Here is a 124,815-nt window from a genome sequence, read left to right as displayed (position 1 = left end):
AGATGATGACTTGAGTTGTACAAATTGATTTTCATGAAGCCTGAGCGTGACGCAGCTCTGATATTATAAATGATTTGTACAGGAAATCAGACAAGTTCATACCGTAATATTCCACAGAATGTCCTTGTGTTATAGACGGTAAAAGGTGTGTACACTTAACTGTAGGGAGTGACTGGAAAAATGCAAACAGTAAGTGAAAGCCATTAGGTAAATTAGGCTAATCTATTTTATGTGTGTGTGTGTGTGTGTGTATGGGGGGGGGGGTGTGTGTGGGTGTGTGTGTGTGTAGGTGTGTGTGTGTGGGGGGGGGGGTGTGGGGGTGTGTGTGTGTGTCTGTGTGGGTGGGTGGGTGGGGGGGGTGCGTGTGTGTGTGTGTGTGGGCTTTGAGCAAAATTCATTTAGTTGACTTGTACTACATTTAACATTTCAAAAAATTAACAACACATTATAAAAATCTGTGTAAATTGCATTTACTTTTTACTCTTAAAGAAGGTGATACTTTAACTTGAGTAACTTTTTGTCTTTGAATCTGTACTTTTACCTAAATAGCAAAATGAGTACTTCATCCACTCCTGCAAATGATCTATATACATTTTACTGGCAATGCCATTTAAAAAAAGGCACTATTTAACTTTTCTATTGTCGGGTCTACCACCGGCTTTCTCCATGTATAGGGCTGAAACCAGAAGTTTATATGCACTATATAAAAAGAGAGATACATTTTTTTTCTCACTGTCTGACATGAAATTGGACTAAACTTTTCCTGTTTTGGGTCAATTAGGATTACCAAAATTATTTCTATTTGTTAAATGCCAGAATAATGAGAGAAGGATTTTTTAAGGCAATTTTTCATTACTTTATTCAAAGTCAGAAGTTTACATACATTTTATTAGTATTTGGTACCATTGCCTTTAAACTGTTTGACTTGAGTCAAACATTTTGCATATCCTTTTACAAGCTTCTCACAATAGCTGGGAGGAACTTTGGCCCATTCCTCCTGACAGAACTGGTGTAACTGAGCTAAGTTTGTGGCTATCTTGCTCGCGCATGCTTTTTCAGGTCTGTCCATACAATTTCAATAGGATTTAGATCAGGGCTTTGTGATGTCCACTCTAAAACATTGACTCTGTTATCCTTAAGCTACTTTGTAACCAGTTTGGCAGTATGCTCCGGGTCATTGTCCATTTGGAAGACCCATTGGAAGTCAAAGCCAAACTTTAACTTCCTGATGTTTTGAGATGTTTCTTCAGTATTTCTACATAATGTTCTTTCCTCATGGTCCCATCTATTCTGTGAAGTGCACCAGTCCCTCCTGCAGAAAAACAACCCCACAACATGAAGCTGCCACCACTGTATTTCACAGTTAGGATGGTGTTCTCAGGCTCTCAAGCTTACCCCTTTTTCCTCCAAATGTAACAATACTCATTTTGGCCAAACAGTTCAATTTTAGTTTCATCAGACCACAGGACATGTTTCTAGAAATGAAGGTCTTTGTCCCTGTGTGCATCTGGCTTTTTAATATTTCTTTTGGAGTAATGGCTTCTTCCTGGCAAAGTGTCCTTTTAGCCCATGTCGGTACGGTGCCTGTTTTGTTGCGGATAATGACACATTCTTACCAGCTTCAGCAGCATCTTCACAAGGTCTTTTGCTTTTGTTCTTGGGTTGCTGGACATTCTTATGGTGTTTATAATTGTTTATAATTGTTGGAACAGATGAACATGGCACCTTCAGCCATCTGAAAATTGCACCCAAGGTGAACTTGCACAAGTGTAGTTCATACTAGTGCAAGTCCACCATTCTCTTCCTCATATCTTGGCTGATTTCTTTTGACTTCCCCATGTTACATATTGAAGCCATGTGTTTCAGGTGTGTCTTCAAATCCATCCACAGGTGTGTCTATAATTAACTCAAATGTTGTCAATAAACCTTCCAAAGACATGACATCAGTATCTGGGTTTTCCCAAATCGTTTAAAGGCATAGTAATCTCATCTAACTAACTTCTAACTACTTCTAACTTCTGTTTTTGAAAAAAGTAATGAAAAATTGTCAAAAAATCCTTCTCTCATTAATCTGGCATTTAATAATTTTAGTAATCTTAATTGACCTAAAACAGGATAACATGTCAAACAGTGAGGAAAAAATGTATGCGTCTTTTTATATAGTGTATGAAAACTTCTGGTTTCAACTGTACATATTATTGCTTTGTCTTGATTGTTCCAGAGTATAGCATTAATATAGACTTTCTACGTAAAGTGTTGTTTTGATACTATCGATCACGGGATACTCTTATAGAGACTGGAGGATTGGGTGGGCATCTCTGATACTGCACAAAACTAGTTTAAGTCCTACCTAGAAGACAGAGAGTATTTTGTTGAAATTGGAAAATGTGTCTCATATAAAATGTCCCTGACCTGTGGAGTGCCCCAGGGGTCAATCCTGGGACCCCTGTTGTTCAATCTCTATATGCTGCCGTTAGGCCAGTTAATACACAGAAATAATATGTCCTACCTCAACTATGCAGATGACACTCAGATCTATGTCTCACTGCAGCAGGAGAATATGGACCAGTGGATTCACTCTGCCACTGCATCCAACAGATCAGTGTGTGGATGCAAAACAACTTTCTCCAGCTAAACTCAGACAAGACTGAAGTCATCATCTTTGGCCCACAGAAACAGAGAAAGTGTCAGCAGTCACCTCCAGTCTCTCTCTCTAAAACCTTCAAATCAGGCTAGAAATCTCGGGGTAATAATGGACTCAGACTTGAACTTTAACAGCCACATCAAATCAATAACATCTTCAGCTTTTTACCATCTAAAAAACATTACAAAAATCAAAGGTTTACTGTCAAAACAAGACTTAGAGATACTTATCCATGCATTTGTCTCCAGTAGGTTAGACTACTGTAACGGCGCTCACTGGCTTCTCCAAACGAGCCTTAAGACAGAACAGTACATCCAGAACACTGCTGCTCTGCTTGTGAACAAGTCTCTCCATGGACCAGCACCAAAGAATATCTCTGACATGTTAGAGCCACATGAACCATCTCACACTCTGAGGACTTCAGGGACCGGCCTCCTGCTGGTCCCAGAGTCAGGACTAAACATGGACTAAACCAGAACTAAACATGGAGAATCAGCGTTCCAGTTTTAAGCAGCTAAAACCTGGAATAGTCTTCCTGAAGATGTGAGACAGGCCTCTACTTTGACAACGTTTAAATCCAGGCTCAGTTCTGTTTATCTGTGATTATGACTGAAAGGGTTTTATTCTGCACTCTTCCCTTTTAATGTTAATTTTATGATGATTATTTGTGATTATTTATGTTTTGATTTGTGTGGTTTTAATCTCTTTCTTTTTCTGTAAAACACTTTGAATTACTTTGTGTACAAATTGTGCTCTATAAATAAACTTGCCTTGCCTCTCTCTTCGGGTACAGGTGATGCTACAGGGTCTAATTACCATACTCATTACTCATATCTGTGGAGAGGCAACTTGCCAGAAAGATACATTAAACTTTAACACCATACTGTGGAACATTCTAGGCAAAGCAATAATCACTCTATGGAGCAGTGCGCAGACCCTCCACCAGAAAAGTTACATAGTGCGACTTTGAAACCACTGAATTCTTGGGAGAGAGATTTATAACCTTGTGATGTATCCATATTTTTGTGGTTAGTGGTTTGTTGAGTGGGTGTAAAATCACAAATATTTAGACAGATGAGTGCTACTTTGTAAATTCTGAACTAGACCATGAAAAACAGTGGCCTTGGATGACCTGCTACTCTCCTCATGGGACCAGGGGTGGAGAGATTAAAAGTAGGCTCAGGGTGCAATATCATCTTATTACCACTTGGCGTCACCCTTGAGCTTGTGTAATAAGTATTCCCTTTTCCCAATAAAAGAAAAACGTTCCTCCTCTAGCTTCATTAATCTCAGTAAAAGCACCTTGACACTCACTGCATTATGAAGTAATTGTTTTTTGCACATGTGTTAAATCACTGTAAGATATGCAATGTAACTTGGCACCTAATTCAGTGGGCTTCATCAATCTATATGTTTTTCTACCAATTTCTGCTGGGTCTGTTGTTTGCATCCTATAAAACACTGACATTCTCAGTAATTACATTGTCAGATATGAAGCTTACATTGATACCCTCATGCTAATTACAAACATTAAAATGCCATTCAAACTTCCTAATTTTAGCCAGTGTCAGAGTGGTTATAATCTCTCCACTGAGGTCTACCCCTGGTTAAACAAATCTGTTGGTAGGCCTATATGCCCTCCCTATACAGAAATAACCTACATAAAGGTTTTGTCAAGCTAAGGAAAAACATGCGTAATTAAGTATTTGAATGAGAATGCATGAGTCTAAGCTGCCAAAACTGTGACTCAAGTGGTATAAGCCAACAGCAAAAGAATTGGTGTGGGCTACTATGTTCATTTCTAATTGGTCTAATTTCTATACAGTTTTGCTAAGCTGCTCAATTTCTCAAGACTCTGTAACTTAAGGGCATAGCAAAAAGAAATCAATACATTTAAATTAAAACCGCAGCTGTTTCTACTTGACCTTATTTATTGAAACTTAGAAATTAATGATTAAACACTAGTTTGTGGTTAGAAACATCACGTCTTGAGATAGTGGTGCAGTTTCTAAGCAACAAGATGCCAAGATGTGAAGCCACTTGGTGTTGTGAAACGGAGAGGGTTCAATGATCATCAAATTAACACATAACAAAAGTAGTGGATACAAAATGACAATATTTTTTTTCCATTGTTTTAGCTACACAGATGACCAAGACATAACCACAAGAATTGAAAATGTACAAAAATGTAATGCAACTTGCACTACTTGGTATATATATTGGATAATGTGTCTTTCCCAGTAACACAATGGTAGTATGAATTTGAACCAGATGCACTCCTGCTTTTGTGAACTCTAAAGCAACCTGTGTATTACAATATTTTAACTCATTTTAGATGTTTATAGATGTGAATTCGTACTAAAACTGCAGACTCAATAATGTAGTGTCTTCCCACCAGATACTACAAGTCTTTTTCTGTACAGCATGGGAAAAACCCCACAGCTCCTCTTTATCTGATCTTGTTTGACTTAGGCCCGTTGTCCATACTTCACTTTCAGATGTGGATTCTCTGTCTGTCTCATCCTTCACTGTCTCTGCCTTTGGACTGCTAATTCTACGGTTATTAAAGCCAGCGTCATAGGCATTTAAAGGTGCACTGCGTCACTTTTCTGCTGGAGTGGTATTGTTTTGCCTAGAATTTTCCACTTTATGGCACATAATTTATTCACCTTCATGGACACAAGGAGTTGGCTCCACCGGGCTAAGTTACAGGTCAGATCTGTGGAGAGGTAACCCTGCACGCAGAAAGAACTCATGTGTTTCAAGGTGTTTGAGCAATTAAAACAAACTTAACTCCAGGCAAAGGACTAACATCTCCAAAAAGACAAGAAGGCAGCAGAAAAAACACCTTTAATCCAAAATTTAAAGTATTTGTGAGTGGTTGGAAATGAAACATCAAATGCATAATCCACAAAGAAAATCTATTGTTTTCATAAATATTAGTCCTACTTATGCCATAACCACCAGACAGACATCATGTATTCTGCTGTAAGTTGCCGGGGCGACCATTTTCCACCTATAATCACGCCTGGCCAAAGATCTGGACATATAAATGACTATATTTACTAAAAGTCAACAACTAAAGCCCCTGCTATAATGGATGTTTAGACAGTGTAAACCTCTCATTAAACTACAACAATGGTTATTTCTAGGATTACAGTTGTTATCGCGAGATTTGGACAGCACAGGTGCGCGTATTTGGATGCTGGCACTGTGGATCCCTTCAAAGACTGTCAGAGTATAATGGTTTATTTAGAAACATTAACCATTTTACGCGCTGGTTTTTTGAAGAAACTGTGAAAGTTAATTTGATATTTTATTAAACACGTGAAAACACTGGCCTATACCTTAATTAAAACTGCAAAACGCTTTTCCAAATTGGATATTTTCCCGTTACTATCCCGTTATCCCCCATTGTTGCACCATATGCATCTGTTAAGCGCAGCCGCCTGTTAAAATACGTGCGTAATGCGTCATGCGCCACACACCACAGCTAAATAACGCGGCTTTATTACTGGAATAGAGCGGATATTTGGATTTTACGCAGAGCACGTGAAAGCGGCGAGACGGGGAGGAGAGAGCGCACAGCCAGGGCGAGCGAACGAGCGAGTGAGTGAGGGAGATTTCGTTCATCTGCGCGTTTTTTCTGTTCTGTGAGCTCTGCCTCCCTCTGTCGTGTCACTGGATATAGAGAAAGAGGAAGGAATATGGTTTCAACGGACGCTCCTCCCGCTGCACCTCCAAAAACCCTCCACTAACAAACGCGAAAGACCCACAGTGAGTCTTTAACAGCACCGTTATCCACCAGCCTGCAAGATCACTACACAGAGACACCTCAATGGGTAAGACTCATTGCTTTGTTAGATTATTTCATTGAAGCCTCTAGCGAGTAGTATATGCATTTAGATATGGATAGAAAAACGCCAGATGCGCTTCCCCATCCTCGCTCCACACCTTCTTGAATAGCTGCTCTCCCTCCCCTGGTGTTGCAGCATACACCAAGCAAACACATTTTATTCTTGACTAGATAGCAGCCAACGTGGGCGTGTATGCATGCAGGCTATACAGGCTGCATAGTGCAAGTGAGCAAAGCGAGGGGTCATTGATGAGTTACAGATGGTGACACGTTTGCATTGTGGCTCTGTATCTATAATATGGTTGGGTTGGGGGACTTCTACAACAAGGCATGGCTGACCGTAGCGTTCTTGTGTGTTATTGCATTGGACAGCATTGCCCAAGCTGTCCTCTGGAGCCTATGTCTCCCATACAGCTATTGTCAAACTTTGCACTGGAAATAGAAATAAAAAATGATTTATGATGGTAAAGAATAGCCAACAATAATGTTATAATGGGGAATGATATACTAGGACAAAGAGGGGACTGCCCTGAGAGATGTAATGTCATTCTAGGACTAAACGCAGGTCTACAACTAAAATGACCAGGACTGAAATGACTATAGCCCTACACCAGAACTAAAGCATACCTTAAACCAGGACCAGTGTGGCTCTAAAGTAAGACTAAAGCGGTAACCATTCATTTATATAGCTATACTTGTGTTAAGGCACGGCCTTAATAAGAAGTACATAGCTAGTATAATATTCTATACGTAGTTTGAGCTTCTTATTGGGACTTTTGCCTATTCAAAAGATGTAATATCTTGTATCGCATTGTTAATTGCTATGGCAGTGGTGCTAGATTTTCATCATTCTGCAACCCCTGACTTAAGCCAGTTTTATAAACAAGGTCTACAGGACCAAGCTATGACTAAACCAGGATTAGAAAGTGATCTTCATTTCTAAATATAAAATGTTAACCAATAGTATAACGAAACTACAGACGCTTCCTCTTGCTATTTCCACAGTTGTGTTAGGTACTTGCATCACAATGTCAGAACCTCTGTATATGTTGTAGCAGTTACAATGTTTAAAGAGTTGTACTCAAGAGTAAAATGCATTTGTGTAGCTTTGTAAACCCAATGTAATGCTCATAAGCCGCACTAGAAAAATGGCTTGTTGTTTATAAGCAGTTTATTGGTTGTCACATGCATTCAAACATTCCTTCAGATCAGCTTAAGCCTGGGAACAGTGGCTGGACAATCAATTAGCTCTGGTGTTAATGTTTAGCTCAAAAGCTATCTCAGTTTAACACAACACAACTTGCATTTAACCTCTTCCTCATTGAAAATAAGGAAGCACATGCTATGGTTTCCCATACAGCTCATGACGTTGTTCCTGTGAAAAGATGCTATAAAGATATAGCAGCTTGTGTAAAATGGAGGATAACAACATCACACCAGCAACTGTATAAACATCTAGGCAACATCTAATAATGTGTCCCAAACAGTTTCTCCCAAACACTTCTGCTAATATAAGTTAAATGTGAATGTAACCACAGTATGTAACTTTTAGCTAAAGAACAGACTAAAGTAAAAGCATATTTTTTTGTTTTTGTTTATTAAACCATTAATAAACATGCGTCCTTACTCTGAGTGGGCTTGCATCTCCACAAACCTGACTCTTATTTTGCCTGGATGAGGGACTCCTCCTGCTTGTTTCCATGGAAATGTTGCTCATTTGGCTATTGACCTTATTCAGTCCTGCCGACTTTTGCTGTAAATGCGACTAAACTGCACTTTCTTTGTGGTGGCACTCCTAGTTTAGCAGGACTCCTTTTCATTTCAATGCAGAATTTGAGAAAGGTTTTGCAGCTAAATATGATATAAAGTAGATAGATTTGTGTTCAGTGTTCATGTGCACGAACCAGGCATCAATGCGCTTACTCCCTGGGAGGCTTTAAAACGCCTCTAGTCCCTACAGAACTTATTTACTCAAGATAACCCCATGCGAAATAAAACAATCTGAATGACGATGGCGGTGCCCACGGTAACCTCTGCAATAAGGTGAATAATCTTCCACAGTATGACAAAAAACATCTCTATCTCCATGGAGAATGTTCTGAAGTATGGTTTTGACTTTTTATTTCCACAGAATCATGCAGGTGACACGCCACCTCCAGAAAGTTACATATTGTGCCTTTGACATAAACATAACATAAATTTAGCATTCATTCAATAGCATTCAGACACTATGATAAATGTTTTTACCAGTAGTGAGCCAGTTGCTTATTCTGTTGTACCATGGCTCTTTTGTATATATATTATATAGTTTTTGCTAATGCATCTTTATGGGAATATTGCCAATTACGTAAAGTTGATATTTGATCTGTACAACTTCAATGCAAAAGATTAAGAATATTATAATTTCTCTGTTATAGGCATCATTTAGTGCTAGATTTCTGTCCTGGTCGGGTTAAGTAATAGTCTCGCAGTTGAATACACTTCCAAATCAGCGACTTTGCAGTGTATTTTTAGTCATTCACATATTTCTGAGAGCATAGTAATTTGTGTTCCTAAGAGATCCTAATAGGTCTTTTAAAGCGTGTATTTCATTGCCAAATAACTTGCCATTATGAAATTAAGTCTAATTGAAATGAATGAGATTTAAACCATGGCATCCTCATAACTGCACCATTACTGACATATATACATGCAAACTGATCATTACAACGTAGCGACTATAATGCCTATTGCTTATTTACCTGCCGTGTTTTGACCTTTTGCTGTCACTGGTCGTCTTATTAGAAGAAAACACAAAGTTTCTTAATTTTCTAGACATCGTTTTATTTATTTATTTATTTATTTATTTGATAGGGACAATGCACATTAATGAACATCTGTTGTAAACAAATGTAAATATGCCGGATTATAGCTACAGAGCTAATTTACATCCGCAGTCCCCAGGCAGGTAAAAAGTACAACAAATACATCACATTAGTACAATATACAAGAGTTAAAAAGTGAGAAGTAGAGTAAAAAAAAAAAAAAAAGGTAAGAAAAGTAAGAAGGGAGGTCCATGTATTGATTAGTGATCACATGACTGATTTGATTTCAGCCAGAGTTTGAGTTGAGTTTTAAAAGTGAATAATGTGGAGCACTCTCTTATTTGAAACTGTATCTTCGTTGTTTACTGTATAATTCATGGAGTGTCCTAATAAATGAGTTGATTCTTTCACAAAATGGTTGCATATACTGTATAGCGGTAAGTGAATGAATAAAGATTTGAGGTATTTTCCTTGTTGTGTGGGAGTTGTGTGAATGTCTGTGATGAGAGGAGCAGGGACAGGACAGGAGGGGGTGGGTTTGACTCTCAGTGGGCTGCGATCCAACTGCACTGGTTCACAGAAGTACACAGCTGTGCTTAAAATCTTCAGCGAGTCTGCCAAGCATTTATGCAAGCTTTAAATATGTGGTTTAGATACTGTTAGAATTTACTAGAAAATGTACGTGCAGCTTTAGGCGCGTTTTGTAGCTTTAAATTACCAAACAAGCAAGTCTGTTTAGTGGGGCTGCAAGACTAATCGCTATTGGAGTCGCAAAAGCTGCAATAGTTAAAGTGTCATTATTATTTCCTCCACAAACAACAAAACATCCGGTCTGCATAAAAACTGCTAACCCTGTAGTTTAGATGTGCGCAAACATGTTCTGATATTCTTGTGAGTTCTGTGCAATTAAATATTTTTTTTTTCCCAAATCGTTTAGTCCTTTAGCTTTGTTTGGTCTTCTGGAATTATAAAGAATAGACGTTCGCCTAACCAAGCCTATATTTAAAGTGCATTTGACAGATTAATGTGTTTTTCTAATTATTACTTGGTTTGGTGGGAAAGTATCTGGTAAATATTTGTCATAGTTTTGTATTAGTTAAATGGCAGTTTGTGGAAGAAAACAAAAACTTGGAAAATACAGGAAGTAGCAGTAAGTTCTAAAACAGAATCCCTTTACCTTCATCTGTCATCAACTGGCTCTGTGCACAAAACCGCCCGGCAACCTCACTGTTAGCGTCAATACTTCCTGTCCAATTTTATCTCTGTGAGGTTTTTTCAAAGTCACGCTAAAATAAGTAAATATTTAAAGATGAGGCAGTGGACAGGAAGCTACGTGTGGATGTCACTAGTACACACTACACTAAAAACTACAGAAATAAAATGATACTTTACCGGAGGACTCTTGTGTGTCTCAGTGCTAATGCTAATGCAGATTTTGAGGTATAATCAATATTAAAACACCGCCACAAACTGTAAAAAAGTATTTTATATATTTAAAAAAAATGCATAGTCTTTATTTTAATTCATTTCAATTTGTAAAGATTGTTTATAGTATGTTTTCTGATTTTAATAAAAGTGGCTGTTAGCGTGCTGCTGTGCATGGAGTATTGAAGTGGACTAAAAGAGTGTAACGTCATCCATAACGTTGAGCTCCAGTCAAATGAAGCTCATCGAGGCTGGAGCAGTTATAGGGGCCAATTTGGAGACAAGTTCCATTTGTGGAATTCCAACCGTATCACCGGTATCATAGCAACCAAAGAACCAATCCGGAGCGAGGCTGTTGAAGGTAATGCCTCTTCCTGTCCGCACCGCTCATTTACCACAGTGCGTACACTTAGCAACGCTGTCAATCAAACCTGTTGCTAATGCTAGTGGGACTTGGGGAAAGAAGGCGCCTGATTTGTCTGTTTTTAATGTCCATATCTTGAAATATCTTGAAATAGTGAAATAAAAACACCAGGATCACGTAGAGCGGCTCAATGCAAACATTTTAAGACCAAAATGACGAGTCTGACAGCAGCAGTTACAGGGAGAGGAGCAACCATTTTCTAATGTAAAGTGAACTGGAGCCAGAGTCGATGGAGCCCAAAGTGCGTCCATGATCACTTCCTATTTGGAACACGGCGGCTAGCAGGTTAGCTATGTCCATTTATATATACAGTCTATGGCACTGAGCTTATTCCATCCAAAATACAGAGACAATTTACGAACAAGGAAGGCATTTTTAAAAATAATTAATTTAACAAAATAAAAGTGTCTAAATTACACAATAGTTAAGATTAGATGAATAAAATAAACAACACGTTTTTGGCCCTTGTTAACATTATGGTTGCTCTACGTATGTCATATGTGCTGCCCGTGTCCAAACAGGAAGCAAAATTATAAACTTCCCAAAAAATGACAAAACTACAAAAGACAAAGCAACATTTTTAGTAAAATCTAATCTAATAATGTTCACTGTGTTTTAGGGAAATGAGTAGTCTAACCTGTCATGTGCACTTTGAACATGAATCACCCAACTTGTCTTTGGGGTGTTGTTTTCCCCTCATAAAGTGGATTATAAAAGAGCTTTGTGTTAAAAATCAGACCACAGCATGCTATCTTCATCTTATCATCAAACATTCTAAAAATCAATACTGTGTGAGAAATAAGAGCCATGTGAGTCACTGTACGACACTTAAGCCCGCTTCACTTCTCCGTTTTAAAAAGCTGCTTTAAAGCTATACTAGTGGCCAAATGTGTGTAAATACAATGTGCCAAAGGGTTTGTGAGAACTATACCTACTTGACATGATTGGAATACCAAAAGAAATATTTTATCAGTAGATCAAAAAGCATAGCGTGCTCTTATAAAAATGGCTAGAAGTGAGGAAGGAGAGATGGGGAAATGTCTTTGCATTTGACCCATAGACTGTATATATAAATGGATATATTATAACTGCCACGTTCCAAATAGGAAGTGATCATGGACGCGCTTCCGGCTCCATCGACTCTGGCTCCAATTCACTTTCCAAACATTGAACTCGGCACCAAATCCACCCCTGTAACTGCTGTAGCCTCGATGAGCTTCATTTGACTGGAACTGAACGCTACTGGTGACGTCACATTCACTTATCCACTTCTTTATACAGTCTGTAGCTTCATTCAATGCCACTGTGGTAACCTGTCGGGAGCAGTGATGGGCGACAATAGTGCAGTATTATTTTTGAAATTGCAATTGTGATTAGATTTGTAGGATTATGTTCAGAGAGCGCATTGTAAACAACTTTAGAAGCATTAACGTTTGAGAGGAAACTGCAATCTGAACTGATAAATAAACCAATCCAAGCATCCCTCAGCATGTTTATAGAGGTCTAAACTACAATTTGCGATATTGTCTGGGGGCCCTTCTCTAGATCTTGAGCCATGATTTAATAGATTTAATTTGGAAATTCACTGCTTTTGAATATTAAAGCTGAACAATTATTTAACAATGTAATCAATATGCTGTTGTGCATCATTAGTTGCTGTTGTATTGGGGATTTGTAACATCATGGTCAAAGTCTTTCAACTCAGTGCTAATGGTGAGCCAGGTGCACTGATGCAACCAGTGGAAATGCATTTTGAATTTTTGCCCAGAATTTGAAACCTTATGTTTTATTCCTCTGGAGTCTTCTTACAAAATTTGTTCTGTCAATGGGATGTTCTGTGAATCTCAGCGAGGAGGGTTGTATGTTCAGTTCTATGGTTCGGCAGAGTGCAGTGTGCCATTGTCATTGCGTTAAAATTAAAACAGCCCAAATAATGAATAAAGAAAATGTAACTGTATCTGAGGTTGAGTTCACATTTGCACACTCTTCAGACTAAACTAAACCGGGAACTAAACTCCCAGACCATAACTAAACCGAAACGAGAACAAGTCAGGGCTAAATTAGGCTTTGAACATGGAAATTATGCAATCATTCTTACTGTGAGCGGAATTGTCTCCACTGATCTGACCTGTAACTGCATGCTTGTCTCCATAGCGATATATCACTTTAATGCCATACTTAACCGTATAGTGTCGGATGTCATCGCCGCCGATAGACTCGCGATTGCGGACTTTTCGTTACCGTAACTCAGCGACCAATTGTGCTTCATGTAAATTCAAACGGCGTCTCAAAGCAGAGGCATGGGGCTCTTTAAATATGTTACTGTCATTACGGTAATGTGCTTACGTTGTCCCTCGAAGATGACCAAAAATTAGGATGGATCTGTAAAATAGAGGAAGTTATGTGAAAAAAGGCAAAAGTACATGCTGATACTTCCTTTAACATGATTTTTTATGGCTATAAAAAGAAAAAAAAAAGTCTAGGTGAGCTATACTGGTCTATAAAGTGCTGTCGTAACGGTGCGGATAGGACCAAAGGATGCAGACCAGAGCAGTTTTAACAGTGTTTATTTACAGCGGTGAAAATGCAGTCTTTAAACAGGTCACAAGAGCAGGTACAGGAACCGGGGAACGGGAGACGGGTCAGGCGGGTGCGGTGCAGGTAGAGGCGGGCAGGACAGGACCAGGACGGGGATAGAAGCAGGTGCGGTACCAGGGCAGGCGGATCAGACGAAGACCAGAGCGGGGAGCGGGTGACAAACCAGAGACCAGGACCGGACAGGAGACGAGACGAGCAGGAGACGAGACGAGCAGGAGACGAGACGAGCAGGAGACGAGACGAGCAGGAGACAAGACGAGCTGGAAGCGATACCGGGACTGGAACGTGGCGGCAGGAGCTGGGCGAGTAGAGGCAGGAATCTGGAGGGTGCATAAATCCAAATGAGCATTTGCCGGAAAGTACCATATAACAAAGCTTAGCAAGAAACATTCACGTTTTACACGCGGACGGTCTGGCACCGAGTGTAGACTGCCAAGCCTTCTTGTACTCAGCAGCAGGTGGTGGTGATTAGGCTGATGCACCCCAGGTGTGCACGGGAGGAGTCAGGCACTCCACCCAGCTCCAGACACACAGGTAGGGGAGGGGGAGAGAGCACGGGAGGACAGGGAAACTGACATCATGACAGTACCCCCCCCCTAAGGTCCACCTCCTGGTGGACCCCCAGGCTTGTCAGGATGAGCGCGGTGGAAGTCTCTCACCATGTCGGGGTCCAGAATGCGTGCTCTGGGCACCCAGGATCGCTCCTCCGGACCGTAACCCTCCCAATCGACGAGGTACTGGAGGCCCCTACCACGGCGACGAACGTCAATCAGGCGGCGGACGGTGAACGCCGGGTGGCCGTCAATGACTCGGGCGGGCGGTGGGGGATCGGCCGGAGGGCACAGGTCGCTGGTCCGGACTGGTTTAACCTGGGAGACGTGAAAGGTCGGATGAATCCGGAGAGACGGGGGTAACTGGAGGCGCACCGCCGATGGATTTATGATCCTCATGATCTTAAACGGTCCCAGGAATCGGGGGGACAGCTTACGGGAGTCCGTCTTCAGCGGGACCGTCTTGGCGGAGAGCCAAACCATCTGGCCAGGTTGGTATACGGGCGCCGGGACACGGTGGCGATCGGCCGTCGCCTTAGTGCGCGCTCCAGCCCGAAGAAGGGCCGCCCTGGCCTTCTTCCAGATCCGGCGACAGCGCTGGAGATGGCGCTGAACAGACGGGACGGCGAGGTCCCTCTCCTCCGTGGGAAAGAGAGGGGGTTGATATCCCAGCGATGCCTCGAAGGGGGACATACCAGTGGCGGAACTCACGAGGGAGTTGTGAGCATACTCTATCCAGGGCAGGTGAGTACTCCAGGTCGCGGGGTTGGCGGAGGCTGTGCACCGTAGGGCCGACTCCAGGTCTTGGTTGGCCCGCTCCGTCTGCCCATTAGATTGTGGATGGAACCCGGACGTGAGGCTAACCGTGGCCCCCAAACCGTCGCAGAAAGACCGCCATACCTGAGAGGTGAATTGGGTCCCTCTGTCGGACACGATGTCCACCGGGATGCCGTGGAGTCGGAAGACATGACTGGTCAGCTGGTCGGCAGTTTCTTTGGCTGTGGGGAGCTTAGGCAGGGCAACGAAATGGGCGGCCTTGGAGAAGCGGTCCACAATGGTGAGAACCACCGTGTTCCCCTGGGAAGGGGGAAGGCCCGTCACGAAGTCCAAGGCGATGTGGGACCAAGGGCGACGAGGAACTGGGAGAGGATGCAAGAGACCAGAAGGGGGTGAGTGGGAGGCCTTGGCCCGAGCACATACCTGGCAGGCGGCGACATAAGCCCGGGTGTCTGTGTCCATCGTGGGCCACCAGAAGCGTCTCCTGAGGAGGGAGAGAGAGCGACCGGCACCAGGATGGCAGGCGAAACGGGAGGCATGGACCCACTGGAGCACCTGAGACCGGACAGAATCGGGAACAAACAGTTTACCTGGAGGGCCGTTACCTGGGTCGGGGTCGTTGGTCTGGGCCTCTCGGACGGTGTCCTCGATATCCCAATGGACCGCGGCCACCACACACGAGGAGGGAATAATTGTTTCTGCGGTGACCGGGCTATCCTCCAGGGCGAACTGGCGGGAGAGGGCATCGGGTTTGACGTTCCGAGATCCGGGGCGGTAGGTGAGGAGAAAGTTGAAGCGGCTGAAGAAGAGGGACCAACGAGCTTGACGGGGATTGAGGCGCCTGGCGGACTGGATGTACTCCAAATTTTTATGGTCGGTCCAGACGATGAATGGTTGCTCCGCCCCTTCGAGCCAGTGGCGCCACTCTTCCAAGGCCAGCTTTACGGCAAGGAGCTCCCGATCCCCCACGTCATAATTGACCTCGGCCGAGGACAATCGCCGGGAAAAGAAGGCGCAGGGACAGAGGCGGTTGTGGGGGTCGAACCTCTGCGAAAGCACGGCCCCCACTCCCGAGTCGGAGGCGTCGACCTCCACGATGAATTGCCGTGAAGGGTCGGGCTGGTGCAGGATGGGAGCGGAGGTAAATAGTCTCTTAAGCTTCTCGAAGGCTGTCTGCGCCTCAGGAGACCAGGCAAACGGCAAAGCAGGAGAGGTGAGTTTAGTTAAGGGCGAGATAACCCTACTAAAATCCCGGATGAAACGTCTATAAAAATTGGCAAAGCCGATAAATCTCTGGAGCTGTCTCCGGCTGGTAGGAACGGGCCACTCAGTGACAGCCTGGATCTTTTCAGGGTCAGCTCTTACTTGGCCCCGCCCCACAATGAAGCCCAAAAAGCTGACCTCCTCTGCGTGAAACTCGCATTTCTCAGCTTTCACGAACAGTTTATTCTCGAGGAGGCGCTGGAGAACCTGGCGAACGTGCTGATGATGCTCCTGGGGGGACCGCGAGAAAATCAAGATGTCATCCAAGTAAACAAAGACGAATCGGTTAAGGAAATCACGGAGCACATCGTTGATGAGGGCTTGGAATACGGCAGGGGCGTTGGTGAGACCGAAGGGCATAACCAAGTATTCGAAATGTCCCAGGGGTGTCTTGAAGGCCGTCTTCCATTCGTCTCCCTCCCTGATGCGCACCAGGTGGTACGCATTCCGCAAATCCAACTTTGAGAAGATGGTCGCACCGTGGAGGGGCGTAAATGCCGAGTCCAGTAAGGGAAGCGGGTATTTATTCTTTACAGTTATATTGTTCAGACCCCGGTAATCAATGCAAGGCCGCAGGGATTTGTCCTTCTTAGCCACAAAGAAGAACCCCGCTCCCACGGGTGAAGTGGACGGGCGGATGATTCCGGCAGCCAGGGACCCACGGATATAGTCCTCCATTGACTCGCGTTCAGGTTTAGACAGGTTATATAGCCTGCTAGATGGTAGTGGGGCACCCGGCAGGAGGTCAATGGCGCAGTCATATGGACGGTGGGGCGGTAAAGAGAGGGCCTTGCTCTTGCTAAAAACCTCCCCCAGGTCGTGATATTCAGCAGGCACCGAGGACAGATTGGGGGTGTCTGGGGACGGATCAGCGACAGGAACGGACCTCCCGGCCGGAGGGAGGGCGGACCGAAGGCACTTGGCGTGGCAATCGGGACTCCAGCCCGAAACTCCGCCCCTGGCCCAATCGAAAACAGGGTTGTGGGCGCGTAGCCAGGGGTAACCAAGGACCAGAGGAGAAGCGGAGGAGGACAGGACATGAAACTGACGGTTCTCTTGGTGGTTGCCGGACAGAATCACGGTGACAGGTTCTGTGATGTGAGTGATGTGCCCCAGAAAACGTCCATTGAGCCCCTGGGCATTTAAGGGGCGTTCGAGGGGCTCCAGGTAGACCCCGAGCTGCTCCGCGACTTGGGCATCAATAAAGTCCCTCTCAGCCCCGGAGTCGATAAGGGCGGAAACGCATAAGGTCTCTGTGCGAACGCACAGGGTGGCGCTGAGCCGCAGTCTATTAGAAGAGTCCAGGATGTGTTGCTCGCCCACCAGTACTCCCAGTGCTACTGGTGGGCCCCCCCTTTTGGCCGAACTGGGCAAGTGACCACATAATGTCCGCGCTCACCGCAGTAGAGGCAAGCCCCGGCCAGACGACGCCTCCGTTGACGCTCCTCGGCCGACACAAGGGTCCTGTCGAGTTGCATGGGCTCATCCGGCGGGGGCGGGGCAGCGCGTGGCTCCGGCGGGACCGGTGACCGGCGTCTCTCTCGGCGACGAGCCCGTAGGCGGTTGTCTATACGGTGAGTGAGGGAGATGAGGGTCCGCAGGTCGGGGGGTTCGTCCCGGGAAACCAATTCATCTTTCAAAGTCTCGTTCAGGCCCCGCACAAACACAGCCCGCAGCGCGCTGTCCGTCCAGTCCAGCTCCGCCGCATGTGTCCAGAATTCAATGGAATAATCCGCTACCGTCCTGGAGCCCTGGCTGAGAGTCAATAACCGGGAGGCAGCATTGTCCTGGTAGTGCGGGTGGTCAAACACCAGCTTAAACGTGGACACAAATTCATTAAAATCCAGGCTATCCACAGACGTCTTCATTAGGCGCGCCTCTGCCCACTGGAGAGCTCTGCCCCGGAGTAATCCACATATATATCGGATCTTGGTGGCCCCCGAGCTGAAACGAGAAGGGCATTGCTGGAACATGAACTCGCACTGGAACAGGAATCCGCGACAGAGGTGAGGTTGTCCAGCATACGGCTCCGGATCCGTGCCTCTCGGCTCCGGGAGGCGTGGCGGCGCTCCGGCTGCAGCAGGCGGGGTGACGAGGAGCGCGGCCACCTGGTGGTTAAGCTGTGCCACCTGCTGGGACAATGTCTGATTTAGCTCCAATAGAGTCCGAATGGATTGTTCATGCTGACCCAGCACCGCCTCGGGGTGAGAGTGCGTGAGGCGGCGCGTCTGGTCCGGATCTGAGCCTGCTTGGTCCATAGTGGCCAGACCGTTCTGTCGTAACGGTGCGGATAGGACCAAAGGATGCAGACCAGAGCAGTTTTAACAGTGTTTATTTACAGCGGTGAAAATGCAGTCTTTAAACAGGTCACAAGAGCAGGTACAGGAACCGGGGAACGGGAGACGGGTCAGGCGGGTGCGGTGCAGGTAGAGGCGGGCAGGACAGGACCAGGACGGGGATAGAAGCAGGTGCGGTACCAGGGCAGGCGGATCAGACGAAGACCAGAGCGGGGAGCGGGTGACAAACCAGAGACCAGGACCGGACAGGAGACGAGACGAGCAGGAGACGAGACGAGCAGGAGACGAGACGAGCAGGAGACGAGACGAGCAGGAGACAAGACGAGCTGGAAGCGATACCGGGACTGGAACGTGGCGGCAGGAGCTGGGCGAGTAGAGGCAGGAATCTGGAGGGTGCATAAATCCAAATGAGCATTTGCCGGAAAGTACCATATAACAAAGCTTAGCAAGAAACATTCACGTTTTACACGCGGACGGTCTGGCACCGAGTGTAGACTGCCAAGCCTTCTTGTACTCAGCAGCAGGTGGTGGTGATTAGGCTGATGCACCCCAGGTGTGCACGGGAGGAGTCAGGCACTCCACCCAGCTCCAGACACACAGGTAGGGGAGGGGGAGAGAGCACGGGAGGACAGGGAAACTGACATCATGACAAGTGCTCAGTCCTTAAAAATAACCATGCCTCTGCTTTGAGACGCCGTTTGAATTTACATGATAGCACAATTGGTTGCCGAGTTACGGTAATGGAAAGTCTGCAACCACGAGTCTATCGGTAGCAATAGCATCCAACGCTATAGGGTTAATGCCGTAGTGTGGAACATTCCAGGCATCTTCATGGTGCCATTCTGGTTTTTTTCAGATCCTCTAAATCTGCACCTTTCTCTTCTGGCATCTAGTCATTTCATCTTGGTATGTTTGTCTGTATCTCTCAGGTGATACTTAGGTAGCTCTTTGGTTTGTTTCTTGTTTAGGACTACAGTGGAAATTATGTGGTCCATTTTAAGCTCTAGAGTAGACCTCTTATACTTTATATATAGACTCTGAATATACTTATTATATAGATCTGGTAAAAGCCAAATTGTTTCTTTTGTGGTACTTGGTATGAAAAGTTTGAGAGTCACTGGCCTGTTGTGTATATCCTGGGTTTTATTTTTCTCAGATGGACTTGTGCTGGATGTGTTTAGTCTTTGTCTTTGGTTTACACTGCAGTGTGCTGTGCAGCTGTTCACATGAGCTCCATTCCAGTTCCTGTTCAACGCTTCGGACACTTTTGCTCTTCATGTTCTGGAGGTGTGAAATACAAAACCACTGTCATTTTGTCAATACTGGTTTTAGGAGACATTAGTGTGCAGACCCGACACACATTTAATAGTATGTGGCAAAAGTCAAAAGAATCTCCTACAACCTGAATATATTTAGCATGATCTTGAGCTGTATCTTTCACAAATATAAAACACATAGACTAGTACACACCCATGGACCACTATGAACCTACTGGACACTGAGGGATTACACAGATGTAAGGACACATGGGAATATAAAAGAAAGTACTACTTGAAAATCACATTCTATTGTCTCAAGAAAGAGTGTTTTTTTAGCATCGTGGAATCAGTATTGAATATTGAGTCTATTCCTTAATGAAATCAAGTCTGAAATTTTAATATCGTGACAACTAATACAAATAGACTTTAAATGTGTTTTATATAACTTTAAAAAAATGATTACAATTATAATTACAATCTGCAATACCATCCGTAGCGTAGTTTTGTTTTAAATTAATATACAAGTATTACCCTGTCTGACTTTTATTTTGAGCCTCATTTGTATAAGTAGTTCTTGAGGTTCAAATATAATATATTTTCCACTCTTTTTTCCCCATAGACTTTAGGAAATATTCAAATATTTAGATTTCAGAGGCATCATGGAGGCTAACCCTCTATGTGTAACTAAACTTATCTGTAATGCGGTTGTTTTAAGTCTAAAAACACATTTAAAACACAAGGTTCTACTTTGCATTTTATAGAAACAGACTTTAAATAAAATGATAGGTCTTACCACATGGCTGATTATCCTCGAGCAAGCGTTCGACCTTTTAATATTAATGACTATTGTAAAGTGTGTGGGAAAAATTAATGGGAAATTTTGTTCCGTAATCGTGGGGTGAGCGATCACTATAAAGTGTTTTATTGTCTGATAATCAGGAAGTGCCTTGGCTTTCTATTTGTTGTTAGCTTTACAGTGGCAAAACTCCACTGTGGTTATATTATTATTATTATTTATTGACCCGTTCAGTTACGCTCAGGCCTATTCAGTTTGAAGTGACATTTTCGCAGCAGTTACAGTTCCTGTTTGCAGCACATTTGGCTTTATCTCAGCGTTTCACATTATAACGTTCAACACCTCTAGCGCTGGTGTCGAGTACCAAGCCACAAGCTGCGTCGTGATCTTATGTGTACTGTAAAAGATGTCACAAATATTAACTTTTAGTGCGAATAAAACACTTGTTCAATATTTTCATTTATTTACACTGCCATATTTATTTCTACCATTAGAGCCGCATAATATAATGTCATTTGTAACGTGTCGGTCCTGTTTTTTTAGTGTTAAGTTGGACTTGTTAAGTGTCTAGTGAGTGTTCTTTAAAGGTGCACTATGTAACTTTTCTGCTGGAGGATCTACCAAAAGCTTGCTCCATGAAGGTGTTATCATTTTGCCTGGAATGTTTCAGAGTAGGACATTATGCCTATCTATAATTTATTCAGTTGCTCAAAAATAACTTGAAAACTTGTATTGTTACTGTGAGCGGCGTCGCCTCTCCACAGATCTGAAATGGCCTGATGGCATGATCTGCTTGTCCCCATTGAGGCAGTTAAGTTTAATGTCTAATACTGTAGAACCTTTCCGGCAACATCACTATGGAGACAAGCAGATGGGGTTGGGAATTCCTTCACTGGAAAAGTTGCATAGTGTACCTTTAATTTCACTGCACGTAAGTATATTAAAATAAGCAAGCGATAATTATTAAATATTGCAAGTTATTCTGTAATGGTGACATAGATATATATAATATTTTGATGTATATTTAAATCAGACACTGTTTTAGCTCCAGAATCTCACAGCTGTTCTCAGAAATGGTTAATTAATGTTACTGTTGCTATAGTGATTAACAATTTAAAAACATAAAAATATTAATAGCTTTTGAGTGAGAAAGAGTCCTCAAAACGCCTATAGCAGGAAGCTGAAACCCATGCGTAGGTCCTCTCTCCCCCACCATGTCTCAAAGTGAGACTGACGCGATTTGCACGAAAAATGCCACAACAAATCAACTCAGCGCACTCCCCCTCCTCCTCCACACTGTAACTGTACTGCACTACATCAGGCCATAGACACCAGTACATCTTCTCCAAGATCTGAGCGAGCAGTAGTGCCACGTCTCTCACTCCCACTCTGCAAAAAAGCTATGTTTATCTAGAGTAGTGCTTCTCAAACTGTGGTATGCAGACTCCTCTTCAGTTTCAGTATTAACTTTTGTCCAACTATATATAGACGATAAACGATTATATTCAAACCAAATCATGAAGCTGAATTATCCACCAAAAAGTATTTTAAATGTACAATATTGTTAAAAATATGAGCTGCAGTAAATACATAACAGAATGCAACACTTTAGTGAGTTTGTATCAATAATGAGTCATACAAGTTATGTGTTCAACCTTCTACAACTCAGATCTATGCAACTTTTTGACTTTTTCTCATTCAAAATATAGTATACAGTTGTCCCTCACTATATCGCGGTTCACCTTTTTGCGGTCTCACTGTTTCTCAGCTTTTTTGGTGCAATTTTACATGCTTTTTACAGTGTATGAACGCACATTGTGTTCTGCGTCCTGATTGGTTAAGGGACTGTAGATCATCGTCCATCAGTCTCCTCCGTGCCGTGTCTCCTGTACAGTACAGAATGTGTTCAGACAAATTTACATAAATGTTTGATCGACACTACAGCAGAGCGGCGCCAGAACGAAGAGGCAAGGTCAGAGGAAATGTAAAATACTCTTGAGTCACTATTAATTAATTAAACAAGAGAGAAATGTGAGAAAATGTTAATACCTGTGTGAGAAAAGTGTATAAAGTGTGTGGTGAGGGGTTTTACAGCTGCAAAACATAGAGAATAATTGTAAAAAAATAAAGCTGATACTTCACGGATTTCGCCTATTGCGGGTTATTTTTAGAACGTAACCCCCGCGATAAACGAGGAACCACTGTACTTTGTTTTTAATTGTTAATAGCCATAACAACAAGCATAAATTTTGTATATAATTGTAAAACCCATGAGTAGAGATGTTGTTCAAAATGAGATTGCAATAAAAATAAATAAATTAAAAAAAAACCATATTAGCTTTTATAGTGTTTAAACATCTCTATATTAATAAGTTCTATATAAATGAGCACCCACATTGAAAACTTTAGCACCCGCTTAGCTCCTCAGACCAAAAATGTCTGGCACCGCCCCTAGTGCTGTGGTTTCAATTTCCTTAGGTGTCACATCCATTCATCTGAAGATGTGATTTTAAATTACTTGTTACGCTTTGATGAGACAAAAACATACATTTTATGCTCCTATATTCTCCTTGTGGCAATATTTCCAACTAAAGTAAGTAAGTTATCCTTCAGTTCACTTCAATTCAAGTGGAATTGTTTTAAACCACTGGAACTAATTTTGTTTTAAATATAGCAAGAAAAGGATGTTTAACAAAAAAAAGTGTTTCCGCAGTGTAGTAATCGCCATCTTAAATCTTAAAATCCACACAGTCTGATCTGAATTGTGCTTGGAATAAAACCATTATAACTTTTGGAAATATTTGGACAGTCACACATGTTCAGAATAAACCATCAATCCTTATCAAATCAAGACAATATTTTAGACCCAACTCAGCCATTTTTTATAATTTTTTATTTTTTATTTTTTTTTGCTGCAGTGCACTCTTCAGCAAGAATCCTCTTTATTTGAACTGGCTGAAATTATTCCCACAAACTATATAATCAAATCATATCTGAACATGTGAATTACAGATTATGAATAAACTCCAGGCAGTTAAACATATTGTCACGTATAAATACTTTTGAGTCATCTCTCGCCAGTATCACATCCTCTCCATCTGAAGTGGAGCGTTGGCACTGCTTGCTCAGCTGGTTTATATTTTAACGCCTTCCAGTCATGTCTCCACTGAACCCCTAATGCCAGATTAACTGTGTGTGCATCTTAACTAAGCGTGAGATGGAGCCGCATAAAATGAGAGTGTGTGATGACCTTGGAGAGATAGTATATATGACATTCACACAGTACCGAGATACAAGTAAGAGGTTGTATATGGAGCATTGTTTTCAAACTCGAGTTGATTTGACACTCGGTACAGATTCTGATATCACAACGACAATTACAAACACTCTTTCTTAGATGATAGAATATGATTTTCAACATTGAATGGTAGTACTTTCTTTTATATTCCCATGTGTCCTTATATCTGTGTACTCCCTCAGTGTCCAGTAGGTTCATAGTGCCTTATACTTGTTCTGATACAGTCATATAAATGGACATCACTAACCTGCTAGTCCACTTCTTTATACAGCTCATACAGCTCAAGATCATTCTAAAGATATTCAGGAAAGGTTCATTTCTGTCCTGTGAATGTGACTTTTTTAGTATCGATACCTGCTCAAATGAGTATCTTGTTTCGATACCAGTTTTAGTATCTGTTAATAGCTGTTTTTCGATACTTCTGACAACCCTAATAAGGAGCCAAGATATTTATTTGTAGTAGCTGGAAATATAGTTCTTCTGATTGGGTAGCATTACATTTGTAGAGTCTGTGTAATCCCTCAGTCGTCCAGGTCTGATCCATGGTAAAAGCCAAAAGTAAAATCTGTCAACTGGACGTAAAGTTGTAGGAGTGAAGACGTTTCGCAGCTTCTTCAGTTGTGGTGAACAGAAGAACTCTAGAACTGAAGAAGCGGCTTGGCATTGCATAAATTGATCAAAATAGTTTGTTGTAAGAATACAAAATGCATTTACATAAATTGGTGATATCTTTTAGTCCTACTGGTTTATTAAAGTAAGTGTGTGTGGGCTTTAGTGTAGTGCATTTGATTAATCTTTACATTACCTTATATTTGGTTTGGTTTAGAAACTGGAAGAATATATTCTGTTTTTTGGACTCAAACAACTCATTACTTTATTATTGTCAGAATTTCATTCTTCAAATTATGTTTCCTTTGCCAGACTTTTGCTATACTCAACTGTAGTTATTGCAGTTATTAATGCACTTGTGTCCATTGAGATGTTGCTTTGCTTAGATTGTTTCACATTATGGCATTAAACTTGGCTATCTCCATGGAGACAAGTAGATGATGATTCAATTCCAGGCCAAGTTAAATGTCATAATACATGTATGTCAATGTATTTATCAATAAAAACATGCAGGTTTAAAGCTTATTATTCAGCATTCCAGACATATCATCTCCATGGAGACAATCAAGTGACAGACCAGGTTAGATTGGGCACCTTTAAAAAACTGCTAGAGTAAACATCAAACTGCACCTTGAACTTCACAATCACAGGAAAACTGCACTTACAAAACTGTCTTCAATATACTTAAAAAATCAACAGACTTATTCCCTTCTGTTACTTAGAAATCGGGACCTTGACTCACAACAAACTGTTGTATTCTTTTACAAGTCAAGAACAAAAAGAACCTTCAGAAATCTTTTGTATTTGTTTGTCTCACAAACATTCATAACACAATATCCCTTTTTATATCAAATTAATGAGCATAAACTAGAGGCTTTGGTGCAGGACAGGCCTATGTCAACCTTGTAATTGCCCAATACATCATTTGAACACAATTGTTTTTTCACTGCAAAATCAATATCACAATTCATTAAACATTTTACTTTCATTACCCTTTATAAATTATGCAGGATACAATTTATGCTTTTGGGAAGTGGCCATTGGTTTCTGAGTCATTGCTATTTCCCTGAACATTTCAAAGCAGGATTAAACCTCAGTTCCCCTGTGCTCTGATACACTGTGAGGAAAGTGACACATTGGTAGCATTTTTACAGGCATTACCGTCTGTGGAAACGCGTCATGTGATGTTTGTGCAATGTTGATAGAGGAATAGACAGGGAGAAGAAGAAAGGTGCCCTGTTATTTTCTCTAAATATTAGCTGGCGGTTTGAAGTTTCAGGCCTCAAAGGTTTAAAGTGGAGCGTGAGTGATGTTATGTAAGGAATCATCTTCTTTGCAATCCTTATTTGTGAAGTAGACCGTCGTGTCTGTTTTGATACGCTACAAATAGGGTGGTTTTTCGCTAAGTGGTTCCTCCGCTTTGACAACCATCGATTCATTGAAAGTTGTAGAATAAACTATCGTCCAAGACAACTGTTTTGGTACAGAAGGAATATATTTGTGGTTGGCAGGCAAATAAATATCTTATCTGAGAATGTACCAGAAAAATTGCTGCTTCAGGGAGCGGTTCCAAGATATGGGTTAAGCTGATACCCGTTTGGTCCTAGAAAATGATGTATTAAGATGATTTACCGGCAGATTTTGACCAAGAAAATCATTGTTTGAACTTTTACACAAAGCTGATCTGTAGTTAGTTGAAGAACAAATAATAATACTACAGTAAGATCCATTTTGTTAATAGACTGTGCACAATTACGCCCGGCAACCTCACTGTTAGCGTCACTACTTCCTGTCCAATTTTATCTCTGTGGGTTTTTTGCAGAGTCAAGCTAAAATGAATAAATATTTAAAGATGAGGCAGTGGACAGAGAGCTGAGGGGGGATGTCACTGACAACATGTTAAAAACGACAAAAATAAAACGAATACTTCACCAGAGGACTGCGCTAATGCTAATTTTGAAGCATAAATATTAATACAACACCACAAACTGAAGTATTCTACATTTAAAAACAATCTGGTAGTCCTTATTTTAATTAATTTGAGTTTTAATAGGTTGGTTATTTTATATTTCACACCTTTAATAAAAGTTAGCATAAGCTTTGAGACACAGCAAGCTAGCTAGCGTCCTGCTGTGCATCGAGCCAAGTCTGTTTTAAAGAAATAAATGTTAATTTTGAGTCTCTGCACTGGTATCAGCTGATATCTGCAGATACTCACAGCTCAAGTATTGATATTGGCAAATCTAATCACACTCGCAATATCTGTCAGAATCAAATTTTTCTGAGTTTGTGCAAATTTGCTTTAATTAGGCCTGTCATGATAACAAAATTTTTAAGTACGATATATTGCGGGAAAATATAGATAATAAAGGATAATATTAAAAACCATTATGCCACTGACTCCATCACTTTAAAGCAGGATTTTCCCCACAAAACTCTTCTATATGTGCAGTATTATTCAACATGGGGTGCAATAGATATATGAAACACTTAATACCATTAAGTAAATTAAGATAAATTATTTATTCTACGGCTCTCTACTGCTCAAAGCTTCAGAAAAGTACAAAACATTCGCAACTAATACAAAGAAACAGTACTCATGATAAATGTTGACCCCAAAAAACTATTGTTCCATCTAATATATATTGAAGTATAAATCGTGTAAGATGTAGTAATTATTGTGACAGGTCTAGCTGTAACTTTAAATGACCTTTCTCCTTAGCGTATTTTTCAGTGGATTTTACTTTAGTTTATCAGGTCATATTCCAGCCCTGTCTTAAATTTGAACATGTTTAAAATGTGTACCTTAAATTGAAACCTAATTTGGAAACACACATCAAAATTGCTATATATGTACCAACAAAATATCACTTTGACTTTTTTATTCCCGACATAAGACTGTTTCTGTCTTTGCTCTAACGTACCTTTTCCCTCTTGTTTTATTCACAGTGGAGGCCGTGGTGGAGTTTGACTATGAGGCGCAGCAGGATGACGAGCTGAGCCTGAGTGTGGGCGACATCATCGTGAACATCCGCAGGGACGATGGGGGCTGGTGGGAGGGCGAGCTCCACGGGCGCAGGGGGCTGTTTCCGGACAACTTTGTACGGGTCAGTAATCACTTATGTGCACCTTTATACACTCACACACATACGCTATGCTCTGGAAAACATGCAACAAGTCCAGGAGTTGTAGAGATAGAGACTGAAGATTTCTGTGCATGATAGTGGTAGAGGTGACCTTGTTTGCAGAAAAACATAAATGTTTGTTCCATATTTTTGAGCAATAAATACACTAGTAAAGAAATAAACGCAAGGTAGATAAATGCAGAGAGAAAAGTCATACTGCACACCTTTAAAGATGCTGTACCTGATTCTTACTTAAAATGTGAAAAACAGAACTGGTTTATTTTAAAGAGTTATTCCTCACTTACCTTATGCATTCCAACAACACATTTCTCACAATGAGTTTATAAGCACTTTTCACAACTCTCAGAGACCAGAGCAGAGTTGTGCCCTCACAGTAATACCAATAACAACTATCATGATTCACTTCCTGTTTATTGGACAATAAAACACTTTATAATGTGATGCAGACAACACGCAGTGGACTTATTTTGACCTCAAGCTGCTTATACAATACTGTATATCTGTAGTTAAGAAAGACACATTTAGCTTAAATGTATGGGGTAAAATTAGGTAGAGAACCTTTCAGCTATAAAATCAGGATGTAAACCAGGTCTGAGTGATAGTGTCACATGTGAATGATGTCGTGTTTCAGAGTGAAATAAGGTTACAGGAGAGGACATGTTGGTTGACTTGAGGTTTTCTTCACAAACCAAAGGAAACTGGCTCGACCACCAGAGCAGAACACATGCACGATATGGTTTAAGGTCCAATATACCATAATAGAAAAATCCCTACTGGCTGTGTTTATTTTATGTGCTGCTATCTGTGCAACAAATGTATTTTTTTGTTTATTTCATTGTGTGTGTGTGTGTGTGTGTGTGTGTGGGGGGGGTGTATATATATATATACTACTGTGGAACATCTTCATAGGGGATTTACACGCCACCACAAAAGTTCCATAGAGAGCACGTTTATATTATACCTTATTTTAATTTTAGCTTGTAAAGAGGACAAAATGCAATACCTAAGGAGCATACTGTCTGAATAGCAGTTTTAGCACACTGTGTGACTCTGTTGCTTCTATTCCACATGTTTGTTTGAATCTGTAATTAGCTGTCATCAGCATTAGTTTAATCTGAAGCACATAAACATCATGAGCACGTTAGTCTCTGTGGATGACATCATCAAAAGTTACCAGGAAATCACTCTTGATCAGCCACGTGCGACAGAGGGACTTCCTCTACACAAACAAATAATTTGTAAATGTCACGACCTTCTATTGTCAATTTCCTCCTATATCTATTTAAAGACATAATATGATCATTCTGATACTAATGAAAATAACTACCACTAAGTTTAACGAGTGGGGTGACATATGTAGAGGCGTTCATGTTCTTGCATCTTTGCATGAAGGTTGTGGGTTCAATTCCTGTTCAGCTCTACCTAACTTAAATTAGCACTGATCTGGTAATGTGTTGGTTAGCCTGGTTGATGTAACCCACCAGGTAAAGCGATTTGAGAAATCTAAATAACATGTCAATTAAATGTTTATGTACCCAAAGTTGCTGGGATATTTTTTCCTATAGAATATATGAACCAAATCTTAAATCTTAATCTTAAATCGTGTTGTCATGATACTAAAATTTCTCTGTTTTCATACTACTTAAATCAAACTTGATTTTGATACTAAGAAATAAACTCCATTCTCAATATGTATTCTGATTATAGTAAAGAAACACTATAGAATGTGAAACACTATTAAATACTTTTCTATTCCCATGTGTGTTATATCTGTGTAATCCCTCAGTGTCCAGTAGGTTCATAGTGGTCCATGGGTGTGTACTAGTCTATGTGTCTTATATTTGTTCTGACACAGCTCAAGATCATGAAAGCTATTCAGGAAAGGTTCATTTCTGTCCTATGAATGTGGCTTTTTTAGTATTGATATCGATATGCTCAAATAAGTATCTAGTTTTGATAATAGTTTTAGTGTCGATTAGTATCTGAGTTTCGATACTTTTGACAACACTAATCTTAAAACAATAATTAATGACAATGCGGTGGCCTTAAAGTAGTTTAACCGCAGTTTGCAAATGTGTAAAACCGTTATGAGGAAGTTTCTGTTTTGGTTTTCTTCTATGATTGGTGGAGTTCGAAGCTTATGAGTCAAAAGATGCAATATCCTCCTTAAACCAGCTGAGCCAGGTTCATGTGATGTGAACTTTGCTCTGTAAATGCTAAGTGAGAAGAATGGGGATTATGCAGTGAGTTTTGCTTTGGCAGTTTCCAAAATGTCACAATAGGTCAGTTCAGGGTGAGACCTTTATTAACAGGATATGGTAAATCGTGTTATGCACATGTGACGATACACATTAAAGCGGAAAGAGAGCTGTTCGCAAAGCATAGATGGACTTTTTTCAAGTAAGTAATTGCAATTATTTTAAGTCAATTTGCAGAAAATGTTAAACTCCTTGAGAATTATGAACATTTGAGAATACTGGATTGCTAAGATGTTTTAATAAGAAAAAAAATGCTTGACGTGTTCAAAATGTGCAGCCTTGGATGGAAACATAAACAACTACCGCAGTTATTTGTATTCCAATATTGTGCAACTCTATTTAGCAGATATTATGTGACTTTATGTGTATAGTGTCTGTTTCTGTGTGCAGAGGGCAGGATATTTGCAGTGTCATTACAGTCTGAATATGATTGGCAGCACGAATACTGCAGCCGACACTTTGCTGCTTGTTTTATTTATTATTCATGACAAGAATAAGTCAGTATTTCATTTTAGCAACTTTTCTTTTTCAAAATGGAAGTGTTAATATCACCAACCCACAATCGTCTACTTCCACATTGACAGTCACTATATTGGTGTGTAAGACTCAAACTCAAATCGACCTTCAATATCATCCGTACGACCTGATACTACATCGACTTATTGTTCAATAAATGAGATGGAATAATACTTTTGGGTTTATCGTGGGTACTTTTTCATTGTACTAGTGCAGAACGTTTTGTTATTTTTCTGTACTACCATGAGATTTGAGCTGCAGAGGTTTGAATAAATAAGTTCTATGACTCATTATAGACACAAACTAACAACAAAAGTGTTTCATGCTGCTATTTATTTTGCAGCTTATGTTTTCAACAACATTGTACATTTAGAATTTTTAATAATCATATGCTGTACCTGATTTTAAAATGTGAAAACAGAACTAGAAACAGAACTATTTTAAACAATTTGCAGAGGTCCAAAGTTATTCCACACTTACCTTAAGCATTCAGAGCATCGTGATGAGTTTATAAGCGATTGTCATTACTTTCTGAGATCAGAGAGGAGTAAAACTAACAACAGTTGGCATGCTAACGCGCACTTCCTGAGTAAAACGCTTTATAAGACAGAACACAGAGAACTTTTGACCTCAAGAGCTGCTTATGCAATATATCTGTACAGGGTTAAGACACATTTCACTCAACCACATGGAACAGTATTGGGTACAGTGCCTTGAAGGTTATTGTGTAAATGATACTACCGGTAATTGGTTTCAAAATTATTGTTTACTTTATTTCACACCTCAAAATGTGTTATTGTGACTGTCCCACATCCATACACAATTCACAATGGAGCCAGTGAGTGGTAGACAGGGACCTATTGTGAGTAATACTCCAGTGTCACAAGACTTCTCTCATGGGAAGGCTGAGAATGTACAGGAAGTAGTGGGGAATGGCAGGTTCACAAAGGGGAAGTGATGGCATTTAAAACAGGCTTCCCCCGGCCCCATACTGTCAGCTGAAGAGATAACTCACCGATGGGGCCGCTGGAGGATATTACAATGTTATTTATATATGAGGGAAATACACGGCATTATGTGAAACTGTAAGATTTCACTTCTCTATATATAAACATATTAAACGATATTTTAGTCATTGAGAAAATTGTTACAATGTTTTTTTTATGTGTAATAATGCATGGTATGAGTTGGGGTAGGTTGGTTTTAGAGTATAGATGTAGCTGTTAGATATGGCCTATACGTAGGAGAGTCGACGGGGGACAAAGAGGTCTCTTGTCTTAGGGGCCCAGAATTGGACCCTCTTTTTATTTGTTTTTATGAGAGGGGGACTCACGTGAGGCTCCTTACATCTGCCCCCCAAACAATTTGTGTCGACGGGCCTGCCAATACATGACATACTGTGCAACTGTTACTTAATATTATATTTTATTGAACTGATACGTTTGTTGTCCTGTGTGTCATGTTGTTTTTCTATTGGCAAGGCCCTATTAAGAAATATATAAGTCATGGTTTAGTCCTAGAGCTGGTAGTCCTAGTTTAGACCTGGTTCAGATCTGTGGTGGTACTTCGGTTGACAAATATATAGTTATGAGGATTACACAGAGCTAAATATAACAAAACAAAACAATAGGACATAAAATCTATCACCGATGATGAATGGATGCTCAAAGTACAGGCCTATGCTTATGGGGCATTCCCAACAGGGACAATGAGATAAATAAAGTGACAGTAGTGTAGTGAGAAGTGGCAGAGTCAGAGTTGTTTTTATACAAAAGGTGGAAAAAGTTAAAATAAATAAATAAAAAGTTGAATAAAAAGAATGAAGGGTTCAGTGAGAGATGGGTCATATGCCAGCACAATAAGAGGAATGAATAATTTTAATTTCCGACTTTCTGCAAGCACTAATAATGCATTTTGATGGTGTTTATAAGCCTCGGCTTCTGTGTTAAAAGTGACTGATTTGTTTTGTGTTTCTAATGCGTTCTGCATGGAGGAAGCTCCATTATCAGTGTGAATAGGAGGCAAAGGGTCAAAGGGTGTGCAATATGTGATGCAGAAAAAGCAATGTTTACCAATGAAGCAGCGCTCTCTGAACTGAGCCACAAATCCCAAGTGTGTGCTTAAGTGGTTTGTGAGAAAATGAGGCCCAATGCAGATGGTTAAATGTAACTGTAGCAGCACCTCCAGTATAATTGTTTATCTCAGGCTCATGAAATTTGGTCTAATGAACACATTTCACTGATTTTGCAAGACAAGAATGAAAGCGAGAATAATGAGGTTGTGCTTAATAAACATCTGAATATGAAGCCAGAAAACCTGCCAGAAAATGAATTATTCTTTCAGACAGTGCAGTGTGTTCAAAGTAATCTCATGACTTGTTATGAGTTGTTTTGCTTGACGAAGCACCAAGAACTTGTTGAGGAGCAGCGGCTCCAGTCTAAGCTCACAGAGTGACAGTGCTCCCCCTATTATGGAGAGGTGTACTCTGGAGATTACAATCAGCTCTGGAATTTCCCAAAAGGCTTTTTGAGACTTTAATAATGGTGTTTCTTTATCAGAAATAAAGGAGGTGTGTGAGGTCTGTGCTAGTTAGAAATCACATAAACTGGACAATACTGAGGCTTCACACACATGCTCAACGTAATTTTGCTATTCAACTATGAACCACTTCATGTTTATGCAGTTCTAAGCTGTGGAGACACAGGGAATATGTATCGGGGGACAGTGGTGAGAGAGGAAAAGATGCTTCCACCCCTTTAAGAAAAGCTCTGCTGGTGCTAAAGCAAAACATTAGCACATCCCTTCAGTCAAAGAGCTCGAGTCCACTCAGATGCAATCATTGAGCAGCAGTAAAAACATGTGAAGTTTGTTTCAGATAACCTGCACTCTGTCCGCTGAGCTGACAAGTGTCCACATTCTCCTTCCCACTGACTCCCACATGAGTTTAGGGCAGGACAATGTTATAACATAACTTAAGAACTTATCCTTGTAACATGTCTCTAAAAGTACATGTAGTGAACAGAAGTGGCTGTTTCTGACTCATGCACTTGTGTCTGTCACTCATGTCTGGCTGTTGTTTTATGTCACTATTTTTCAAGAAAAGTCTCATGTACATGTATTATTCTGGGCCTGTGTGCTATAACACACGCACCACACACCACACTGCTGACGCACGTAAAGTTACTGTAAGGGAAATTCTTGAACAGTGACTGCCCTACCCACTGTATGATGTCATCAGGTGGTGATCCAGAAGTGCTCCTAAATGTAACATCAACAATAGAAAGCAAAAGTGTGTTAATAAAGTGGCCCAGTGTATTAGTTGTGATGTTTAAGTTGTACTTTGACTTTGCACATGTGTGACCTTGTTTTAGTTTTGAGTGGCTGTAAACAGTGGCAGACATATTGCAGGTGTTTCCTGTTCACATCTGATGAATCACGGCGTCTTCCTCTTTCATTTCTGTGGGCTTCCTTTAAAACAGTCACAGCTTTGCACTCCACATTCCCCTTTGGACCCACTGCACTCAAATACACTCAGTGCAGCATGCAGACCAAGAACAAACAATAGCTCAACCAATGCTATTTTCATGTCAGAGCAGAATTTTGGAAGGCGATTTCCCGAGTTTCAAATGACATCACAATATAGACCTGTATTGTTATCTATCTATTGTTCAAACGCTGATGGAGTGAAGTGGTTGGATACATTCAATTGTATAATGAACCCAGGTTGTCATGATATAAATGTTTGAACATGTATGGGATTTCCTCGTGGATATTTATAATAACACTAATGGTGCATGTCTGATGGTGACATTATTCTACAATAAAAAAAAAAAAATGAGGCAGCAACAGTTGTAGAATAAACTAGCACAGAGTTGAAGTGAAAAGGCATGATGCTGTAGTTCTAATGAAAGAGAAGTTTATTTATCATCAGCACAAAACCCAGCATCTAGAGACATGAACCCTCAACACACTGTGATACTGCTGTCCTTTCCAGTGCAGTGCAGTCTGGCTATGCTTCTGTTGTAGGGAGTATTATACCTCTGATGAGGCCAAGATAACAAGGATAAAAATAAATAATAAATATATTGAAACATAGTTAATTTGCATAAATAGATAGTTCAGCATTTTGAAAACGTATTAAAAATGTTTTGTTTTGATGCCAACTCCTAGATATTACTAATGAAAATATACTTGATTGTTTTTGATCAAGGAGGGATGGAGTAATATTTGTTCTGCAGCATTTTTGTAAAGTAACTTTTTAAACAATGACTTCAAAAAGCCACACAAAGACCACATACTTGTACACTTCAAATAACTTGATTGCACAGCGAGCTCCTGCTTCCATTCTTCACAGTTTTCAAACACATTGTATTGGTCTCCGTTTCTTAATAATATTTGTATTATTACCACTTGGCAGTTGGCATTGTTGGAGTGACACTTATAACACAAACAGCCTGTAAGCTGCAGCTCTCAAAGGAACGCAGCCTGGTGAATAGGACTGTGCAGAGTTTTGTGTAGGCAGCCCGCTCTGAGAGATAAAAGAGGCATTTTTCTCACTGTCTCACCATGAATATGCATAACTCTGTCTAGCTACTGTGCCACAAGAGTCTAGCAGGTTTTAATGGACGCAGGAGGTTGCGAAATGATACGAAGACATCCACCAAGGCACTACAGTCTTATAGTGCAATGAGGAAAGATACAGTAGGAATCTAAAACACAAATATATTTTAGTTCAGAAGTATATGCTCACTCACATTAAGCCACATCATTTAAGCTGTCACATTAACAAGGCAAGGCAAGGTTATTTGTATATCGCAACTCAAGATAAACAGAACAGAACAGTTTTGAGCCTGGATTTAAATGATGTCAAAGTAGCGGCCTGTCTCACATCTTTAGGAAGACTGATCCAGGTTTTAGCTGCATGAAAGTGAAACATTACAATTGCAATTAATCATTTCTAGAAAGTATAAAATATTTGTTCATTTCAAAATAGTATCGCTGAGAGAATATTGACTTTTGAGTTTGTGGCACACTACTGCTGAAGCAAATCAAAATCAAATCTCTTAAACCTACCAATCTGTTGTCAGTTTATTTAATATTTTTAACCAGTAGATGGCAGATGTGTAACCTGTTCCCCACTCCCCCCTGCTGTGCCATCGTCTTTGTTCAGGCTCATCTGTGTCTCTGGTCGTCTTCTATTTGGCACACAATCAGACAGAAGTAACGTAGATAGCATCTAGTGGCCTTATGTGAGAATACATGGCACTGGAGTCTGTCTTGTCTATGTTTATGAACCTTGATATTCAAATACACATAGAAATTCACTATTGCCCAGCTCTATTTAATACTTACTTTTCACTATTTCATTTATATTTTCAGTTAACCCATTTCGCAGTCACTTAAGTCTTCCCTAGTACTGCAGTTCACACATTTGCTTAAACATAAAATATGCAGTATCCTGTGTAATAGCCAATGAAAAATCTGTGTCCTCTGTTCCTGTTCTACATTAAAGCTGCATTAACCTACTTTGTACCTGACATGACTTATAAGCATTTGTAAGGATTCTCTCCCTATTTTTCAACACAGTCATTTATAATATAAGGATTTTCCACTAATATTAATGACTTCACTGTTTCATTAATTAATTATCCATGCCTGATTTGAATTATAGGGTTTGTGGTAGATTTTATATACAAGCATTTATATTATAGTAGTGACGTTTTGAGATGAAAGATGGTAGAAAATGTCAGAAATCCAGAAAGTATTGGAGCATGGCTTGTCATTTCGCAGTAATAAGTCACTTCCTGCAGGAAAAGAAGCAGCCAAACCTCGTGTCACTATTGAATTATCTTCAGAGCTGCGAGGAATGTCTCCACAGCTGAGTGCCATTCTGTTACAGGCCCGTAGACTCTGTGTTATGTGTAACTGTGGATCAAAACCAGGTACACTTGTATTGCTTGATTAAATGGTCTGTACTTGATTTGAGTTTCTTCTGGTTAAGATCAATGTCTTTTTATATTACGCATTGTTTTTTAGATGCCGATAATTGAAACAAAATGACAAAACATATGTATTTTGCAAAGTATTTCATGGGTGAGAGCAATTAGTGAACCAAGTGCTAGGGAGGACACCAGCTTTCATCCAGTCAGGCACATTGTTTGCTAAGATTCTCAGACCCATAAAGAGGGTGGAGATTGTTGAGAACAATGTAGAAATAACTGCATGAGAGTACCCCAGACAGAGGGTGTGTACACGCTTGTCCTGGTTTGAGCCCAGTGTATAGGTCTGATGACTTTTGATGTAATGTATGTACAAATGTGAACGCACACATAGTTTCACATGTTCCTCATTGACGGTTCAAAATCATATTGTACTTACTAAAAGACACCAATACATGTATAATTTGCAAAACATGTACAACCACTGCTAATAATACTGGTTGCGGCAGGGAGGGCATCTGACTTTAAATTCTGCCTAATCACAATCCCCTGGCCACTTGTATTATGCTGATATGATATGTTCTGTTTTAGATAAAGCTGGCCCATGTTGCTCAAAAATATGTTGTATTTTTTGTTATAAATCAACATTATCTGTGAGCATCAATGTTGTTTCCAAAGCATAAGCTAGTTCCATCTGTCCTGAAGTGAGTACCAAAACAGCATTCAAGCAAAATATGCAAACAAAAATCACAAGTTATTATTTTTAAACAGAAATGGTCCAGTTAACACCCTCTTAGCCTCTCTCAGCCCGGCTCCTTTCTGGTCTGGCTCCTCTCTTGCCCGGCTCCTCTTGGTCCGGTTCCTTTCTAGTCTGGCTCCTCTTGGCCTAGCTCCTTTCTAGTCTGGCTCCTCTCGGCTTCTCTCTAGTCTTTCTCCTTTCTGTTCTGGCTCCTCTCTGGTTTTTCTCTTCTCTCTTCTGCCTCTCTCTGGTCAGGCTCCTCTGGGCTCAGCTGATCTTGGCTCCTGTCTAGTCTGGCTCCTCTTGGATCAGCTCCTCTCGGCTCCTCTCTGGTTTTTCTCCTCCCTAGTCTGGCTCCTCTCGGCTCAGCTTCTCTCGGCTCCTCTCTGTTCTTGGTCCTCTCTGGTCTTTCTCCTTTCTGTTCTTGCTCCTCTCTGGTCTTTCTCCTCTTTGCCCAGCTCCTCTCGGCTCCTCCCTAGTCTGGCTCCTCTCTGTTCTTTCTCCTTTCTGTTCTTGCTCCTCTCTGGTCTTTCTCCTCGTTGCCCAGCTCCTCTCGGCTCCTCCCTAGTCTGGCTCTTCTCTGGTCTTTCTCCTTTCTGTTCTGGCTCCTCTCTGGTCTTTCTCCTCGTTGCCCAGCTCCTCTCGGCTCCTCTCTGATCTGGAGCTGTTGTCTGGGAAACCTCTCTTTGCGTTGGTTGTTATTTTTGGAGTTTTGTCTCATTAGGACTTCACGCCACACCACGTCTGGTCTGAGTCATGTGGCTCTGTACGCTACAGGCCAAAGATTATAAAACGAAGATGAATGTGGAGCAGGGATGTGAACTGGCTTTTTTGGTTTGTTTGTATAGCACTTTATAGATGTTAGTGGGTCAGTGGATGTTGTAAAGCTGCACAATTTTGGAAAAAATACAGTTGAGATTTTTCGAACTATTGCTGTAAGGATTAGATTTGCTGTATACACCTGTAAACAACTCCACGAGCATAAACATTTCAGAAAAGACCGGAATAGGACTATAAGCGTTTCATACAATATTTTCTATAACATATTTTGTTCCTTGCATGCAACTTTTTAGTATCTAAACAACTGATAACTCAAATTGCGATTTTGATCTGCAGTATATTGCGCAGCCCTCGTATCTTGTCCCCTTGTTGTGTTCCATTTTAGCTGATATAACGATGAAATTATGCAGCTGTTAGTTGGGCGATAGTCACCCTTTGTTATTACAGTATAGTTTAATTTGAAATACCCTAAAGAAATATTTTCTAATGTGGAATCTATACATTTAAATTGACGAAAAGGTTATTCAGTCTCACTAAGTTTATATTTATCAGCAGTTGAAGGTGGAAAAGCGTTTTAACGTTTATGTGTATACTACATTCACACACTCTGTAAGCAATGTATGTGACGTGTCTTGCTCAAGAACACAACAGTATGAACTAATTGGAGCTGGAATTGAACCACCGACCTTTGCGTTAAGCGTTGAATGCTCTAACTACTGCGCCACAGCTGCAAACAGAACAACAACCAACCAATTAGTCAACACAGAGTTCATGTTTTCTTTCAATTTCCCATTTTTTCTCTGACAGACTTTCGTCCCCTCCTGTATTACTCTGTTTTTATCAATTTCCTCTTGTGAAATTGTGATATTGTGTTGTTATTTGCTGCAGTGAAGGCCTTGGGGGGAGAGTAATGGGAGGTTACAGCAGAGGAAGAAGTCGTGTTTGTGTGTGTCTTAGTACAAACTTTGTGAGGTTTTCCTGAGACCGCAGGTAAACAGAGAGAGGAGCGAGGAGACTGGATCTGACGCTGTTATTGCTTCAAAATAACATCCACAAAACGGGAAGAGTGTACTGTGAAAAAGGCAGCGGAATTTTAATACTACGCTTGCTGGAAAAATCTAAGTAACTATTGGCTAATCTTCTACGGCAATAATGTTGACGTCTCTGCTAGATATTGTGTTTTATTATTTATTTATTACTGTAAAATGGTCACTCATTTGTTGATGTATGTGTTCTGTCTACAATATGTTAAGTTAATCTGGTAACTGAGTTTTTTTTCTTCCCCTTTTCTATTGGATTCATTCACGAATTCTGAAATGAACATGGCAAACGCCCCATTGAGACCAAGAACATGCCTCTACGATGAACCTACTGGATGAGGAGGAAGTCACAGTCACTGCAGTCCAGGAGATCAAAGAGGAAGAACTCAGTTTACCAAAGGCCTATGATACCAAAGTAGAGGCTGAAACTGAACTTGGAATCAACCTGGCAATGGCCCGTGGTGGTCAGGAACAAGCTTCTGTTACAAACCCAACAGAGGAGGAAGTAATCATTGTCACTGAAGTTCAAGAAACTAATGGGAGTGAAGTTAGTTTACCAGAGCTTAATGACATTGCAACAGAGGATGAGCTTTCCAAATCTAAAGTTGAAGTTTTTTTAATAGCATCTAAGGTTGAGGATTCTGAAACCAACCTGGCACCGCCCCTTATCGTGGTCAGAAGGAGGTAGTCACAGTCGTTGAAGTTCTGGAAACGAATGAGACCGGAGTTCGTTGCATAGAGCCCAATGATGTAGAGACTGAGGATGTGTCTTGGATCAACATAGTTTAAAAGTCCAAATAATAATAGTCATTTTATATGTTGCCGAAAACCAAATGACAGAATTGCATCTTCAAGAAACTGATGTTTATTTGGGTTGCATGATAAATAAGTACTGTATTTTCCGGACTATAAATCACACTTTTATTCATAGTTTGACCGGGGGTGCGACTTATACTCATATGCGATTTATATGTATGTTTTTTTTCATTATTATGCATTTTTTGGCTGGTGCGACTTATACTCCAGTGCAACTTATATACGGTATATCTGTACACATGATCTTTACTCCTAAATAACGCCTACCCTCAGATTAATAGATGAGATTCAGACACATAAAATACATTTTGTTCATGCTCTTATACAGCACTTTGTAATATTGCATGTTACTTTAAAAAAAAAAATCATATTTACTATTTTATTCAGTAAAAACATACAGTAGGTGTTCTGACAAATGTGCATACTGTACTTTATCTTGCATTCTGTAACTGTTTAGTGTAACCAAATTTTGGTTGGACATTGGTGGCAAATTACAACAGAAACAATGTCATGAGATCATCCTGCAGTCGTCCTGTGAGACCTTACAGCACATGTTCTTGTCCCGTCTCGAAAAACATTATTTTACAACTTCCCATTAGGACCCTTAAAATCTACTACTTCTTATAACATAGAGCTGCAGTCTCAAACCACATGCTTTGCCTTTCTCCAAAGCAAATTGAATTAAAGTTGCGTTGAAGGAGGAATTTTAAATAATTAAAGTGTAGTTAGGCACAAAATATGCTTTAAACCAAACAAAGAGGACCTTATCTATTTGTGCTGTGAAGTTAACGCGCCAATAAACAATTTCACACACATTCTTTTTATTTTAGTCCACAAAATGTCTTACAAATCTGAAACGCAGTCAGTCAGTTAAGAAGTTCTTCCAAGTAAATTGAATCCTGTTGTGGAGAACTATATTTGTTCGTTGGAGTTTGGTTTGGGGTTCTATGATTGAAAAGGCATTCGATACAAACTTTTTATTTATTTTTTTAGGAGCTTGGATCTTGCTTTTTTTTTCAATCACAGGTATAAAACATGCATTCTTACTTTGAGTGAGCTTGCCTTCCACAGATCTGAACTGTAAGTTGGTCTGATGATGCCACCTGCTTGTCTCTTTGAAGATATATATTATTTATTTATTTATTTATTTATGTATTATTATTATTATTATTATTATTATTATTATTATTATTATTATTATTATTATTGTTATTATTATATTTTTTATGTATTTTTGATTTTTTTTATGCTATTCTTCAGTGCTACATTCGAGCATTTACATCTCCATGACAATAGAAAAGCTGCACAGTACACCTTTAAATCACCAATAACTACAACAACTTTTTTACTCAGTTTCCATCTGCAAAAATATTATGTTAACGATGAAACTACATGACTAAATATAATTCAACTTGAAAACCATCCACTGTATCAGAAAACCAGAGAAACGCAATCCCTTTTACTCTTAGTAGACTGTTTGCATTGGCGTATATAGCTTTCACATTTTAATTGCATTGTCTAAACCAGCCAGTGATAACAGCCTGACTAAACACAGTGGAGTTTAACGGTGCCCAGTGAAACCAGCTCCAAAACACATACAGCAAATAACAGCAGCTGCAGTTTACCTTTGGGCCATCTGCACCATTATAAACAACATGTCACCATTATATAAGCATTGTGTACTGTAATGGGACTTGTACCGTGTCTCTGTATGTTTAAGTGAGTTAGATTACGAGATTGGATTACATAATTTGGTCATTTAAAAACATAAACTGTAATTGCATTTTGATTACATTTCCTAAAGAGGTCAGTATAAGGTGGAGTGAATCATTTCTGGTGTTGAATTGGTTTTCTGTCTGGGTTTGGGATCGCATACTCATTTCATTAAGTGTTATTAAATGTGTAATATATATTCAGCGTTCGTCATTAATAGAAGAGACTATGAGCAACAAATGTGGTCAGAAATGATACTTTTTGCTCGTTGTATCTGTAACTTTTTTTAATCTTCAACGGCTCATATTGTACTATTTTCTCATCTATGTTTTAATGTTGTTTCCTCATCGCAAACAGACCTGGAGTTGTGTTTTGTTTCATTCACACTTGTTTAACACACAAATCCTGTATATTTAGGCTTCATCTCTCAAATGGTAAACACTCTGTTCCACCTTGTGATGTCATGTGGTGATACAGGAAGTGCGCCATTGTGTTTTTAAACTCCATACACCTTCACTAGAATCATTTGGATGATTTCAACCCTGTAAATCTCGACTGAACTAAAGGTAAAAGGAGCGGTTAACTTGAAAACTACCATTTCATGACATCACAAGGTGGAACAGAGCATTTTGAGCTTTGGAGATGTTACAGACTAATAATAAAGACATACTCCAACACGTGTGAATGAAACAAAACACAACTCCAGGTCTGTTTTTGAGGAGGTAACAGCATTATAACATGGCTTTAATCATTCCTTATGTATTTGTGGAGAGAATTAGTTATTATTTACTCCAAAATTGTAATCCGCTGTCAAGGCTGTGTGAATTTAATGTAGTTTGAACACTATTACCATTGCAAGATAAGGTTAACATCTTAGCGGTGGTCTGAAGTTTCCATGTGCATCTAATTGTTTAAGCATTATGTTAATAGGACGGTGAAAACTGCTCCTGTTCAACTTACTGTCCCACTACTACGATTACTGTTTAATACTACTTTTGTACAATACTTAAACCTCACCCAACACATTTACAGACACATTTCAGGACATATTTGATGGTTTTAGAAATACGACGAGGTTATTATTGTGTGAATCGTCTATTGTAATGTTAAAACTCAACATTTTCATTCCGTGTTGTTTTGCAGGAGATAAAGAAAGAGGGAAAGCGTGACGGAGGGCAGGCTTCAGTTCTTAAAAATGAGCTGTCCAATGGTCGGGCCAGTCCTGTATCCACGGATACGGGGGTCAGACCAGGAAAGAAAGGTAAACAACACGACAGCACAACACCGTAATGATGTAGGCTTATAGACAGGGGATGGATCAGATGGTCATTAGCTGGACAGGCAGATAACACACGCAGAGACAGTGTTTATGATGTGTTGGGTTTAGGCTCGACAGTCGATTAATCACAGCTAGATAATTATTGATATAGAAATGATTGTGAACTTTAGTAATTTTAGTAATCATTTTCTTGTTTATACATACTCTAATACATGTCATATGCTCAGAGAAGAGGCTTTGTGACTTAGTTAAAGCTGTAATTACCCCAAAATGACACAAGAATCTTGAAAAAATGTATGTTCTTAATGAAAAAACAACAAAAAACAAACAACAAAAAAAAGTTATAAATGTACTCAAAGGTTGTCAAACAGCATCTCTTTGGTTTAATTTACATTTTTGCAAAACTCATGATCTAAACAGCTAATTAATTCATCAACATCACAATTGCAACATTAATCAATCACTAAAACTAGGTCAAGTTGGGTTTGGACACAAAAATGGTTAATTTTCGGTGCTAAAAAATGTAGCTACTCTAACCTAACGTTTGCTTATTGGTTCATGCCGTTTAAAGCAGTATCCTTTAAAAGTACTTTGTTCTCTATTTAAATCTTTTAAACTACACTCTTGTATAGTGGTTTCTGTTATTTCTGTCCTGTCCACTCCAAGTGCTTCATCAATAAAGGATAAAAACTGTTTCTGAGTGTGTGAGAGGATGAGGAGGACACCTGGTGGACAGAGGGCGCACTGCAGTGTCTAACCTCAGCTGGTGTTGAGTGAGTCAGGAGTAATGAACAGCTTTAGGCAGCAGAGCTCACTGTGAAGCTATGGGAAGTGTTTGAGCTGGTGTCTGTGTCTGGTATGTAATTAAGAGGTCAATGCCCCTCTGTTATATTGCATAAGTATAGACGCTTATGTATTGTCGCAGTGTAGTTGGAGCATAAGTAGTAAACTGCAATAAATAATAAAAACTCCCAACAAAATGTGACTGATTCCCAAATGCAAACCACAAATTAGTGTTCAGTCCAAAGTATTCATGGAGCTTGGATAAATGTACTAGCCAGCAGTGATTCAGCTGATTATTTTTACTTTCTTATGCTGTTTTGACCATGTTTTGATCATTTCATTGAACGTTGCCATCTTGTGGATAAATGTCTTATTATTGCTGTAGTTTGCATGTTGTTTTTGTGGTAGTAGGACTATCTCTGTCAGGAATAACTGTTGTACAAGTAGTAATAGTCGTAAAAGTAGATTCTGTTAAATATTAAGGGAAAAAAAAAAACTATTATCTTACATACATTTTAATTATTTTGAATATTTACTATAAGAATTGTGTGTGTTGTCTGTGTGTGACAGTGGAGCAGATCCGTAAGCGCAGGTGTAAAGCGGCCTTCAGTTATGCTCCACAACATGAGGACGAGCTGGAGCTGAAGATTGGAGACATCATCGAGATCATCACTGAGGTAAAACAAACTAGATGATGAGATACAAAGATGCCCTCTGCAGTACAGAAACATGGCGACTGGGGGACATAGTGACCTTGTTTGCTGCGTGATTTATGCTGCCGGTTGTGCTGTATAAATGTATCATAGACTTCAAAGTCATATTCTTACATGTACATATGTAAAGGTGCACAAAGGGATTTTCTGATGTAGGGTCAAACACGTGCTTGTTTCCATGGAGATGTTACTGCTTGGGATTTTCAACAGGATGACATTAAACAAAGCCAGGCTACATCAGATCTGTGGAGAGGCGACTCCACTCACATTAAGAATACATGTTTTAAAGGTATTTTGTATCAATAAAAAAACATGTAAAAAGTGTAATTGGTTTAATGTCATACTGTGGGATATTGCAGGTAAAGCAATAACATCTCGATTGAGACAGGACGGCGACAGACCCTTCACCGGAAATGTTTCACACTTTTAATGAGCGCTCCAAACCAGCGGCTGGTCGTGCAGTTGTTTGAAGGAGACACATAAATGATAAAACAGGTGCACTGTTCATGGAAATGATACTTTGAAAATGCCTCATGTCCTAATGTGGATGATTTGTTGAACTCTGACTTCGAGTGTTTTGAATGTTCTGGACACCATTGCCCCGATGAAGGTTAAAATGGTTAAAGATAAGCAAAAAGTGCCATGGAGGAATGATGACTCAGTCAGGACACAGAAAAAGGAGTGACAGAGAGCAAGTCAAAAGCTCCAGGTTCATTATGAGATTTACAGAGAAAAGATGCACATGTACAACCACAGTTTATGTAGAATAAGGGAGAGGGATTTTTCTGACATTATTGGAAGTTACAGTAACAACTCTCATGTCCTGTTTGCAAAAGTAAACAGATTAACCCTCCAGCTCCTCTCCCATTAGAACTAATTTCCACAACATTTCCAAGAACTTTGTAGTTATCAAGCTTCTGAAGAAGAGCAGTCATGCAGTTGTTAGACGACTGTAACGTCCAACTCACTGGCCTCTCCAAACGAGCCTTAAGACAGAACAGTACATCCAGAACACTGCTGCTTGGGTCCTGACCAGAACCAGTAAGTACTAAACACTGCACTGGCTCTTGTGGCTCAGAGAATATACATGAACCATCTCTGAGGACATCAGGGACCGGCCTCCTGCTGGTGCCAGAGTCAGGACTAAACATGGAGAATCAGTGTTTTAGTTTTCTGCAGCTAAAACCTGGAACAGTCTTTCTGAAGATGTGAGACAGGCCTCTACTTTGACAATGTTTAAATTCAGGCTCCAAATGGTTCTGTTTAGCTGTGCATATGACTGAAAGAGTTTTATTCTGCGCTTTTCTCCATTTATGCTAATTTTATGGTGATTATTTGTGATTACTTTTGTTTTGATGTGTTGTATTGTGATTTTAATGTATTTTTTCATACTGTAAAGCACTTTGAATGACCTTGTGTATGAAATGTGCTCTACAAATAAACTTGCCTTGCCCTTTCTGTTTTACAAATGTTAGTTTTACATTCAAAGTCATAGCAATAATTTGATTATTTTTCTTTCTATTCAGCCCTCTGATGTGACAGTTGTTTTGATTGTACAATACTGGGTTATACAAATAAGTTACTTTAGCACTAAAACATATGAACAAACTGACAAACATTGTTTTAGAGTTGAGTGGAGTTGTGTCTGAATATTTATGTAGATTAAAATAATTTCTCTTCTGTTTTTGTCATCAGGTGGAGGAGGGCTGGTGGGAGGGAGTACTGAACGGTAAAACTGGGATGTTCCCCTCAAACTTCACCAAAGAGATCGTTCTGGACTCAGACACGCCCTCTATAGACACGTCACAGGAAGACCTCCGCAGCGGACGCACAAGTGAGAAAAGTATGTGTTCTAGTGTACTGTTCACATCACGTAACATCCAGGGATTTAATAAGTCTGATGGTCCGGGGTGCAAGATTATTTCAATGGCCATAATAAGTCAAGGTTCCCACGTCCTGGAAATTCTGGAAAGCCTGGAAGAAAATTGGCCAGACATGGAGAACGCAAGGGAAATGAGAACAAACACAAAATGTCCTGGAAAATATTTAGTTTGTACTTGAAAATTTCTGCTCACTTTCCTTTGCTGTATTATTTGATCAAATTAAGATACTTTTACTGCCACTTAAAGAGCAGTTGGGGTCTCAATCTAATTTGAGTTCCACCAGGTAATATTTTTCGGGCATCTACGTAACAAAATACAGTGTGTCTTAGGCTTAGACCACATCTTTATTATAAAAACTGTATATAAAGGGGGTTATCGGTTTGTAGATGCTTTGATAACATAACAAAAAAGTGTCCTGGAAAAGGATTTCAAGCAAAGTGTGGGAATCCTGTGAGCAAATCAGAATGGCTGCAATTCCAGGTCATCTTCATAACTGAACATAAAGCTCTGAAGTTTAGACCATGTTGTTCTGCACAAATGAACTGAACAGGATCGTGATCTAAGAATAATATCCTTTATCTCATACAAAAGTGGTTCTTAATGTTCTACACCAGTTACTACTAAGATATTATGTGTGTTTGTAAGTACGACTGTATCTAAGTTCAGCCTTTATTAGGACTAGGGATGGGACAGTGAACAATTATATCGTTTATCATGATAAAAAGGGTAGATAATATTAATTTGTGGGACATTTCATATAATTGATAATCGCTAACAAATAAAATGGTCTTTATATCACCAGAATGTGCAGAACAAACCTACTTCTCCATGACGGTCTCTTCTAGATCATTGTTGTTTTCACTCATATCAAAGTACAATAGTATAACAAGTGTTTAAATACGGAAGTTATTCATAATATTAAAATCATATGCATAACATTTTTAAACTATCAGCAGCTTTAATCATTATTGTGATCGCAGTTATTTTGGCCACGACAATCATCACACAAAATTTCAATATCGTCCCGTGTCTAACCAGGACTATCAGGGTTAAAGATGGTCTTAAATGAGTCTAAAATGATTCTAAATAACAAATAACCCAAAAGCAGACAAAAATGTGAACAGATAATCAAATTTTAGCAAGTACTCAAACATACCTCCAGAGACAGCCCATGTACCACAGTTTGAGAAACACTAACATATCAAATCTAATCTAAAATAACATTCTCTTAGATCTGGTAATCTATAATAAAAATATATTATAATCTAAATAATCATGTTTATTTTATTATGTATGGCAATCTGACTTATTCTCCACTGTGTTGTGTTGTTTTATTTTTTTATTTTTTTTATTTTTTTATTTACTGGAAGACAGACAAACATTGTGACCACCCAAAAACAGTGGTGACAAGTGGTGATAAGATATAACAAGACATAACTAGACATAACAGGACATAAATAGACATAACATGGCATAACTTGACGTAACAAAAGCTATTTACAACTTTAGGTGACAAGACGATAACACACTTTAAGTCGTCGATATATTTATAAAGTAACTATAGATGTTAAACGATAATACTGAAACAAATTTATACCACTGACACAAAAACCCAAGAGCAGATTTAACCCACAAAAACTACTCTAAATCTACTATACTGTTAGAAAATCATGAGCTGCAATAAATAAACAGCAGAATAAAACACTTTAGTCATTTGTTTGCATCGATAATGATCCATAGAAGTTATTAATTCAACCTTTTACGCCTTAAATCTTATCACACAGCCAAAAAATAACCAAATATTTCACAGTAGTCATATATAAAACAATAACTCGATATAGTATTTACTGTGACAAGCCTGCGTTGTGTTTTGTGTGTGAGTTTTGCGCGGTTTTGGAGCATGTAAAGTCGGGACAGCTGAGGAAAATGCTAGTATTATTAGCTGGTAAGTAAGAAAAAGAGGAGTTAGAAGATTACCTGTGTTGTGTTTTAGGTAAGGACAGTCCAGGCAGTGAGAGCGACGGAGCCGACAGCCGCTCAGACACAGGCTCAGTGGAGATTCAGCCCAAGAAGGTAATGACTGTGTTCAGTAAATCCACCTGTCTCTGCACATACTCCGCACGGTGTTATTAACAGGGCCTCAGATTCGTCTTTTTTACTTTTTTTCTAACAGGACAGATTTGATACCACACATTGAATATTAATCTTTGTACTGCGTTATAACCATAGACTGTATAAAGAAGCGGACTAAGTGAGTGTGACGTCACCCGATACACCCAATACAACATTTAGTACTAGAATAAAGTATGGACACTGCTCTTATGTTCTACCCACAATCCCCTTATGCATTGTTAGAATTTGTATGAGTTTTTTATGCTATTATATAAGCTCTTGTATGATATTACTAAACTCAAAACGTTACATTTTAAAAAACATTTGAAAAGAATATATCAAATAGTTTATTCGTGTCTTTTTGGTGTTTCGATTTGTAGGTTAGAGGTTTTGGTTTCGGTAACATCTTCAAAGATCAGCCCATCAAACTCCGACCGCGATCGTTAGAAGTGGACACAGAGGCCACGAAGGTACGAGCGCACCCATGACCAGCACATACTCACCTCTGGACACAGTATGTTTCTTTATGTTTCTTTTTCAAAATTCTCTAGGCATGACTCGCACCAGTTCCCGTCTAGTTTTGTGTCTATTTGTGTCTGATGTTCCTGTGTTTAGTATTTAGTCATCTCTGTCCCGTAAAAGGGCAAATATATTATGATACTGTAAATAAAACAGGTATTCATTATTGTACTGTAAGAAACAGGAAGTCAGAGGCTCTTGAGGAAGTGGTCTCAGGTTGCCCCCGGTTACACACACACACACACACACACACTTTAACATGCCCCTCAACACTGCACCGACGTCACAAGGAAAGGAGAAGTGAGAGCTCCACATGGCAGACAGACGACCGGAAGAAGAGAGGGAGGAAGAGACTGAAGGAGAGAGACTGAAGGAGAGAGAGGAAGAGAGGGGGGGTGAGTAATAGAAAGAGAAGAGAGGGAGGAAGAAAATGCAGGAGAGAGACAGACAGAGAGAGAGAGAGAGGGAGACAGAGAGAGACTGAAGAAGAGAGGGAGGAAGAGACTGACAGAGAGAAACAGACAGAGAGAGAGAAGGAGGGAGAGATTGAAGGAGAGAGGGGAAGAGACTGAAGGAGAGAGACTGAAAGAGAGAGAGGAAGAGAGGGGGGGTGAGTAATAGAAAGAGAAGAGAGGGAGTAGGAAAATGCAGGAGAGAGACAGACAGAGAGAGAGAGAGGGAGACAGAGAGAGACTGAAGAAGAGAGGGAGGGAGAGACTGACGGAGAGAGACAGAGAGAGACTGAAGGAGAGAGACAGAGAAATCAAATCAAACTTTATTTAGAGACCGCTTTTCATACAAAAAAGTAACACAAAGTGCTTTACAAAGCATTAAAATCAGTCCCACCCACCAAAAGACTGAAGGAGAGAGAGGAAGAGACTGACAGAGAAAGAGAGGAAGGACTGAAGGAGAGACAGCGAGAAAGATGGAGGGAGAGACTGAAGGAGAGAGACAGAGAGAGAGAAAGGGAGGAAGAGACTGAAGGAGAGAGACAGAGAAAGAAGGAGGGAGAGACTGAAGGAGAGAGACAGAGAGAGAGAGGGAGGAAGAGACTGAAGGAGAGAGAGAGGAAGAGAGAGGGAGGGAGACAGAGACAGACTGAAGGAGAGAGACAGAGAGAGAAGGGAGGGAGGAAGAGAATGAAGGAGAGAGATAGAGACTGAAGGAGAGAGAGAGACTGAAGAAGAGAGGGAGAAAGAGACTCGAGAGAGAGAGAGAGACTGAAGAAGAGAAGGAGGAAGAGACTGAAGAAGAGAGACAGAGAGAAAGAAGGAGGGAGAGACTGAAGGCGAGAGACAGAGAGAAAGAGAGGGATGGGTGAATAAGAGAAAGAGAAGAGAGGGAGGAAGAGACTGAAGGAGAGAGACAGAGAGAGACTGAAGGAGAGAGGAAGGAAGAGACTGAAGGAGAGAGACTAAGAGACTGAAGGAGAGAGGGAGGAAGAGACTGAAGGAGAAAGAGAGGAAGAGACTGAAGGAGGGAGGAAGGAAGAGACTGAAGGAGAGAGAGAAAGGGAGGGGTAAGTAAGAGAAAGAGAAGAGAGAGAGGAGGGAGTGAGGGGTGGGTAAGAAAAAGGGAAGAGAGAGACAGAGAGAGAGGTAGGGGGTGAGTAAGAGAAAGGAAAGAGAGGGAGAGACTGAAGGAGAGAGAGAGGAAGAGAAGAAGGGATGAGTAAGAGAAAAGGAAAAAAGAGAGAGGGGGAGAGGCTGAAGGAGAGAGAGAGAGAGAGAGAGAGAGGAGTAAGAGGAAAGAGGGAGAGAAGGAAGAGTGACTAAGAGAAAGGAAAGAGAGAGAGGAAGAGACTGAAGTAGAGAGAGAAGAAAGGAAGGAGGGAAAAGGGGTATAGGTTGAGAGAAAAAAGGAGGTGAAAGAGAGACAAGAGAGTAAACTGACAAAAGCAAGAAGGAAGAACGAGAGAAGTAAGAGAAAGAAAAGGCCAGGACAAAAAATGTAAAAAAGTTGGAAGAAGAGAGAGAGAGAAGGAAGAAGGAAGGAGAGGGGTAGATTGAAATAATGAGAGGAGAGGAGAGAGAGAGAAGAAACTCCAAGAGCAAGAAAAGCAAGGAGAGAGGCAGGACAAAGACAGAGGGGGAGGAAAGAGAGACAGAGAAGAGGATAGAGATATCAGGGGAGAAAGAGGAGAGATAGAGTTAGAGAAAGAGGGAGAGAAGAAAAGAGGTAGAGTAGAGAGAGAGAGAGAGAGGAGGAGGAGGAGGAGGAGATTTTCACTGACGTTTACATATCCACTCAGTAGCAGCCTGCACTGAGCTGATGTAGCACAAATCCAACTGTGTCTCTATATTTGGCTGCTCACTGGACTGGTAAAGGTAGGACTTTTTCAGTACTTCAATACAACTACTTTACTATACATGTACTATATTTGTAAAGACTTCGACACATGATCTGTTGCAGTATTTTGAATGGCTAGTTCTATAAGTTGCATTGTCTATAATTATGTAATACGTGTTATCAAGGTTGTCACTATTTCCTTTTGCATTTTGGAGATTAAAACGTTGCAAATAACTAGTACTTTTAAGATTTAATTTGTGAGTAAAGCTTTTGTGTAATTTACCTGTGGCACTTTTGGAAATCCCCTGTTTTTATTTTTGTTACTGATATCAAATAGAAATGGATTTTGTGCATGAAAAGGTGCCCAAGGGCTTTTTTGTGTAGTTATTATGCTGTTACATTACTGGCCTTGGGATGTTTTTTTTACCAAAGTTGTAATATATTTCATAAGAAGAGACTCTGGCTGTTTGTATTTCGTGTTGTAGCCTTATTTTAAGACGCCATACAGTACAGAAAAGTTACTCATTTTGTCCTTAGAGCCAGTCAGTCTGTCTCCTTAGAGTGAAGAAACAAACCTGAAAGAGGAAGTTAAAAGAGTAGAGGCGTTCGTGGTTGAGCTTCATGCACAAATGTGTCCAGGTGTTTTTCAGGTTTGTGTCATTAGTTATAGCCTAATATAGACTTTTTAAACCTGTACAATATCTTAAAACGTGGCTGTTTCCTTATCAAAACATCAGAATATCTTGTTTAGTTGCGTTCGTATGAGTCACATGTTTGAATGATTTGGCATATTTAGGTCATCTTTATCTGGAAAGATGGATTATGTCATGATGTATTCTTGCTAATTGTACTTGAAGAAAAGGGGCTGGGCAATTTAGGAGAAAAAAATGTGATCTCATTTTTTATTTTTCTGGCCTGCATTTAGATTGTGAGCAGAGTTTCTTCTTCAAAGTCCAAAATGTGCAGATGAGACTAAAATATAAACTGCTACATTACATTACGTGCCTGCATGTTTGTAGGATTACATAAAAAGAGGATGTTTTATTGTTTGGAGAGGAAATCCAAGAGATAATTTCGTCTTTCATGCTAATTACAACCATTCAAATTGCTATTTCGTTGTGTGAGTGTGATCAAATTTGCGTCTCTGTCCATAGTTTTTGGAATGATCATGATTCAAATGATTCACTTTATATTAACTACACTTAACAAAGCATCAACAAAGACTTAATATGTAATGAACAAGCAAATAAAAGTCTATTAAGAATGATTCAGACTTAGCAACTATGTAATTAATACCTGACATTTAATTGAACCTTGAATCACTCTTAATAAAGTATTTGTTCATTGTGAAGTTCATGTTTTATTCAGGTTTACTAAGGTGCAGTTCCAAAATATTACATGTTTTGAATGGAAAGAAGCCCTCAGAATGTTGCATATAACAGAAAACTGAAACCCATGAATAGATCGAAGGCTGTTTTAGTTTTGTTTAAAATATACTGCACATCCACCTCCTGCAGACGTGTACTTGTGTATAGGATGTTAGTCAGCCTGTCCCGCTGTGCACCGCCTGTAACACGGTGCTTTAAAGTGACTGCGCCTCTTTGAGTTTGTAATGAGGTGACGACTACAGCCCCCCTTTCTCCATCTCTCTCTCTCTCTCTTTCTCTCTCTATCTCCATCTGGGACAGGCCCGCGCTGAGTCACCCACAGCCACGTGAATCACAGCTGCCCATAGACTGAAAGTGCCACCACCCAAGTTTGAACAGTAGCTAATTCAGTAGAGATGGTCCGATATGACATGTTTGAGCAGATCTACAATGTTTATGATTGATTTTTGTAGATACCGATATTAATCTTTCAAAATCCATAGCGAGGACCACGTTTATGTTTTAGCTTTTGCATTGTTTAAAATGTATTTACCTGTGATAAAAATTCATATTTTCACTCATTAGTTGGTTCAATAAGATAAATCGGATGCACTGAGGACAAACTGGGAATGCTAGACCCATACTGTATCTGGGTTAAGGTTTGGTTTGATCCTGGTCTAGTCCTTGGTTTGACAAAGTCCTGTTCTAGTTCTTGTTTAGTCCCACTCCGACCGTAGACTAATAGTGTCATCACCCAGTTTTGAACAGCCAGAAATCATTGACAAACTGCCTAAATCAGTTCCTCCTATCAAGCGTAGTCTTTGTTATAGCTTAGGCCGTGTTAAGGCTTGGTTGGGTCCTTGTCCTGGCAAAGTCTTTGTCTAGTTCTTGTTTAGTCTCACTCAACTGCCCATTGACTAAAAGTGGCACCAGCTACTTTTGGGCATTAGCTCATAAGTAAAGAAATATTGTTTGTGTAAGCCCTCAGTCTTCCAGGTCTGATCCGAGGTTAAATATGTTGACTGGACAAGAAGAAGTGGCTTGGATGAGCAGAAAAAGATGTTCACTCCTACAACATTTTGTCCAGTTGACAGATTTATATTTATATATTCGGCTTTTGCTATAAAGAAACGCTGACACACTACCAGGTTTTGAGGGGACATTAAACATATATCATATCAGTTTTGTGACTCAACTATCAAAATACATATCAATGTATGCATGCCCTTATTTTTTTGTATATATTTACTATTTATACTTACTGTTTTCTTCCCCGACATTGGAAATAAAACTTCTTCTGATTCTGATCAAATTATGAGAAAACTGGTTAAGACTTGGTTGGATCCAGGTCTAGTCCTAGTCCTGGTCTGATAAAGTCCTGCTCTTCTATTGAGTCGTAGAGTAGTCTCCCAGTTAACTCCTTGGCCAGATATCAAAGTGTATTGTCAAATACTGTATTTCAGCTTTGTTTAAGTTCAAGTGAGTTCATCTTACATGGGCTCAGACCTGGTGTAGTCCAGGTGTAGTCCTTGGTCTAACTGAGTCCAACTTTAATACTTGTTTTGCTCAAGAGTACCGGTAGTCCCTGTTCAAGTCCCCAATCTATCATATACAGCCCCGACTTGAGATGTAGTGCTAGTTTGATTTTGGGTTATACTGGTTAAGACTTGCTTTGGTCCTGTTTAATCCTGGCTTAGTCCTGACTTAGTCCTGGTTTAGTTCTGGTTTAGTCCTGGCTTAATCCTGTTTTAGCCCTTGTTTAGTCCTGGTTTAGCCCTGGTTTAGTCCTGGTTTAATCCTGGTTTAGTCCTGGTTTAGTTCTGGTTTAGTCCTGGCTTAATCCTGTTTTAGCCCTGGTTTAGTCCTGGTTTAGCCCTGGTTTAGTCCTGGTTTAATCCTGGCTTAGTCCTGGCTTAGTCCTGGTTTAGTTCTGGTTTAGTCCTGGTTTAATCCTGGTTTAGCCCTGTTTTAGTCCTGGTTTAGCCCTGGTTTAGTCCTGGTTTAATCCTGGTTTAGCCCTGTTTTAGTCCTGGTTTAGCCCTGGTTTAGTCCTGGTTTAGCCCTGGTTTAGTTCTGGTTTAGCCCTGGTTTAGTTCTGGGTTAGTCCTGGTTTAGTCCTGGTTTAGCCCTGGTTTAGTCCTGGTTTAGCCCTGGTTTAGTTCTGGGTTAGTCCTGGTTTAGTCCTGGTTTAGCCCTGGTTTAGTCCTGGTTTAGCCCTGGCTTAGTCCTGGCTTAGTCCTGGTGTAGTCCTGGCTTGGTCCTCTTTTAGTCTGGGTTTAGTCCTGTGCCTATCATTCATCATTCTTTTACTGATTGTTCTAGTCTAATCAGACCAAATAAAGTTACTGTGCTAGTACTAGTGCTAACCTACGTATTTATTTTCATATAAGAAGTATTGCACGTTTTCAAAATCAATCAATCAATCCACTTTGTTTTGCTAAGTCTTAAACTTCCTGCAGTTTTACATGAATGTGAACTAAAGGCATTTTCAATTCAATTCAATTCATTTATTTTTGTAACGCCCAAAATCACAACAACAGTTGTCTCGAAGGGCGTTCATGTTTTGGTTGATGGGGGAAACCGGAGTACCCGGAGGAAACCCATCCAGACACGGGGAGAAACATGAAAAACTCCACACAGAAAGGCCTGGTGACCCGGGGATCGAACCAACCTTCTTGCTGTGAGACATGAGTGATGGCACTCAGTCACCGTGCCGCCAAGACACAAAAAACAAAACAACAGGAAGAATCAGACACAACAAGAAAAATCAGACACAACAGGAAAAATCAGACACAACAGGAAAAATCCGACAACATAAGAAATCGGCCAGGAGACCAGACGAGGAGGAGGAGAGCCGGGCGAGGAGGAGGAGAGCCAGGCAAGGAGGAGGTCCAACTGTCATCGGGGCATCTGAAAGAGATACACTCCACAGGGGGAGTGGGACAGGGGACAACATGTGAATAGCATTGCTGATGAGAAAATAGGGCAAAGTAGAGGATAGTGCTCAGGTTGCCATACTTCCCCCAGCTAGTTACTCCTACTGCAGCTTATCTTATCCCGGGTTTTAATAACCCTAACTCCCTCACTAAGTAACCTGGTCATACGCTATACCGAAGAGGAAGGTTTTAAGCCTGGTCTTAAATACAGAGACTGTGGGGGCCTGTTTAACATCAGCAGGGAGTTGATTCCATAGCACAGGAGCTTGGTAACTGAATGCTCTCCCTCCCACTGTACTTTTGGACACTCTAGGAACCACTAATAGTCCTGCATTCTGAGAGCGGAGTGCTCTGTTTGGCTGGTACGGGACAATAGCATCTTGCAGATAGGATGGGGCCATACCGTTTAGGGCTTTGTATGTCAGGAGGAGGACTTTGAATTTGATTCTAAGCTCGACAGGAAGCCAGTGCAGATATTTTAGTACAGGACTGATGTGGTCTCTTCTTTTAGTTCCTGTTAGGACTCTGGCCGCTGCATTTTGGACCAACTGGAGGCTCCTTATAGTACTTTTGGGGCAGGCGGCAAGCAGGGAATTACAGTAATCAAGTCTGGAAGTAACAAATGCATGGATGAGTTTTTCAGCATCGTTTTTAGGTAAAATATTTCTAATTTTAGTTATATTTCGCAGGTGAAAGTATGCGGTTTTACAAGCTAGGTTTATATGGGCTGTGAATGAGAGATTATGATCAAATAGGACTCCAAGATTTTTTACAGTAGGGCTAGAAGCTATATTCACATTGTCGAGTGAGAATATCTGGTCTGACAGAGAATCTCTTTGACCTTTGGGACCAACGACAATGACCTCTGTTTTTTTCAGGATTTAAGAGCAGGTAATTCAAGGTCATCCAGGTTTTGATGTCCTTCACACAGGCACTGAGTTTATCTATTTGATCAGTCTGATTTGGTTTCATTGATAAGTACAGCTGAGTGTCATCAGCGTAGCAGTGAAAATTAATGCCATGTTTTCTGATAATGTTACCCAATGGCAACATATACAGAGTAAATAGGATTGGACCAAGCACAGATCCTTGTGGAAAACCACAGGCTACTTTAGAACAGGGAGAGGTGCTCTGGTTTATACTAACAAACTGGTACCTATCTGATAGATAGGATTTAAACCATTTGAGGGCGGTCCCTCTGCATTTTCATCATCGGACTCGGCACTTTCTTTGTGGTGAAGCCAAAACCACAGCGTCTTAACATTAGCTGAGTCCACAGTGTTAAAATACAGTATGTGGAGGTTTTAACTGTATCTATGCTCATGACTGCACAAAAACCTGCATAGAAGACAGAAAGTTTATTTGTTTAAGAATAAAAGATACCAAGACGATAACCATATTAAGAGATTTGGGTAGGTTTTAAAGAGGAACTCTGAAATCATATTACATCAACATTACTTTGCTTTAGATACAGTACAATATATTCTTTGTCATGAATAAATATAGAGTCAGTACAACACAATGCAGAACAAAGAGCCCATATTACGCTATGTTCTATGTTATAAAGCTGTTTCACCATCAAAAACATACCTGGAGTTGTATTTTGTTCTTATCTTAAACAGAAAACACTCTGTTCCACCTTGTGATGTCACATGGTAATACAGGAAGTGCTTTGCGGATGTAGACTAATAATAAAGGGTTACTCAAACATGTGTGAATGAAACGAAATACAATTCTGGGTATGTTTTTGAGAAGGTAACAGCATTGTAACATGGCTTAGAGCTCACAAGAGTCAATTTTACATAATATAGGATCACTTTTGACACAGTTTTGTTTCTAAAGGATTGTAAACTTGTTACATTTATGATTTGGTCAACCCCATGTCCATTTATGATCGCTACAACCTGAACTCCCCTTGAAATACGCTTTGAGCTGTGTCTGTAAACCCTATGGGAGGTTATAATGATGTCTTTGCACCACATGGTTCTCATTACAAACATAAGAGGGGCTGCTGGACGGGACAGGGGGGCAAAAGGAGAAATAGAGGGGGGTAGAAGTTTGTGGGATGCTCCGTCTGAACTGAACAGAGCAGCGAGTGTGCCTTTTGACAGACTGGGTACTGTCAAAATCTGTGTTTTTAGGGGGGTAAGAGTTGCTCCATGGTTCCACAAATATAGTCTCAAAATCCACCTTAACACTACTGCCCTTGTGTGTAAGTTCAAGTTGGGTGGACTTGTTACAGACACAAAAACACAGGATTCCGCTCCCTCATCAGTTTGTTGACGTAGGACGCGGTAATAACCAGGATATTGTGGTGCACTAAACTGGGGCTCTCCTCCTCACTTGGGAAATTTGATTAGCCCAATGAAATTAAGTGAGACTTCTCCCGAGCACACTACAAGATTGTATAGTTTATTTTTGTGTTTTGCTTTAATTAGATCGCTGCAAAGTTTCATTGTTATTTCCTTTCACTCATACTGTTTTAGCTGTAGAATGAAATACCGCTGAAGTATGGGCGTTGTACCTAATTTTTAGTCTTAAGAACGTGAAAAACAGAACTATTTCATTTTAAACAGTTTGCAGGAGTCCAAAGTTATTTTTTACTTACCATATGCATTGTGAGCATAGTAATTATTCTCCCTGATGAGTTTATAAGTGCTTTTTGCAGCTTTCAGAGGTTAAAATGGACTCTTGCCATGATGGTAATGGTAACAACAACTAGCATGCTAACGTGCACTGATTATCAGACAATAAAAGGCTTTATAGTTAAATGCAGACAGTACACAGTGGGCTTATTTTGACCTCAAGAGCAGCTAGGAATTCTGGGACGTTATGTATATAGCTGGATCTGTACTGCAAATGTGGAGTTTCTGAGATGAGTTTGCATGTTCCTAGCTTCTGTGCCTGGGAGAGCTTCCATTTGGGTTCCTAATTTCCTTCCATCAACTTAATAACGAGTCTTAATATAGATTTGGTTTGGTCCTGCGCTAGTCCTGGTTTAGTCCTGGTTTAGTCCTGGTTTAGTCCTGGTTTAGTCCTGGTTTAGTCCTGGTTTAGTCCTGGTTTAGTCCTGGTTTAGTTTAGGAGTTAGTCCCAGTTTAGTGCAGTTTTAATGGGGTAGAGTAACATTGCTGTCCTCTTAAATGACTTATAATCAGCCATATATGTCAGTGTGGGAGGGTGTGGCGCTGGAAAAAGCTCTCAAATTTATAAAAATAACAACTATATATACAGAGAAATACTTGTAAACAGCTTCTACTTAAGTGAACTGACAAAATTAGCATTATAGTCATGCCCAAAACTCTAGTGATCTCACGCCTGCATTCTCTTTTCTGCTGTTGTGCGTAGAATTTCATATAATCTTTGTAAAGTAATTAGTCGACTAATTTAAAAAATGGCGGACTAAGATGCCACCAACCATTTCAACTAAAAGTGTGCAGCCCTACAGTGTGGTGTTGCATACTGGCTTTGTTTTTGTATAGTCTATTTGCAGGAGAACAAATTACTACTTGTTTAAAGGCCAAATAGCAAAACTATTATCACACTGGTCACATGACTGGAGTTTACTCAAGCTTGACTTACCTGATTTTTATCCCTTACTTACCTAATGCACTCTTAGCATCCTAATTATTCACTGCGATGAGTTTAAAAGCACACAGACAGTACACAGTGGACATATTTTGACCCCAAGAGCTGCTTATATAATATATCTGTACTGGGACAAGACACATTTTGCTCAAATAAATGGACTCTCATTGTAGTTTTCTGTTTTTCAGTTGCCCGAGGGGAAAGCAGCCACAGAAACAATGAAGACCGAACCGGACTGCAAAACAAGAGGTGCCTATAACAATGCAATTTATTATTATTAGGAAAATATTTCACTGTGTTTGCCTATAAATAACTATGAATACCTAGTCATTGCTGTTAGCCAAATCTGATATTTTGTATGAGGTTTTGAATAGCACAACATGTAGCAGCATACCACACTTTTAACGTCATTTCCTATTTCTCTGGTGCGGTGTTTCCGTTCATTCTAATAGGCGAGAGCTTGTTATAGGCTCATTGTATTTTAGCTCAGGCTTTGAAAAGGTACAGTGTCCACCACACTCACATAAGCAAAGCCAAATATGATGTCACCTATATCACATACATAATATAAATCAACATTACTCTTGTGTAAGTGTATTGTTCTAGTACAGGCATGTCCAAACTGCAGCCCAGGGACCAAATGCGGCCCTCAGACCAATTTTTCTTGGCCGTCAAGCTTCCAGGTGAATTGGCCCATATTATCTTAAACAGTACTTTTTACTGTATATTTCTGAAAATCTACTTTAACAAGCCCATATCAAATATTTAATGTGTCCACTGGGGATGTAAGCATGAATATAGATCTAGTGGTTCAGTCTAACTTGTAATAATATTGCCGATTTGAAGTATTCACTGTATTGGTGACCAGTCTATGGCCCTCAATCGGCCCTCAGCTTTGTCTGTGTTTTTATATGTGGCCCTTTATGAGAAAAGTTTGGACATCCCTGTTCTAGGCAGTAATAAAAATCATGTTTTAAATTTTGGAGACAGTTAACTTGCCCTGTCATGATAACACATTTTGAAGTTCGCTTATATATATATATCGCTGAAGTAAATATAGACGATAAATGATAATATTGAAACTAATTTATGCCACTGACACAAAAACCCAAGATTTAAACCACAAAAACTATTCTGAATCTACAATATTGTTAAAAGATGATGAGCTGCAATAAATAAACAGCAGAATGAAACACTTAAATCGTAAGTTTGCATCTGTAATGAGTCATAGACATGTTAATTCAACCTTCTACGTCCGAAAATTTCCCTGTAGTGCAACAAAAAGACCCCAAAAATATACTGTTCCAGCTGTCGGATAGTATTTCATTGTATTTATTGTAACAGGCCTAGCACTTTCATTATTTATCTATTTGTTTTTTGGTTTTAACTGTGAACATTTTTGGTAGGTGTTGTATCTTCTAACAGTTTTAACAAAGTGACAGTATTCAGCTAACAAAACTGCTTTCTCACTGTAATTGGTCTCTCAGGGCGGGAGCAGTGTAAAGTCCTATTCCCGTATGAAGCACAAAATGAGGACGAGCTGTCAATCAAAGAGGGCGAAGTCATCAACATCATCACCAAGGTAACAACATCGCCGCCACAGTAGTATTATGACCACATTAAAAACATCAGTGCCATATAAGCAAAATAAGCAAACATTACAATTATCACCATAGTAACATCACCTTTACAAACGTTATCATAGTAACAATATTCTTGACGTCATCCTCATAGTACCGATATAATCACATTAATGACATTATCACCAAGGGGACCTCACATAAACTGTATATATAAATGGACATAGCTAATGTTCTAGCTGCTGTGTTCGAAATAGGAAGTGATCATGGGCGCACTTCTGGCTTCACTGACCCAGTTCACTTTACATTGAATAATTGTCACTCCTCTCTCTGCTGCAGTGAGCCTTATCATTTTGGTCCTAAAATGTTTGTATTAACCCGCTCTACATGATCCTGGTGTTTTTATTTCGCTATTGTGTATGTAAATCAAGGTATGAACGTTAATAGCAGTCGAATCAGGAGCCGACAAATGTTATGGGAGATGTCCTCTTCTTTATGCAGTCTATAGGACATCACCATTAGAGGCTTCGCCATGGCAACAACATCATTGCCATATTCACATATTCACTGTTGCACCACTATAACCACATTAGTGACTTTATTCAATGAACTATACCATTATTGCACTAGACTAAAACTGGTTCTAAAGAAAGACTACAATAGGACTATGCAGTAGACATAGAAAAGACTAAAACTTTGCAGATCAAAAGCTAAACCAGGACCAAACTACAAATAAAGAAGAACTTGAAAAGAGTAATTAAAAACCTGCTTTGGTCCATTAAACCTGGCCTTAATTGTGCTGAAAGTTTTAGACAATTGCTTTTTACACCAAAGACACACAAAAAAAGACCACCAAAAAGTAGCCTGCACCAGTTTATGCACCTAGACAGTCCCAATAAATAAACAGCAGAATGAAAGTTTGCATCTGTAATGAGTCATAGACATATTAATTCAACCTTCTCATCATCATTGAGCCAAAAAATAGCCAACAATTTCCCAGTAGTGCAACAAAAAGACCCCAAAACTATACTGTTCTGGCTTTCATATAGTATTTCACAGTATTTATTGTACCGGGCCTTGCTCTTTTATTATTTATCTATTTGGTTTTTGGTTTTTAACTGTAAGATATTTTTGGTAGGTGTTGTTTGTAGCTTTGTTTGACAAACGTTATGGGAGATGTCACACTCACTTAGTACTACTTGAGTCACCTGCAGGCTGTGTGTATAGTATATGATGATGTGTGGTCGGCTGCATTTGTTTGTGGGAAAGCTAGTTTTGCAAATCAGGTCTCCTTAAAACAACACTTAAATCCTTTTAATCTGTTTAAACGTGTTTCTGTTCAGGAGTGTGCAGACGCAGGCTGGTGGATGGGAGAGATCGGAGGGCGACAAGGAGTTTTTCCAGATAATTTTGTCAAGTTGCTATTGCCAGAAGTAGAGAAAGAGGTAAGTTATCCCTGATATTTGTAATACATGTAATACAGCATAAGAATTATATGTTTTTACAGTTCAAATGTGGCTGTAAAGTTTTAAAAATGTGTATATGGGGCTATAGTTTTGTGTTTTTAAATGTTTACGTATTTTGCTGTTGTGTGTCCGCGCCGTGTGTTAAACTAGTATTTATTTTGAAGCATTAAGATATGACTTAAATGTGTCTTACATCGTCTAAACCAAAATATATCAAAATAAAATGTTCCTACTATATTTTCCCTCTATATCCCATCTATATTTTTGCAAACTCATTTTCTTTTATACATTAATTTGACTATATAGGAACTGATTTTTGGCTATTGTTATGAGAATGTTGTTGAATGATCCAGTTACTAATTTTATAATATTTATTTGCTCTTAACACCATCAATAGACCACCTACTGATAATTACTGTAGTAGGTTGTCTGCACCGAGTAAGACAACATAGAAATGATGTATTTTAGAGTGAACACACAACTACAATATTATTAATTTGAATATTTTGTGTATTCGCAGAGACCAAAGAAACCACCTCCTCCCAGCGCTCCCTCGTCTAAAGCCAACACAGGTAAAAGACCGGATCCTCTTCTTATTTGAAACGAACCAAAGCAATACCCAAAACCCTGTGACCTTTGACCTTTAGAGAAAAAGTCAGAGCTAAAGAAGGTCCCTCCTGAGCGCCCAGAACACCTCCCACACAGAGAGCAGGACAGAGGTATGGTCTAGACCCGGTCCTGCTTTAGATCACTTCAATCTGTGACTCTGGATCTTCCGTCCGCCTTCTTACTGTGCTTCTAAGCTCTAGATGTATTTCTGCCGCCATCTCCTCTACTTTGTTCAATCAATCAGTATAATTTTTCGTTGTACTACATAAAATGGTTTGTTTTCCAGATCTAAACAATGTCTCTTTCTATAGTTTATCGTCGCAGCTTCCACATGAAAGACCAGACCCATAGCTATAGATCCTCACATAAAGTTGCATGTTGTCACTTTTTTGCTGCAGTATCCATTACCCTCATTACCCCATGGAGATGTTATCGCTTTGCAGGGATGTTTCATAGTTTTCTTGCATTAACTTTCTTGACAGTCTCAAAAATACCTTGAAAAACACACATTCAGACTGAGAATGTCTCCATGCAGACAGACGAGTTTGTCCATAGAGCAAGCAGGTGGTGGACTAATAAAGTTACATAGTGCATCTTTAAAAAGTATAGCTGTTTTTATTCACCATGCAATCTTATTTTCCTCAGCTTAACAGTCTGAAAAACTAGCAAAAACCAAAACAAAAAGAACAGTAGCAATTATCGTATTGACAAATCCTGTAAACACAGACACGGTAGTTTGAGGCTATTTTGATATTGACAGGGCTGTTTTTCTTTTCTACTTTGCACAGCTTTTTAATGAATATTTTTAAGCCAACAACGTCCACCAGTTTGACGTATTTTAAATGATAAAACTTTGTGAGCTTCTGTGATTGTTTGCGCATTGTAATACTGCAAAATGAAACAAGTATTTAAATAAGAAAATAGCATGATGAGGCTTTTTCAGTGCGTTTTTATAACAGCTTTATCCAAAAAAAATTAAAAATTAAAACTCAACTCTTGATACTCAATACTGAAATCATTACCACAATTATAATAAACACACACACACATTATTAGACATTTGAGTATAATTTTGTAAAATAAAAAAAGTTTTGATCAAGACTATTAAGACTATTGTAACACCTTCCAGCAATGGTTCAATATGGTTTTATTTATGTGATTTTTTTGTTCCTCCTGCACCAATACATGTTCAAATGAATATAGTGTTGATACAAATTTTAATATCAGTTAGTATCGTAGTACCCTAGATCCTCCTAACCCTAACCTCTGTATTAATCTTTCCTTTATCGTGCCCTAACCAGCAATGCATGACTCTGTGTTCATGATGTTTGTTAATTACCTTTTTATTTGGTCTGTTGTCTTGTTTCGTCTAACCCTGTCTGCACCTGTGTATCTGCATGTACAGGTGAAGACTTGAAGCCTGGTGACATTCCCAAGCCCACCCTCCCATCTGTGTTACCCAAGAAACCCCTACCCCCCAAAACCAGCAACTCCTCCTCCTCCTCCCATCCTCCGAGACGCCCTGAAAGACCACCCACACTAGCGTCAGTACATTTTAAAATATTCACATAAAAATAAAAGTTTATAGAAATGGAAAATAAGCTGAATGTTGTCGTGTGGTCTACCTGCTCAGGAGTGAAAGCCCCAAAACTGAGGGCAGATCTACGACTCCAGACTCCGCCCCTGATAGGTCACAAGACGCGGGTGAGCAACCAATCAGAGCAGGGCTTAGTGAACTGTTGATTAGTATTTCTTATTATAACGTTTTACTACTCATAGACTGTATATATAAATGGACAGAGCTAACCTGCTAGCCGCCACGTTCCAAAGGGGAAGTAATCATGGGCGCACTTCCGGCTCCATTGGTTCCAATTCACTTTACATCGGAAAACTCACCCCTCTCTTCATTCCTGCTGCTGTCAGGATCATCATTTTGGTCTTAAATGTTCATATTAACCCGCTGTATATGATCCTGGGATTGCTAAGAACATACTCCCTGCCAAATTAGCTGTGTTGGCAGAAAGGGGCATTACCTTCCGCCTTCTAGATTGGCTCTTCGGTTGCTATCATACTCCCGGTTAGAATTCCTAATATGGACGTCCAAATTCACTCCTATAACTGCTGCTTCATTTGACTGGAGCTGAACGCTATGGGTGACGTCACACTCCCTTAGTCCATTTCTTTATACAGTCTATGATTGAATTACAAGGATAGTGCATAGAAAGCATGGCGAACACTACCCAGGAGAGTTTTTTTTACTTTAAACATTCAAACAGCAAGTTAAAATAAGTCTATAATGCACAAATAGTCTACTTAATATTTTGTGCGATAACAAAGTCAATATTTATCATTTATTTAGCAAGGTCTACATTCATTCAGAGCTCAAAGTGACTTAAAATTGACTGGACAGAAAGCTCAAAAGTCATATTAGTCCATGTTTGGTAGTAAACACAGATTTTATGTTTCCATTGACTAATACTAACTGAATATTACCCATGTGTCTTGTGTGCAGATATGGATTTAGATGCAGTCGTGTCTTCTACAGATAAACTTAGTCACCCAACGGCATCACGGCCACGAGTCACAGACAGACGACCCAGGTCCCAAATCTTCTCACAAGTGAGTAACAGCAGTCTGACCTAAAAATGTAGTGTGAGACATAACACACAAGACACTGATTCACATGTTAAAGGGCTCGTGTCTGGAGCTTGTACTGGTGTATGTGAAGTTATTTTAATCTAATATCCTCCACTGAACATACTCACAGCATTTAACCTTTTAATTAGAGCTGGACAATGACTCAGATGCTAATGGAGGTTGGGATTCAGTCATTTCTAATCGTCAATGACATGGTTTAATCTACAGCCAATCATCTGAAAAGCATGTGGTTTGGAGCAGAATTCAGATTTTTTGGAGGAAGAAAGTTTTTGTTAAATGTCCTGAAAGGAAAGATTGATTAATATGAGGAAAATTGTGTCCTTTTTTGCCATTTTGCCTAGCCCTAGTTTTAATACACCAGATGGAGTAATAGTGTCCTCTTGTCCTCTTCTAATGTTTGTATGGTATCCAGGCTAGTAGAAACATAATGCCTACTAACCAGATTGGTAGTCTAATCACTGCTATTGCCAAGACCCCATGTTGTTGTGCGGTTGGCAAAGACTCCTCCTTGCTAATATGTTCAAAATATGATCTGTTTGGATGATTACTGATTTGGAGAGATGCAAATTAGAAGCTATGCCTTGGTCAATCTGTCCCAGGGCAGTTGTGGCTTGAGAAGCATCTTACTACCACCAAGTGTAACTGAGGAATGAATTGTAAAGTATATTTGTTGACTAATTTTGAATATCTAGAAAAGTGCAGAATAACTAAGTCATCATTCCTGAATAACAAGCCAATTTCAAATACAGTATACTCTAGTCCAGTTGCTTTCAGTTTTTCTTCATGTTTTGTTGCAGTCATCCCTACCCTCAGCAGAGCTCCTGGAAGCACTAGACGACAGAAAAGACAAAGACAGAGGGAAAGAGGAACCAGAGCCTGTGACTCTGAGGAAAACAATCCCTGCCCTCTCAGTAAGAGACAGTGCAACACTCACACCCCACCAGCAGGGGGAGACTCATCATAGACTATTACAGTGGTTTCCAATCTTTTTCCCCAGTGACCTGTATTTAATCCATGGATATGTTCACGACCCCCATACCCTTCTCCTACCTGATAAGCTACGTATAAGGAAAATATCATTATTTTTCTGGTTAATAAAGATGTTTTAACAGCAGTTGCTATAAAATACATTACACAGAAGCAATTAACATGCCATCCCTTCATTAAAATGCTCATAATCAGCAAGGGTAATCAAGGGTTTAGGGTTAGGGCTTAGAAACCCTTGCCTTGCTAAAAATCGTTGCATCTTTCCCCCTGAGAATCTTTGCAAGGTTAGAAAAGATTGGACTATTATATATACACAATATTCCACATGGATCTAGGTTTTTTAGGTTTGTTTTTGTTTTACTCAAATGTACAGTTAGATGTTAATGCATACTTGCAGTAACTAATACTAATGATACATGGTATGTTATGATTTTATTTGGACAGGGACAGGACCCAACAATGCACTGACCTTAAAAACAATAAAGATGTACAGTATGGTGCCAGGTTATAGCAAAAACACAAATTTCCATGTGTCGTCCCTGGACAGGCTGATGTTTAAGTCAGAGTAAGCTGTAAACATATGGTACATACATCTAATGCAACACATCTCACACCTCAAATACAACATATGTTTATGTTTAATTTATTATGGTATAAAAATATGTATGTGTGATGAAAACCTTCTGTGTTCAAAGTTATAAATGCAAAACTATCATTTTATGTAACAAATGTAACTGATCTAGCAAGTATGTAAGGTTTTTAACAAATTAAAAGAAAAACTGCACTTGGAAATAATAGGAAACAGCCACCAGTGTAAACACATAACTCGACTGCTCCCTATACCACTGCTACGATCAATTCCATAGATGCCTATGCATATGTTTCATATACCTTTACAGAATATATACAAATAAATATACTGTGTAATTGTCATGCTTAAAGCTGCACTCTGTATTGAACTGAAGATGCATTGCTTTGCCTGAAATGTTCCACATTACATTTAACATGGAGACAAGCAGGTGATGCCACCACCAGCTGATAATTCATTTGACTAAACTGTGCCTTTGTTTACACAGGCAGCTGACAGTAAAGCCCCTCTCCCGGTCAAACCCTCGTCTTTAAACCCTCCAAACGCAGTGCTCCGTCCCGTTTCTCCTTCCTCTTCGTCAGGTCTAAGCCCCTCCCCCGAGCTCCGGCACTCCCCTCTGACTCCACCCTCTTTGGAGGAGCTCAGGAGCCAACTGAGAGACCTGAGGGCATCTGTAGAGATACTCAAGACCCAACACAGGTGTGGACACATTTATAAGACCATTCACTAGAGGAGTAATTGTGGGAAAATGTTTTAGAGCAGTGTTTGCATATTTTTTTGTGATACTTGGTGTGCACAGAACTACTGTTTTATAGTGTTTGTGGTTTTCAAATTTTCTGCCTCAGAGCTGTGGAGCCTGTTCTTACTCAAACACTGAATGTTAGAAAAGTGTCTAGTGATGCTTTTTTGTGTGTGTGTGTGTGTGTGTGTGTGTGTGTGTTACAGACAGGAGATGAAGCAGCTGGCCTCCTCTCTGGATGAGGAGAAGAGGATTCGTATTAGTTTACAGGTGAGGAATGTACACACAAAAGATGCAATTTTTGAAAAAAAAAAGTGATTTACGTTTATCATTCATAATTCATTCATAATAATTACTTGCTGTGCTTTTTTGTTTGTGATTAAAACAAACACCATTGGGTATTGTACATAAAGATAGCAATAGCAAAAGTCTCTAGTTTTAAAGTTGATATTGGATACGTTCAGTCTTAAAATGAGTCATTTATCCCTTAAATTATTAAATTATCCATCCATTTGTTCCAGATGGAGGTAGAGCACATAAAGAAGAGCCTGTTGAAATGAACCTGGATTTTCCTGTTTGTCACATCTGACACTCCTCCTCAGCCAAAATCAACTTCAGCCAAAATCTCAGTTTGTGCCAAATCTTCATCAACTCCTCCTCTTCCTCCTCCTCCTCTTCTACTGTCACACCTGCCCCAAGAACGCCTTATCCTCTGTTCAAACGCTTCATGTTTACTACTACTTACCATGAGAGCCGCCAACACAATGGTTATACGCTGTGTGTTTCAGTTGTTACATGCAGAGGTGGAGAATATTTGGAAAAATTTTAGAAAATAGTAAATTTAACACTGCAGGGCCAAAGTAACATGACAACGAACGTTAGCTCTGGATTAGCGCTAGGTTATTAAATCAAATGTGTAATCATGTCTGTATAATCATTATTTTAGTGTCTAGATCATTTGACCTTTGACATATTATATTAAAGAAGACTTGACAAAATAAACAAATAGATGGGTTTATGAGGGTTTAAACACATTGGTAAAAGGTGAGAGGAGGGATGGGAGGATTGTTGTGTCCTTAGGCAAGACACTTCTCCCACCTTGACTAGAATTAATGTTGAAAATGTATGATTGGTGTGAATAGTGTGAACAGTGCATAGGGCCTAATTTAAATGGGATAACTAGCTTAAAAATATGTCAGAGTGTACAATTTAAAAAGAAAAAGACTTGTAATCTATGTTTTAAAGTAAAGTTCCCAAAATCCACTAACAGTATCAAGCCTAAATCTCCCTAATCATAGAAATGTTTGCAATTTTCTACTTCCACCTCTGCATAGATTGACTGCGTTTCCATGGTTACAGTCCACAGAGCGACCTCGCTGGTACCACCTCAAATTAAGTTCTTTTTGCTTTTTTTTTTTTGTTTGTTTTTTTGAAATAATGTGAGTTGGACCACTGTAGCCACGGGCGGTTCAGATGAGCTGTTCTGTGCCCACTCCGAGGCCTTTGACTCTTGATATCCACCATCTGTGAAAGAAAGGAAGTGAAATTAGACAGGCTTTGTTTACAAAAAGCAAAAGTGGCAGAAATTTCGTATTATATTTGCATTATTATCATTATAACCATTCCAAACAAGATGAGTTTTGTATTTATTGTATGAACTAGCTTTGGTGTTTTAAATGGCTTGTGTCTTAATGAGGTAGTACAGAATTTATTTTTGTGTAAAGGAGAACCATATCAATTGACATGTGTATTATGCAATTCTGTATTTTAAGAATATCAATAATACTCGCTAAGTAATCGTATCACAATATTAAATCATATAAATTTCATTTTAACATTTGATTGTAAGATAGAGGAGGAAAGAGGAAAGTATGGTGCCACGTCCCATAGTCTAAAAACAACCTGGTCTATGCATTGGTCTAAGAAAATGACACATTATAGATCATTGCATTGTAACTGTACTGTTCAAAAAAGATGATTTCATATTTGTAAGTTACTTTGACAGTTCACAAATTCTATGGGAAAAAAAATATCTGGGCTAACTCTATTGGAAACACTGTATTATATGTTAAAAATGACTATACTAACAAAGCGATAGGCTCCATGCACAATAGTTAGTTAGCGCCACTACTCCCTGTTAAATTTTACAAATAAACACAAATAAAATGAAAACTTCAGCTGAGGACACCTGTATTTAGAAAGAGAGAAGTCAAATTGAGCCACTTTCCCTTTAGTGTGAACAAAGCCTGAACAGAATATGAAAATATGGACCTACTGGACGTTTCTCTTTAATTTAATTTTGACAGTGTGTATGAAGCACCACTGACGCACTGAGCCGATGTTTCTATGGTACACTGCAGGCGGATGAGTCCCAAACATCAACAGTACTCTGGTTCTTTTAATGTCTTAATAGTTTATTTTAATAATATTTAATTGGCAGTCAAATATTGGACTTTATATTGGAGTTATTTTAAAGTACAAAAAGCACACGGATTTAACTGAAAAGGATTATCGACTAATCTGGGTGCTAATGTAACAGGGTAGACTAACATTTTAACATGAATTTTGCCAAAAAATAAGTTATGTTTTTGCTGCAATGAAAATTATTGGTGTAGAATTTCCAATAATTTTTGTAGATCTTTTTGCCTTAATGTCCTCAAGTTGTAAATCACATTAATCAGGATTTGTTTTGTTATTTCCAAATTTTATTTTATTACAGACTGCCCAGGCTATGCAAAAGCTGTTCTTCTTCCACCAGTATAGAGTCCTATCTTTATGCAGTTTTAAAAGCATGATAACATAGATACATTGTGACATAATGTGATGAAGCTAAAGGTGCACTATGTAACTTTCCTGGTGGGGTCTGCTTTTCTCTATGTAGATGTTATTGCTTTGTCTGACGGCATTCAGTTTATCTATCTCATATTTATCCAGCTATATGTTTTTTAGTGCTAAGAAATACCTTGAAAAACATGCATTGTTGCTGTAAGCGGGGGTGACTCTCCACAGATCTGACCTCTAACTTGTGGAACATTCAAGGCACAGCAATAACACAGCAGTAACAAACAAGCAGGTGGCAGACTCTTTACTAGAAAAGTTACATAGTGCTGCTTTACTGAAGCTGCATTGCTCGTGTCTGCTTCTGTTCATTGATAGTTTAAAGTGTAACTACTGGCCTTTTGCTAATAATTGAATAGAAACTAATAAACAAAGCCCATTCTTACAGTGTTTACTTGATACAACCTTTCTTGCATTTACATATTTTCAAACTCCAGTATCTATATGTTCTAGTTGTGCCCAGTTGATATTTGACTGCTCATTAAATACCTACTTGAACACATCTTATCAACTCACGTGTAGTTTCATTGCCTTTATATAATTTGCATATTTGCACCTCATATCCTGTCCCAAGATTGAACTGATGTCTTTGTCAACATTACTCTTTTGGACGAACTTCTTACGACAATATTTCGCACAGGGTTTTAAAGGAATGTAGTCAACAGCAGTTCCTGATAAGTGAGTGTTTTCTATCTGTGTATGCATGCATGTACTGAAGAGTGTATGGCTTCCTTCAATGTACACAATCTATGGCAACCCGTCACTGTGGCCTTCCTGTTTCAGATGATTTTAATTTTGTGGTTTGTTTTTTTATTTTCTTTTATATGACAATACAACACAAAATACTGCTACAAATGAGCTGCAAGACGTTTTTTCTTCTTTGTTGAGTTGGTCCTTTCTCTCCAGGATAGTGAAATATATAAATAAATATATACTTTTATATTTCAGTGTAATAAAGATGCTATTATGTACTGTATGCGTGGGTCTGTAATTTCTCAAAGGGTTGACAACATAGATATTTGATGCTTTAAAGGCGCATTATATAACTTTTCTGGCCACCTGCCTGTCTACATAGATACAGTAGTATATTATTTTGTCTGTAATATTCCACAGTATGGCATTAAACTTTTCTATTTTAGATTGTAGATTTATTCGGTCATTACATTCAAATCAAACATTATTTAACTTGTATAAGGTTGTACATAACATTTCTACCATGACCGAAAGAGTTTAGGCTGACGTAAAGAAAAAAAATACTTATACTGCCTAACCACAATGACGTTGTTTATTGGTTCTAGTCTTAATTTTTTTGAATATACCTGTTTGCTGAGATGATACTGACTCTCTCTCTCTCTGTTTAGCATTTATGTTTTCATAGCCCATAGTAAAATAAAATATGCATTCTTTCTGAGTCGCCACACTTCTGATCGACCTTGTTTCCATGGAGATAGCTATGATACACATTCCAGGCAAACCAGTAATATCGCCATATGAGAAGCTTACTGAAAATTTACATAGTATACCCTTAATTAGCGCTGTGTGACCAAAATCTAAAGATGTACACTTGGTTTGGTCCTGTTCAAGCCTGGGTTTAGTTCTGGTCTAGTCCAGGTTGAGTTTTGGGTTTAGAACCAGTTTACATTAGTTCCAATGTGGAAGTGCTGTTTGCGTGAAGGTCCACACCGGAACTGAAAGTTATGACTCTGCTTTAGTGTCTACAAACCAGCAGGATATTGCACAATAAATATATCACAAATCACTGGACAGTCAGCTGATACAGACTGGGAAAAGGTGCAAGTCATGACAACATCACAGGTTTGGTAACTAACAATATAACAGACAGTATATGCATGCATTTCCACCTATACTTTGTGTGGACTTAAACTGTTCCGCAATGCAAGTTATAGATTCAGCTCTTTAAAAACGATCTTAAAGGTCCACTGTGTATCTTTTCCTGTCTCCATGGAGATGTTATTGCTTTGGCACAGTATATTGCACTTATCTTGCATTTGCCCTCTCCACAAAAATGACCTGTGTTCCACATCTGCTCGCTTCCATGGATACGTTTAATGTAATACTTTGGACCATCCTAGGGGAAGTAATAGCATCTCTATGAAGACAAGTATATGGCAAACTACCCCCAGATAAGTTAGATGGTTCACCTTTAAAATGATTAACTCAGTGGCGAAAGAAGCAGTCTGCTCAGTTTTGTTACTTAAGTAAAAGTACAAATACCAGAGCCAAAAAATACTCAAGTAAAAGTAAGAGTATCACATGAAAAATTCTACTTAAGTAAAAATATTAAAGTACCCATATAAAATGTACTTTAAGAGTAAAAAGTAAGCCGTGCAGGTTTTGAGATCTTATAAAGCTTCAAATGTAGTGATGTTGATAATGATTTGTGTTGAATTTTGTTCAACAGAAACAACTGAATCAATGAATCAATATCTTTTCTTGGCTGGTTTTATTTGTATTATTTATTTATTTATTTATTTGGATAAAGATGTTAAAAATAAACAGCCTCAGACTTTCCGGCAAGTCTCAAATAATAATCAAAAATAGGCCAACTTTTACTTTTCAGGCTAGTTCAAAAATGTAGTGAAGTAAAAAGTACAGATACTTGCTCTTAAGTATCTGTACTAAAAAAAAATAATTTACTACTTTTACTTTGTTATGTTCCACCATTGCATAACTGCATTGTAAAAAGCAGCATTTTACAAGACCAAAAGTAGTGGCCCTCCTCCATGGCTTTCACACTGGTTGTATGATATTCTGTCATTTAATCACTTGTTGATGTGGATACTTCATAACTAAAGTGGGTGAGTAACACAGATACACTTCCATAACTTAAATAGCAGGGGTAAATGAACTGGTCAGCTGTACACTATAGCCAATTGGCAGGTTTTTCACAAGATCACTGTTCGACACCTCTTAGCCCATGATCCTCTTAAGCATCAGCTAAAATACATAGGACATAGGCTAGCTTTTACACTCCTAACCATGTAAAAGGTCTATAATCTTATTTATTTTGTCCTCAAGTTACTGAAGCGATGGATTGATTGTTTGTCTGACCTAACAGGAAGCTACCAAAACCCAGTGGGGAGTGTGTTCAGTTTATTGATGCCAGAAGGACATGCTGTTATATTTAGACATGGGGCAGATAACATTTCAGAGGGGAGTGTGTCCACCGTCAGCAGTCCAGGCACCAGCCAGTAGCCCTCATCTGAGAAGATTAAAAGACAAATGCAATGTAAACCAAAAATGTTGGCACAAATTAGTTTAATTAATAAGTGCTTGCATTTGGACCCTTAAAATCAGTTAGAGGTATGGTGGAGGTGCAGAATTGCTATAGCCCAAATGTAGCCTAAATAGCATTCAGACCACAACAAGCTAACTCTAAATTACCATAAGCCTACATTAAAAATAAATAAATAATAATAAATAAATAAATAAAAGTTTATATTTTGGCCTATTTAATACCCTATTTAGTCCAAAAATATCCTCTAAATCAATTTAAAAACATCTAGTCTTTTTAATTCCTCTACCCCTTTAATTGTTTCCTGCAAGGAATTGTGGGTAAATTAGCCTAATCAACTTTTACGCACGAAAGCTAGCTACAAAACCCAACTTTCAAACATCCCACAAAATGAATTTAAACTCTTCACTTTATGTTATAATGTTATTTTTTGAGACCATATGTCGTCTAATGGTAGCTAATACCATTTAACCTCTATAAATTATGACTCTTATCGTCGCTAATCATTAACAGTATGCTAGCCGTTTAGTTAGCACAGGTGGTACTGGTTGTTGCCATGGTAACATCCTAGTTGCCGATACTACGGACAAGAAGGGACTTTTGTGGCATTTATATAGTTTTTGAAAATAAAGCAAACTAATAAATATGTGGATTGAGAGAAAAAAAATGGAACAGCATATCATAATTAAACTATTGAAAATTGTAATAAATTGTTCAATAGTTCAAAATCTCGTAATCCGTCCGGCCGGATCCGGTCTTGCAGCAGCGCGCTTTTTGGTGCGAGATAATTGGCACATAATGTGGGTTAATGACGCGGAAATGCTGTTGGACAAACCCAGTCCCTCTCCTGTGCGTCCCAACTTCAGAATAAAGCAATAGGAGGGAGCGAGAGGAGCAGACCGGCCGTGCGAGCTTGGAGAGAGTATGGATCCCGTGCAGAACTCGCAGGTATCGGACATGACAGGGGAGCACAACGTCGGACCATGCGCCGTGGACCGGGCCGACGTGTCCAGCCCGTGTCCCGCTATCGCCAAGCAGCGGTCCTTACGGGTGGTGTACGTTCTGAACGATGGGATGAAGTCGGCGATGGCGATCAGTCCCGAGTCCGGAGCGCTGCAGTGTCTCCAGCGGGCGTGCGACGCGGAGAGTGCCCTGCTCACCACCGTCGCGTTTGGGAGACTGGATTTTGGAGAGACGTCAGTGCTGGACAGTTTCTACGACGCAGGTTTGTGTGGGAAACAGATCCAGCTCAGCACGCACATGCATTAGAGGAATAGGTCTGTCACTTTCACTTTGAAGTCTGTGGAGAAGTTTGTATCAGGCTGTAGGAAAAGTAAAGAGTAAGATGTGTGATTGCTGTGCGTAAAATAGGGTGGCGGAATAAATTTGCATTCAGAATATGACTTATTGCAAAACTTGAATGAATTCACGTGCACAGCTACTCTACTACTGGTGACTTCTGGCTGCCAAAAAGCACTGGGGTGTGTTTGGGTCAAGTGATGGTAGAGGACAAATCTATCCCTGCTCTTTCATAAACTCCACCAAAATAAATGATCATTCTTTCCCATATTTCTTCATAAAAGTTCAGTGCCAGTAACTCTTTCAACATATTTCTCAAAACTAATTGCAAACTTCACAGTTTGTTTTCAATCGTTTTAGTACAAACTCGGTTTTCTCAGCTCTTGTTCTCATTCACAAACGTGCATGCTCTTTGATTTCAACTTGTTTTTTGAATACTACATGTCAACACACGATTTCACAGGAAAGTCAAACGGGGAGAAGGGTGTCAGGGTCTCAGCAGAGCACAGGCTGTGTGAGCAGAGACACGCAGTATACTGTATATACAGTATACTGTATGTGAGATGAGATGTGTTGTCTGTGTCTTGTCTGGGCACATTACATATTGCAAAAACAGTGATGATGTATTTGTGATTTCAGCATCTTTCAAATTTCTTCAGCATACAAGTCCAAATCTAGACTGCTATTGGTATTATGTATATTCACTTTAAATGATTTATACTACATAATAAAATACAGAAAAAATAGATTCATATGTGTTAAGTATGAACCTCAGTGTCAGACTGCACTAAACCAGTGGTCCTCTGTGATTCCTGAGAGCAGGAGTAAGACCTGAGCTGCTCTATCTGTGAAAGAGCACAGACACATGAACACAATCTCAGAGTTTTGATGGTAAAACCTCCTTTTGAGGGATGATTGATTAGGTTTGAATGTAAAACAGCATTTTGCTGTGATAAAATTTTGTTTTGAAAAACAAAATTTCTGTTTATATTTTGTGTGAGCTGTGTTGAAAATGTCAACAGAGAAATTTGTTAAAGCAATTGAAAAACAAAATGTAATTCAGTGGAATGATGATTGTTGTTTCATGTATCTGTCTAGTGTGGAGGCTTATCTCAGACAAATCTACATTCCAATGTCATGACTACTGTCTTATAGTCCACAGGGACATAATGCAGAAGTAGGGAAGAGGTGAAGTGCATGTTAAAAACTATATAAAACCCACAGTTAAGTTCTTGAAAACCAAAGTACAGAGAGGTTAACTTGGTTCATGCATTCAAAGTAGTTCAAAGTTCAATAGTTGTTGGTAGTAGTTGCTAATTGAAACTAGATACTTATTTGAACAGGCATCAGTTCTAAAAAGTCACATTCACGGGACAGAAATGAACCTTTCCTGATTATCTTTAGAATGATCTTGAGAACAAGTCAGAACAAGTATAAGACACATAGACTAGTATACACCCATGGACCACTATGGATTCTACCTGGACGACTGAGGGATTACACAGATATAAGGACGCATGGGAATAGAAAAGAAAGTACTATTATTTAATGTTGAAAATCATGTTCTATTGCTAAAATTGTGTTTTTATAATCATCGTGGTATCTGAATCAGTTTTGACTATCAAATCTATTCCTTAGAATCAAAATCGAGTTTGAAATCTTAGTCTTGTGACAACACTAGTAGCAGCGTGCCATATGTGCTTTCTAGAAATCAAACTGTTATGTAATGTAGAGCGAAACATGCTTGACCAAGATCCAAGATTTTTCAGAAGCGCTTTCGCTGAAATATTAATTCACACATTAATTCATGCTCTGAGGTGACTTGTCTTCTAGGAATAAGAGGCATCTTCATTATGGCAGGTAAACATGACCCCACATGCTCCTGAGGCATTAGTGGTGACTTCGTCTATCTTCATGTTATAATCCACACACACCTCCAATCCTCTTTAATGGGAATCACGAAACAAGAGACAGCATTGTAAGTTTCTAATTACCTGCTAAGCTCTCAAACCGTTAGTCACTGATATGCGTCCTCTTCACTATTGGATTTATCATTATACATATCTAGTTTTGTTATATTCAATTCTCAGGCTCAAGCATTCCAATCCAATCCAACTTTATTTCTAATGGACTTTAAAAACAACAGAGTTGACCAGAGTGCAGTACACAACAGACATTTAAAAAAACACAGATAAATGACAGACATATAAATAAATAACTACAAACTGTACACTATAAACGTCAACATATCAATGAAAAGCTAAAGAGAAAAACCATTGTTGCAGATGGCTGAACAATAACTTTGATAATAACCCGAAGAACCAGTCGTGTCTTTCAGTGTGCAATGCCAAAAGTGTTTAGGCTTTCAGAGTTGAATGATGGCGACTGTATTTATCCATTGAGACAACACTATATTAACACAAGCTTGAACATGTCGACTCCATGTACTCAGTTGTAGGAATTCCTCCATCTCAAATTGTAGTATTATGATTTTTTTTATTATTGATACCTGTGCCTGTTGCATGAACTAAAGATGACTTGCAGTTTAATATAATGCCATGTAAATCCAAAACAACTTTTATAAACAAATTATAACTATAATAAAAATTATTATTATTAGGAAAAAGTTACGGTAGCGTTTATTGTTCCCATAAGAAAATTTGTCCTTTCACCTATCTGAGGCGACAATGCTACTCAGCCACCATATGCTGCTAATTGATCCTTTTCAGTAGCCATCTTTGAAATTTGAACAGCTTCTTCTTGCACATTTGAAGCACCCCTTTGTCACTCTGTCAGCCTGCCAATATAAAATTCAATCTCTTAACCCACCATATTAAGATGCCAAAATACCGTGTTAAAGTGTCAAGAGGAATTAGACGTTCCTATCATCACACTCTGTACTGACGTTTGGCCACTGTTTCTCTCCTCTCCTGTTCCAGACATAGCGGTGGTGGACATGAGCGACGTGTTTCGGCAGCCCTCCCTGTTCTATCACCTGGGGGTGAGGGAGAGCTTTGACATGGCCAATAACGTCATTTTATACCACGACACAGATCCTGATACAGCACAATCTTTAAAGGTACACAGCCTTTGTAACAGTCTGGGGTCAGTGGGCTTCATGACACTCCACTCTGCTTCTTTTGAGCCAAGGTAACTGACTTTAATGAGGGGGTATTATGCAAAATAAATTTTTTAGCTTTTTATCATGTTATAATGTTGTTTCATTATCAAAAACATGCCTGAAGAGGTTTTTAGATGTCTTCCGTGCATGCTTGCATATTTTTGCATTCTTCCAGGCCTTATTCGAACCTTCCTTACGGTTAGCTTTAAGATTCTGTGCAATGCTCAGTCCAAAAGTCAACGTCATCCATGCACCCACATGACAATTCTCCACAAATATATAAAAACAAACCTGAGGTGAGGTGTTGTAGTTCATTAGCGGGATGCAGGCTCATTGTGTTGTGATAGTGCTCTGAAGGGAGAGTGTCAAAAATGAAAGTGAAACTCATAAAAAGTGGTTAATAGGTTGTAGAGATGTTAGCTATAAATTGAGTCAAAACAACTGCATTTTAATATTTAACAACAAATTCTTTACCATACATTTTGAATGATCTCCACCTTACCCTTTTGAATGTTTTGGTAAAGATATATTGTTTGATTTCATATTTATGTTAAGCATCTTTAATCATATTATTTATAAATTATCAACACAGCCTAAACCATTATCAACAGCACTAAAACATCAGGCTTATAATATGTTGCCACTGTCTTCTTCCTGTAGTAATTCCATGCATGTTATTGTGTTGTATTGCAGGACATGGTGGCTCAGAAGAACACAGTAAGTTGCCATATGCTCTACATATGTGGTTATTGCATGTCTCTATTCGTGGCCCTGATCCGTGACACTGACAGTTGTCCGGTCACCCACTAGACAAGCACATGGTCCGTCTCTTTTAAGCAACAAAACAGCCACGTGAACGCTATGCTATACTTAGCCTTATGGTTCCACCTATCTTCAGTCATCTGATCTTTGAATACTGTGTTTGTTTGGGTTGGTGGGCTAGGCCTCTCGTTCTGTAGCTCTAGGTTTTCCTTGGGTTCAGTTGCCTCCTGAATACAGAGGCTCTGGATTGAGAAATAAAGTAGGTACCACCACAAAAGCACACCACAGCATGTAAGGATGATACATACTAATGATTAATATGATGCAGTGAACAGTAACAAACTAATAAATCACCTAATGGAAAATGTGTGTGCATAACAAACCCCCTGAGAATTCACAGCTTATAAAGGTAAACACCATTATAATGAGAAGTAGGACAGTGGCCATTTTAGAGCTCAGGACTGAATTTCAAAAACTTTGTTACTAGCAAGGCAAAAATGGGAGTGACCACTATGGAACAATCCGATAAGCTGCAGACTCTCTACTTGTAAATAGATATCTCACACTATATAGGTCATGATTTTGTAGCCTAATGTTAAACCAATGAAGATTTTAACATACTAAATCAATACTAAACTCAACATTCAATAGTATTCTGACAATAGAGTGTTTCATATATTTACCAGAAGTGACCCTGCAGTTTATTGCATAGTTCCACAGCTCTTTTGTTTACTTCATATATTACTTTTGCCATTGTATCTCTATGGACATTTTGGCACAGCTTACAGTTTTTAATACAACTGATATCGAGACAAATACTAGTTGTATGCATAAAAGTATGTTTATAGACACCAATCTATTTGAACACTGCATAATGTCATCAGGATCTCATGAAAGCCTGTGCTGCTGGTTATAAATCTATATAAATTCGTATCAGTAATGGGGGCTACACATTAAAAGTAACTAGTTTTGCTTAAATATATCAATTTCAAGATAGAATAAATAACACATAAGACAGTACATGAAAGTATATGGAAGGACATTATATACATTGCTACTGTGTGGTTGAGATAAATGGCATGTTAATCTTACCATGGCTTTTATAACCTAAGAAAAGTAGATAAGTTCATTTAACTTTTGATGGATTCATTTATAAAGCTTTGCTCCATTCTCCTCTCTCCTTCCCAGCATTTGATCAGATATGTGCTGTTTTAATGACATTTAACAGTTGATTTGTGCTTTGTTTACATCCTGTTTAGAAGTTCTCATGCCCTGCTCTGACTCCTGCCTCTGCCCCGTAGGCCTCCAGTGGTAACTACTACTTCATCCCATACATAGTGACTCCGAACCACGAGTACATGTGCTGTGAGAGTGACGCACAGCGCAGGGCCAGTGAGTACATGCAGCCCAACTGGGACAACCTGCTGGGACCTCTGTGTGACCCCCTCATCGACCGCTTCACCAGCCTGCTCAAAGATATACACGTTACCTCATGGTGGGAACCCAAAACTGTGCTGTAGCAAAATATACACTCACCTGAAGGATTATTAGGAACACCATACTAATACGGTGTTTGACCCCCTTTCGCCTTTAGAACTGCCTTAATTCTACGTGGCATTGATTCAACAAGGTGCTGAAAGCATTCTTTAGAAATGTTGGCCCATATTGATAGGAGCATCTTGCAGTTGATGGAGATTTGTGGGATGCACATCCAGGGCACGAAGCTCCCGTTCCACCACATCCCAAAGATGCTCTATCGGGTTGAGATCTGGTGACTGTGGGGGCCATTGTAGTACAGTGAACTCATCGTCATGTTCAAGAAACCAATTTGAAATGATTCGAGCTTTATGACATGGTGCATTATCCTACTGGAAGTAGCCATCAGAGGATGGGTACATGGTGGTCATGAAGGGATGGACATGGTCAGAAACAATGTTCAGGTAGCCCGTGGCATTTAAACGATGGCCAATTGGCACTAAGGGACCTAAAGTGTGCCAAGAAAACATCCCCCACACCATTACACCACCACCACCAGCCTGCACAGTGGTAACAAGGCATGATGGATCCATGTTCTCATTCTGTTTACGCCAAATTCTGACTCTACCATTTGAATGTCTCAACAGAAATCGAGACTCATCAGACCAGGCAACATTTTTCCAGTCTTCAATGGTCCAATTTTGGTGAGCTTGTGCAAATTGTAGCCTCTTTTTCCTATTTGTAGAGGAGATGAGTGGTACCCGGTGGGGTCCTCTGCTGTTGTAGCCCATCCGCCTCAAGGTTGTGCGTGTTGTGGCTTCACAAATGCTTTGCTGCATTCCTCAGTTGTAACGAGTGGTTATTTCAGTCAACGTTGCTCTTCTATCAGCTTGAATCACTCGGCCCATTCTCCTCTGACCTCTAGCATCAACAAGGCATTTTCGCCCACAGGACTGCTGCATACTGGATGTTTTTCCCTTTTCACACCATTCTTTGTAAACCCTAGAAGAGACCGGCCCGTCTGGCACCAACAACCATGCCATGCTCAAAATTGCTTAAATCACCTTTCTTTCCCATTCTGACATTCAGTTTGGAGTTCAGGAGATTGTCTTGACCAGGACCACACCCCTAAATGCATTGAAGCAACTGCCATGTGATTGGTTGATTAGATAATTGCATTAAGGAGAAATTGAACAGGTGTTCCTAATAATTCTTTAGGTGAGTGTATTACCGTAAATGTAGATCTCAGACGTGACCCTGCTCACAATTAGAAAGCAGGAATGTAATGTTTTTGTTTGTCAGTCAGTTTTTTATATTAGTTTAATGCTAGTCTGTGAAATATTCCATGCAAAGTAATACTATCTCCAGGGAAACAAGCAGGTGGCATACCCTCCACCAGAAAAATTATTTAGTGCAGCTTTAAAGTCACATTACTATTCCCTGTCATGAACACAATTTATTTTATTTTTTACCAATGCAAAAAATGTTCTGTTTTTAATTCTTAATTACTAGGTGTCTGTGTAGACCCTCAGTCATCCAGGTCTGATCCATAGCAAACAACAAAGTTAAATCTGTCAACTGGACAAATCTTGTAGGAGTGAAGACGTTTCGCTGCTCATTCACGCCGCTTCTTCAGTTCTGGTCAGATTGCTGGTGGCCGCTGCCTTTTAAATCTAACTGAGGGGAGGGGCTAACTACACTGAAACTGTAAACAGCTATTGTCTCCAGTTTCAGCTGAAACAACCCTATTCAGCCCTTAATGACCCTGCTATTGTTCTCATTGTTCTGGGTCTGAGGATGGAGTTGTATATGGGGGAGAGATTATGTCTCAGGCCCCCATTTCTGTTTAAGGAAGGATTCTCTTTCCTAACAAAAAATAGCTTCCTTAACTCCCCTCTCAAACCATTTCTTTTCTCTGGCTAAGATCTGAACTTCACTATCTTCAAAGGAGTGGTTAGTGGCTTTAAGATGGAGATGCACGGCAGACTGGGGTCCAGAGGAACTCTCCCGCTGTTGTTGGTACATTCCCTTATGGAGCAGCTGTTTACTTTCTCCAATGTAACGCTCACTGCACTCTTCACTACACTGAAGGGAGTAGACTACATTATTTTGTTTATGGCTCGTAGTTTTGTCCTTAGGGTGAACCAATTTTTGCCTTAAAGTGTTTGTGTCGTAACGGTGGGTGTAGCGGACCAAAGAGTGCAGACTCGGGGCAGATTTATAGTGTTTATTGTACAGATTGAGACAAGATACAAAACTGAGGGTAGATCTGATGGTGAGCAGGAAGCCAGGTGCGGGCCAGGATCCAGGAACGTGGAGTGCAGGGAAAAACCAAGACAGTACCAGGGCTGAGAAGCAGGGTAGAAGCAGGGTCGGAGCAGGGTCAAAGCAGGGTCGAAGCAGGGCTGAAGGCACACATAGGATCCGGCACCAAACACAGATAATCCAGTACGGAACAGGGTGAAGCAGCGCAGGCACGACAGGAACACAGGGAACGACAGGAATGAAGGGACGACGACGATCTCGCCCCGAGTGTCTTCTCCCAGCTCCTCTTATCCACGGCAGGTGTGGTGATTAGCCAGATGGACAGCAGGTGCGCGCGGGAGGAGCCGAGAGCTCCGCCCAGCTCCAGGTACAGACAGGTGAGGGAGGGGGAAGAGCACACCGGGAGACAGAAAAGGCAGGATCATGACAGTTTGTGGGTTTGAAAAAGACAGGAATCTCATACTGTCTGAAGATTCTCTGAAGTTTTTCAGACACACCCGCAGTGTAAGGGATGGTAACACCTCTCCTTCTAGGTTCAGATTCCCTGTTGTCCTGTTTTTTAGCTCTCTTAGATCTATTGAAGGCCCATTTTGGATATCCACAAGCAGAGAGGGCTTTCTCCACATGTTGCTCCTCCTTTACTTTTCCCTCTGTGTTTGTAGGCACCACTTGAGCTCTGTGGTGTAGTGTCCGGATCACTCCAAGTTTGTGCTGCAGTGGATGGTGTGAGTCAAACAGCAGGTATTGGTCCATATGTGTAGGCTTCCTGTAAACTTTTACCAGGAGTCGCCTGTCCTCTCCTATTGTTACTGCACAATCTAAAAAGGCCAGTTTGTTCTCCTTGGCTTCTTCCCGTGTGAACTTGATGTTAGGATCCACAGCATTAATATGTGGAGTAAAAGGCTCCAGATCCAGAATTTTGATTTTGGTCCAGTTGTCATCCACATATCGAAACCAATGTGTGGGGGGTGTACCTGGAAATGAGGCCAAAGCCTCCTGTTCAATTGTTCCATGTATAAATTAGCCATGATAGGAGAGACAGGTGAGCCCATGGCACAGCCGTGGATTTGCCTGTAGAAGTTTCCTCTAAACTGGAAATATGTGGTATTGAGACAAATTTCCAGCAGTTTGCAGATTTGGTCCGGTGTGAGTTTAGTTCTCTCTTCTAGCTCAGTATCCTGCAGTAGTCTCCTCTTTGCTGCCTCCACCGCTACTGATATGGGGATACAAGTGAAAAGAGAGGTCACATCAAATGAAACCATGGTCTCATCTGGATCAAATTGAAGATGCTTGATTTTGCTCACAAATTCAGCTGTATTTTTAATATGGTGCTCCGTGTTGCCCACCAGAGGAGCCAGGATGGTCTTCAGATGTTTGGCCACATTGTATGTGATGGAATCAACACTACATACAATGGGTCTGAGGGCTACTCCTTCTTTGTGGATCTTAGGGAGGCCATAGATACAAGGAATGGAATCACCAGGATAGAGTCTGTAATACAGCTGTCTATCAATGGCTTCCTCCTTCTCCAGCTTCTGCAAGCAGTCTATGATTTTCTTCCTGTACCCACTGGTAGGGTCTCGTTTCAGCAGTTCATAGGTGGCGGTGTCACTGAGGAGGCTGTTCACTTTAGCCTCATAATCAGCTGAGTTCAGGATCACGGTGCATCTCCCTTTGTCAGCTGGCAAAATGTTGATGCTGTGGTCCTTTTCTAGTGCAGTGAGAGCCTTCCTTTCCTCTGATGTGATGTTGGAGGGAGGAAGTTTGGCGCTGCTCAGTGCGGCTGTTACTTTCAGTCTCAGGTCACCAGCTTCTGCCTCTGTAAGCTTATTGTTTCTAATGGCTGTTTCAGTGGCCACCAGCAATTTGAACAGAACTGATGAGCAGCGAAACGTCTTCACTCCTACAAGATTTGTCCAGTTGACAGATTTAACTTCGTTGTTTGCTATCTTAATTACTAGGATTATATTGTTTAACACCTGAAACCTATGGATATGCCCAAAACACATATTTAGAGTTTAGCTCAGATTCAGTTGTTTAGTTGTAGATTGCAACCTGTTTAATTTAAAAAATGTATTGTATTGTTCAATGATGTGACAATGGTGTTTAGCTTGCTCACTTCACTAATCCAGAAGGAACTTAACTATAGTCTTTTATTTATATTTATATTTAGAATTATTCTTAAAGCATCAATACTCAAGTTCTCCTTTTTCTTATGATGAGACTTAGTAAAGTTTAGGCTGTCATGGCTAACTTTTCTAACTTTCCTCTTCCTCCTGACATGTGCATTCATTAATTATATGTATGCTTCACTTCACAACTGTCTGACAGCAAATTGGTGGTTGCTGTCAGTCCAATCCCTGCTTTAAAACTAGATGCAGACACTGTGCATAATTCTGTTTTCCCCCTAATAGCTGCTTTTAAGTGACACAATATGGAGGTGAAATTAATTTTACACTGCAAGGCCTTCAGCTATAGTTCAGATTCTGTTTGTCTATACATGCAGTTTATTCTTAAAATTATATTGTTGTTAACAATTTTTTTTTATTATATATATATATATATATATATATATATATATATATATATATATATATATATATATATATATATATATATATATATATAGATTATTTATGCACTTTTCAGCTGATGTCATCAATGTTCCCTGGCGGTGTGATGCTAGCTGCTCTGTCAGAAGCTCTATTAGACTTCTGAAATCTGAGCTTCATTTTAACACAATCTGACCAGAAAGAGCTGACTTAGTTGGAACTACAACCAGTGAGATTATTTTTACTGTCAAACACGTCTCTTACACGTTAAATTACAGCCACAAACTAGCTAGCATTAGCCAATAGCTTTTCAGTTCATCACTCTCACCTTTTTTGTTGAAAATTAAACACTTAAACCGGACTGTGAAGGCTCGTATTGATCACAGGCTGAAAATGTGTTGTATAAATCCAATTTGTATTTTTTCTTAAGTTTTCAGTTTCACTATCTTTCACTTTCTTGGCAGTGTTTGCTAATGTGTGCATTGTGTCACCATGGTAACTGCTGAACATTCCACCAGACATATTTATAGAACACCCCCAGCGTGATGTAAATGAATCTTTTGGTGTACAGTCATGCCATTATTGGTACTGTGACTTTTATGAACACTTTAATTGTAATACAGCAATTAGTATGATTTATGTTTTTATTTAATATTTTATTTTTATATGATTTTATACTTTATTCTCCAGTGCTTCCTTTAAGGACACTCTGCTGAACGACATCCGAAAGGCGAGAGAGAAGTACCAGGGTGAGGAGCTGGCCAAAGAACTGTCCCGAATAAAACTGAGAATTGACAACACAGAGGTCCTCACACAGGACATCGTCATGAACCTGCTCTTTTCGTACAGAGACATACAGGTGACAGAATACACACACTGACACACAAGTTAGGTGTACACACTTTTGAGGATATTACATTGACTTACATTAATTTCCTTTAGACTGATCTGACCTTAAACCATAGTTACTGTTAAGTTATGTTTTCTTGTGTGCCCATGTGGGAGGTTTGGGGGGTGTGTCAGTGTGTTTGGCGTGGGCTGGGAGTTCACGCGAGAGCGTCTTGTGTGGTAGACTGTTGTTCACGGAGATGCTAATGCGAAAGGAATAAAAGTTATCTGAAAGAACAACGTTTCTTTATTGAATAAACATTGGTTGAAGCCTTGCTTAGCAACAATGGTATGTTTGCAGGGACAACCTCTGTTTCTATTTGGCATTTGGTCTGACCTATTTTTGCTGGCAAGGTAACTTTTCTTGTGGAATGAACAACTTTACCATCACCAAATCTGAATGGCCTTGCACTGATTTCACCTACTATTTTGTGTAACTCACTTTTTGGCAGTCCACTTGTATAAGTTACTACTTGCCTAACATTAACCTTAACTATTTCCTTAACGTATTTGAATCAAAATCACAAGAATTATTATTATTTTTTATTCTCAAGAGGAAATTCAATTTGTTACAGACATGCAGCCAAAACAGGAATAGAAAAGGAAACCTGTCTTTTATGTTACTGATCTGATAATGAAGGATTTATGTGACAGAGATCAGTGTTTTGCCTCTGTAAGGCAGTCAGAGCCTCATGATGTGAGTGTGTTTACAGATTTTACAGATTTTTGTTCCCACAACATGATAAACACTCACCCACACACACTGTGATTTATGACTATTATAATAAAAATAATATTCTATTTTTAATACTGTATTTTTTTGCGTTCAGGACTACGATGCCATGGTGAAGCTTGTTCAGACTCTGGAGATGTTGCCTACATGTGATTTAGCAACGCAACCAATGATTCAGTTCCACTATGCATTTGCACTAAACAGGTATCTACTATTGGCTTATGTTCAAAAGAACTGTATATAAACATTGCAAATACATATACAAAATTTACATTACCACAATATTTTACAAATCATGTTTAACCACTTAGTTATTACTAGTATTGACAATCGTATTGAGATCTTAGGGTCACAGAAGTACTAGTTCAAGTAAGTATAACAGTATTTATTCAGGTATTTATTTTTGTGTTGAAGGAGGAACAGCCCGGGGGACAGGGAGCAGGCTCTCAGAGTGATGCTGCAGGTGCTTCAGTCCTGTGAACATCCAGCTCCAGACATGTTCTGTCTCTGTGGACGAATCTACAAAGACATTTTCCTCGACTCGGACTGTAAAGACACCAAGAACAGGGACAACGCCATACAGTGGTGGGCACTCATCCTTATCACACATGTAAAATATCGACAAGCTGCTAGGACTCAAACTTTTAAATACTTTAAGGTCCCATATTACGAAAAATTGCTTCTTGTGAGCTTTAAGCCATGTTATAATGCTCATCAAAAACAGATCTGGAGTTGTGTTTCGTTTCATTCACACATGTTGGAGCAAGTCTTTATTATTAGTCTGTCTACATCTCAAAAGCTCAAAATCCTCAGTTCCACCTTGTGATGTCATATAGTGATAGTTTTCAAGTTAACAGCTTTTTTACCTTTAGTTCAATAGAGTTTGACAATTTCAGGGCTGAAATCATCCAAATGACTCTAGTAAAGATGTATGGAGTTTAAAAACACAGTGGAGCACTTCCTGTATTACCACATGACATCACAAGGTGGAACACAATGTTTTTAGTATGAGAGAAGAACACAGCCTAAATATGCAGCATTTGTGTTTGAAACGTGTGAATGAAACAAAACACAGCTCCGGGTATGTTTTTCATGAGTAAACAACATTTCTACATAGATCAGGAAATAGTGTGGGCCACTGGACTTCAAGAACATGGTGAAAAATATAGAAAACTACATAATCCTTGATCCACTTTAGCCAACATTATTCAGCTTTTGAAATTTGACTAATTCATTGCAAAAAACACTCCTCGAAATAGTTAGAAAGAATGGCTTTAATTCCTACATTACGTCAACCCTCAACACAATATATGGGGAGAAACAATAATGATCATAGATTTTTAATGTACCTCGACACTGAAGTTAGATTGAAATTACATCTCTACATATATCTGTACGATTTGTCATTTTAGGTATGCCTATTCACATTTTCTATCCATTTGCAGGTATAGGAAAGGTTTTGAGCTGCAGCCAACTCTGTACTCTGGGATCAATCTGACGGTGCTACTTATTGTTGCTGGACATCAATTTGAAAACTCTATGGAGCTGAGAAAAATTGGTGAGTTTTGCCTCTAGAAAGATGTATAGACTTTCCGCTTTAAACTGTTGTAACTAGATGTACTCTGTATTATCTGCCATAGGTGTAAGGTTGAACAGTCTGCTTGGGCGTAAAGGCTCTTTGGAGAAAATGAATAATTACTGGGACGTTGGTCAGTTCTTCACTGTTAGCATGTTAGCTCATGATGTTCCCAAAGCCACGCAAGCTGCTGAGAAACTCTTTAAACTCAAGCCTCCCATTTGGTAAGAAAAACAATTTTTATATGGTGATTTGCAGTAATTTGTATAAATTAACTGTAGTAACTTTCAATCCAGTCATAATAAATCATATTCATTGATTACTATTTTGATGATTGAGGGCTTCCCGGTAGCCATCTTGCTCACTCACCTTTGTGTGTACTCTTTTCAAAAGTTGGACCAATTGAGATATTAACCAGCCACAATTGCTGTAGTTCTAATGGTTTGGTGTCTCCTGACTGACTTTTATGATTGGGCATGGATCAAATATTATCTTAAAATATGACTTACGTATATTATAGTTGAATAAGTCAAGGTTAGGAAGAAAATTCAACAAGTCAAAATGTGAAGTTGAATGGATAACTAGAGCAGTAGCTCACTTGGGCGACAGATGCTCAGTAGGTAGAGTCTTTGTTCACTGATCTGAAGGTTGGTGGTTCAAATCCTGCTCTTGACATAAACATCATTGGTTGAGCATTCAGATCCACTGACCCACAGGTTGGCAGTACAATTCCGTCTCTCCAGATGAATGCTCTCATTATGTCCCTGAGCAAGACAGTTAATCCACCTTGCCCCCAGTGTCTGTGTGGACTGCGGAATGTGTATGAATGGGTGAATAGAAGTGGTTCATTGATGTAAAGTGTTTTGAGTGCCTTGAAGGTGGAAAAGCGCTATAAAAAATATGACCATTGACCATTAGAATACATACATACATACATGCATACCTGCTTTTGGCTAGTATTTATGCTAATCCATGGTTCTCTTCACTTTTCTTGTCCAGGTATTTGAAATCAGTGGTACAGAATTTGCAGCTGATTCAACGATTCAAAAAACAGTCAATTGAACATTCCCCACTGAGAGAGAGACTCAACTTCTGGATGGACATCATTGTTGAAGCCACTCAAGGCACCACCAACCGCCTCCGATTTCCTGTACAAAATATAATTGCATTCACACAAAACAATTTACAAAAGAAATATACTGTCATTTTAACTTATATTCGATTCGCAGGTATTAATCCTGGAGCCCACCAAAGTTTACCAGCCTTCGTATGTATCTATTAACAATGAAGCTGAGGAGAAGAATGTGTCTATTTGGCATGTGTCTCCAGCCGAAACGGTCAGCAGTACATTTTAAATCATGCTATCAACGTTAGCCTTGTATGTTCCTTTGACATGCTAAACATTGCATTATTTCAGAAGGGGATACATGAGTGGAACTTCACTGCACAGTCCATCAAAGGAATCAGGTAAGAATCAGCTACAGTTGTGAAATGAATATACATTTATGGATATTTAAAGGGCTTATATTACACTATTTTCTGATCTATGCTATATTTTCATTCATTTCATTCACATTTCATTCATGTTTAAGTCACAAATCCTGCATATTTAGGCTGCATTCTTCTCTCAAACTGAAAACACTCTGTTCCACCCTGTGATGTCATGTGGTGATACAGGAAGTGCTCCACTGTGTTTTTAAACTCCACACACCTTCACTAGAATCATTTGGATAATTTTAGCCCTGATATTGTCAATCTCTACTGAACTACAGGCAAAAGGTAGTTGTCAACTTGAAAACTACCACTTCATGACATCACGAGGTGGAATAGAGCGTTTTGAATTTTAGGGATGCAGACAGGCTAATAATCCAGGATCACTCAACTCATGTGTGAATGAAACAAAACACAATTCCAGGTCTGTTTTTGATGAGGTAACAACATTATAACATGACTAAAAGCTCACATGAGTCAGTTTTAAGTAATATAGGAGCTTTAATAGTGTTGACAATTAATGCAATTTTGATCAGATTTTGAAAACAGTCTAAACTCATCCAGGATAAGTAGTATTTGAGAGTACTTGCTTACCCTAAAACATGTCTACATTCTTGCAAAATTAATAAACAGATATATTGGGGAAATATATTCTTTTCAATATAAAGTAAATATCATATTTTGTATCCATTTGTAGTATCAGTAAGTTCGATGAGCGCTGCTGCTTCCTATATGTCCATGATAACTCGGATGACTTCCAGATCTACTACTCGACGGAGGAGCAGTGCGGTCGGTGAGGCCAGTCTCCTGTAGATGTGTCTGTGTAGGTGTCTGTGCTGGTGTTTTACAAAACTAACTCTAACTGCGTCTAATTATAAAAAAAAATGTGTATTATATTTACTGTCAGATTTTGCGCTATGGTCAAAGAGATGATTTCTGATGGGACTGGCAATGCCGTTGAACTGGAGGGAGAGCTGGATGGAGATACACTGGAAGTAAGGACTCATCAAATTATTTAAATATATACTGAAGTTTCAATGTAAAATTAAACAAAGAAATATGTCAAGAATTTTGATCAGTGAAAGAAGTCCATTTTTGTTACTTAAGTAAAAGTACAGATACAGAGGTAAAAAAATTATTTAAAAGTATTTAAATACCCATTTAAAAGTGTACTTAAAGAGTAAAAAGTAAAAGTCCTTTAAAAGTGTTGTTCATTTGTTAAAATGTAATTGTAGTGATAATGATAAAAAATATATACATATTTTGGTCAATCGTAACAATATAAATCAATTTGGGTTTTTTTCTTTTGAGTTTATTTTTGTTTGCTCAAAGCCGAAGTTTGAACTCAAAAGCTTTAGTCAAGATCCAAACATGGTAGGAATAACCCGTCATTAGACCTACAACTATACTGTGGCACAGGCCCCTTTGATTTGTGCCTACATTGTTTTTTTTTTTTTTTTTTCAAAAAATAAAAATTGACTAAAAGCTTGAGTTTTGTAGAACATCTTCTCGTGTACTATCTAAACGTGTACCACTATATGCTGGGAAAGACTGGTTGCATTCAGCCTAAGAAAGAGCGCTCACTGGTCACCTCGCTGCTGTCCCCAGCTCCTCTCCTGCTCAGAGTCAGTGTCATAGGTCATACATAGTACTGCTGAATCTTTGGATCTAAAGCAGCCTGCATGGAGCCCACCTGAGGCAGTGTGGAGGTGCTCTGGACGAGTCCAGAGGTGGAACTGGAGTATATGCACTATGCACACGTAGTCTATGATTTGTGACTTGTTTTTTTCAGCTGGAGCATCACTTTTATACTCACCATATGTGTAGTCTATAACGATAACGTGGCTGCTCCTTGCGCACAGAACAGCGTGCGCTTTTCTTTTCTGTAGCTTTTTTCATTTAGAGCTGTGAATCCAGTTGCACTTAAGGGATAGAGTTGGCCTCTTTGCGCAGCTACAGATTTATACTATATACACTCAAACAGATCTGTAACCTATAATCTATACTGGTGCACAGTCGATTTATACCGGAGCACGTGTCCCAGTAAAAAGGGTCTAGTGACGTCCCTGCTTTTCTGTCCAGTTAAAAAAATGAGTTGAGTAGAACGTACAGATACTTGCTCACAAATTTAGTAAAGTAAAAGTATTAAGTATCCACTGTAAAATTGACTTAAGTAAAGGCAAGGCAAGGCAAGGCAAGGCAAGTTTATTTGTATAGCACAATTCGTACACAAGGTAATTCAAAGTGCTTTACAGAATAAGAAAGACATTAAAATCACACAAATCAAACATAAATAATCACAAATAATCATCATAAAATCAACATTAAAAGAGAAGAGTGCAGAATAAAAACCTGTCAGTCATATGCACAGCTAAACAGAACTGTTTTGAGTCTGGATTTAAACATTGTCAAAGTAGAGGCCTGTCTCACATCTTCAGGAAGACTGTTCCAAGTTTTAGCTGCATAAAATTTAAACGCTGATTCCCCATGTTTAGTCCTGACTCTGGGCACCAGCAGGAGGCCGATCCCTGAAGTCCTCAAATTGCGAGATGGTTCATATGGCACTAACATGTCGGAGATATACTTTGGACTTAGGCCATGGAGAGACTTATACACAAGCAGAGCTGCTTTAAAGTCTATTCTTTGAGCTACAGGAAGCCAGTGCAGAGACCTGAGCACAGGACTTATGTGCTCATACTTCCTGGTTCTAGTCAGGACCCGAGCAGCAGCATTCTGGATGTACTGCAGCTGTGTTAAGGCTCGTTTGGAGAGGCCAGTGAGCAGGCCGTTACAGTAGTCTAACCTACTGGAGACAAATGCATGGATAAGTCTCTCTAAGTCTGGCTTTGACAGTATACCTTTGATTTTTGCAATGTTTTTTAGGTGGTAAAAAGCTGCAGATGTTATTGATTTGATGTGGCTGTTAAAGTTCAAGTCTGAGTCCATTATTACCCCTAGATTTCTAGCCTGATTTGAAGGTTTTAGAGAGAGAGACTGGAGGCGACTGCTGACACTTTCTCTATGTTTCTGTGGGCCAAAGATGATAACTTCAGTCTTGTCTGAGTTTAGCTGGAGAAAGTTGTTTTGCATCCACACACTGATCTGTTGGATGCAGTGGCAGAGTGAATCCACTGGTCCATATTCACCTGCTGCTAGTGAGACATAGATCTGAGTGTCATCTGCATAGTTGTGGTAAGACACATTATTGCTGCGTATTAACTGGCCTAATGGCAGCATGTAGAGATTGAACAGCAGGGGTCCCAGGATTGAACCCTGGGGCACCCCACAGGTCAGGGACATTTTATCTGATATACATTTTCCAATTTCAACAAAGTACTCCCTGTTTTCTAAATAGGACTTGAACCAGTTTAGTGCCGTACCAGAGATGCCCACCCAGTCCTCCAGTCTCTGTAAGAGGATCCCATGATCAACAGTGTCAAAAGCAGCACTCAGATCTAACAGGATCAAGACTGAGACTTTGCCTGCATCAGTGTTCAGGCGGATGTCATTTGTCACCTTGATAAGAGCAGTCTCAGTGCTGTGGTGGGGTCTAAAACCTGATTGGAAAACATCAAAGGAGTTGTTCATTTCAAGGAAGTTAATAAGCTGTTGGTAAACAACTTTTTCAAGGACTTTGCCTAAAAATGGCAGATTTGAGATTGGTCGATAATTGTTCAATATTGTGGCATCAAGACTGCTCTTCTTTAGGAGAGGCTTGATAACCGCAGTTTTCAAAGCACTTGGGAATGTTCCAGATTGAAGTGACATATTAACTATGTGAGTGAGTGGTGACAGCAAACTGTTGAGCACAGACTTTAAAAATTTAGTGGGTAGCACATCAAGGCAGCATGTAGATGAACTCAGACTGGTGACAATCTCTTGGACAGTTTTATCAGTTACAGGTGTAAAGTGAGTCAGCTCTAAGTGTCTAGGTGGGTGCTGGGTTGTTATTTGTGTTGTGGAATTTATGGCATTTTTAATACCCTGAACCTTGTCATTAAAGAATACTGCAAACTCATTGCACTTAGATGTGGAAATTAGTTCTAACGGCAGTGGAGCTGGGGGGTTTGTTAATCTGTTTACCGTTGCAAACAGGATACGAGAGTTGTTACTACAACTTCCAATAATGTCAGAAAAATACCTTTGCCTTGTTCTACATAAACTGTGGTTGTACATGTGCATCTTTTCTCTGTAAATTTCATAATGAACCTGGAGCTTTGACTTGCTCCATTCCCGCTCGGCCCTCCGGCACTCCCTTTTCTGTGCCCTGACCGAGTCATCATTCCTCCATGGCGCTTTCTGCTTATCTTTAACCATTTTAACCTTCATCGGGGCAATGGTGTCCAGAACATTCAAAACACTCGAAGTTACAGAGTTCAACAAATCATCAACATCAGAACATGAGGCATTTTCAAAGTGTATCATTTCCATGAACAGTGCACCTGTTTTATCATTTATGTGTCTCCTTCGAACAACTGCAGGACCAGCCGCTGGTTTGGGAATAACAGACAGGTCAAAGAAGACACAGAAATGATCAGACAGAGCAACATCCACCACATTGACATTTGAAATATTTACTCCTTTTGTAATGAGCAGGTCCAAGGTGTGTCCTCTGTTGTGGGTGGGCTCGCTGACATGCTGAGTCAGGCCAAAGGTTTCAAGGACAGAACTGAGCTCTTTAGCGTTCCTGTCAAACACATTATCCACATGTACATTAAAATCACCTGTAATGACTAAACCATCAAAGTCTGTGCATATGACTGAAAGCATCTCAGTAAAATCATCAATAAAACTCAGACAGTGCTGGGGAGGTTTGTATATGACTAAGTAGAGTATGGAGGGGGATTGTTTTAGCTCCATTTTGAATGAAACATACTCAAAAGATGAAAACACTCCAAATGACAATCTGTGAGTAACTAAACTATCTCTAAAAAATGCGCACACACCTCCACCTTTTTTGTTTACTCGTGTTTCAGATTCAAATTTGAAGTTGGGTGGAGTTGATTCCACTAGAATTGCATTACCTGTGTTTTTGTCGAGCCATGTTTCAGTTAAAAACATAAAGTCAAGACTAAAAGAAGAAATAAAATCATTAATTAAAAAGGACTTGTTACATAAAGATCTGACATTGAGCACAGCAAGTTTCAGATTAGTTTCAGTAGGACTGGATGTTATCTTCTTACAGGGAATGTGAACTAAATGTCTCTGATTGGACAGTCTAACTGTCCTTCTGTTAATCAGTCTACGCGGTGTAACTGTAGATATAGCTCCATCACAGGGCCTCAGCATGATATTATCTTTATCATGACTGTATGTCCTGAGACAGCAGAGGCCCTGTGTGTCCTAGCTCTTGTTGATAACAGCTCTGGGGGAAGGGCGAGGAGGGGGGAGTTTGGGTGAGGGACCAGGTGAATGAGCAAAGTACAAACCAAAAAAAATCTACTTAGCTACTTAGTAGTAAATACTTAAGTATTTTACTACTTGTACTTTGTTACTTTCCACCACTGATTTTGATTATACAGTACATTGCTTACTGTCACCACTAAAAAAGTGGAGGGGGGGGTTAAACATTTTTATGTATTTCTCTAAAATCATGGTTCAAATATTGCTTGTACATTTTACAGTACGAGTATGACACTAATGAGAATGGGGACCGAGTGGTTTTGGGAAGAGGCACATATGGAGTGGTGTACGCCGGGAGGGATCTCAGCAACCAGGTCCGAATTGCCATTAAGGAAATCCCAGAGAGAGACAGCAGGTAAGACTAAAACTATAGCAATAAAGTTGTCCACAAATACTACCAAATAAAACTAATATCTTAAGTGCACAATGGATGGGGGGAATACCTGCTTGTCTCCATGGGCATGTTTTTGCTTTGTGGAATGTTCCAAAGTATGGCATTGATCTTAGTTAATTACACATTTTTATTGCTCACAAATACAACAAATAACATTACTATGAGTGGAATCCACAGATCTAAGCTGTAACTTATCCTGGAGGCTTTTGAGATTGATATATTTAATGCTATATTGTGGGAGATTGTAGGCAAAGCATTAATATCTCCATTGAGATGAACTGGGTGCAAACAATCCACCCAAAAAGTTCCACAGTGCACCTTTAAATGCTGTCTTGTTGCTGTGTGTCTGACCCAGGTATTCCCAGCCTCTTCATGAGGAGATAGCCCTGCACAAGTATCTGAAACACAGAAACATCGTCCAGTATTTAGGATCTGTCTCTGAAGACGGATACATCAAGATTTTCATGGAGCAAGTACCTGGAGGTGTGTTTGCATTTCATAAAACTAAAAAATATTTGTAAACTCAATACGTTATTTACTAAAACATTTACTGTTACTAACATATGTAGCCTGTGCTCTTACAGGTTTAAAAAAAAGTACTACAATCACAATTGAACTGGAGTATCTCCCTGGTTTTAGTTGTAGGATCCGAAATGAGACTCATCTGGGGCTCATTCAACTTTCCGATTAGATATTTATTTTAAGAACCAAAAGACAAAATGACAACAGCAACAATTAGGTCATCATGTCCAATGTTTTTGTAATCAAGAATAAGACCTGTGCTTGGTCATGTTCCATTTCATAACAGGTTTTTGACACTTCTTGTCTTCTCTCTCCAGGAAGTCTTTCTGCTTTACTGACGTCCAAATGGGGTCCACTGAAGGAGGCCACCATTATCTTCTACACGAGACAGATCCTGGAGGGGCTCAGATACCTGCATGAAAACCAGATTGTGCACAGAGATATCAAGGTAACACTTATGGTCAAGTTATAAGTTAATTGGCTGTGTTATTTTCTTTCTCTTTACTGTAAGGTTAAAGGAGCACTGTGTAACATCTGTGGGGGTCTGTGAGAGAGATTTTATTGTTTTGCCTGGAATGTTCCACAGTCCAACATTTAACTTGTATGTCTTGCATTATTGCTACAGTAACGTGTGTTTATTGCTTAAAAAATACCTTAAAATCATGCATTCTACCGTGAGTCTGGTCGCCTCTCCACAGATCTAACCTGTACCTTGGACTTCTGTTGACATGTAAGTATTTTATTAATTCATGTTTTTACTCTATTAGGGTGACAATGTCCTGGTGAACACTTACAGCGGTGTTTTGAAGATCTCAGATTTTGGGACCTCCAAACGTCTGGCTGGAGTCAACCCTTGCACAGAAACATTCACTGGTAACTTGTACATTTGAGTTCTGTTTTAGAATAAATTTTTAGCTTCAGGCTTTTGTAGACTTTATTTTCCCCTAGAAGAACTGTGTCCTCTACATTTGCCTGGGGACACATCTTCAGATGATGTTGCTAGAATTTTGGTCAGAAATATAAGCAGAGAATAAGTCAGCCTCAGGGAGAACATGCACATTTCACTGCACATATTCTAATATAAGCACAGACACATGGCATGAAACTGGATTGCTATAAAGTATGGATCTCGAGATCATTTGATTAACAATAGTTGTGATTGTTCAGGTCACAATATACTCTAATGAGAAGTTTAACAATTATTATTTTGTAGAATTTTAGAAGAAAATATTACTTTTAAATTAAACATATTCTCCAAAAAAAGTAATAATAAACAGAAAGTGTGTTTTTTCCTCTATCTTATTATGTAGTATGTTTGAATGAATTAATCAAATTAATCACATACTAGAGAAGTCAGAAATGGTAATCTAAGTAGTAATGTGAAGTTAGTGTTGTTTGGGTTGTGGTGTAAATAATTGTGAATAATAATTCAAATGTGATGTTTCTTCTCACAATGATCATAACACTAACATCTTATAGAGTAACATCCCGATATCTTTGGAGGCATAAGCAAACTTGTAATACACAATTGAATTTACAGAGAAGTAATGCAATTATTTGGAGTTCGATAGATATATAAAAATGACTCCACTCAGGCCTTAATGCACAGTCTAAAGCATTCCCACTCTAATGAACCAAACAGATCAAATTATATGAACCATGAGGCTCTCAAGCTCTGTTTAAAGTGGCCCTTACCTAAACACACAGGTAGTTCAGTCTGCACTGCATAAATGGAGCTACAGAAATGCTGGCCTCTCGGAGTACAGTGTAAATATCCAATAACCCTCAAAATGTCAAGAGGTTCTATCAGTGTCTATGGAAACAGAGAGAGTGCATGGGGCATATAGGCCATCTGGAGCTGTTTACCACTGAGCTGTGTAATTACATCAGCTAATCCAGCATAAGCAGAATGGTGTTTACTTTTCATTAGCAGGTGTACGACCACGCTCCACTGACGGACTATATAGCACCTTTTCAAATACTGTCCCTGTGTGTCACACTGTAAGAATGAGCGATTAAATACCAGATGTTATCAGAACAAGAATAACTGTGACAATTATAAGATATTATTTTACAACCTGATATTATTTTTTTATTTATTTAAATAAAAACATGGATGTGCCAGCGTCAAACCAATTTAATTCACTTCTGACCACACGACCATTGACGTCAATTGGAAATGAGTAAAATATACAGAATACATGAGACATCAGTAGCTTATCTTTAAACTTTGTCATAATCTTTTTTTCAATTATTGATTTTTTAAAATGGTAAAAAGCCAGAACTGTATGGTGCAAGAGTCCTATGCCAAATGTATGTACGTTTAGTATGTACTTATTGCTCGTCAAAAAATACTTGTCATTCTTATCTGTTACCATACTATTACCATCTACAACATCAAATGTGTTATTACATTTTTAATTGTTATTTAAACCTTGTATGGACATGTTTCCTTGGTTTGATTGTTGCTTTGGTTAACATCAGTATATTTTTCTTCCAGGTACACTGCAGTACATGGCCCCTGAGATCATAGACAAGGGCCCTCGTGGTTATGGGGCCCCGGCTGACATCTGGTCTCTGGGCTGCACAGTCATAGAGATGGCCACTGGGAAACCTCCTTTTCATGAACTGGGTGAACCACAAGCCGCTATGTTTAAGGTACAAGTGCTAAACAAGTGGCCTGTAAGAAGTCTATATATCTACATATTAAAATGGCAGGGATAGTCGCCTGAACGGCTCAACTCCACTGGAAACACACAAATCACGTGATAGTGTCAGATGGTCTCCTAAAACTATTTAATTTAAGTTTGATTCTGATTGGTCAGTTTTGAGCAGACCTATGGCCGCAGGTGTAATAGGATGTGTACACTTATGCAATTCTTTTATGACAAGTTTCTTTTTCTTCAGTTTCCACAGATATATTTTCATTTTAAATCACATTAAAGGTGCATTGTGTAACTTTTTTAATGGGCAGTCCACAACTTTGTTGTCTCTATGGAGATGTTATTGCTTTGCCTTAAATGTTCCACAGTATCACAACTTATATGTCTTGTATTTATTTAATTACAGGTTTTGTTGCTAAAAATGCATAGAAAAAAAAAATATAAACTTGCCTCTCCACAGATCTGACCTGTAATTTGGCTAATGGGTTTATCATTCATCATTAAAAACTGGCATTTTAAGTAGGGCTGTGTACAATCCCATAGATACTTTTTTCCAATTTTGAATGAATTTTAATATTTCTCAGTTTCTGTCTCCACATTTAAGCTGCACAATCTCTTGGCCGTTTTAAAGCTTTACTAAAGACTTATTTTTATTCATTGGCGTTTGACACTGTTTTTGCAGATGCCATTGTCTGTTTTTGCGCATTAATGCATGGTTTTGTTCTATTTTATTGTTTGTTGTGTTTTGTGATGCTAAACCTGTAAAGCACTTTGGTTGTTTTTTAAATGTGCTACATAAATAAATGTGAGGGATTGATGCACTGCTCTAAAAACTTTCTTGCAGGTTGGTATGTTTAAGATCCACCCAGAGATCCCTGAGTCTCTGTCCCTGGAGGCCAAGTCCTTCATCCTTCGCTGCTTTGAGCCCGACCCAAACAAGAGAGCGCTCGCTGTAGACCTGCTCAGAGACACGTTTGTGAGAATGAACACCAAAGGAAAGAAGAGCAAGATCGCCTACAAACCGTCAGGTCACACAAACTAACTGGCTATTTCACATAAAGCAGAACTGTGATGTGGTAATAAAAGGGAAACTACAGAAACCAACTGAAAATGTAGGAACCTTAAGGTAACCAAACTGTAAAAGTGAACAACTTACAATATTTACATATATAATATATAAATCTCCTCCTCACCCTCCACGGGTAGACTTATCCATCATTTTTTTAAATCTCTGATATTATGTTGTTTCCTCATCACAAACAGACCTGGAGTTGTGTTTTGTTTCATTCACACATGTTTAACACACAAACCTGCATATTTAGCCTGAGTTCGTCTCTCAAACAGAAAACACCCTGGTAATCCAGGAAGTAGTCGACTATTTTTTAAAACTTGCACCTTCATTAGCACCATTTGGATAATTTCAGCCATGTAGCCGCCAATCTCTACTGAACAAAAGGTAAAAGGAGCTGTTTACTTGAAAACTATGGCTTCCTGACATCACAAGGTGAAACAGAGCATTTTGAGCTTTGGAGACATAGACAGACTAATAAAAGGATTACTCAAATATGTGTCTATGAAACACAACACAACTCCAGGTTTGATGAGGTAAAAACATTCTAACATGCTTAAAGCTCACAAGAGTCAGTTTTGCATAATGTAGGACCTTTTAAATGTCCCTTATTGCCTGTTTTATATTTTACAAAGCTACAAATGTTCAAATCTTCATTATTTATGATAGTGACAAGATCCATTATCTTGCTGCATTTAACCAACTGTGGTATGCAATTTTAATGAGATTTTACAGGCCTATTGTACAGACTGTTGTGATGTAATCAAATGTTTTGCATTAGGTTTACAGGAAAATAGCTTTAAAACTTACAGTCCATGATCCAGACCTCTCCACTGCGATTATTTTGCTACCTTTTTCTTACTACTATTTTTCATTAGTGTACACCTCGAGCCATTACGAGTTTGGGGTCTGTTGTTTCAACTCAGCCCCGTTCGGTCTCAGGAACACCAAAAACCCTTTTTTGGTGTCCACTTTGGGCAAAGTTATATGTGTGTGTGTTGTATTGAGTGTGGTAAAATAAAACTCTTGATGGGGACAGAATCTAGCAGCTTAGGTGGAGGGGCTCCTGAACTAATATGTGAAAAGTTCAAGTTTGTTTATGTTTTTTGGAAATGTCAAAAATAGGCCAGTGAAGATGTGACCAGGCTGCACTTTTGCTCTCTCTGCTGTCTCTCACTGACAGTGGTGTCCTCATTGCCTGTAGTTTAGACCTCTACAATTATATTCTGAAATGCATGCTATTTTTGATTTATTTTATCATTTAAGTTTATTACCTTGATGCTCGTGGACATGTTCAAATGTGTATCTGATTCTCTCCTTTCACAGACTACATCCACAGCGTGTCATTACCAGTGCAGTTGCAGTGTGAGGCCTCCGGGGGCAGCAGCTCTGAGCACGGCTCCGTGAGTCCAGACTGTGACTCCAAACATGACATGTTTTTCCAGAAGAAGAAAGACTCAGGGTCAGAAAACCTGCTCAAGCCCACCAACTCCAACTACCTCAGGTCAGGCAATGTGGAGATGTCACTATAGTAAAACGTAGTCTTAGAATAAAAACATTCAGATTTAATTTTGTCACAGTTATTTATCACTTAAAGATACACTGTGTAATTTTTCTGCTGGAGGGTCCACTGCCTATTTGTCTACATGAGGATTTAGCTTGGAATGACAATTATTCGACTACAGTTTTATTTGTTGCTAAAAATAAATAGAAAAACATGCATTCTTACGGCGAGTGGGATCACCTCTCCACAGATCTGACCTGGTGCTGCCCCCTGCTTCTCTCCTTGGAGATAGATAGGTTAAATGATGTACTGTGAAAGACAAAGCAATGACTTCTCCCTGGAGACAAGCAGTGGCAGATCTTTTACCAGAAAAGTTACTACTTTTCAAAGTGGAACTTTAAAGAAAAGACATGCTTGTTCACTTCCCAAGACAATGTCTTGGGAAGTGTTTCATTTACTCATATTGTTCAGAGAATTGAATCTCAGTTTTTTGTTTATTTTACCTATAACAGGTGACCTAAAGTAATTAAGAATAGATTATATTCACAGTAAACTTTCATTCTAAAATGAATACTCCCCTCTAGTGACATCAGTCCATGCCTCTCTAGTTGATGGATATGTGTGAAACGTGAATGAAATTGTGTGTTTGTGTGTGTGTTTTATATCAGATGTGTGTGTGACTGGAGGGCAGCTGGTCGCACTGATAAGTGTATGAGCTCAGTACATTATACAACACTGACATAATGAACCCTGATGAGTTTATAGTCCTGACTGGTCACTACGCACACACCTGCACTCACGTTCATGCTGAATCATTCGTCTCTCCTCCTCCCCCTCTCCCATCTCTTCCATTTCCCACCGTCTCTCTACCCTCTCATCCATTTCATCCCTCCTCCCCTCTTCCCACTCTCATTCCTCCATCTCTTCTTCCTCTCTTTCTCTTCCTCCTCCCTGCCTCCCCCTGCTTTTCTCTCCATCCCCCAATCACTACTACCTCTTCCACTTCCCTCTCCTCTCTCTCCCTCTCTCTCACCTCATCCATTCTCTCACTCCTCTCTAACCCCTCCATCTGCTCTTCCTCTCTCTTTTCCACAGCCCCCCTCTACTTTTTCCCCCTCTTTTGCTCCTCTCTGTGTTCGATCTGCCCCTCCTTTCCCTCATCCATCCTTATTCCATCTCTTCTCTCCCTCTCTCCTTCCCCCTCTCCTCTCTCTCCACTCTGTTGTTGTTCCTTTAGCACACACAGTAGCCAGGAGAGTCTTGTATCTGTAAATAGACCTGTCCACTTGTCACAAAGTTGTAAATCACTTTGGCTTGTTTACTTTTACTCAGAGAGGTCACGGGATCGGGCTGAGGGAGTCAAAATCTTTATTTGAGCAGATGACAAATAGTGAAAGTATTTAGTTACATGTTGTACTTTGCAAACAACCAGATTTCCAGTCTTTATAATGAGTGCTATTAAAGTGTGAAAACAGCTTACTTTGTCGTTTGACATTTGTGAACAAGTTATGAAACATTTGATTCTTGTATTATATCAGCAGTCAAATAATGATGCGTCTGAACATGTAACTTTTCTGGTGGGGATATTCCACATGCTTGTCCCCATGGAGATGTTATTGCTTTGCTTGGAATGTTACACACTGGCATTAAACTTGACTATGTTGCCTTTATCATGAAGAAAAGAAAAAAAAACCTTGAAAAATATATTCTCTTACAATGTACAAAGTTGTCTATGCACAAATCTATACTTATACAACTTATAACTGCTTGTTTTATGGAGATAGGTAGGTTTAATGCCATACTGTGTGATTTGTTATCTCCATGGACACAAGCAGGTGGTGGACCCTCAATGAGAAGCTTGCATAGTTTACCTTTAAAATGAACATGATCTCAATTTGAGAAAAAACAAAATAGTGCTTTTTTCCAAAATCTAGGCTTGTCAGGGTTAAAAGTTTGATATATTGGCGAAGTAAATATAGACGATAAACAATAATATTGAAACTCATTTACGATCACTCAAGAGCAGATTAAAACCACAAAAGCTATTCTAAATCTACAGTATTGTTAAAAATTATGAGCTGCAATAAATGAACAGCAGAAACACTTAAGTAGTCAGTTTGCATTTGTAATCAGTCATAGAAGTTATTAATTCAATCTTTTATGGCTTAAACCTCATCAAATAGCCAAAAAATAACCAAAACTTTCCCAGTAGTAAATAAGTTGATATAGTAAGTATCGTGATAGGCCTACTAACCTTGTCCAGCCCTTTCATGTATCGTGTGTCTGTGTCGCAGTGTCCCTGACGAGGGCTCTTCAGTGGAGGACCGCAGTATCCCCCCCTCCCCTGAGGACAGAGACGGAGGACTGTTCCTGCTCAAAAAGGACAGTGAGAGACGAGCCATCCTCTACAAAGTCCTCAACGACGACCAGGACAAAGTCATCTCCAACCTCAAGGAGAATCACATACAGGTTTGGAGCGGAAAATGTATTTTGAAATCATTCATACATGACTACTATCATGATGTCAGTTTGGATTAAAAGGTGGGAGAGCAGCAGTAGCTCTCTAAATATTTAGGAATTCTGTATATCAAACTGAATCAGGAAAATAAAAATTAAAAAATCACAAGTCTCTTACCAATCAAATGTAGTATAAACCTTAAAGCAGACCTATTCTACAAAATCGACTTTTTAGAGCTTTTAATCATTTTATAGTTGTCTTTATTGCCCTCTCAAAGTTGTATTTGGAATGATCCGTGCCAAGACGCCATATTTCCAATCAGTCCCCGTTTAGCCCACTGCTCCACACATACAGCATTGCACTGTACAAAAATTCAGTACAAATATTTAAAAATTCACTGCTACCCAGCAGATACAAGCACAATAGGTCTTCTTTAATTTCCTGCATTTGTACACTAAATAACTGATAATGGTTTATATTTAGTGTGCACCTGCACCCTCTTAAGGCTCATAGTTGCTGATATATAGGCTCCAGTCACTTGAGTAGCTCTCTGTTATTTTCGTTTCATGTAAATATCTTAGGACAAAAAGGTTGGAGACCTAAAAACTGGCTGGATTGTGTACTGCCATTCCAACATCTATTTTTTTTTTTTACTGTGCCCTAATTTCTGATCTAATAATATATTAGTCATAGCCTTTAGCATTTTCATTATATATTTTTCAAGCCAGATGCCCTTCCTTATACAACCAATTACCCACATATTTTCTGGAGTATAGGCTTTGTAGGTGAATTATCTTGCACTGGCTATTTTCATATATACACCAAAATCTGATTAGTATCTGATTTCTGGACCTTTAAGATGATTGAAATGAAAGGCAAACCGTAAAATTAGATGTAAGTAATCAAATTAACCATAATTGGAAAGAAATCTGATAATTTTGCTGTTTAAATATCATTGTAATAATCTTATAACTCAAAAAATCTGATAATAATCAGATTTTGAGTGCACATGTAACCGCAGCCACTGAGATGAGATTCGAACCCCCTACCTTCCAGTTTAATGTCAAATGCAACACTTGCTATGCCACTGTCCACCTTTGGCGTTGTCAACCAAAAAAATCGTTTTTAAAGTGACTAATATTTTAAACTGCTCTTGTCCTGTCAGCACGCTCTCCCTCAGTGTAATGTGAGTCAGGGACAAAGTCTCTTGATATGTCTTTTGGATGGGACAGTCCTCTTCACAGCCAAGTTTGTCCTTGTTTGAAGAACAGCAGTGACACTATCAGTCACTCTACTATGTCCTCTATCTCCTCCTGTGTTCTCCTTGAAAACATCTTGTGGTGGAGACAAACTGTTTAGACTTGTCATATCTTAATGTTTATACAACTACATTTGATTACATTATGTCAAGAAAATGAATACTTGCTTATATTTATACCAAACTATTGCTTTACTGAACCAAATATGCAGAACGGGTATAAAAGTAAGTAGATCTTTGGCGACATCTAGTGGCCACCCCCAAACATTGTGGGTATTTTCCAGACAATATTTTGAGATATTTGTTCCCTAAGAACTTGTTCATAATTCGTTTACTAAAGGTGCAATATGTAACTTGTTATCAGGTAGGATGCGTCGCCTGCTGGTTTCCATAGAGATGTGATTGCTTTGCCTGTGTTGTTCCTCAGTGTGACATTAAACATATCTATCTCCATGGAGGGGTAAAGGTGATGCAACCAGATCATGAAAGATTAGTATTTTTAAAAAAAGCTAAACTAAATTCAACTTCGGTCTAAACCCTTTCGGTCTTTCAAATGCTGCCATGTTTTTTGTTTTTTGACTATGCTTAATGACCGGATAAAAAAACAAACAAACAAACAAAAAAACAACAAATTAAACTTCCGTACAGTAGCTCAGTTGGTAGAGTGTTTGTCCATTGATCTGAAGGTTAACTCTCAGCATAAACATCATTGGTTGAGGAGTCAGATCCACCGACTCACGGGTTGATGGTGCGATTCCAGCTCATGTCCTTGGGCAAGACATTTAACCCACCTGGACCCAGTGTCTGCGTACACTGTTGTATGAATGTGTGTGTGAATGGGTGAGTGGTTCCTTGATGTAAAGAGCTTTGAGTGCCTTGAAGTTGGAAAAGCGCTGTATAATAATATAAACCTTAATACGGTACTGTGTACATGTCTCTGTACAGGGCAGTGAGGAGCTGCAGCTGTCGGTGGACCACATAAAGCAGATCATCTGTATCCTCAGAGACTTCATTCATTCCCCTGAGAGGAGAGTCATGGCCGCCACCATCTCCAAACTCAAACTGGACCTAGACTTTGACTCCACCTCCATCAACCAGATACAGCTCGTGCTCTTCGGCTTCCAGGACTCAGTAAGAAAACAAATACAACTAATTATTTCTATTGTAGATTAGCTGTTACAATACATTTATGTGGTGGTGTTTTCAGTTTAATTAAATGTTATTTATACAGCACATTTAAAATACAACTTAAGCTGCCAAAATCCTTCACAGTCAACAAAACAGATTTGCATAAAATACGACACATAGGCAAAGAACATTAAAACAATAAAACACCTAGAAATCCTGCCGAGATAGAACCAAACACCAGGGAGAAGATGTGGGTTTTTAGTCTGGTCTTAAACTCCATTACAGACGGAGAGGATCTGACAGGCAGAGGAATAATGTCATAATGTCATAATTCATAAGGTCATAGCTTAACATTGAAATAGCAAGTAGATGATTATTTTTATGCTATAACTGTTAAATAGTCAAATGCTTATGTTTTGTTGTAGTTTGTGGTCAGTAAGAAGCAAAATCCAACTATAACATCACAAAGGACCCATAGTTTAAAATTAACTGCAGGCAGGGTATTATTTTATGGGACAACTTGCTAACGTGCAAATGTTAAAGTTCACACCAGTAAGATAATATTTGGCTTTCCAAGTACCGGTACAATTAGATCAGGACTCAGTAAGAACCAAAGTACAATTAATTATTACAACAGTGTTATAGCAGTTATAATAGATTGCATGTATGTGGTGGTGTCATAGTATTCTGAAAAGACCATAGTTTAACATTTAAATAGCAGGTAGATTAAATGACTGATATATGTTTGCAGTTTACATTTTACAGATAATATTACAGACTACAGACTCATGAAGTTTAAAACTGAGACAGTATGAAAGTTATCATTTTACATTAGAGCTTTTTAAAATTCAAAATGTCTTGGTTTGTGGCCAATATTTTACATCTACACATACTAGTTATTAGCAAGTGCCTGCCTGTCCATGGGAGTGGATCTCTCTTTCAATGTGGTTCTCCTCAAGGTTTCTCTTTTTCCCCACTGTTTTTATTTTATTTTTTTTTCCTTGCCGAGAAGGAGGGTTTAAGGACAGGGGATGTTCTGGGACAGTTACCCATTTATGTGTTCTCTGTTGATTAATTTGCTTGTCTGTTTCATTGTTGATTTTTCTAACTTTCTGTTGGTTAAATCAATTCTCATGTTCAGCCCTAAAAGGCAACTGCTGTTGTGGTTTTGGGCTTTACAAAAGTAAATTGAATTGAATAACAAGTGTTGTCAATTTTAACACTTAAATTTTAACACAAAAAATAAAAAAGAAGATAACATTTTCTTCACAAAAAAAAATATTTTATATAGTATATAGCAGGGACGTCAAACTCATTTTCACCGAGGGCCACATCAGCAAAATGGCTGCCATCAAGGGCCAGATGTGACTGTGCGGCAGTGTAAATGTCACTAAATGTAGCCGAATGTCATGTAAAATAAATGTAATTACTTTTTAACTTAAATAACGGTTTCTGTGATATTTTTAAAAGTGTGTATCTGGTCGGGGCTCACCTGCTCACAGACTTTCAGCTCTGCTTCAAATCCAGCCTTTTACAGCCTTTTAATTATTGGACAATTTGTTGTTTTTCTTGCAGACTCACTTTTCCATACTTGGCTCCGTGTTTGGTGTCAAAATGTCGACGTAGATTGTACCCCGCCTCATAAAACAAAAAACATACAGTTTTTTTCTCCTCAAAGCACAAACTTGTATTCACCTTCACCTTTCTTCCTTCCAACTTCCTTCCATGTCAACAATTTTCCTCTTCATAAACATTTTGTGATGATTATTTGCAAATATTTCTCAGTTCCATTTGCTGGGAAAGTCTCATTAGTTTATTGTCAGTGCACACATTAAAGCAGTATAGACTTATTTAAAAATGACAGTCATGCCTTTTAATTTATCTTCTCGCAGCCCACATACAATGATGTGGCGGGCCGCATTTGGCCCCCAGGCCTTGAGTTTGACACATGTGGTATATAGTATTGATATGTTTATTTGTAAAATGCATCACCAGTAAAGTATTATAGTCCCTCTATAATTTGAACATAAGTGTGAGATAGTTATGATGTTAGTTATAATGTTGTAATGATTATTTTAGGTAAATAAAGTCCTGAGGAATCACCACATCAAACCTCACTGGATGTTTGCGATGGACAACATCATCCGCAGAGCTGTGCAGGCGGCTATCACCATCCTCATACCAGGTGAGACACAGGGCCTGAGGATGGTGCGCCATCTGCTGGACAGCTGTAAAATTACATAAGGATTTATGGAAAAGCAAAAAAAAAAAAAAAAAAAAAGCCTGCTTATTGCCTCTCTGTAATGTTTTTGAATCTGTATTAAGTGTAAGTGTTAAGTGTAAAGGTAAACTCCGGATTATAAACAGGGTCCACTATGGCTAATCCCATTTTGGAGTATGCACCTAACCATACCCGAAAGATATTATTAACAAGTCTTAGCAAGAATTTGCTTAAAATAACAAAAAATATATAATATATAATCGATCTATGGTTGATTAAAGAGGGGGTGTTGTGCTAAATTGCTAAACTGTTATAACATTATTTCCTCATCAAAAACATGCCTGAAGGGGTTTTAGATGTCATCCAGTATTGAGCATTTTAGTGATCTTTTTGGCTCTATTTGAATGTTTAGCTGTAAGATCACATCATACAAAATTGTACAGCGCAACCTGACAAGCCTGATGCAATGTGCAGTACAGTAGTTTCATTTGCAGTATGCACGCTGATCCTGCTGTGATAGCACTCCGAAGGTAGAGTGACTTAGAGCAGAGACCAAAGGGATGGGAGACTAAAAAGTGAAACTTATAAAACATGTCAATACGGTGTTTTCGGCTAATATATCAATAAACAGTAACATGATGATCTAAATATGTTGTGTGCTAGCAATTAATAGCCCATAGAAGTAAAATACCTCCTCAAACAAATAAATCGACTTAAAAACTTGACATTAGTTGCATTAGTTGTTCTCTTTATGTCTGGGTGGGTTTTCCCTCATCAATCAAAACCATGAATCACAGCTGAAGTGGTCCTGATCAAGCCTAGCTGAAGATCTGGAGATGAGGACACATTTCTCTACGGAGACATTTAAGTGTGGGTTTAACTACGTTTGACATGTTTTAATTTTGTTGTACTGTTTTGTAGATAGGATTTGTTCTATCTACAAAATGTTCTATTAAATCTCTTGTTTATTCCCTATTTGTAGAGCTGCAGACCCACTTTGGCCCGGCGTCGGAGTGTGAAGGAGCTGAGAAGGATGATGAAGTGGATGAGGAGGAGGCAGAGTATGCTCAGGTTTTGGCCTCTGCTCATGAAGACTCAGTGACCACCACCGACCCCTCCTCCTCCGCTGTGAGCACGCTCCACTCAGGACAGTCCCAGGAACACCAGCGCACACACCACCAACTCAACGCTCAGCTCGGACGCCTCAAACAGGAGACCAACAGGTGTGAGACAGGCCAACATAATGTTACAACGGTGAAAAATCTGACTTTAAAGAGCATTACACGTCTATGGGTTATTAACTGCTAACACATAACATTTAGGCTCTGTGTAGCTAACTATCTTGCTCTCTGCGCTAAGTCACTCCCCCTTCAGAGCACTATCACACTACAGTCAGCGTGCACTCTGCACTCTGTGAGAAGCGGCTGGGATGAGAATCAGCTCCTTTAAATCTGAGGCCATAGTTCCTGACCGGAAAAAAGGTGTCTTGCCCTCTCCAGGCGGGTGGTGAGTTCTTGTCTCAAGTGGAGGAGTTCAAGTATCTCGGGGTCATGGGTGAGAGAAGGATGGAGCGACAGATTGACAGTTGGATCGGTGCAGCGTCTGCAGTGATGTGGTCGCTGTATCACAATATTGTGGTAAAGAAGGAGCTGAGTCGAAAGGCAAATCTCTCGATTTACCGGTCAATCTACGTTCTACCCTCACCTATGGTCATGTGCTCTGGGCAATGACCGAAAGGACAGGATCGCGGATACAAGCGGTCGAAATGAGTTTCCTCTGCAGGGTGGCTGGGCGCTCCCTTAGAGATAGGGGGGGGAGCTCAGTTACATGAGAGGAGCTCAGAGTAGAGCCGCTGCTCCTCCATGTCAAGAGGAGCAGCTGAGGTGGCTCGGGCATCTGTTTAGGATACCCCAAGATGCCTTCCTGGGGAGATGTGTTTTGGGCGTTTTGGGTGTTTTGTCTCACCGGGAGGAGGCCCCAGGGAAGACCCAGGACACACTGGAGGGACTATGTCTCTTGGCTGGCCTGGGAACGCCTTGGCGTCCCACCGGAGGAGCTGGAGGACGTATCCAGGGTGAGGGAAGTCTGGGAGTCCCTGCTTTGACTGCTGCCCCCGGCGATACGGCCCCGTATAAGCGGAAGAAACACATACAGTTTATGAAGTTGTAGTGTATTTTTTGTAAAATGCCTTTATATAAGACATAGGCTTGTGGGTTGCGCGTTGGATAGGATTGTACTGCTCACTGCAAGGAAGGTTTGAATAGCGATAGCTAAAATACTCAAACATGTATGAAATTTATTTTGCATAATACCCCCTCTATAAGATTATATTTTAAAAAATGCTCATTATAACTGTGACCAACAGAGACCAACAGGTGGGAGACGGGCCAAAACAGTAAAATATCAGACTTCAAAGGCATCATACCTGATTTTTACTGTGTTAAATCTTGAAAAACAGAACTAGTTCATTTTAAACAGTTTGCAGAGGTCCAGAGTTATTCCTCACTTACATTATGCATTCTGAGCATCACAATTATTCTCCAGGATGTGTTTATAAACACGTTTCACTACTTTCAGAGACCAGCGCAGTTTTGCCATCATGGTAAAGCTAGCATGCTAACATGTGCTTCCTGATTATCTGACAATAAAGCGCTTTATAAATTAGATGCAGCCAGAATGCAGCTGTCTTATTTTGACCTCAAGAGGTGTTTATGCAATATATCTTTACAGCAGCAAGACAGTTTTTACTCAAATTACATGGGGAAAAAATCGGGTATAGGGCCTTTAACCGGCAACATTTTTATACCAGAATGATCACTAAAACTATGCTGTGAAAAACAGACATAGTAAAATTCTCACTGTAGCTATTTTACTGAACTATTTACTTTTTACAGTATTTTTCCTCTATACTTTCAGATTTTAGTTTAGACAGCTTTTGCAGTGAATATGTTAAGATTTCTAACATTGCCTTTAAGTCATGCCTGGTTATTAAGTAATAGTGAAGTGGTCTAAGCATTGCACAAAACCAAAATCTGTAGGCATTTGTACTTTTATTTTTGTTTAGGTTTTTTTTTTTTCATAATAGTGTGGTACATTGCCAGCATTTCTTCAAGTACAAAACAAGTTGTGATCTAAAAAAAGTGTTTTGTCTCTGTGTCCTATTTTTAATGCTGCATTCACGTCATAATGATCTAATTGTTTGCAGTTAGGTTCAATTTGACTTTGTCCTACCGCACATTAAAATGTAATACATCCGATTAAGAAAAAGCAGAATTTCCCAGGTGAGCTCTATTAACAATATACTTAGTTTAGGTAATTTGCTTCAAGTACGTCACAGCAGGTCCAAAGGCGTTTCCTTGTTGCTGAATGACACTTGTAGGGAGTGTTTAGTCGATGTTAAACCCAGTACACGATGATGAAATTTCCCACGCATTTAGTCATTAAAGATATGTGCACCTGCTACTTCTACCATGGCCTGAAGAATGATGCAATTATACTGAGTTCAGAAGGTGGAGGGTGGTAAATATATTACAGATAACACAGATATAACTTTTTTCAGAGCAGAGAAGGGATCAGTGACTCACAACAACAAGACTGTTTATCTCAAAGCTGTCGTCCGCATATCTGAAAGTACTTTTATTGCTTTGTGTTCATTCATTCTTTTAACAATGGAGAACATAGGAAGCAAATATTTAAGATTATAAACTTATAAACATTTGCTTTGGGGACTGTGGAGTTTGAGATATCACAAATGTATCAGTTTAAAGGCTGTGATTTTTATACAGGCCACCAATACAAAGGATGCACATTACAGTCGGAAATAACTTGAATTGGGATTACGGTATTCAGATTGTATTTAAATCTAAAATCCAGTCTTGACCTGAAAAAAAGGATGTTTCTTCTGTTCAAATTTTGTCTTTAGATTGTGCAATTTGAACATCTCAGTTAGATTGGGTATTTTTATTCCGAACAATGTATCATCTTGTTATAAACAGGCCTGCAATTTTTAAATCTGAAAATATTCAGTATTAGAGCTTTAACTACTGCTTTGTTTAGTGGCGGATTTGTCAGCGATTATTTTTCCATTATTATTCAATTTCTATTAAATTATTATTCAAGTTTTATTCCCTTATTATTCAATTTTTATTCAATTTTTATTCCATTATTATTCAATTTTTATTCCAATATTATTCAATTTTTATTCCATTATTATTCAATTTTTATTCCATTATTATTCAATTTTTATTCCATTATTATTCAATTTTTATTCCATTATTATTCAAATTTTATTCAATTATTATTCCATTATTATTAAATTTTTATTCCATCCATCCATCCATCCATTTTCTTCCGCTTATCCGGGGCCGAGTCGCGGGGGCAGCAGTCTAAGCAGAGACTCCCAGACTTCCCTCACTCCGGACACGTCCTCCAGCTCCTCCGGTGGGACCCCAAGGCGTTGCCAGGACAGCCGAGAGACATAGTCCCTCCAGCGTGTCCTGGGTCTTCCCCGGGGCTTCCTCCCGGTGGGACATGCCCAGAACACCTCCCTAGGGAGGCGTCCAGGAGGCATACTGAGCAGATGCCCGAGCCACCTCAACTGGTTCCTCTCGACGTGTAGGAGCAGCGGCTCTACTCCGAGCTCCTCCCGTGTGACTGAGCTCCTCACCCTATCCCTAAGGGCCATTCTGCGGAGAAAACCCATTTCGGCCGCGTGTATCCGCGACCTTGTCCTTTCGGTCATTACCCACAGCTCATGACCATAGGTGAGGGTAGGAACGTAGATTGACCGGTAAATCGAGAGCTTCGCCTTCCGGCTCAGCTCCTTCTTCACCACAACGGACCGATACAGCGACCGCATCACTGCAGACGCTGCACCGATCCACCTGTCGATCTCACGCTCCATCCTTCCCTCACAAGACCCCGAGATACTTGAACTCCTCCACTTGAGGCAGAGACTCACCACCCACCCGGAGAGGGCAAACCACCTTTTTCCGGTCGAGAACCATGGCCTCGGATTTGGAGGAGCTGATTCTCATCCCAGCCACTTCACACTCGGCTGCAAACCGCCCCAGTGCCTGCTGCAGGTCCTGGCTCGAAGAAGCCATCACGACAACATCATCTGCAAACAGCAGAGATGAAATCCTGTGGTTCCCGAACCAGACCCCCTCCGGCCCCTGGCTGTGCCTAGAAATTCTGTCCATAAATATAATGAACAGAACCGGTGACAAAGGGCAGCCCTGGCAGAGTCCAACATGCACCGGGAACAGGTCTGACTTACTGCTGGCAATGCGAACACAGCTCCTGCTCCGGTCATACAGGGACCGGACAGCCCTTAGCAAAGAGCCCCGGACCCCATACTCCCAGAGCACCCCCCAAAGGACACCACGAGGGACACGGTCGAATGCCTTCTCCAGATCCACAAAACACATGTGGACTGGTTGGGCAAACTCTCATGAGCCCTCAAGGACCCGATGGAGAGTATAGAGCTGGTCCAGTGTTCCACGACCAGGACGAAAACCACACTGCTCCTCATGAATCCGAGGTTTGACTATCGGTCGGATTCTCCTCTCCAGTACCCTGGAATAGACCTTACCGGGAAGGCTGAGGAGTGTGATTCCCCTGTAATTGGAACACACCCTCCGGTCCCCCTTCTTATACAGAGGGACCACCACCCCGGTCTGCCATTCCACAGGTACTGTCCCCGACCGCCACGCGATGTTGCAGAGACGTGTCAGCCAAGACAGCCCAACAACATCCAGAGACTTGAGGTACTCAGGACGGATCTCGTCCACCCCCGGAGCCTTGCCACCGAGGAGCTTGTCAACCACCTCAGTGACTTCAGCCAGGGTGATGGACAAGTCCGCATCTGGGTCCCCAGTTTCTGCTTCCTCCTCGGAAGACGTGACAATGGGATTGAGGAGATCCTCAAAGTATTCCTTCCACCGCCCGACAACATCCCCAGTCGAGGTCAGCAGCTCTCCACCCGCACTCTAAACAGTGTTGGTGAAGCACTGCTTCCCCCTCCTGAGGCGTTGGACAGTTTGCCAGAATCTCTTTGAGGCCGTCCGATAGTCCTCCTCCATGGCCTCCCCGAACTCCTCCCAACCCTGGGTTTTTGCCTCTGTGACTGCCCGAGCCGCGGCACGCTTGGCCCCAGGAGCACCCACCCCAGGCCTGGCTCCAGGGTGGGGCCCCGGTAACGCCAGTCCGGGCGACGTAACTGGCCTTGTTGGATTTTTCTTCATGTTGGGCTTCTGAACCGCTCTTAGTCAGACCCGTCTCCCAGGACCTGTTTGCCATGGGTGACCCTACCAGGGGCATGAAGCCCCCGACAACATAGCTCCCAGGATCATTCGGGTGCTCAAACCCCTCCACCACGTTAAGGTGGCGGTTCGGGGAGGGGTTTTTATTCCATTATTATTCCATTTTTAATCCATTATTATTCCATTGTTATTCAATTTTTAGTCAATTATTGTTACATTATTATAAAAAAATTTATTACATTATTATTCAATTTTGATTACATTATTATTCAATTCTTATTCCATTTTTATTCTATTATTATTCAATTTTTACTACATTATTACTCCATATAATTCCATTACTATCCCATTAGTATTCCATTATTATTGCATTCCATATTTGTCACATGATAGTGTTTATTACGTCATTGATAGTTTTTATACAATTTGTTATCAGTTTGTCCTTGTTAATCTGATTAGTCATTGTAGTCCTACTTGGGTCCTAAATTGTGGCTTTATTTGATGGGATATAACACCTATGTTATATTCTTTATATCAAAGTTATGTAGTGTTTGAGGCTTAAAGAGAAATTGAGGTATTTTCTATGATAATGACAATAAATTAAAATAAAATAAATTTAATTTGAATCTACTTTGTATTATTTAACATGTTTAAAGTACGGTACATGTTTAGTAGTTAATTTTAAATGGTTTGTAGTGGTTCAAAGTTATTCCTCTCCCTCACACACTTTATCCATTCTGTACATCTTAATTATTCACTGCAGTGACTTTATAAACATTAACAAAAACTAGCATGCCAAGTGCACACTCCTGATATTCTGATATATCTATTAAACACTTTACAATGGGACACAGACAGTACACAGCAGACTTATTTTGATCTCAAGAGCTGCCTATACAGTATATCTGTACTGAGGCAAATTTGACTCAAATAAATGGAACAAATGGGTTGTGTACAAGGCCTTTAATCTGTTCCACTACATGCCTGTTGTGTTGCAGGCTGCTGGAGGAGCTTCTTCAGAGAGAGAGAGAATACCAGCAGGTCCTGAAGGCCACACTGCAGCAGAGAGCCCACGACCTGGAGCTGGTCCGAGTACGACACAGACCCCCAGGTACCACATTCTCAGGCTTTATATGAGTCCAGTCTGTTTTAGAGTTAATTTAACATTTTCTGAAATGTTAATTAAGTAACACTGGACCTGTGCCTGTTTACCCCCAAATTAAGAGTTATATTAACACTTTCAGAGTAAACAGATAACACTTTGTAGGGCTTTCCTTACAGAGGTGCTTTATTTCTCTTCATTTTAGTTGATTTAAGGAGTAGTAACAGCACACTGTAAAGTGTAGAGGCACACTGTAAAAAACAACAACTTTTATTTAGTTTAAAATTCAATTCAATTCAATTAATCTTTATTCTGGACTCATGGTCCATTAAAACATTGTGAAAGATACCTTTTCCATCTTCAGCTGCCATCAGATGACAAAAGTGCTCCTAAGTAAAAAGGAGCCATACAACCTAATATTGAATTATGAATAACAATATTAAAATTGTTAGCACATTTTACATTGATTTAAAATCAAAATAATTATTGCATAGCCTTTCTTTGCATAAGGATCTTTGAGAGAAGGAAATGCCATCCCAAGAGAACACTGTTCCGGGTGGCCTTAGAGGGGAAGTTACTGAAGAAACAGGAATTAAACTTATTATGTATAAATCTGTGAACAAATATAGAAACATACCCATAGTGTCCAGTCATGTGAGACATTAGTACATTAACCGACTTCCTTCTTATGAGTTAGTTTCTGTTGTTTTGTATTCCTTTAGGACTTCTTCACCACCAGCTTTTTCTTTCAAAGCTGCCTCTATTAACTTTTAAAAAGAGAAACGTGTGTTATTTTACCTGAAGGCGAAAAAGAATAAATAACACAAATACTTTATATTGTCTTCAGAGGCTGCCTCTCTTGTTTCTGTAACTTTTCAGAGCCACACTGCACCTGGACCAGCATCACCATTTTACCCACACCTACAACATACATGTAGTGTCACAAACTTCACCAGTAAAGCCAGGAGCATATGACGCTCAGCCAGTGAAGAGGCGCTAATGGCGGCAGACACCTATTTAACTCAGCCAAATGCAAAAACAAAAACAAAAAACATAAAAGCTTATATGAAATATGTAGGGTAGAACCTTCTTCGATTTCTATTGTTAAAAAAAACCCTAACTACAAGACATGTAAAATACAGATAAAATATGGTTCAATTGACATTAGCAAAAGACCAAGTTTAAAACTGTCAACTGGACCAATCGTTGTAAATTGACATTAACTGACATTATGCGGTTACATCTGCCAAATAACCCCAACTCAGACCCCCATTTAACTTTTAAATAGTTAAAATGACATTTTTTCTATTTTAAAGCAACTCTGAACAACGGAAATAATTTACCCTGAAATTTTAACCCCCAAGTTTTTTGCTGTGTACAAACCAATAGAGTTATAAAGTGAAGTACATACATGTTAATTGTATATTCTTAAGAGGGAGGTTCAAAGTCTAGAATTGCTACGTTAAGCTTTGAGTGTCATCAATGGCCATGTTTTTATTTTATTTATAAAGATTTTCATGCTCACCAAAAATCTGATCATTGTCTGATTTCTGAAATGTCATGTACATAGTTTGATCTGATGTGGGTAGTCTGATTTCAGTCTGAGTGTTCACACCTGTGCAGGTTTTGAAGAAGGGATAAATGAATGTGGAAAAGACAAAAGTAAAAGGGAACATTTAAAGTTGAGTTGTTATACAGTTACTTCAAAACACATTGTGCTTTGTTACTCTGAAAATCCATCGGCCAACTGTCATCAGGCGTTTTTGGAGATCAGATTTGAATAATTGGGCTCTGATTTTCATTGTAATATTTCTCCTAATTATGAAGCATACTTAAAAAAGAATATGTTCTTTACGAAACTTTTATATTCTTAAATCACCACCTAGTCCTCTTCTCCGTATATCCAGTTTAGTAACATGTATACTCACTATTTATACCTTACTATTTCAGACATCAGCCCGCCCTCCATCTTCCACATCCCAGCTGATTTTGAACCAGACAAGGAGCTCACTGATTGGCTGAAAGAGCAGGGGGCGGATCCCGACACCATAGACAAGGTTTGAGTGACAGGACTTTAGTTTTCGTCACTCTCTTAACTGTAACTCATGTTGTGGATGACATGTAGGGGCATTACTCATTCACAATGGTATTTGAGTGTGAGTTCAGTAAAAAGAGAAAGTTATTTTCCTACAGCAATGACACAATGACACAATGACAACTGAATAAGCAGAATAGTATTGTGTTATTACGCATTATAAGAGTTGCCACAAATATAAACCTATTCATTTGAATGGACAAAATTCTTAGGAGTAAATTTCAAGTAGGGGGCTTTTGGATTTGGTTTGGTCCTGTTCTAGTCCTGTTCTAGTCCTGTTCTAGTTCTGGGCTTGTCCTAGGCTTGTCCTGGTCTAGACCTGTTTTAGTCTTGGGCTAGTTTCAGGTTTTGTCCCAAATTGTATTATTATTCTTTTTCTTTTTTTTTCTTTTTTACTTTAAAATATGGTACAAATTAGTTTTAAGTCCAGAAACTACAACATATCAAACTGCTGTATTAGTTTTCAGAGCACCTTTTGTATTCCCTTTTTGTGAGGGCAGTTGTATTAGACTGGTTTGAGGAAGTGTGTATCAGAAAATGATTTATGTTCTTATTTTTCTTGTTGTAGTTCGTGCTTGAAGAATACACACTGGCTGATATACTCAATGACATCACCAGAGACGACCTCCGCTGCCTACACCTACGGTACTAAAGTAAACTAAAGTAAACTAAGCCAAAATAAACTAAAGTAAAGTAAACAAGCCTAAGTAAAGTAATCTGTCTGATATGACTTTTTATGATTTTGAAAATTATACTTACTTCCATTTTAGCTACTAAGATATGAACTGCTATTACTTCTACTACTATAGGAAAAATACAGGCTGAGGCAAGAACTCCCACCTCATAACAACAAGGTCCTTTTCTCTTTATGTGCAGAGTTTCCATGTTCTCCCCGTGTCTGGGTGGGTCTCCTCTAGGCACATTTACATTAGTTAAAATGACCCAGCTAAGGTAGTCCTGATCATTAGCTCAAGGGGTTAAATGTAGAGAACACATTTCCCAATAGTCTCATAAAACAAACCTTTAAGCTTACTAGAGCTCACCTGTCAATCACGGGACTTTCCTTCTCTAAGCCAATGACGCAAATCACACAAACTACTTTACTGCAAGTTGACAAACCACATATTTTAAATGTTTGCGATTAAGTTAACACTTATCTTCCTGCATTTGTCTGTGTCAAAAATTCCAACTGCTTTATGGCATTGTAAATATGTATGTTGTATATGTGTATATTATTGTAGTATCTATGGGTTTATGGAAGTTGCCATAGAAAGTAAAATGTCACCTACAAATAGGAAGCTGAAATGCAGAAATGATTTCTCACATACCTTTTTTTGTTTTTTGGTGTGTTTGGTCTCTTATCCTATAAGCTCTTATGTGCAAAGAGCCAGATTGTCCCCTGTGCACTGAAAAATGTTTTAATATTTAATTTAATCAACTTACATCCATGGAGTCATATGGGACATTGTAACTACAAAGGCCATTTTCTCAAAATGTATTTCCCCTCACAGGGAGATAAAGATCACATATTAAAGTAGCCAAACATTACAGTCTTGTACTTAACAAGATGTTGATGAATTGTACAGAAGGATTTTTTAATATTTAATTCCAAGTCTGATTTATTGCAGCTTTAACTCCCAAATATTAAGCACATTTTCAGTCAGTAGTTTGCTCAAATACTATATAAGATATCCAAAATCCACTCTGTATATCTTTAGTATCTAATGTCAACAAAAAGAAGCAATTCAAATCTGGTTCATTTTGGGACATTCAAAACAGAAACATGAAAAGGTACATTTTAGCTGTTTTTACACATAAAATGCCCAATTTTTATATGCACCTAACATTACGTGATGAAAACCTTGTACATTTTTTCTTACATTCATGTGAGTAAACTAGAGCAGAAGTTCTCTAAACATAAGATTTTTTCCTGTTCACCTGCAGAGTCTGACCTTATTAAATCCAATTATAAAAGGTAATAGCTCAGTCTGCATGTTTAAACTGTCTGAGAGTGGCACGCTTTACTTTCTGGAGTTTCCAGTTTATTGTTTGATAAAGTATACAGATAAAGTTTCAGATAGTTTGTTTTGTGTGTGTACTTTCCAGTTAAGCAGTTTAGCTGTGCGCACTCTAGAACTGCAAGGCTTTTATTCTGCACTCTCCTATTTAAAGGGCCCATTGTATGCCTTTTTCTGATCTCTGTTATAATGTTGTTTCCTCATCAAAAACATACCTGGAGTTGTGTTTTGTTTGTTTGTTGTAATACAGGAAGTGCTTCACTATGTTTTTAAACTCAACACACCTTCACTAGAATAATCTGCATCAAATCAGCCCTGGAATTGACAATCTCTACTGAACTAAAGGTAAAAGATAGCTGTGACCTTGAAAACTACAACTAGTTGACATCACAAGGTGGAACAGAGCATTTTGAGCTTTGGAGATGTAGACAGACTAATAATAAAGGGTTACTCAAACATGTGTGAATGAAACATGACAACAGCATTATAACATACTAAAATTCACTTTAAAGGTCCCATACTACACAATTACACTTGAGAGCTTTATGCCATGATTATTTATGTTTATTATTTTGTTCGTTTCTGTTAATTTCTGTTTATTAAAGTGAGCTTTTAGCATTGGTATAATGTTGTTATCTCCTCAAAAACATACATAGAGTTTGAGTTTTGTTTCATACTCACATCAAGTTCAAGTTATTAAGCTGACTGCATTCCAAAAGCTCTAGAAAGTCTCCAATATCTGCTGGTGCACTGAGGAGTGAAGCAGTATCAAGGAGGTGTCTGTGTAATCTCAGTTGTCCAGGTATGAGCCATAGTCCATCCATCCATTTTTTTTCTGCTTATCTGGGGCCGGGTCGCTGATGCAGTAGTCTAAGCAGGGACTCACAGACATAGTCCCTACAGCGTGTCCTGGGCCTTTTGGAGCCGCTGCTCCTCTCGACATGGAGGAGCAGCGTCTCTACTCGAAGCTCCTCCCGCTATCTCTAAGGGTGCGCCCAGGCACCCTGCGGAGGAAACCCATTTCAGCCATTTGCATTCGCGATCTTGTCCTTTCGGTCATTACCCAGAGCTCATGACCAAAGGTGAGGGTAGGAACAGAGATTGACCTGTAAATCGAGAGCTTTGTCTTTCGACTCAGCTCCTTCAGTTCGACACAGCGACCGCATCACTGCAGATGCTGCACTGATCCGCCTGTCAATCTCACGCTCCATCCTTCCCTCACTTGGGAAAAAGACACCGATACTTTAACTCCTCCACTTGAGGCAGAGACTCTCCACCCACCCAGAGAGGGCAAGCCACCTTTTTCTGGTTGAGAGCCATGTTTCTAATGAAGTTGTATGGAGTTTAAAAACACAGTGGAGCATGTTTTCAGTTTGAGGGACAAACTCGACAAACAAATATACTGGAATCAAACAAAACACAACTCCTTGAATGTTAGAGATGACGAAGCAGAATTGTAACCTTTATAAATAGTAGTGCAGTACAGTTTCTTTAATGTCTTTCTTTTTCTCTAAACCATCTTGAATGACTTTGTTTAGAAATAGTGCTATAGAAATAAACTTGCCTTGCCTTTCCAGGGGCGGAGTTCTGTGTCGCATTTGGAGGGCGATCCAGAGGCACAGAGAGAGGCAGAGGCTGAAGAGTCCCAAGAAAGATGCATGATGGGAATAAAAGGACCCTCGAAAAACATGCACATGTCCACACACTGCCAGCTGAGCACTGATTTATCCAACCATACTTTATTTGTAGTTTAATGTCTGTTTTCGTAGCATTTCTATGTAAAATCACTTAACTGAACCACTTTCTCATTGCGCTCTATCCATAAGTTTCAGAGTGATGAAAAATTTGCACAGTTGCCATAGCAATTAACAGTTCAAACCAAAATATTTTGGTCATGGTCCTCAAAATGGCGCCTATAAACAGGACGTTTGAATAGAGAAAGTCATGTAAGTAATCAATTTTAATTTACACAAAACAAAAAGACAAAGTTTCATTCCAAAAAATACCAAATCTGTAGTGGAATATTAGTAGTAAGATATTTAAAAAGTGTAATTTACAAACGATCTATAGTTTTATTTAAAAAAAAAATCTGATTTGTTCATTTTTCTGATCGCCTGTCTCCTGAAAGTTCATACATTTTAATACCAGACAAATTCCCATAGACGGTGTATGGTTAACCAGGCTACACGTCTCTGTGCCTTCACTAAACTCAAACACACCTGACCAAAGTCCAAAAGTTTCTACACAGCAACCTGTCTCCAAAATTACTCTGATATTTAGTCATCGTTCTTATGGGCAAGGTCAGTCCGTTGCTGTTGTATGTGGGCGGGTCAATCAATCAAGCGCAATACAACTATTACTACTACTATTACTTAAAGTACTAGCACTACTACATACTTGAGACAATAATCATACTAAATTACGTTATGTTGTATGTGTCACAAAACTACACTTAGCCTAATGTGACACTTACTATGAAATATATTACATTTCTACCAGACAAAACATTTACTATCCAAAGCTTTTGACAAAATGTGTAAAAGTGGTTAAAAATTGGCTGCGTTATGCCACTGTTTAAGATAATACTGCAAGATAATCCGAGTAAACCATTTTTAAATAGGCTGTTTCATTAAAGACATGAGCTGCAACAAATACATAGCAGCATGTACCAATAATGAGCCATAACAGGGACTTATTCACCCCTGCACAGCTCAAATCCTATCACATTACAACAAAAATCTCCCAAATCTCCCACTTTTGCAAAGAAATAGAACTCACGGTAAATATTGAGGTCCAAAATATATTGTTCCAGTTTTCATATATTGAATGATAATTGTCATGACAGGCCTAGTTAAACATAACTCCATTTAATGTAAGACTATTTGAAAATTGTATATTTGTTTCCATATTAAAATCCGTTGACTATCACACTGCACTACTGCCTATTACACTACAGTTTTTAAATTGAGTTGAATGATTTTGAATTCAGCCTTTGCATTATTGACCATAATCCTCCTATAGGAATTATAATAGTGTGTCTGCCCTGTCAAATATGCAAATACATCTGCCTTCAACAGTTATTTTGAATAGTAACTTTCTAATTCTTTTTGTGCCTCCCTGGATAGACATGAAATCATAAAAACTGCCTTATTTGCATGTTATTTATTTAAAGTTATGTAAATGTGATTATGCGACCGAAATCTTTCCTTAATCGTTTAAACGTCCATTTTTTTTCTATTCAAATTATTTATGTTCAAATATGTGTTGTGCTTCAATGAATGCTTAAGAAGTGCAATAAATATTCAACGTACACACTGTCACATGTTTATAGTCGTCTTTTTCCCAGACCTTCATCAAGGCGTTAACACTATCTCGCAATTACGTTGTGCTCAGGCTTGGATTTGAACCAGGAATCTTCTTGTTCAAGGGTAAATGCTTATTCCACTGAGACCCAAACGCCTTATTTTTCTTTCAATTAATTCACAAAATATACTAGAACTTAAAATTCAACATTTTAAAATATATAAGTTCAACAGTGTGAATTTAAAAATATGTGTCTACAAATGTATTTTAAGGTCACAACTGTGCACCGTCTGATTTATTTATGTCCTTTTGCCTCTAGGAATGTCTTTGTATGAGGAAAAGCATTTAAAGGTACATTATGTAACTTTCATGACGCGCATGATTCCGTTTAAATAGAAACTAAACAACACGATTCAGTCAGGTTTGTGGAGATGCAAGCTCGATCAGAGTAAGGTCGCGTGTTTTTCTAAGGCTTTTGGCGCAACACGACCAAAGTTACGTACTGTGGCTTTAAGTAAAGACAGAAACGTGTGTATTACGAAGGACAGATAAAGATTTAACTGTTACACTTAAGATAAACTTGTTCTTGGATCAGACTCAGATGAAACAAGAAGTCAGTGATGAGATGGGGCGCGATACCAGAGCGACAGGTTACAACACGGTCAAACAAGGAAGTGATGTATTATTGTGACTACACTGCTTTAACGGTGCACTTTGTAACTTTTCTGGAGCAAGGTTCACCACCAGCACTAGCGTGTCTTTATGTTCCACAGTGTAGCATTAATCTTTCTTGCTTTTATTCAGTTACAGATGTTCGTTTTGCTCAAAGACACATTACTGTGAGTGAGGGCGCCTCTCCGCAGATCCCTGCTTGTCTCCATGGAAATAGATGAGCTAAAGTAGCAGTAACCAGTAACATCTCCATGGATCTCCAAGTGAGTGCAGACCCTGTACCAGAGAAGTTACGCATTGCACCTTTAAAACTTTCCAACAGGACAGTTTTTCTTCCACAAATTGATCAAATGTGTTTTAGGTATAGATAATACATGTGTTTTAAGTGAAGTTTGCATAAGGTGTTTGCTGCAGTAGAACAGAATATAACACAAACATCAAACACATTTAACAAAAACGGCCCATTTTAGACTTTGATAAACGTCCTGATTTAGACCTGGTTTAGTCTGGCCTGGACCGGGAGTAGTTAAATGTACACTACCTGGCTAAAGTTTGGACACACCCTCTCATTCAGTGTTGTTTTTCTTCCTGTTTGCTACTTTCTAAAGTTTCTACATTTTTTATGCATGCAGAAGACATAAAATTAATGGTGCAAGGGGTTAAAAAAGGTCAATAACTCAACTAAATGTTTGTTTTTATATTTTAAATTCAAATCCGTAAAGTTTCCACCCTTTGCGTTGTCAAGTTTTGAGTTATTTTGAGTTTACTTTTGCTCCATATGCATCATCTATAGTTTTGATGCTTTCAGTGTGAATGCACAAGGGAATAAATCATGGAAAT

The 124,815-nt window shown here is 39.4% G+C and overlaps 2 protein-coding genes across 6 annotated transcripts; both read left to right on the top strand.

Moving 5' to 3' along the window:
- Window positions 1-6,345: 6,345 nt before the first annotated feature.
- On the top strand, window positions 6,346-71,457 carry sh3kbp1 (SH3-domain kinase binding protein 1). Of its 2 annotated transcripts, none has more exons than XM_055230096.1 (19): window positions 6,346-6,486; window positions 27,551-27,708; window positions 42,692-42,809; window positions 44,181-44,287; window positions 46,019-46,166; window positions 48,200-48,279; window positions 48,699-48,788; window positions 59,206-59,266; window positions 60,505-60,599; window positions 61,941-62,042; window positions 62,584-62,635; window positions 62,711-62,782; window positions 64,078-64,216; window positions 64,306-64,376; window positions 65,185-65,291; window positions 66,128-66,241; window positions 67,394-67,605; window positions 67,852-67,915; window positions 68,167-71,457. In XM_055230096.1, the coding sequence occupies exons 1-19, from the start codon at window positions 6,483-6,485 to the stop codon at window positions 68,203-68,205; spliced, it is 1,833 nt and encodes a 610-aa protein (XP_055086071.1). In that variant the 5' UTR covers window positions 6,346-6,482; the 3' UTR covers window positions 68,206-71,457. The 2 variants fall into 2 exon arrangements, with proteins under 2 accessions (XP_055086071.1, XP_033842004.1); XM_033986113.2 differs by having other exon boundaries at window positions 6,348-6,486; window positions 46,019-46,157; window positions 68,167-71,447.
- Window positions 71,458-74,542: 3,085 nt separating this feature from the next.
- On the top strand, window positions 74,543-123,317 carry map3k15 (mitogen-activated protein kinase kinase kinase 15). Of its 4 annotated transcripts, none has more exons than XM_055230086.1 (30): window positions 74,601-74,964; window positions 77,978-78,117; window positions 78,853-78,876; window positions 79,103-79,180; window positions 80,223-80,416; window positions 85,905-86,073; window positions 86,933-87,039; window positions 87,250-87,420; window positions 88,281-88,393; window positions 88,476-88,635; window positions 89,411-89,561; window positions 89,641-89,748; window positions 89,829-89,878; window positions 90,600-90,695; window positions 90,810-90,897; window positions 95,527-95,660; window positions 96,055-96,182; window positions 96,539-96,669; window positions 96,989-97,094; window positions 98,722-98,879; window positions 99,729-99,912; window positions 101,280-101,457; window positions 103,752-103,926; window positions 106,119-106,304; window positions 108,381-108,486; window positions 109,505-109,745; window positions 115,784-115,896; window positions 117,838-117,944; window positions 118,551-118,627; window positions 121,578-123,316. In XM_055230086.1, the coding sequence occupies exons 1-30, from the start codon at window positions 74,664-74,666 to the stop codon at window positions 121,660-121,662; spliced, it is 4,059 nt and encodes a 1,352-aa protein (XP_055086061.1). In that variant the 5' UTR covers window positions 74,601-74,663; the 3' UTR covers window positions 121,663-123,316. The 4 variants fall into 4 exon arrangements, with proteins under 4 accessions (XP_033841798.1, XP_055086061.1, XP_055086062.1 ...); XM_055230087.1 differs by having other exon boundaries at window positions 89,832-89,878; window positions 121,578-121,936; XM_033985907.2 differs by lacking the exon at window positions 79,103-79,180 and having other exon boundaries at window positions 74,543-74,964; window positions 121,578-123,317.
- Window positions 123,318-124,815: the final 1,498 nt, after the last annotated feature.

Source organism: Periophthalmus magnuspinnatus, chromosome 20 (genome assembly GCF_009829125.3).
Source record: "Periophthalmus magnuspinnatus isolate fPerMag1 chromosome 20, fPerMag1.2.pri, whole genome shotgun sequence".
NCBI lineage: Eukaryota > Metazoa > Chordata > Actinopteri > Gobiiformes > Gobiidae > Periophthalmus > Periophthalmus magnuspinnatus.
This window is presented reverse-complemented; position numbering and strand designations above follow the sequence as displayed.

Bases quoted from the DNA above. Each gene is read 5' to 3' on its own strand.
- map3k15 (XM_055230086.1), top strand. From the start codon at position 74,664: ATGGATCCCGTGCAGAACTCGCAGGTATCGGACATGACAGGGGAGCAC. The intron at 78,118-78,852 runs GTACACAGCCTT...GTTGTATTGCAG, and splicing joins ATACAGCACAATCTTTAAAG to GACATGGTGGCTCAGAAGAA. The intron at 108,487-109,504 runs GTGAGACACAGG...CCCTATTTGTAG, and splicing joins TATCACCATCCTCATACCAG to AGCTGCAGACCCACTTTGGC.
- sh3kbp1 (XM_055230096.1), top strand. The intron at 42,810-44,180 runs GTAAACAACACG...TGTGTGTGACAG, and splicing joins GGTCAGACCAGGAAAGAAAG to TGGAGCAGATCCGTAAGCGC. The intron at 46,167-48,199 runs GTATGTGTTCTA...GTTGTGTTTTAG, and splicing joins CGGACGCACAAGTGAGAAAA to GTAAGGACAGTCCAGGCAGT.